Raw genomic sequence first — 139,853 nt, 5'->3', positions numbered from 1 at the left:
TTTATCTGGCACTGTATGGGCAGCTTTACAGACTGCTAGCTTTATAGAAATCACTGAAAACCATTGGCTGGAATATGGCCTTACCATATGATAGAACTTTCTGGATAATAGATCCCATACTCTTACATACAGCTTTTCAAGCAGTGGCTCTTTTGTGCTTTTAAAGAATGCACGATATTCCCCGCAAAAATAATAAAGGCACTTGAAGAAACAGACACCTTCCTGCCACAATGTCTTGAATGATTTTTATTGTTTTTCCAAGTTAAACAAGCAGAAACTTTGACAAAAGATGAAGGCTGAACAGTGAAGCTCATTCAGTTATAAACAGTAGATGGAGCCATCTTGATTGTTCAAGAGATTAAGACACATGGGTTACACCAGTCATACAACCAAACTACTAAACTACCTAACCTTAAAGTAACACTCAGCGAATATTACAAAATTCTAAAATAGTATCCTGCCACAATGATGTACATAACGGGTGGCTTATTGTCTTCTGTGTTTGAGAAGGTTCAAAGAATTGGAGAATAAAAAGTCAAAGCTCTGCTCGGTTAAGAGACTTGAGTCTCAAGCAGGTGGGTGGGAGTAGAACTGGCACTTTTCCAGGAGGCATCTAGAGAGAGTAAAGTATTAATAAAAGAGCTAAATTGGGGTCATGGTGTTCCCCCTGGAGGAGCAACTCATACTTGTATCTGGTGGGCCATGTTCTGACTGTGCTACACTCTAATCCCCAGGCAGAAGTGTAAAAAGGCAATTAGGGTTTGACCTGCTGCCTCATTATCAACAGAGGCATTTGTTCATACAGCACATGGCAACCAGACACCTTAATTAGTTGACACTTCCACGCACACCGCCTACTATACCGTCTGCCAACATCTAATGGGATTTCCAGGGTTGATACTGAGATGCTGCACACAATTCACTTTCCCGAGCAACATTTGCCCTGAGCTTCGATGCACCATGTGCTAAGTGGTTGTGTTTTGTACCGCAAATAAACGTCCCCCCAACATTATTTCCTTTAGTTCTGCAGAGGTCAGGTCCCCAGAGGTCGATGGAGGAACTACACAAGACTTTCTGTATACGTTTAAGTCCAACTCATCTTACAATGAGAGCTGTGGAGTGAACGGATTCCCTCGCTGAAGTGCTTGTACTGGCAGATGCATCGATAGCTTAAAGAAGCTCACCTTGATTTACTTGGCCTCAAATTTAAACTTTATACGGTCATGAGCAAACAGGGTGATTGAAGCTATTCAATGTTGGGTCCTAGTGAGGGAATGGACTCCTTCTAACAAAACAGTCACAACAAAGGATGAAGATATGGGATTGTATACTGGTAATTGTATCCTCTACCTCGCAGGGGCCAAACAGCGCTTCTGTCCTTGTTCACCATGTTTAAAGGAGAACTAAACCCTTAAAATTAATATGGCTAAAAATGCCATATTTTATATATTGAAGTTATTGCACCAGCCTAAAGTTTCAGCTTCTCAATAGCAACCAAACAAAACGAGCACGCACTCCAGGAGCCAGTCTTTTGAAGTAAAAACGTAGTTTATTCCATTTCACTAAAACTTACACGGCCTAACGCATTTCGTATCCGCCGAAATATAATCATAGGCACGTATCGATGGATACGAAACACGCTAAGCCGTGTATGTTTTAGTGAAATGGAATAAACTACGTTTTTACGTCAAAAGACTGGCTCCTGGAGTGTGTGATCGATTTGTTTGGTTGAATCCTCACCTCAAGCTACGGGTTTGGGGTGCGGCACCCCGGCCAGCTGTCATCCTCAGTGAGTGTGTTATAAGCTGATATTAATAATCTACTACAGAATTTGTATCAATTGTTCCTGAAGGCGACAGACCTGGGGTCTTACACCCAGGCCCGGATTTGTGGGAAGGCCACCTAGGCCCGGGCCTAGGGCGGCAGGATTTTAGGGGGGGGGCATGCTACCCAACCACACCCACATTGGTTCAAAAACACTGGGGATGCACAGGAGATACAATCTCCATGAAAATTTGCACGAATAAAGGGGAGGGGACAGGGGCGACAAATGGCAGTGGGCCTAGGGGTGTCCGCTATGTAAATCCGGCCCTGCTTACACCCAGGTCGCTCTTCTTATCGGGTGAGCTGCAGTTCTAGTTCACTTTGCAGCTAATTGCATAGTTCAGAGACATATGGTCCCGAACCAATTTTCATTTGATTCGTTTTTAAATTGTAAGGATTAGAGACGACCATATATATATATTTATCTTCTTAATAGCAGCAATGATCCAGGACTTCAAACTTGTCACAGGGGGTCACCATCTTGGAAAGTGTCTGTGACACTCACATGCTCAGTGGGCTCTGAGCAGCTGTTGAGAAGCTAAGCTTAGGGGTCGTCACTAATTATCCAGCAGAAAATGAGCTTCCCCTGTAATATAAGCTGATGCTACAGGGCTGATTATTAAATTCTGATGCTAATTGCACTGGTTTCTGTGCTGCCATGTAGTAATTATCTGTATTAATTACTAATCAGCCTTATATTGTGACATTTCTATTCTATGTGTACTGTATATTGTGAGTGGGTCCCTAAGCTCATCAAAAACCATAATCCATGAAAACCATAGACGATTACAGCAGTAGGCAGAATGTATGTTCAGCACAAGCCCTATTCATTGCACTCATGTTGAACAAGCAGGTGAACTGCCCCTTTAAGCCTTTAAATCTAAATGGAAAAAATGAAGGCAACGTCCTGTTTTCCGTTGCCGTTGGGGCGCGTCACTGATGTAGAAGGCCGGAATGTTTCCATTGCGCATATTGGTGTTTGAGTGTTGCGCACCTGCACAGGTGTATAGCGATTCCTCTGCCCCAGCTCCATGTGTTTGTCTGTCCCCAAGTGCAGTGTCTGTCATTAAACATCATGTAAAAGGCACAGAAAGTCCACACCATCAAGCAGATTTGTAGGATGTGACGCACTATAAACATTTGAAGCCAAGCTACACATCATGCCTCAATCTCTTGGCTTCCTTCAGCCATACATTCACTAACTGTCCATAATTACAAATAAAACGAGATCCCTAGGCTGTGGCAATGGACAGCAGAACCCCAGATACAGGTAGGGTTGCCACCTTTTCTGGAAAAAAATACCGGCCTTCCTATAGATTTATCTTTTTTTCCTATTAATAACATTGGGATCAACCATCATTTTTACCCGCCAGGCTGGTAAAATACTGGCCAGGTGGCAACTCTAGACAAGCTACTTAACCATCCATCCTAGCAATTGCTTCTCAAGGTGAGAAACCCACAGTCATTCATTAGGTTTCCACCAGTAAGATATACTGGACTGCTGCCCAGAGCATGCCAACCTCCCCAGGGATTCTCTGAGACTTCCTCCTCTGTGCCCACCATTCCCAAGCCTCGGCCACTGAAGCATTCCAGCACTGTGTCCCCCCTCTGATTGCTCAGTCTGGTACAGTCTGGCTTCTGTCTAAGATCCAGCAGGTTTTCTGATCGGCTCTGCGATGGGTCGGTGACGGCCAAAGGCTCTGTGCCAAATCCACCTAATTAGGATTAAACATTTGCAGATTTTCCTTGTTTCCTCTAAATAACAGCCGCAAGGGGGTTGGTCATGCTGGGGGGAAGATGATGCATTGGTACGGCTGCCTATTTCTTTCTGCACCTCCCTATTGTTCCAGTTCAGTGCAATCCATTGAGACTTTCTGTTTTCCTTCTGTTCTGTGCAATGACTGATGGTTTTTGTTATTCCATCTCATTGGCAAAACACACCTCTGCTTTAGTGTCTCAATCCCTTTCTTAATCCTTTAATTCTCTTTCCTTATTACTGTTACAAAATTCCTTTCCCCTGTTTGCTCTATGCGTTCATTCCCGCGGCCGATCAGGGGAACTTTCCAGCAGCCGGAACAGCAACCGATATTTACTGTAGCTACAAATTCTCCAGACATCTATAGGTCAGGTTAGAATTCATGTCAGACAAGAACTGAATCCGACTTGCACCCCAAATGGATCTTCTAAGGGCCCCATTATAATGTGATTGGTGACCTGGGGGCTTAAAGCCATGTAGCCTGTCATGCTTTCTATATCTAGGGTTGCCACCTGGCCAGTATTTTAGCAGCCTGGCCGGTAAAAATGATGGTTGATCCCAATGTTATTAATAGGGAAAAAGATAAATATATAGGAAGGCCGTTGTTTTTTTTTTTTTTTTTCAGAAAAGGTGGCAACCCTATCTATATCCAAATGTCCTGGAAACATTTGTTTACGTTGCAGGTGTCCCAATGCAGAGCCACTACTAGGAATCAAAGGGCCACATACTACTACTTGGGGGCCTCAGTTATTAGCAGAAAACCCTGCCCTGGTAGAATGAGAACCTAATGAAAAACAATGGCCCACTCTCAAATGTGGACACATTTAATATGCCCCATTATTTTAACCCCCCACCCATTACATCCCTCTTAGATTTTTATAATTCCTGGGTCCCCCGAATTACAACACCCCCTGATGGTAACTGTTTCATTGATTAGTGTAATATCCATAGCCTTATTCTGGTAGCAGCCTGCTTCCCTCTAGTCTGGGCCCATTTATAGGCTAGGAAATCCTACTAGCCAAGGACTGGGTTGCATGACTGCAGGGTTCCATATGTTGAAGCCCAATAAGGCAACTGAAAGCATCTCATGTAGATTGATGTCCATTTCCAAAAGATGCAGAAAGATTCTTCTTTCAATATAATTAGCCTGTCCCACCAACTTACTGTAGATAGAACTTCTAATGAAATAAAGGAAACACAGAATTGAAATTCAGAGCAGAGAATGTCTCACTTGTACCCAGGGGAGATCCAGCAATTCAACTCTCTGTTGGATACAATAATAGCTGAACAAACACACTCCCCTAGAGACCAGTGTTCTAATCCCCCCCCTGCCCCCGGGAGGTTACAATCTGCTCCAATTTAGCTTTCTCTTTTGAAAACATCACTCACTGCTCTCCGTTCAGATGTGGTGCCCCACGGAGCCTAATAAGGTCCAAACATTGAAGCGTGATACCCTAGGATGTGGGTACATTATGCAGATACAGCACCATGGCTGTGCCGAACAACAGCAACATATTTAGTTTCTCTTCTTCTACCTATTTAGCGTCTATTCCTGCCCAGAAAGGATAGAGTCAACCTGAGATCCCATATTCTTACCCCCTTCAGCATCACAGGGGCCCCTTGTATAAGGAGAAAGGAGAGATAAGTGCTCTTATGTCTCGTATTAGGAAAAGGGAGATGTACATGCGCTAATGTTTTTGTATTGGAGACATACAATGGGGCAAATTTACTAAGCGGCGAAAATCGCCAGTCTCTTTCTCTAGCGAAGTTACGCCTGCATCTAACACACACACCCAACTCGATTCAATGAAATAGAACCTTCAAAATGTGCATCTCTGTGCAAGCGTGGTTTCCTGCATCTAACCCTGAAAACTGTATTGTATAAGATGTAAAGATGTTAATCCAATGTAGAAAACAGTGTTTAATAAACAACTTGTATGAGGAAAAAAATAAATAAATAAATTAAGCCCTGGAAGGTACACAGTGGCCCCAACAGCTTTCAGCATTTAGCAGAGTTTCCAGATTGCCAGTTTGATCCTTCTCTTTTAGGTGCTTTGAGGTCTGTTTATTTGGAGGAGGGAAATGGTAGGGGACCCTTCCTCTTCCTTCCAAAATTGGCAGTTTGATCCTTCTCTTTTAGGTGCTTTGAGGTCTGTTTATTAGAAGGAGGGGAGAGGTAGGGACCCTGGGGCCCATGTACAGGGTCAAACTGGACCAAACTGGGACACTGGGTAAAAACCCGGTGGGCCCCGGCCCTTATGGGCTCAGCCGCCCAGACCCGCACCTGTTTACAGCCCACACTGCCCCCTGATCTAATCCTCCCCCCCTTTCTCCGCTGCAACTACGTGTATGTGCGGGGGGCCCAGAGGGGGGTTTGCAATTGAGGCGGGGAGCCTTTAGGGGGGTTGTGGAAGAGGCAGGGGCAGATCTGTACTGAGAATCAAAATAATCCATTTTAGGTACACAGAGGCCCAAACAGCCCAATAAATAGTGAGTGTCTATAGCATGTTACAGAAGTCCTGGCATTTGCCAGAACCCACAGATTGCCTGGGCAAAGGGGCCCGGAATGGGATGGGGCTGCTGTGGTAGACGCACCACTGGGCCTCCGAATCTCCAGTCCAACGCTGCCCATGTATTAGGAAGAGGAGAGAAGTAGGGACCCTGGGGCCCATGTATTATAGGAGGGGAGAGGTGGGAGGTTTAAAGAAGGTTGGGTCTCTGTTTCCCCTGTATTAGGAGCAGGTAGAATTGCCACCTAGTCGGTACATTAGCAGCCTGGCTTATAAATATACAGCTTGATGTGAATATTAATAGTGCAGAGAAGAAACCATATAACTAGGCCGGCACTTTTTCCCAGAGAATGTGGCAACCCTAGGAGCAAGTAAGAGGCAGTTGCTCTGATGTCTGTGTATTAGGAGAAGTGGAGAGGTAGGTTGTTAAACCTGTTCATCCAAATCATAATATATTTTCCTTGGCTCTGTGACATAAACCTGAAAATGAAAGAACTGAGAGATGGATGGGATAGCAGCATCACTAAATCGACACCCCTCCTCATCTGTAAAATCTGGGCAAATTTGTCCTAGAAAATTCAGAGTTTTTACCCAAAACCAGCAATAGATGGCGCTCTCCTGCTGATTTACAATAGACTGTAGTTCTGCAGGTGACATTTAGTCTCGGGGAGGTGGCAGGGCTTCTGTACATGAAAGAAAATAATAAACCTTCCCGACTCAGACATTACAGAAGTGCTATTAATATATTTCTAACAAGAGGCACCCACAGCCCTTCACACTCTTCATACTCTTCATACTCTTCCTCCCGTCTCCCTGCACAAGCCTGGGCTTCTCCCCTGCATTAAGGGACCCTGGTGCATTACCAGGGCAAGTAGGGACAATGTGCCACTCCCCTCCCCCCTCCTCCCCAACCAACCTATAATATCCGCACATATACAGGTTAATGATTAGGGTGTAGTTCAGCTGCAGTGCCAGGGAAGTGTGCAGTGCATCCTGGGATACGGGTGTAAGTATGTAGTGCTCCAGGCAATCAATGAATGCAGTCTTCTGAATGAAAGATAAATATATCCTGTGAATGACTATGAACATTATTGTTTCCCTGGAATCTTCATTGTTGTGGCTGAGGATGAAAAAAGACAAGGGAATCCTACTGAACCTGCACCTGTACTCACACCATTGGGTGCAACGCGTTTCAAGCATTGTCCCCCCCAACCCCAATTGCTGTCATTGCCCTTAAAGTAATATGTACACATTCCCATTGATATTTTAGTTGCTAGAAAAGAAGAGAAATCATATTCAGTGGGTAACTATAGAGGAGGCTCCTGCAGTCGTGGGATAGGGGGTCCTGGATCATGGGGTCAGTTACCTTTATAACTCTGCTAGAGAGCTGGAAAATGTGTGCACATGCAAGTGGATTTCTGAGCATGTCGGGCCCCTCCGAATATTATTTGGCAGGGAGGACTGGTGCCCTATAGTTATGTGCCTGACCATATTCTTTGGTTACCCAAGTGGCCTCCAGCCCATTGACACCTGCAGTTCCAATAGAGATCTATGGGATCAGCGCTGCTTCCTTCCAGCCAGTATTTTACTGACCTAACCTGTAAAATGTAATTGTTGGCATATTGTTATAATCTCTAAATTGAGCCCCTGACCTGCCCCCAATCCGATCCAATCTTACCTTTTTTCTTCCCCGATTTGCTCAATAACTCTCCCTGCCCTGGAGCACACAAGTTAAGGCCCCCCATACAAGGGCAGATATAAACTGCTGACAGATTAAGTCGGCAGTGTATGGGACCCTCCAATAGGCTTCCCCAAAAGTCGTCCAGATGTCGATTGGTCGGGCTTAAAACTCCCGTCGGATCAAGGAACGAATCGATTAGTTGATGCAGTCATCGATCCGACTGCCCGTTTTCTCCTCGCTATGATCCGATCTTTCTTGATCGGATCAGCCCGATGTTGCCTGGGCACACTCTTGTTACGATGCTGAATGTTTTAGAAATGGAGTAGCCCTAGCCCTACCATTTAGGGCAAAGACGCATGCTCAGATTCGGGGAGATTTAGATGCCCGTCGTCAAATCAACTCATCTTCGGGTGACTAATCGCCTAGAATGTAAATCGTCGATGGGATGGCACTCGGATCGCTTTGTTTTCCGAAGTTGCCAAAACTTTCCTCGTGAGGCAACTTCGGAAAACGAAGTGCACCAATTGCCATCCCGCCGGCAATTTACATTGTAGCCAGCAGGAGGCAGTTCCGGGAGATTAGTCGCCCCGAAGAAGAGGAGATCTGTCGCTAAGCGTCTGAATCTCCCGAATCTGAGCGTCTCTGCCCTTAAGCTGGTCATAGACGCAAGGATCCAATTGTACAAATCATCGTACGATCGGACTTCCCCATCTCCCGACCTGCCACTAACCATTCCGATCAAATAAATTACAAAACAACAGATCAGCAATGTTCTGCCCCTGACAGCAATCGTACGAAAGTTATGTCCGACCAAAGCTGGTGACAGTCTCCCACTGAAAATCATACGATCAGCAATACACGCAGAGATATTACCCGCAGCCGACAGAAATCTTTTAACCTGTCCGATCGACGACACGACTGATCTCCGCTGGACGAAAAATGTCGGCACTCTCCACACACAGTCCGAAAATCGTATGAATCCACGATTTGTACGATCTGATCTTTGCGTCTATGGCCAGCTTTAAGGTGGCCATACACTGGCCGATAAAAGCTGCCGACAGACCGATTCGGCAGCTTATTGGCCTGTGTATGGGGGCCCCCGACGGGCTTCCCCGATCGAGATCTGGCCGAAAGTCGGCCAGATCTTGATCGGATGGGTCTAAAAGTCCCGTCGGATCGCGGCCGCGTCTGTTCGTTGATGCGGTCCCGCGATCCGACCGCCCGTCTGCGTTCTCTTGCATCAGCCCGATATTGCCCACCTCAAGGTGGGCATAGCGGAGGGAGATCCGCTCGTTTGACGACATTGCCAAATGAGCGGATCTCTCCATGTATGGCCACCTTTAGACCCAGACTCCTTTTTGTAGACATCTAACCTGTTGTCTGGACTGAGTGACCAAAACCTGCCCCCATTGCATCATAGCCCCCCCATTATAGCATATGCCAGGTTTTCTACTTGTTGTTTTCTCCACCCCCCCCCCCCCCCATAACAGCCCTGTAATAATTCTAGTAATACTGACACATTCCTATGGATTTTTACAGTGCGACAGATAAGAAAGCTCAGCTGAGGCAGAGTAAATAGAAGCAATTAACACGTATTGTTTCATTGTATTTCAGCTGGAGCCGGTTGCTCCCAGTTTTATATGAATGGAAACTGCCAGTTGTGGCCACTCACCAATCCTGTAAATGACAGAAAGCTCTGGGCACAGGTTATCATATACCATGTCAGTATCCCTTTAAGATGTTATATCCACAGAGGCATTTGCACCAGACAGTGGGTGCGTCTAAAGACAATAGTGGGTGAAGCTATTGACATGGATTCAAGAATTAGCGTTATCACGTATAAAGGGGATTACACGCTTAATGCAAATGGATTCGTGCACTGACAGGCAAGACTCTGCTAGAGATTTGCTTTTTAAAGGGGAACTCCACCCAAAAAAACGTGTCATTTCAAGCAGCTTCCCAATATACATTCATGTAGGCTTTTGTGTTGCATAACTGCTATTGAAAGCTGTGTTTGCTCATCCCTGTCCGCTTTACTGTTTCAGGAGTCAGAACCAGCAGTGCAGATGTTGCTTAGAGTATATTGTGCAACAAAAAAACCCTGTTTAGGGGTATAGTTGCCCTTTATCATACAGATATGATATCGGCAGACACACACACAGCTGCTCAGCCTGACTTGCCTCTCTTTATCCCCCTCCCTTTGGCTTATCCTGAGATCACCTATGTGGCTGCCGATGAGCGGCGAGAGTGTCTGCGCAATTTATCTCAGCGCTCAAGAGAGGAATAAAGAAAAGACTTTGCTCCCAAGATACAATGCAGCAGGTTTAATCACCATGGCAACAGGGCCCCTCAGAATTCCCTTTTCTACATTGCTGCGTTATTTTCTGCATGGAAACAGGACGGCAACCACATCACAGAGACAAGGGGCCAGACATGTACGTCGTATTTAAATATTACAGTGGGCCCGGTGCTTAATGGCTTCAGATTGCAAGCTTATATGATGAATGGACGGTGTATCATATATTAAATATCATAAATTAAATGTATTAATCAGGCTTAGTGTTCTGTACCTCCTGGGGGTTATTCACCAGCTCTGTCGGACCCCAGAGTATAATTAATATCTGCTCTGGAGTTCAAATGGGACTGCAGGGTAAATATAGCAATTAGGAAATGAAAGTATTTCAGCAGATACAAAAGGTGGAGATGCACAGTAAAAGCTACAAAGGCACGAGAAGAGCAGTGGGGACGGCAATGGGCACCAAGTTTGGGCAGCAGAACAGTCTCATTGTCCAATTGTTGCATTGATGAAGGATGTTTAAGCTTACATCTGCCCGTGTAAGTGGTACGGCAGCTCCTGCTCAACCATACCTACACATTACAATATTCCAAAAGGGAGGTTATATAATTCTTTGTTCGACTAAGAAAGGAGGGGGTCCCTCAACATTATCTTGCACAGCGGCAGAACTATAGATATTACTGGGCCCCACAGCATATCCAGAGGTTGTCCTTTTTTACCAATATATGTTGAAATTGCTGATTAATTAGGGCCTCATGGGCCCCCCTGTACCTCCTGGGCCCCCCTGCGGGGGCACATCCCTGCGCTCACTGAAACCTTGTGTAAGCCATGCACGAGCCTCGTGCTGCTAGTTGGGAATTGAATTGCCGCTGCATGGAGCTAAGTCTTACACCGTCCCCCATCCTTCCTGCCCATGACACCCGTGATGATGCCAAACAGGAGATGAGTATGATTTCTCTGCAGAAATAGAATCTTGAGGGGGCCACACACACCTGCTGGACTTTGTATCTGTCTCTTTCTCTCTTGGACTGCAGAGCCAAGGGACGGATGTCAGTGGCAGAAGCTGAACGTTGCTTAAAGGGCCCCTTGTTTTTGTAGTTTTTGAATTATTTGCCTTCTTCTTCTGATTCTTTCCAGCTTTCAAATGGAAGTCACTGACCCCATCTAAAATCAAATGCTCTGTAAAACTACTAATGTATTGTTACTTTTTATTGTTCATCTTTCTACTTGTCAGTACCGTCGCCGGGAGCGCACATCGGAACGTCTTCTCCCGACGGCGGCGCAGGATCCAAGATGGCGGCACCCATGCAGTCCACGTAGGTGGTGCGCCGGCACAATGACGTCACTGCCGGCGCTGAAGTTTGAATAAAAGGGCGCCTCGGACACTGTAACCCTGCCCAATTATAGGTTCCCTTTGCTGGTGTTCCTGGGTGCTGTTATTTCTGTCTCCTGATCTTGACCCCTGCCTGAAACTCTGATTATGAACCTGAAATCTTGCCTGGACATTGACTTCTCTCCTGTTTACCCCCTTTTGTTACCGCGTACTTGGACTTTCACCCAGATTCCTCCTTGGTCCTTACTTCTCCCGGCTGGGAGCTGATAGACCCCCTGACACTATTCAGGCACTTTCCTATTCATATCCCAGTCTTTTATTCATATCAGTGCATGGTTGCTAGGGTAATTTAGACCCTAACAACCAGCTGGCTTAAATTGCCAACTGGAAAGCTGCTGAATAAAAAGCTAAATAACTAAAATAAAAACACAAATAAAAGATGAAAGCCAACTGCAAAGTGTCTCAGAACATCATTCTAATCCTTTAAATGGGCAGATGGGGGCATAACTATGCAGGGAGGGAAGGGAATAAAGTTTATTAGACGTTTACCAGCAGGGTAGTACCCGCCCAGCTTCAGCTGCTGATTTACTTGCTAGTAGAGGCATAACTACAGTGGAAGCATGCTGGCAATCCTAGCTGTGTGTTAAGACATTTAAAGCTCATACAAGTTCTGGTCAGACAACTGCAGTGCCAATTTATAACTGTTATGTTCCTAGGGTTGCCACCATTTTTGGAAAAAAATACCGGCCTTCCTATATATTTATCTTTTTTTCCTATAAATAACATTGGAATCAGCAATCATTTTTACTGGCCATGCCGGTAAAATATTGGCCAAAGGCAACCCTATATGTGCCTCATTTTTGATTTGCTTCAGAATGGTCAAACACCTAAACCAGACATTGCACTATGATGCTTGATGGGTAGAACAAACCAAGGCTGCTTCTGTTTCATATTCAGTTGTTGATCATCATGCAATAAATATGAGATTTCTAGCTGTGCAGCATTAGTAGCCTTATTATCAGTAGCCTTGCTTTGTGCATTTGGAAGCAGCGAGATAATGCAGAGTTGCTACGTAAACCTCACTCTCCTCGGCCATGGCCAAGCTTCTAGTAGTATTTACTTCAAACCACAAGTGAAAGCAGAAATTATCAAGGGCAAAGTAAGCCACAAAGCAGTCGGAAAGAGGAAGCAAACAAAGTGACTCCCTCGGCAAGCACTCAGAATAATAGAAAGATCTACAGCACATTCATAGAGTGACGGCTGGAGAGCAGGATACTCTATATTCCTCTCTCCATTGCACTCAGGGATCTTTAGGAAATAGTCAGAGAATATAATGTGCTGCATCTGAGATAAGCTGAGAACACAAATAGGGAGGATTCCCCCGGGGCCCAGCAACTGTAGGTAGAAAGAGTGTAGAAGAGCAGGTAGAGAATGGGAAGTTGGTACTGGGAGAGTTGGAAGAGAAGATGCAGTTAGGTGAACTGGAAGAGTATTGCACTGGTATTTGTGGATTTGGAAGAGAAGTGTGGGAGCAGTGCACTGGTATTAAGGGGTCTGGAGGAGAAGTGGGCCAATCAGAGTAGAGTCCTGACTCCTGGGTTATTATTACAGGGGTAATAAGTGCAGAGGTGTTGGAGGGAGTACAGGAAGCTTCAGGAGGATTGTGCTAGGGCTGGGGGATTGTGCTAGGGCTGGAGGATTGTGCTAGGGCTGGAGGATTGTGCTAGGGCTGGGGGATTGTGCTAGGGCTGGGGGATTGTGCTAGGGCTGGGGGATTGTGCTAGGGCTGGAGGATTGTGCTAGGGCTGGGGGATTGTGCTAGGGCTGGGGGATTGTGCTAGGGCTGGGGGATTGTGCTAGGGCTGGAGGATTGTGCTAGGGCTGGGGGATTGTGCTAGGGCTGGGGGATTGTGCTAGGGCTGGGGGATTGTGCTAGGGCTGGAGGATTGTGCTAGGGCTGGGGGATTGTGCTAGGGCTGGAGGATTGTGCTAGGGCTGGGGGATTGTGCTAGGGCTGGAGGATTGTGCTAGGGCTGGAGGATTGTGCTAGGGCTGGAGGATTGTGCTAGGGCTGGGGGATTGTGCTAGGGCTGGGGGATTGTGCTAGGGCTGGGGGATTGTGCTAGGGCTGGAGGATTGTGCTAGGGCTGGGGGATTGTGCTAGGGCTGGGGGATTGTGCTAGGGCTGGGGGATTGTGCTAGGGCTGGAGGATTGTGCTAGGGCTGGGGGATTGTGCTAGGGCTGGGGGATTGTGCTAGGGCTGGAGGATTGTGCTAGGGCTGGAGGATTGTGCTAGGGCTGGAGGATTGTGCTAGGGCTGGGGGATTTGGAGGTGAAGCCTGAGTAATGGGGAAACATTGTGCTGGGGGATGTGGAGGAAACCTGTGGTTTGTTGGGGATGGTGGCAACTGTTGTTGGGGAATTTAAGAGAGAAGTGTGGGATACAGACAAGTGCATAACTATTAGGAGATACATAGGATAAGCACTGGTGAGGGGGGAGCTGTTTAATTGTGCCATTGGTAGAAGTGTGGATAAGGTAGATAGCAATGTCCTGGTGTTGGATAGCAGGCCAGGACTGGCAATCTATGGGTTCTGGCAAATGCCAGAGGGGCTGCTATAAGGTGCCATAGAAAGTCAGTATTTAGTGGCCTAGTGGGGGCTGTTTGGGCCTCTGTGTGGGCTGATTGGGCCTCTATGTACCTGAAATGCCAGGGCCTATTGTGAATCTCAGTCCGGACCTGTTGGAGAGTTTGGAGGAGAAATGTGGGTAGGTATGGGATTGGTTCATTGGTGCAGGAGAATATAGAGGAGAAATGTAGCCAGATGGGGGATCGGTGACCTGGGCGAATGTGAAGGGGAAAAGTTGGGAGGTAGGGGAGTGCCGGTGTTTTGTGATCACGGTAAAAAGTACATTGAGCTGCACTGAGAGAAACTGTCATTAAGTAGGGGGGTCTGTTGCATTTCTCAGTCCCCTGCCTTGTGTGTCCTTATTATGCCCTTCCACTATGAGAGAGATGCAATGTATTCCATTCCAGTAGTGCAAGGAATTGCATTGGGTGTAAATTCCAGGGGAGGAGGGGGAAACATTTTTTGCACCTTTCTGTTCCTTTCCCCAGTCATAAATAACTTCTTAAATGTGGTATAAACAATATAAAAAAGGACATTCTTTCAAATAAAAATGCAGAATTTAACGGATAAGTATAACATGCTCTGAACCCCCAGAATATCAGTCATGTGAAGGGGAAGGGGAACATACATGTGTATATATTTATATATTATATGTGTATGTATGTGTATATTATGTGTGTATATTATGTGTGTATGTATGTGTATATTATGTGTGTATATTATGTGTGTATGTATGTGTATATTATATGTGTATATTATGTGTGTGTATATGTGTATATAATGTGTGTATATATGTGTGCTGCAGATTGCTGTATCCCTTCCCCTGAGTGCTGGCTGCCTTTATGAGCTTAGACTTTGCCGTCACTTGTCTTGTGCCTGACTGGAATACACATTCACAGGATTCAGCTCTGACAGACAGACCCCCGCCTGTTTACCAGAGCCCAGCATTTGCTGAGAGCCCCGTGTTCCAAAGCCAATGACAAGCCGAGGGACTGAAGAGGTTTGGTCATTTCAGCCCCTGATTTAGAAATAAAAAGAAACCAACTGTGTTTATCCAAAGACAGACATACCTGCTGCTGACCCTTACAATTGATTTTAGGTTCATATAATGTTAGGTTCATATAATGCTGAATCAAGTAGTTCTTCCAATAGAAGACAATAAGGCCAGAGTGCCAGCCACAAGCCCTGGAGCAGCCAATCATTCATAGGGGTAATGGGAGGGTGGCAGATAACAAAAGATGGTGCCAGTTCTAGAAAATCTATTTTTTAATTTAATGTTGATGCTAGTGCCAGTGACTAGACCATGTGGTCAGATAAGAAAGGTGGAAAGGACTGGAGGATTCAACATCAGCATAGGAAGGGTTTCTTGCCAGAAATGTAAAGATGCAGATACTGAAGGCTGTGCGATGCCTCTTTTTATACTTTTTTTTTTTTATAATTTGTGTATTCAGCCTTGGATTTCAAGCAATAAAAGGCAAATTCAGATGGTTTGTAACTGTCCAACAAGTAAGGAAGACAATTGTGCTTGGGTTTTGGGGGGACGTTTAGGTGTAGAGCCTGCAGTAAAAAGTCAGAAAAGGTGGTAACAACTCTGGGGAGGTCACAGTCTCCCTGACCCACCCTGGTTCCAATGCCTGTTCCTAGAATAGACTATAGGGCTCGTTTATGTCCACAAGTGCAGTGAGCAAAGTGCAATTTCAACTGTCATCTCCTTTTTCCCCCCTACAATCCTAGATTGTGGGTCACAGGGGGGCGATGCAGTTGGCGCAATTGCTCGGCACCTACCGAAATTGCATCTGATTTAAAAAAATCAACTAAACTGACCATGCATTTCAGCGCCAATCGGACAAAATTGCTCAGAAGTCCATCGGGCATCATTTCTAGGGTTCACAATGTGAATGATCCGATTCTCTAGGTGTGCTGTGTCTATTGAGGGAATCCCAGAGCTGCCGCCTGATTGAGTCGTTTTGTTTCCCTGCGTCAGTAGGCGGAGCAATGTACAATTATACAGAAGTGCAAGGAGCACAAAGGTGGTTTTAAGCAAAACTGATTGCAGGGAAATTGCATTGACCACAAATGGGCTCTAAAATCCTGGCAATAAAGTTCCTATGTTATATTAGAGGGGTAAAGTCACTCTGCAGTTCTATAGAGCCATAAATGGCTTTTGACCCCTGTTTATCTCCCTGGTTAAGCACTAAAGCCACAGCATATCTGTTATACATGTAAACGTGCCCTATTGCCCTGTTTCAAGTTGAAAGTCAGCAGCCATGGCTACACATCAGCTTATTTGTATACACTGCATTTCAGCCTCCTAAATGATTCTGAGTTTTAGAAAAGAAAAGTCAGGGAAGTCAGTTTTGCAGAATGTGTTAAGTTGGCCATAGCTGTAAAGATTTTTAAAAGATATTTTCGTTATCTTTAGACCAAGCTTATCTTGAAACAAACATTTAAAATATATGATTTGTCCATCAACTAAAAAGACCATTTCAAGCCATTTTGTCTAGTTAAAGCCAGGAAAACTGAGGGGAGCTGCCTGCTTGGCCCTACAAACATAGTTAGATTTCACTGTGACCAATGAAATTTTTTTAATCTGGCCGATCAATTTTCTGACAGATGGACGAAAAATCGTTAGATGCACGATCGTTTGATTCCCACTAACCTCACGATAATTTGACAGATTGGTTGAATTGCACTAAAATCATTCAGCAAAGAAAAATCTTTGCGTCTATGGAGGCCTTAAGACTCCTTTGAACACCATTCTGCTCTGTTAGAGCTCAAGTCACTGATCGCTAACACACTCTCTCTTAGGGCAGAGACACATAGAGATTAGGGGAGATTTAGTCGCTCGACATGTGTCTCTGCCCTTAATGCTTAATCACTTCTGGCATACGTAGGCTGATTTCAGCCCCACCACGGGCAGTAGCCTCCCTCTTCTTTTTCATCTGGAACCCCTTCTTTTGGCGAAGAAACTCGATACTTTGCATTTTGCTCTGAAATCAAATGAGTATGATCACATCAGAGTCAACACAAAGTTTCCAGATGCGAATGACGGAGCATACTGCTTGTGGTAGAGGCAGAAATTGGCCTGTGGATTTCAGCAGGCAAATTTTGGCCCATCTGGCTCTAGCCTAATCGCTAAGAAAAAGAGAATCGCTATGAAAAGAGAAAGAGATAAAGAAATTATTCTCAGTTCTGAAAAGATTGCCTTGTCCAGTTTAGACTAAGTAATATTTTTTTTACCAAGGGGGTAATTATAATTTGGTGTTGCTAGCATGGATGGGAGACCCATGAACCATTTGTTGCTGGAGGGCCGCAGATGCCAGGTTACACTCTTGATTAAAATATTTGTTTAAGGGAAGATAAATGGAAGTTAATGATTTCTTATAAAGAGGATTTTTGCTTTAATGTTTGCTCTCAGCTCCCGTCCTGGTTAATGGATTAACAGCGCCAGTTCAAGCACTGTCTTGCAGGAAATTCCACGAGCTGTCAATGAATCAAATCCCATTAGCAGATTACATGAGTTCTCAGGTTTATCAGGAAGCTGAAAAGTGGAAAAGGAAAAAAAAAAAAACGAAATAGAGAGGCTTGGCTCACAGACTGATTGTGTTGTGGTGGAGAATGCTGTCTCTAGAGAGGAGCAAGTAAAAACCTCAGCAGTGCCCCAAAGCTCTGGGATTCCAGCTGGCACGTTTCCCAAATATGGCTTAGAACAAGAATGTAGTGAGTGCCTCGCCTACACCCCAGCGTCCCAGGATTACTGGGAAAGCCTCTACAGCACAAGGCTACTGAAACACTGGCTTTCTGTTGGGAACATTGTAAGGCTCACTTACACAACCAGTGCAGAACCAGTACTTTATTTACACACTCTAGTGTATTGAATTTTGTGTGTAAGTAGCCATGTTTTTCTACCCACAATGCAGCCTTTTTTTTGCCATATTTTTCACAAGTGGGTCGTACGTTAAAATATGTGAATGGCGATGAAAATTCCAGATGGCGTCACTTCCATCATCATAATGATATCTGATTCTTTAGGCACAAATGTGCTGCAGTAATTGACTCTGTTGGAACCCCAGAGCTACCATCCCCTTCAAAGGTAACTATAGCTTCAGGGTTCCCTATCATGTGTACTTAATTCTGAATAGGAAGTGGGGCAGACTGAGCAGCTTTTAACCCAAGTACCTACCTAATGAGCTGACAATCTAAAGGTGGCCTTCCAGACTGTTTGACCCATGTACGGTTAGGGTTGCCATCTGTCCGGTCTTCACCCGGACAGACAAGTTTTTGGAAGGGCTGTCCAGGTGAAGACTGCCTATCCGGATTTCGAAATTAGGAAAATCCTCCAACGTCATCAGTCCTGCCCCTGACATTCGCTAGCCCACCCCTGATGTCACCAGCCTGCCCATGATGTCATCTGCCCTGCCCCAGACATCAGCTGCCCCCTGCCTGGATTCACCCAATTGAAAAGATGGAAACCTTATGTATGTTGCCTGCCGACAGGCCTGAATGACCAATATCTGTATGAAAATCAGGCAGATATTGGTCGGGCAGGTTTGATTTTGCTGTTGAATACCGACTGCCTGCATTGGAAAATTATGATCAGATTGCTGGCAGTTAGGCCAGGTGAGGTGAGGTTAGGTGAGCACGGGTCGGACTGTATCACTGGGGCCTACCAGGTTCCTTACCTTTGGGGCCCCATGCGCATGCGGGAACTCCGGTGCCCCATGCATGAACGACAGATTCCCATGTGCTTGTGGATCACCATCCGTGTGCATGGGCGGCCAGCTGATCAGGGGAACGGGGGTCCATAAGGGTCAGGGCCCACTGGGTTTTATCCTAGTGCCGCGCCAGCCGAGTCTGACCCTGGAGGTGACAGAACTCATCAAACGAGCAGATCTTATAATGTATAAGAGGGACCAAGAGGGCCACGAGCTCTTGTGTTTGGTTTCAGCTCTCCCCCACCCCAGCAGAGGGTTCAAGACCCCTGTGTGTAGGGCCCCTGCTCCCAAACATAACTCCTCTGCCTACACCTTTAAGGTTATGGCGGACCAGGATATTAGTTGCCCTTAAAAAATCTCCTCTTTTGGGGAGAATAACCTCCTGCAAATGCTTTCCCACGAGCAATAACAAAAATCGAAGTTGCAAGTAGGGTTGCCACCTTTTTTGGGAAAAAAATACCGACCTTCCTATATATTTATCTTTTTTCCCTATTAATAACATTGGGATCGACCATCATTCTTACCGGCCAGGCCTGTAAATTACCGGCCAGGTGGCAACCCTACTTGCAAGGAAAATTTCTGGCAATTTTCCACTGGCAATTAATAATATTGCTGGTGGGAAAGCATTTGCAGGAGATTTGTTGACCGTAGAAGAATAGATGTATCGGGGGCGACTAATCTCCTAGTCTGCCATGTAAAAAATGGTTTGTGTTCCCTTTAAATGAGCCCTTGCTGCACCCCGGGAATCAGACGAGACATTTCATGTCTAATACACAAGCACCAGCTCGTCCGGCTGCTGGATTTCTGGAATGAAGCTGTGATCTGATTACATAATGTAAAATGAACGACATGATATCCACTTGTGTTTACATACAACACGCTGCGTCTAATTGCTACAAATGATTTTAGCACTCCCCTCGAGCTCCCTTCATATAAAAAAATTCTTATTCAACGCTGCCTGAACATTCCTTGTTGTGCATAATGGGTCTGGTTGTATTAACATGCGCTACCACTGCCTGCCATGGGGAACTTCCCACATATTAGATCAAGAACTGGCAGACAACAAGACAATGCCCGGGGGGTGGGGGGTATTGGGAGGAAGCCACTTTGTTGCTCCGAGGGTAACGTCATGCTGAGTTTTACAATAGCCCCACAACAAAAGACAAGGCGAGATTTCCTGTTCCGCTGAACGGGAAGTGATATGTGTACAAAGGGATTGTGTCTTTCTGCCAACCGATAAACTCCACATACAGTTTCATGTTCACTTTGAATCATAAGTCTTATTATGATCCCTTATTTATATCGTGCCAATATATTCCATAGGGCTTTACAGAGATAATAGGGCTCATTTACAAGTGCAGTCAACAAATTTGTTTCTAATAATTCAGCATATTTCCTTAATATATTGATAATGGGCAGTAGCGATCCTAGAGGGGACGGGCCCTGGTGTGTGACGCGCAGCGGGCCCCGACCCTTCCGTGCGGCCGCATTTGGCCGCATTTGTCAGTGGCGCACGGACTGAGGGGGTGCGGGCCCTGGCACCCCCTGCTCCCCCAGTAGTTCCGCCACTGATAATGGGTTGAGTGCAGAGGACCTCTTGTATTTGTCTATGAGCATTTTCCCCCCAGTTTTCCAGCATCATTGTGGTCACAAGGGGGAGTTGCACCTGATGAGTCAAAATAAACACATTGCTGTAAATCAGATACAATTGTGCTGAAAGTTTCCCAAGTCCAGTTGACAGCACTTCCGGTGTTCCGAAGTTCTTTTTTGTATGGGGACCATAATGTTGCTGCCCTGATACTTTAGATGTGCTGCACCCACTGAGAAAACCCTGGAACTACAGCCTGGCCTGGAGGTGCTGGTAGCTCCAGGGTTCCTCTGCATCAATAAATGCACCTGAGCTCGATTCAGAATAGGGAGACTGAACTGCACTGAGCACAATTTTATAAAGTGCAAAGAATGCATTTTGATGCAGGTACCTTTAATGAATGGGGTTTTACATGCAACTTACCGCAGGGGAATGAGATTCCCAAATATGCCCACCTTCAGGTGCACAACAGGACCAACTACAACTACATACTAGGGAAGCACCGAATCCACTATTTTGGATTCGACCGAACCCCCGAATCCTTCACGAAGGATTCGGCCGAATACCGAACCGAATCCGAACCCTAATTTGCATATGCAAATTATGGGTGGGAAGGGGAAACCATTTTTTACTTCCTTGTTTTGTGACAAAAAGTCACATGATTTCCCTCTCCGCCCCTAATTTGCATATGCAAATTAGGATTCGGATTCGGTTCGGCTGGACCGAATCCTGCTGAAAAAGGCCGAAGCCTGGCCAAATCCCGAACCGAATCCTGGATTCAGTGCATCCCTACTACATACCTCACAACATTTGCAAAACAGAAAGAGAGATAATTATTTTTGGACCACACCCATTTTATGGTCACACCCCCTGAATACCATATCCTTTGTACAAAATTTGGCAGGTTATGGAAAGTCTGAACACATTTCTGGGGGGTTTAGGGTCAGGTTTTATGAGCTATTACAGTTTTGCTAATGAAGGTGAATTGCTCTGTACGCTGCAATTCACAGTTTCCCCAAGAGACCTGCTTATCTTTAATTGTTACAATTGTTTCTTTGCTTATCTTAAATAGTTACAAATGTATCTAAGTGCACCTGCCATTCTGGACTCTCTGCCAAAAGCCTCAGTTTTAGAAATGTTGTATCTTTTTCTGGCTGTTCAGTGCAGGAGATCAAAGAGAAAGTCGGGACATTTCAGCTGTCAAAATCTGGACTGTCCCGTGAAAAAACTGGACAGATGGGAGGTATGCAAATTAGGCAGTAGGGGAGAGGACTGCATCAATGAGCCAATGTGGTCCTCACCTTGACAGGGTTTGTACACCTGAATGATCAATATCTGGACAATTTTCTCCCACGTAGCAGGCTCATTGAAGGTCCCCCTACATGGGCCTATCCTCCGGAAGGATCGGAACGACAGCTTTTATCGGCCCATATAAAGTCATCTTAAAGGAGAAGCAAACCCAAAAATTAAAAAAACCCTACCCTACATAGACCCCCGTCCATCCTCCCCCCCCCCCCCCAGCCTAAGTGTTAGCCCGGGCAAATGCCCCTAAGTCTTTACTTACCCCTCCGCGCAGATTCTGTCTAGTGGAGTTCACGGGTGCCATCTCCTTCTCTTTGGTAATCTTTGGAATGAGACCGGCGGAACAGCGCTTGCGCAGTTAGAACAATTTTCTGTTTCGCAAAAACTGCGCATGTGCCAAAACTCAAGAAAATTGCAGAAGCGCCGGTCTCATTCCGTAGATTATCAAAGTGGCTGAAGATGGGGCTGGTGAACTCCAATGCCTGAATCTGCACCGAGGGGTAAGTAAAAAGTTAGGGGCGTTTGCCCAGGGTAACACTTAGGCTGGGGGAGGAGGGAAAGGGGTCTATGTAGGGTAGGGGGGTAGGGTTTTTTTAACTTTTGGGTTTGCTTCTCCTTTAAGGTCCATATCACAGTGACACGCATTATCAGGAGCCAATGAACCTTCCTGTAAGTCCTGGAGTGTGAAGGGAAACCAGATCACCCACCAGAAATTCACAAAAGCATGGAGCATAGAGAACATAACAACTCCATGCCCAGGCTGAAATCAAACCTAGGACCCCAGAAATGCAAGGGAGTAATGCTAACACAGGCTATGACAGAGCAGGGTACATCGGAGGTGGATTAAATACATTCTGATTACAGTGGGCTTTTTAAGTGCATGATCAGGACAAATCCATGTGTTGTTTATATGTTGTCCCTGTGTTTGAGAAGCTTTCCTCTGATTTCCTACAACATGCTGGCAAGAACTTGCTTTCCAAAGATAGTGACCTCTGTGCTTGTGTGTTTTTCTGAGATAGAGATCAGATAGGGTAACTAGACTAACAGGGACTGATGTGAATGATTAAACCAGTGGTGCCCAAAAGGTAGAAGGAAATATGTTAATTGAACTTCAACTGGTAACCAGCAGATCTCAAGAGCATTGTCCTTATTTAATAGATTATACTCCCGGTTGCTTCTGTTGTTCAGATCTTTTAGGGCTGGGACACACTGGGCGATTTGGGGAGATTTAGTCGCCTGGCGACTAATCGCCGCGACTTTTCTCCCCGAATGCCTCCCCTCGCTCTGCGCCTGGCTAAAATGAAAAATCGCCTGCGCTAATCACACGCGGCGATTCGTTTTTCGAAGTTGCCCGAAGTTGCCTCACGAGGAAACTTCGGGCGACTTCGGAAAACGAATCGCCGCGTGTGATTAGCGCAGGCGATTTTTCATTTTAGCCAGGCGCAGAGCGAGGGGAGGCATTCGGGAAAGATTGGTCGCGGAAAGTCGCGGCGATTAGTCGCCAGGCGACTAAATCACCCCAAATCGCCCAGTGTGTCCCAGCCCTTAACCTAAGAAATTATTTGAGGCATGAATGTTGACTATTTAACTAAGCAATGTCTAAATGAAAGGAGAAGGTACAGTAAAATCACTGGGGGGGGGGGTTAAGTTCTTACATTCAACCCCTGAGCTCCTCCTTTTAGAAAAACTCACCAGCTAAGAAACTCTTTTCTGGGTCCCCTGCACTTAGGGTTGCCACCTTTTCTGGAAAAAAATACCGGCCTTATATTTATTTTTTTCCCTATTAATAATATTGGGATCAACCATCATTTTTACCGGCCAGGTGGCAACCCTACCTGCACTAAGGGTAAGTTCACACTGGGGAGATCTCCTGAAGTGGAACCCTCTGAACCCCCGGATAAGAGTCACAAGAATACATAGTGACCTGGGGTGGTAATTATAAGGGCTGATGGTTATCGGCTATCAAGATCACGGCCATCTGCTTTTTTCCCAGTGAATTGCTTTCATGTTCAGCAAATTGCTTTCCACTTTTCCCTATTTTCATCCCCTGCATTTGTTCCATAGGCACGCTGCATGGCTGAAACTCTCCTGTGGAGAAGTGAAAAGAGATCTGAATAGCTCTGTCTTTTTATTGGTATGATATAAATATATATACTGTATTAAAGTCCACATTTTTGCAACCCACATTTTTACTCGCTACCCGACCCGCAACTACCTTATCCTGCTGACCACCATTAATCAGGAAGTTGCAAACTGAAAGTGACATCATCAAAAGTTTGCAGGGACTTTTAGAGTAAAACTTGATATAGATAAGACCCAAAAGTGTCAGACCTGCCAACCCACTTACCTTCAGAGTACCTGAATCCGAAAGTCCTACCTGCAGGTTACCTGACCCGCTGTACCATGGGGATAGATCCATTAGGAAATGTGAGATCAAGTAGCTCATGTGTTGCCATGTTGTGAGCACCTAGAAATACACACACAATATTATCTTGAACACTGTATGTATTGCCAGGAGCAGACAATGCAAATGCCATACTTAGGGTAGCCACTCGGCCGGTATTTTACCGGCCTTTGCCGGGTTCTGGCCAATTGCACGCCGTGGCTCCGCCCCCTTTGAAGTCACAACCCACCCCTTTGATGTCACGGCCCACCCCTTTGCTCCCGCCCCCTCCACTGGCCAGTGGAAATTTTATTAAAAGGTGGCAACCCTAACCATACTGCATGCATTAGCCCAGATCTTCCTACATTTCTTTACCTATGACAGTGGTTTCCAAACTGGGATTGCCACCTTTTCTGGAAAAAAATACCTGCCTTCCTATATATTTGTCTTTTTTCCCTATTAATAACATTGGGATCAGCCATCATTTTTACCGGCCAGGCTGGTAAAATACTGGCCAGGTGGCAAACCTACTGGGGGGTGTCTAGTCTGACAGCAAGTTAGGGACATATTTGGGTAGAATACCTACTTGTCACCTAGTTATTCTCACTATTTAGCTCTATTCTTGTGGCTACAAGCCTGCAGGGATGACAGAGGAATTATTACATATCCTGCCACTGACCACACAATTCTGGCAGGCACAAATTGGGTTTAATGTTCCACTTCTTGATTTTGACCCCATCGGATGTGAGTTCATGTGCAATTCCCTCAGACTTGAGCTCGGTTGTGAAGAGAAAGCCGAATAACCTATATTTAGAAAACCATGTACATCAATAAAAGGAAAAATTGGTTGCCCTGTATTCACAGCTTCATTCAAATATATCAGGCTGTAACAATACATGGAAGGAATCAAGGGCTAAAAAAGGATTTCCTGCTTTTAACACACACATAGTATATAGTATTAATAAGCAGACTAAAATCATCCAGGGTCACAACGGTGCACAGGATTTTTAAACGACGGCAGTTGACTCTATGATACAAGTTAATAGTCCTGTTTGTATGCTTGAATTCCTCTTCACATTAAATGGTAAAATTAAATAAGGTCCTTCTTCACTCAGTTGGAAATGGGCCTCTGAAAATTTATATGGGGCAAAAACAGACTCAGGCTAACTTTGCTAACCCTGTCAAGGACACAATAGAATGTCAAAACACACACTTGTACTACCTTGCAGCCAAAAATATCACAATTATATAACTTACTGCTTGTGACCAAGCTGGGGAACTCCCAGGTCAGGTTGAGGGCCACCTGGGAAAAAGATGTAGGACAGCTCACAGATCATCAGTGGAACAGCACACTGTGGGACCCCAGGAGGGTGTCAGTATCCCCCAAGCACAGAATATTACAGCTGTACATGCTTCACAGGGCTTACTATACTAGATCTAGATTCCATAAAATGTACCCACAATCCTCCCCTAATTGCTTACTCTGTAATATACAGCTTGGGACCCTAATTCACACATTGTGGGACTGCTCTGCTTTAGCTGGTTACAGGAACAGTGTGCTAAGTACATTGTCAGTCATTATTGGGGTCGGTAATCTGAAAGATCCCAAACTGTGTATCCTAAATTTGGTACCAGAAATGGTTAAACCAAACACAGTAAAAGCCTTTCTATCCCAAGCCCTGTGCATAGCCAGTAAGCAGATTACACTCTCATGGAATGACCCCACTCCCCCTCGATAAGAACCCCGGAAAGGGAATTGGATAATCAGTGTGAACTTGAGAAAAACTTGTATATACAGATGGGCTGGCTTAACCAAGAGTGACTGAATTTATGGTATAGTAAAATATATGTAAACATGTGGCTTCTCATAAATGTATGCTTGACTCCTTCTCCTTGTGACATGATAAATTGCTTTTGATTCTTGTGACTGCATAACAACAATAAAACCTTGCCTGAATTCAAAAAAATTAAATAAGGTCTCAAAAAGTCCCAGAGTGGATCATTATCTCCCACATGGGGCTGGTTGCTGACTCTGGCATAACAACAGGGGTGTCTACATCTTATCAGCAATTACAGTCAGTTCCCGGGTTACATAGGAGATGGGTCTGTAGCTTTGGGTTACATAGGTGATAGGGTTTGTAGGTTTGCTCTTAAGTTGAATTTGTATGTAAGTTAAAACATTTACATTTACTTATTAAATGCAACTTAAAACAGATGTATGTCTTAACATAGTATTTATTTTTACCTTTCTGTGCTCTGACATGCCAGACGGGATTGGGGCAGGTGGTTTATTAAAGCTAAATGCTAATAAAGGCCAAGTAAACCACAGTATGTTACTGTAATAGCTTCCATATGTAAGTATGAGTTGTATGTAAGTGGGGTGTATGTAACTCAAGGATATTACAGATCAGGTTTGGACTGGGAGTCAAAATAGGCCCTGGCATTTCAAGTACACAGAGGCCAAACCAGCCTCCCACCAGCCCACTCACTCCACAGTGACTGTATATGGCATCTTACAGCAGCCTCTCTGGCATTTGCCAGAACTCACAGATTGCCAGTCCTGGCCTGTTACAGACCCATGTAACCCATGTAAATTCACGCTAAATAGTAGAATCAGGCCCGGATTTGCGGCAAGGCCGCATAGGCCCGGGCCTAGGGCGAAAAAAAAATAGGGGCGGCATTATCATTTACAGCAGCTGCGCCTGCGTTTTTTCGCCGGCGCGCTGGGAAGGTGAGGTGGGCGCTAGGACCGCGCGGCCTAGGGGCGCGCCTCAGTGAAATCCGGCGCTGAGTAGAATGAAATATGGTCTTACAACTACCCAGATAATCACTCCCCTTATGACATGGGGTTAGCTGATGGCACTAAAATTACAGACTTAGTGAGTGTTTTACCACCAAGCCGATGAAACCGCAGCTGGGAAACCAGTGCCATATTTTCTGTACAGGCACCTGGAGGCAGTTTCAGGGGGGTAGCACTTGAAGCGCATATATAGAGATAATGAAATAGAATTTAGTTACATAGTTACATAGTTAAATTGGGTTGAAAAAAGACAAAGTCCATCAAGTTCAACCCCTCCAAATGAAAACCCAGCATCCATACACACACCACTCCCTACTTTTAATTAAATTATATATACCTATACTAACTATAGAGTTTAGTATCACAATAGCCTTTGATATTATGTCTGTCCAAAAAATCATCCAAGCCATTCTTATAGTCATTAACTGAATCAGCATCACAACATCACCCGGCAGTGCATTCCACAACCTCACTGTCCTGACTGTGAAGAACCCTCTACGTTGCTTCAAATGAAAGTTCTTTTCTTCTAGTCTGAAGGGGAGGCCTCTGGTACGGTGATCCACTTTATGGGTAAAAAGGTCCCCTGCCATTTGTCTATAATGTCCTCTAATGTACTTGTAAAGTGTAATCATGTCCCCTCGCAAGCGCCTTTTTTCCAGAGAAAACAACCCCAACCTTGACAGTCTCCCCTCATAATTTAAGTCTTCCGTCCCTCTAACCAATTTAGTTGCACGTCTCGGCACTCTCTCCAGCTCATTTATATCCCTCTTAAGGACTGGAGTCCAAAACTGAACTGCATACTCCAGATGAGGCCTCACCAGGGACCTATAAAGAGGCATAATTATGTTTTCATCCCTTGAGTTAATGCCCTTTTTTATGCAAGACAGAACTTTATTTGCTTTAGTAGCCACAGAATGACACTGCCCAGAATTAGACAACGTGTTATCTACAAAGACCCCTAGATCCTTTTCATTTAAGGAAACTCCCAACACATCGCCATTTAGTGTATAACTTGCATTTATATTATTTTTGCCAAAGTGCATAACCTGCATTTATCAACATTGAACCTCATTTTCCAGTTTGCTGCCCAGTTTTCCAGTTTAGACAAATCACTTTGCAAAGTGGCAAAAGTGATTTTCAACTTCTAGCTAGGGTTGCCACCTTTTCTGGAAAAAAATACCGGCCTTCCTATATATTTCTCTTTTTTCCCTATTAATAACATTGGGATCAACCATCATTTTTACCGTCCAGGCTGGTAAAATACTGGCCAGGTGGCAACCCTACTTCTAGCCTGCTTATGGTCACCCCCCCTCTTCTGGGGGTGTGGGGCCCCTGGGGTAGCAACCCCTGTGGGCCTTGCACACACCAGTCCGACCCTGAAAGTGGGGTTCCACCTTTCCTACTTGATCAGTGTTGAACTGGACATTGGGACACCAGGGAAAACCCCTTTCAGGATTGACAACGCAGGCTCAATGGGATGGGGGTTGCAGCCATGGTTGGCCCTGGACACCCCAGTCTGACACTGTACTTGATGGGCACATCACTTACAGGTGCACTAGGCACTTCCCCTTCTCATTTCCCATTAGAGTATATGTAGGGTTGCCACCTTTTCTGGAAAAAAATACCGACCTTCCTATATATTTATCTTTTTTCCCTATTAATAACATTGGGATCAACCACCATTTTTACTGGCCAGGTGGCAACCCTAAGTACATGCCAAAATGGTACTAGAGGAACTGTCATGGGATGAGGGCCTAGAGCAGGGATCCAAAATAGAAGAAGGAAAAGGCGCTCCAGCAGAATTACTGCAAATAAACTTTAATTCCGAGTGGTGGCAAACAGTGTTTGGAATTAAAGTTTATTTGCAGTAATTCTGCTGGAGCTCCTTTTCCTTCTTTTATTTTGGATCGCATGTAGCAGTTGCAACACAGAGGAACCGTGAAGGAATTGGACACAATTAGTTTGAAATTCGTACTGACCACCATCCCCCTCTTCTATTTAGAGCAGGTGTCCCCAACCTTTTTTACCCGTGAAACACATTCAGATGTAAAAAGAGTAGGGAAGCAACACAATCATAAAAAATGTTGCCGGGTGGCACAAAATAAGTGCTCTGATTGGCCATTTTGTAGCCTCTATGGCAGATTACAGGAGGCTCTGTTTGGCAGTACATCTGGTTTTTATACAACCAAAACTTGTCTTCAGGAATTAAGAAATAAGCATCTGCTTTGAAGCCACTGGGAGCGACATCCAAGGGGTTGGTGAGCAACATGTTACTCACGACAAACTGGTTGGGGATCACTGGCCTAGGAAAATACCAGATACAAGCCAACTAAAAAATATTTTTGACATTTTTTCTTTTTTACTGGACATCTCAAAAAGCCCACTTAGACTGTAAGCTCTACGGGGCAGGTACCTCCTTCCTGCTGTGTCTCTTACCAAGAGGGTTGCCACCTGGCCGGTAAAAATTATGCTTGAGGCCAACCTTATTAATAGTAAAAAACGGCAAGAATATAGGAAGGCCGGCATTTTCTTCGAGAAAAGGTGGCAACCCTACTTACCACAAAGCACTTAGGCTCTGTGTCCTTACATATGCTCTGTGTGCTGTGTATATTTGTTGACTGACTTGTCCTCCTTGTGTGTATTATTTTTATTTATATTGCACTTTTATTTATATAGTACTTTTATTTATGTTGTACTTTAATGCATTGTACAGTGCTGTGGCTCCTTGACAGCCATACATACATACATACATACATACAAATCACCTCACAGCTTGCTGACCCTGATAAGAGCTGTGCCACTGAGCAAAAAATACAAATATTCTTCACACATTGGAACCCAATAAAGAAGTTTCTATTAAGAAGCCTGAACTGAGATCAATTCATACACAGTTCAATATCTACATCTATCTTTAATCGTAGCAGTGTCATACTGGGTCCTCCCACCACCCCACACTATTCAGCCAGAGAACTGAAAGCCGGGGTCTGTCACTGTGGGGGAGTTGTTGCTAAGCGGCGGTTGCTAGGGCGGACATTTTGGAGGGGCGATGAAGCCGCAGAGCGGAAGTGCTGCAGAGCGCGCGGCCTCCTCTTCCGGAATTACAATTTTTTTTTTCGGTGAAGGAAATGGCGCCGCTGGTTGTATTGACGGTGTTTTCAGCGTTGCCTGTGACGGACTGAGGGGCGCTTTCCTCCAGGCCGCAGCTCCAGTCGGGCGCTACCGTATGTTCCTGCAGTGCACTTTATATACATGAGGTAAGTGCCGGTGCCTCAGCTTTGCCCTTGCTGTTTGTCCCTTGCTCCCCCCTTTAGTCTCTGCAGACTTGCAACTAGCCGGCTTCATCACTGCAGTCTCTGCTTTTCGTTCTCTTTAAGCCTCGTCCGACCAGGGGCGCATTCTTTCGTGTGTTGCGTTCCACGCCCCCCCCCTGCAGCGACATAGTTGCACCCAGTGTCCCCCCAACTGCACCAAATGGCCACAAGTAGAGGGGTGCAGCTAGCGAGCTCTCACAGGCACAGCCCGTCTGTGTGCCGCAGGTCGGACATACTTCATCCAAAGTGGATTTTCTTGGCTGTTGCTACATGGTTTTTGCCCCGCAGCTGTTGTTGGTTTGTTCCATCCTCAGTTACAGCTGAACACTTTCCCTTAAAGGGCCACTGCACCCGGTTTTGCTTGATAAAAGAAAATATCCCTCTAAGCAACTATATATATATATATATATATATATATATATATATATATATATATATATATATATATATAATGTATGTATGTATGTATGAACCGTGCTCATTTTGTTTCAAGCTATTTTGTAAACGTAACTGCTGTTGGAAGCGGTATCTGGCTGCACTGCTGGTTCTGACTCTTGAAAGGAGTGCAGGCGTCCGCTGTGGGAGAAGCAACTTCTGCTACACTGTCTCAGGAGTCGCAACCTACAGAAGCACCAAATAACTCCTTTTTGGTGTAAGAGTAACTTTAAAGCCGTTGACCATTTTTTGCGAAGTGTTAAAGGAGAAACAAACCTTAATAAAAAACAAAAAAACAAAACCCTACCCTACATAGACCGCCCCCCCGGCAAATGCCCCTAAAGGTGGCCATAGACGTAGAGATCTGCTCGTTTATCGATGTCGTAAAACAGGCAGATCTCTCCCCAATATGCCCACATTGAAGTGGGCGATAGGCTGATCCGATCGTGGCCCCTAGGGCCATAATGGATCCAACGGGATTTTTTAACCTGCCTGATCAAGATCTGTGCGATTTATCGATCGGGGAAGCCCGTTGCATGGGCCCCACACACGGGCCAATAAACTGCTGACTTGGTCTGTCGGCAGCTTTTATCAGCCTGTATACGGGGGCCTTAACTCTTTACTTACTCCTCCGTGCAGATTCTGTCCAGCGGAGTTCACAGGCACCAACTAGGGTTGCCACCTGACCAGTATTTTACAGGCCTGGCAGGTAAAAATTATGGTTGATCCTAATGTTATTAATAGGAAAAAAAGATAAATGATATAGGAAGGCCGGTATTTTTTTTCCAGAAAGGGTGGCAACCCTAGCGCCAACTTCGGCTGCTTCGGTAATCTTCGGAATGAGACCATCGCTTCGGCAATTTTTGTGAGTTTCGGCATATGCATAGTTAGAAACAGAAAATTGCTCCAACTGCGAATATGCTGCTTCACCGGTCTCATTCTTAAGATTTCTGGACACAACCTGCATGGAGGGCTAAGTAAATAGTTAGGGGCATTTGCCTGGGGGGGGGTCTATGTAGGGTAGGGGGATAGGGTTTTTTTTATTATGGGGTTGTTTCTCCTTTAATGGGAAAGTGGCTTAGAATTCTATTTTCTTTCACTGGTCAAAAAACAAACAGTTTTTGCTTATATTAATGTAGCAGTTATATTTTTATTTCATGGCAGCTATGGAGATACTTTCTCCATAGCAATACAGCTTTATAAACCGGTATGGGATCCATTATCCAGAAACTATTATCCAGAAAGCTTCAAATTACAGGAGCACCATCTCCCATAGACTCCATTTTAATGAAATAATTACAAACCTTAAAAAATATTCTTTTTTTCCCCCCCCTCTGTAGTAATAATAAAACCGTGCCTAGTTCTTTGAATTATGCAAACTCTATTTGAGTTTTAATTTGAATTTTGAAATTTACTCTGGCCCTTTAAGAAATCTAATTCGCCACCTTAAACCTGACAAATTGCTGTATAAGTCAGTGGGGGGAGGTCCAGGGCTCTATTTGGTGATGTTTGCAGCCTTCCTGAGTTTTTTTTTTTTTTGTTTTTTTTAAAAAAAAAAATTTAAATTGTATTTGAGTTTTTCTAATTCAAATCAAATTCAAGTTTTCGGGTCGATTCAATTTATCCGAGCTACGAAAGCTAGATTTTATTAATACATTTTGAGTTTATGGGTGTTTCAACGAATTTGCATGAATTTGAAATTCAACCCTTGATAAATATTAAGATCCAAATTATGGAAAGATCCGTTATCCAGAAAACCCAAGACATACTGTGTAACCTATCCTGTACCTGTATAGCACATATTGCTGTGAATAATTATGCAAAGAAAAGGAAATTGGTGAAAGAAACAAGGATTGCACTTGATATGTTATTTCAGAGCTTTACGAATAACAGTGGGTTTCTGGCTATAGATCCAGTATTACTGTAAGCCAATAACTAGATGAATGGGAGTCGTAGTGTTGTATATTTCTGTCTATTTCAGTCTGACCCACTGTTTACATCTGCATAGTGGCGTACTTAGTCACAACAGTGCGAGGCGGTGCATTGCAATGGAGCTGATACATATTCTCTTGCATAATGCATATTGCTTCAGTCTGCTGTGTTTTTGCAGTTTATATTGTCCTACTCCTGCCGCTCATTGTACACATTTCTTTTGCAGAGACTTGGAAGCTGCAGCTACCAAAGACATTGAAGGAAATCCTAGCAGGTAGGGCTGTGGCATTCTAATTAAAAGCAGGGTTATTTAGGGCTCCTTGAGTTATGCAAGACAACTGGCTAGTGTTTTTGTCTCCCTTGTTCTCAAGTATTCAATGTACAGTATTTTTATGCTTCGAAAAAGTCGTTTTTTTATGACTGGGTAAACGGGAGACTTTATAATATCGATTTTATTATACGGTAGTGCAAAAGTAGTCTCTAGTAGTGTTCCTATACCCTGTGACCATTCTTCCTTGTCGGGTATTTTAGGCTGGGTGCTGAGTGTGCTGTAGTTCCTCTGTATCAGAAATATAAGCAAAAAAGGAGCCCAGACATTTGGATGTCAATATGATAGTGCAGTGAAAGTCTGACTTTCTGTTGTGTGTTTATTTACCGGCAGTAAAAAAAAAAAAAAGTCGAGATGAATACTAAATATAGATCTGTGCCAAACGCATGACTGCTTTGTGCCTTTCACTGGTAATTGCCGTATGATTCACAAAGCTCTTAATGTTGCCTCAGTTGAGATTATGACTGAACTGCAAAACTCCGTAGCAATCTTCCAAAACATTGACAGCAATATGAAAAAAATGTAACGGCTTCTTTTTATGTCGGCTTGGGATCCCTTGTTGTAAGCCAGTTATCAAATGCCTGTCTCTGAGTCCATTTTAGGTTTCAAAATTTTTTTTTTTATGATTTCTTTTATTCTGTACTGATAACACAATATATTGGTGGCAAAACCAGCCCTGTTGAGCTTATTTCATGTTTAATTTTTGGCAGACTAAGGTATTGGGATCCAAATTACAGAAATAAACCCTTATTTGGAAAAACCCTGTGTTCGAAGCCCTCCAGATAATAGATTGCTTACCTGTAAAGCTGTTTCTTTATCTTGCTGTAAGGCAGCTATACACAACCTTTACGAATAACACGGAGGTTGCATTTATATTTATCCTCGTATGTCTGTAAGCATGCGATTTTTATTTGTATTCTTTTCTCTGTTTGAAGACGTTGGCCATAGCATCGGCTAAACATTCACCAGTGTTTGGCAGCATTGCGTATTTTTAATCTTTTAACGTATAATAAACCTTATAAGTATCTTATCTTTGTTTTTCAACCACCTTAATTTTTTTTTTTAAATGACATTTCTGTAAAATTCTCTGGTTGTCTGTTAATGTGTCCGTTATCTTTTATAGCTGAATTAGTTTCAAGCTCATAAAGTTCTTATTTATCAAAGTGACCGCTTGTCTCATTGCTACATAATTATTGATCTGTTTTACTTGTGTCTTGGAAATAACACTGGCAGTGCTATTATTATATCCTACCTTCTTATCAGAGGTTTTATGAAGCATTGATTGCTTTTGGAACTGGTTAATCACGATTTATCTGAAGTTTACAAAAGCATACAGGGGAACTTTGAAATGAGATGTACAAAGGTGTGCATTTGGGTTAGTAATAAGCACTGCCCTCAGTTGGAGCCTATTCCAGCTTGAAAGTATATAAGAATATATACAGCTATGGGACCTGTTATCCAGAATGCTCGGCACCTGGGGTTTTCCAGATAACTGATCATTCCGTAATTTGGATCTGTATATCTTAAGTCTACTAGAAAATAATTTAAACATTCAATAAACCTAATAGTCTTCCTTCCAATAAGGATTAATAATACAGCACAATGCTATTTTGAATTTTACATCTGCCTCTTGTTTCGGATAGTCTTTAAAAGGAGTTCACGATTATAGTTTTATAACTTTTTTTTCCATAAAACTTGCGATGGTCTTCCGGTTTGGTGAAGGTGAGGGCGTTGTACAAATGGGACTGAAGTGTTACAATGAATGTGTTTTCAGTCCCTTTTAATAATTAAATTAAAAATATAATTTTAGCATTAGAATTTTTTTGTGAGTCCTTAAAGGGATCATGTCATCGGAAAACATGTTTTTTTTTCCAAAATGCATCAGTTAATAGTGCTACTCCAGCAGAATTCTGCACTGAAATCCATTTCTCAAAAGAGCAAACAGATTTTTTTTATATTCAATTTTGAAATCTGACATGGGGTGATATCACTCCAACTTGCAGTACAGCAGTAAAGAGTGATTGAAGTTTATCAGAGCACAAGTCACATGACTGAGGGCAGCTGGGAAATTGACAATTTGTCTAGCCCCATGTCCGATTTCAAAAAAATATAATGAATATAAAAAAAATCTGTTTGCTCTTTTGAGAAATGGATTTCAGCGCAGAATTCTGCTGGTGCAGCACTATTAACTGATTCATTTTGAATTTTTTTCCCATGACAGTATCCCTTTAATATCTGCAATGCTGTTTTTGAAAAATGATTTTGGAATCCTTGATTTAGGTTAGGCAGAAACAAGTTCAAATTAAATAGAAAAGGCGGCGTGTAGATCTGCTAAGTAGTAAGTAAGGAGTAAATATACATATAAAGTTGCAAAATAAAATCACAAAAAATTCAGTCCAAAGGTTGCCAAGAATTGGAAATCTCAAAATAGGTGAAAAAGTCCCACAGTATGCACAAAAATGTCTCTATCTTAAATATATTGATAATGGGTTGAGTGCAGAGGACTCTTGTATTTGTCTATTTGATTTTGTGGTCACAGCCTCATTGCACCCCCGCCTAATGGTTTTAAAAATTAGTGGTGAGCACAACTTTCCCTTGTTTGTTGGGGGTGGGGAGGAAAATTGCGTCACTTTTTGTCAGAAAACAAGGAAGTAAAAATTATTTTCCGCTTCCCACCCCTAATTTGCATATGCAAATAAGGGTTCGGATTTGGTTCGGTATTTGACCGAATCTTTCGCAAAGTATTCGGGGGTTCGGCCGAATGCAGAAAGTGGATTCGGTGCATCCCTAATATCTATCTATCTATCTATCTATCTATCTATCTATCTATCTATCTATTCCAAACCAAGCCGGGGATGGTGTGAACCAATCTGTAGAGCTATTGTTAAAGGGGTTGTTCACCTTTTTGCAGTTCAACTGTTTAAGTAAACCAGAAAATTAATGTGTTTTTTCTTTTACTTAACATTTTTTATTTTCTACATTTTTCCAAAATCTAAGTTTAATGTCCCTGTGTCTGATGTTTGTCTGGCAGCTCAGTAATTCAGGCGCAGATTCTGAACTGTTACAATTTTGCAACAATAAGTTGATACATTTCTCAGCAGCATCTCTGGAATATTAGCAACTATTGTATCAATTCTAACAGCTGCCTTTAATGAAACTCGAGAGATTCTGCTCAGGGACAAACATAAGAAATATATCAACTAAATGTATCAATTTAGAACAGTTTACACAGGGTCGGCGACTCCCCCTCCCAGAGCTGCTTTAGAAGGTGAGAAATTAAACTTTACACTTCATTATTAGAAAAACTGTCACACAGAAAATAGAAGGTGATTGGAAAAAGTTTACTTCTGGTGAACAATCTGAAACCAACTGAACTGAAAAAAGTGTTGTCAGGGGAATAACCCCTTTAAGAGTTAAATTTGGCTTAAAGGGGGTTTTTGTTCTGGATTCGAGTCGATTTGCAAATGGTGTTTATAATTGTAAAAATGTCCAAAACCCCTATTGGAATGGACAACAACATATTTCATTCCTTGCCCCATCTTTTTATAATGAGGGTGTGATTTGCCTTTGAGTTAACTCGTTTGTTTTACATTTTGTAAGAAGGATACTATTCCGTATTAATTAGAATACTTTTAATGCATTGTCATTTGTACATTAAGTGGAAAAAGTACAGCACTGAAAACATCGCAGGCATTAAGATCTATTAACATGACAATTATTTATGACTAATGTAAGTGTATTTGAGTTTGTACTTTCCGTGTTCTAATGAGATGTGAGAAAACAGTTGTTAGCTTGTCAGTTCATCTGTTCTCTCAAGTGCCTGTATAATGCCGTATCAAATGCAACAATTAGCGTTTTACACTGGAGCTTGTAGCCCTGTCAGACTGGGCCGGCATCAAACCAAGTGCATCCACGCAGTTCATTTACAGTTTGGGTTGGGGGTTTGTGTGCTCATCTGTTTTATCTTGAAAATACTGACGGCATTCCGTCTAAACCAGTGTTCACTGAAAAGTGTGCAAGAATTTTTCCTGTGCTCGCAAATTAATATTGGCTCTGACCCTCCCACAACCGCCAAGAAAATGTTGCTGACGGACCAGTTTCTAAGTTAGCTTGGAATGTTCAATCTTCTGCTGAGAGATGTGTAGCATTAACTGCAGGACCTTCGATTGAATATCCTGGATCTAGACGCACACCCAAGTCTCGCTAGTGACTAGAATGGGCTTAAAAGTGAACTGTTGTCTGATCAACATGATCCAAACTGGCACAGAGGTTCCCTTCTTTTTTTGCAGGTTTCATTAATTAATATTATGTATAAATGCTTTGTTTGCTCCTTCAAACGTACCTTTTTTTTTGCTGCAGACATGCCAGTAGAGCGATGCAAATTGCTGACTTGAGCTGGTATCTTCCAGTTAGGGCAGGTGATATCTGTCAGCAACTCACAGCATCAGTGTTATTTCCACCCGAGAGTAAAGATGCCCATTGACATGCAGATTATAGCCTATGTCGGACGAACAATCATCCGTACCAATCTTCTGACCGCTAACCATTCAGATTAAATAAAGTAGTAAAGAGAGCAAATAACACGAAGGTCAGGCCATTAATTGACAGCAATTTTACGAAAGTTATGTCTAAAAATTAAAATTGACAATCTCCCATTAATAGGCAATACTGTACATGCAGAGATCTTATTGTTAGCCGATATAAATCTTTTAATCTGTCCGGTCGACTGAACTGATCACCAAGGTACAAAAATGTCGGGACAATCCACACATGGTCAGAAAATTGTACTAACCGTCACTTTGTATGATGGTATCTTTGCGTCGATGGCCATTTTATGGCAGAAGGGGAGATTAGTCACCCATCAACATATCTCTACTTAGATGACTAATCTCCCCAAAATGTCTTCCCGTGGACAAGAATATGAATTGCCGGCTGGATGGCATACGAATCGCTTCGATTTTCCTCATAAGGCAGCTTCAGGTGACGTTGGAAATCTGAAACAATTCGTATGCCATCCTGCTTAAGTATTTGTATTCTTGCCGACTGGAAGGCATTTCGGGGAGATTAGTCGCCCACAGTAGAGAAGATTTGTTGCTGGGCGATTAATCTTCCCGTCTGCCACCACCCTAACTCACAATTTTTAGGCTACTGCCATACACAGGCTGAGAATCTGTCCTATGCTCCGATTAGCGGTCTGATGTACCGGCATCTAGTGCTGCCATGTAGAATTTGGGCCCAATATTTTTGTGTTTCAGCACCAAAATCGACTGTGTACCTGTACCTGTGCCGACAGAGTGGCTCTGGGTGCAGCTTAAGAAAACAATTCGTAATTAGTAAGTGATACATTTATTAAACATTTGGTAGATTTTTTTTTAAAGGGATCCTGTCATCAGAAAACATGTTTAATAGTTAATAGTGCTACTCCAGCAGAATTCTGCACTGAAATCCATTTCTCAAAAGAACAAACAGATTTTTTTATATTCAATTTTTAAATCCGACATGGGGCTAGACATTTTGTCATTCCCAGCTGCCCCTGGTCATGTGACTTGTGCCTGCACTTTAGGAGAGAAATGCTTTCTGGCAGGCTGCTGTTTTCCCTTCTCAATGTAACTGAAGGAGTCTCGGTGGGACATCGGTTTTTACTCTTGAGTGTTGTTCTTAGATCTACCAGGCAGTTGTTATCTTGTGTTAGAGAGCTGTTATCTGGTTACCTTCCCATTGTTCTTTTGTTTGGCTGCTGGGGGGGGGGAAAAGGGAGGGGGGTGATATCACTCCAACTTGCAGTACAGCAGTAAAGAGTGATTGAAGTTTATCAGAGCACAAGTCACATGATTTAGGGCATCTGGGAAATTGCCAATATGTCTAGCCCCATGTCAGATTTCAAAATTTAATATAAAATAATCTGTTTACTCTTTTGAGAAATGGATTTCAGTGCAGAATTCTGCTGGAGCAGCACTATTAACTGATGCGTTTTGGGGAAAAAAAATTTCCCATGACAGTATCCCTTTAATAATTATGAGGTCACTGGTGGGCTGGCAATTTGTCATTGTTTACTTCATCATCCGATTGGCACTCTACTTCTTTAAAAATCGCATTAGCCCGTGGAAGTGTGTTGCAGGCTTGGAGTTTGCCATCTTCCCAGTATTCCTATGTGTCAGGTCAGACTGGGCAAATTAAGTTTTTAGAGTTCAGGTCTGAGCATGTGCAAAGATGGTGGAATCCTTCACCTACATTCAAAAATCGTGTTCTTGGCCTCGCCAGAGTTAAATCTGCTGGAGATCCCAGAAACCTCCCTACAACCCCCGGGGACATCAGTACAACAGGGCTGCCCCCTAGAGATTTTAACCTATTTTAAGCATTTCCACAACCCACTTTTGTTTGTTTAATAATCTGTACTTGAACTCTTAAGCTTGGTATTTTAATTGGTTGGCAGCCCCTTGAAACAAGGTTAAACCTAGAAACAGACTACATTAAGGCTACTTATAAGACCTGCTCTTGCAGGTCTTACTAAGATAATAAACAAAAAAATGGCCTGCGAGTGCGAGCTTCTTTCTGTCATATGTATATATGTATGTATGTATGGATATATAGTTTTATTTATTTAAATGTGAAATAAAGGACATTTATGAATGAATTTCCCTTCATATTTTATACTTTTCCCAAGACAGAATGTCATGAAATGTAACAATCTTTGATTCAAAGCATTACTGTTGGAATTTGAGGCGTAAATCCTGTGCATGAGCCAAGCACTTGCTTTATAAATATGTAAATATGTTGGCTTGATACAGTGAATTGATCACTTTATTAAGGGATGATGCCATCTGCAGTCACTCCTGTCACTCGCTCATTTGCCTTGCTTTGTTTGCGGAGAAACTGCACGGTTAGGGAATTCTCTCTTTATTAGATTTGTCGTGGGAGAGTCGCCTTGTGTTGCCATAGCCTTGCAGAAAGACACTGCTTTTGTTACTGTGGAGGTTGCCATGCATTGTTGCTTTTGTTGCAAATAACCCATGAACTGTTGAGAACGGGCGCCACAAGAGTCCCTGCAACAAAATGCAGTGTCTGCTTCAGTCGCCAGCATTTTTTCCACATGGAAATAACGGTTTTGTTAAAAAAAAAAAAAAATTATCCAGATCCCCCATATGGTTTTTGTTAGTACAGTCGCACAACATCAATTTTGTTGCAGGTGGGGAACTTGCCCCTTTTATTGTCTCCACACGTGCATAAACGTTTCGTGGGGGTTTCACCTTCCCTTCATCCTAATTAAGGCAGGATGACCCCCCCCCCCGAAACCTATTTGGATGTGACTGACGTGTGCCGACCGTCTAGAGCAATGATCCCCAACCAGTAGCTCGTGAGTAACATGTTGCTCTCCAACCTCTTGAATGTTGCTCCAAGTGGGCTTAAAACAGGTGCTTATTTTTGAATTCCAGGCTTGGAGGCAAGTTTTGGTTGTATAAAAACCAGCTGTACTGCCAAACAGAGCCTCAATGTAGATTGACAATCCACATAGGGACAACCAAATAGCCAATCACAACACTTCTATGGCACCACAAGAACACTTTTTATGCTAGTGTTGCTCCCCAACTCCTTTTTCTTCTGAATGTTGCTCACGGGTTCAAAAGTTTGGGGATCCCTGGTCTAGAGGGATCAGACGTTTAGCAACCTTTATTTGTGTATCTGGTTACAAATTTACTAGGTGGGCAATATCCGGCTGATCCGATGGTGGGCCTTAAAACCCAACGATCAGATAACGAGAAGAATACGAGTGGTTAGATCGAGGGCTGCATCAGCAAACCGACAGGATTTTTAAAACCGCCTAATCGACATCTGGCCGACTTTTGGGCAAATATCGACGGGGAAGCCGTCAGAGGGCCCCATGGACTGTACAATAAATTGCAGATTTAATCTGTTGGCAGCTTATATTGGCTAGTGTATGGGGAGCTTTACCCGATGTTTGCACAAGAGCAAGATCTCCATATTCATTGCTGTTTATTCATTGTCTTGAAACAATGTAGGACAAGTCCGCTAATTAACCAACCAGAGAAGGAATATGTAAGGCTGACTTCTGCTATATATTTTTTTTTCAAAAGCCAGAACCAGCAGTGCTAAAATGGGGTGGGAAAATCTCTGCAGAAGTTGACATCCTCTTTAACTGGGTAACTCTATAGATTGCAATGCTACAGCCCCCAGAGATACTGACGAGTGTTATTCTCCACTTTTCACAGATTGAGCTGTTTGCTGCTTTTATATGAAATATAAAAAGTGTCAATCATTTATTATTTAACAGCTACGTTTTCCAGGTGTTTGACTGGGGCATGAATGACATAGCTTTGGTTTGTGGCTCACTTTATAAACCACAAGCTTGTTAAAACAAGCGAGTCTTGTGGCAGCACAGCAGCAGGGCTGGGAAACTGGGTAAAATCAACCTGACTACTAGTATTAACCTGATAATAAAACATTAACATGGAATGCAGAGTCCTTATCTTTTATTACTGCACCGAACAAAGTCCATCTTGCTTCTGTCATGGAGCCGCAAACAACTGTCACATTCATTCACGTTGTCCCTTGGCACCACACAGAAATGAGCCATATTACAACTGTCACATTTCACTCTATAGGCCGTGTATAGTGAAAACCATTGAGCAGCTTCTCCAGTTAATTACGAGCCTCTGCCTTAAATCTTAATCTGTTTACTGAACTGTAAAAGAATTTTAACACTTAAGGATCCTGAGTCTACATGGACTTTCCCAGCTTCAGTTTTAAAGGAGTTGTTCAGTTGGTTTCAGACAGTTCAACAGAAAGACTTTTTTTTTTTCAGTCACTTTCTATTTGTGGCTGTTTTTCTAATATTGAATTGTAAAGTTTAATTTTTCACCTTTTGTCTTTCTGAAGCAGCTCTTTGAGTGTGGGGGGGGGGGTTGGGTCGCCGACTCTGTAACTGTTCTTAATTGATACTTGATACATTTCTTATGTTTGTCCCTGCTGAGCAGAATCCTTGCATTTCATTTAAGGCAGCTATTAGAATTGATACAATAGTTGCTAATATTTCACAGATGCTGCTGAGAAATGTAGCAAATTGTAACTTCAGAATCTGCACCTGAATTTTTATTTTTTACAATTTGTCCTAAGTTTAATGTTCCTGTCTCTAGTTTCAGTCTGGCAGGTCAGTAATTCACGTGCGGATTCTGAACTGTTGCAATTTGCTTCATTAGGTGATACATTTCTCAGCAGCATCTGTGGAATATTCGCAACTATTGTTTCAATTTTAACAGCTGCCTTCAATGAAACAGGATTCTGCTCAACAGGGACAATAAGAGCTGTATCCATTAAATGTATCAATTTAGAACAGTTTCCAGGGTCGGCGACCACCCCCGCCCGGGGCTGCTTTAGAAAGTGAAAAATTACCCTTCAATGTAGATTGAATTCCTTGTTATTCCACTCATTAGTCGGTTCTTAAATTTTCAAGGCTCATAAACAGTTGCTGGAGAAGCCACCACCACTTAGTATCATAGACAAAAAAGGGAATGGAGAGCCTTTCAATGTAGTCTGAATCTTTTTATTGGAGCACTTGAAAGGCTCTCTGGTCCCTTTTTCATTCACTTTACACTTCAATATTAGAAAAAGTCACACATAGAATAGAATGTCATTGGGAAAAGTCTTTATTTTTGGTAAACTGGAAGGTGAACAACCCATTTAAGATCATACGCTTAACGTTTTTCCACTACTGAAAGAGTATATAAAGTGGTTTCTTGTCATAAACTGTTTCTTTATTGTAATGAAACATCCTAGTCATGGAAATGCAATTTTAGCTGCTTTGCTTCATCCCTCACCAGAGAAGAGAACTTTCCTTTGCTGAAAACCTTAATTTCGGTTGGCTTACTGCAGCTTTACTGCCATTCCAGAATTTTGTGGCTTCCAATTACAAGTTCTTTTTCCGTTTCCCAAAATAGATTTTGTTTAGGTGACTATAAAGCCCTGTGTTTTGTGCCAGCCAATCAGCTGCCGCCGAGAAGACAAGAACTTGCCGTAAGTGCCATTTCAGATTCCTAAGAAATTACTTGCAACACTTTTATATATAAACCAAGAATAATCTCCTCTCCCCCCCCATCGAGTGCTTCCCCAGGAGTGCTTCTCCGTTCACTAAATATCGCAGGCTTGGTCAGTGTTGGAGGTTATTCACTATTTTCATTTTGGTTGATTTATCGCCAGAAATAAAGACTTTTTCAATAGCTTTGCTTTTTATTTATTTTTTTTTTAAGTTTTTCCAAAAGTTTGAACTTGAATGTTCCTGTCTCTGGTGTTTCAGTCTGGCGGCTGAGTGATCCAGGTGCAGATTTGCTACATTAGTTGATACATTTCTCAGCAGCATATGTGGAATATTAACAGCTACAGTAGAATCCCCATTTTACGTTTTTCAGGGGACCAGAAAAAAAATGGTGTAAAATTCAGGAAAACGTATTATGCATAATATATAGGTGGGACCACAAAACAACAATGTAAAATGAGGAAAAACTTTAATATCAGGGGATGTAAAATGGGGCTTCTACTGTAGTGTATCAATGGGGGTCATTTATCAACACTGGGCAAATTTGTCCATGGGCTGTAATCCATGGCAACCAATCAGATTGCTGCATTCATTGTTCTACTTGCAGCTGGCTTTAAAAAGCTAATCACTGATTGGTTGCTATAGGTAACAGCCCATGGGCAAATTTGCCCAGTGTTTATAAATGAGCCTGTAATGAAACTCAGGAATTCTGCTCAGCAGAGATAAAAATCAGAAATATATCAACTAATGTATTAATTTACTGAGTCACAGATGCTTCCGAAAGAAGGTGAAAAAGGAAACTTTAAACTTCAATATTATTAAAACGGTCACAAATAAATATTGATGCATACCTTTGAGATAAATGATTTAGGTGAAAATGAATATTTTAACAAATTACTATTTCTTATGTTACCATAACATAATAAATATCTGAATTAAAATAATTAAACAGGAGGGTGATTTAGATAAGCTGTTTGTTGACAGTGTCTTGAGATCTACTGATCCCCAGCCAAAGGTCTACTGGTAGATCCCGAGCTACCTTTTGGGCACCCCTGTTGTAGAATGTTCATAGAATCCAGAGGATACGATCTAGGTGCCTAGGGTCATGTACTCAGCAAATGAAGTGTGGGGGCAGGCAGGCTTTGGGCTCCTTTTAGGCAAGTGCATATTGGATTATTGAAGCCGGGAACCTGCCCTACACTCAAATATCTTATTTATGTGCCGGCACATGGATAAGATAATTGCAGCAACACAGAGAGGATTGGGGTGGAAAAATGCGAGCACACTTGTTAACGCTACTCCATTTTCCTGCAACCAGGTTGAAGCAATGGCTTCAAGTGCAGGCACATCAAGAAGCTTTTTGGAGCATAGGGTAGAGTCCTGCACTGAACCAATTTCTAAGACCCAGACCTGAACCCGCAGCCCACAAGTGCCGTCATCAAAAGTGGGCGGGGTCAGAAACAAGTTTTGTAAATCTTTAAAATATAGACAATATTACATAAGATAAGAAATTTAGATATACCAGCACCTGAAAATCATCCCCTCGTTTCGCAGGGTGCCCGCTTTTTTTGCGGCTACCCGACCCATATCCGGACTCTAGCAGGTGGATTGTAGGGGTGGCTTTTTGGCCATCATTTATCCACAGTCTGAGAATTTGCCACGGATTGTAGGGGTGGCTTTTTGGCCATCATTTATCCACAGTCTGAGAATTTGCCACGTGTGGCATTAGCCGCAGGCTATGGGCACACAAAATTGTAGGCTCCACTGTCTCAGATTGAGTACTTTTGTCCCATCTTAATTGATCTGAATTGTATCTGCCTGTATGCTCTCATGTAGCAAAGAGAAGGAGGAATCTTCTCTTTCATTAAAGTGAACTTGTCACCCAGTCACAAAAAGCTGTATAACAAAAGTCCTTTTCAAATTAAACATGAAATCCAATTTCTATTTTTTATTCAAGCATTCATAACGGTTTTAAGCTCATTTAAAACTCTCCGCTGTCAATCACATATTGTCAGCCCCTCCTCTATGCCTTAGACAATTACTTTCACTTTCCATTTATCACTTACTAGATGTCACTGCTCTCCCCACATTCCCCAGTTCTCTTCACCATTTAATTGTGTAACATGGGGATGGACATCAGGTCCCCCATTCTGGTGCACAAACAAGATTCTGAGATGATACAAGACTTGTCTTAATAACAGTGTCCACAAAATGGCTCCTGCCTGCTTGTTATAATTATGAATTCCCAGACTGAAGGAAACAAGATTCAAATTTATGCAGTGTAATTAAAGTTCATATTGCTTGGCTAATCTAATAAAATAGGATTTTGAATATTTTTTTTGGGGGACAGTTCCTCGTTAAAGGTAGCTATTAGAATTGATACAGTAGTTGCTAATACTCCAGAGATGCTGCTAAAAATGTATCAACTAAATGTTGCAAAATTGTAACAGTTTAGAGTCTGCACCTGAATTACTGAGCTGTCAGACCAGAGACAGGGACATTCTACTTTAAATTTAGAATTTGAAAAAACTGTGAAAATTTAAAAATGGAAAGTCATGGAAAAAAGTTTTTATTTCTGGGGAACATTCTGAACAATCGAACTGAAAAAAAGTGTTTGGAAGGTGAACAACCCCTTTAAATGATATAATCTGTATCATCAGCCCTGCTCTGCTGTAGACTAGAATGCTCTCATCCAGCCTGGTTGTAGTAGTTCAGTCAGCACAATTAGACATTTTACAGTTCTGCATTCTAGGTTTGTAAATATTAAAAATGGTAAATAATATTAATGAATTTAAATTTATACTAATGGCTTTCAGATAAGGTAAAGTAACCCTCGGGCCTCTCTTACCTTCATAGCAACTTGCCATTACTAAGCAGATAAGACAAATTATAGCGCTGAAGCTGTACTGTGTTATTTTCCTTAAAGGAATTGTTTAGTATAAAAATAAAAACTGGGTAAATAGGCTGTGCAAAATAAAAAATGTTTCTTAGATAATTAGTTAGCCAAAAATGTAATGTATAAATGCTGGAGTGACTGGATGTGTAACATAATATCCAGAACACTACTTCCTGCTTTTCAGCTCTCTTGGTTTACACTGACTGGTTACCCTGGTTACCAAGCAGTAACCAATCAGTGACTTGAGGGGGGGGCCACATGGGTCATACCTTTTGCTTTTGAATCTGAGCTGAATGCTGAGGATCAATTACAAACTCACTGATCAGTTATGTCCCACGTGGCCCCCCTTCAAGTCACTGACTAACTCAGAGTTAGAGAGCTGAAAAGCAGGAAGTAGTGTTCTGGCTATTATGTTACACATCCAGTCTCTCCAGCCTTTATACATTGCATTTTTGGCTAACTAACTATATTAGAAACATTTTTTATTTTGCACAGCCTATTTACCCAGTTTTTATTTTTACACTGAACTATTCCTTTAAGAATGTGTGTCGAGGTAGTGTTTACTGGTGCTCCGATGAATTCTGGATAGCTAACAGAAGCCACTGAATTGAGGCTTTTCATTCTGGCCTGTCTGGTGAGCATAATTTATCCCCAAGTGTTACATTTATCTTTGAATAATTTAATAATTGCACAACCATATAAACGTATAAAAAAACATAATTCTGATTATATTCTGATGTATTAAATTAGATTTTGACTGCGTAAAACTGGAGGTTGCCAAACAAACCTGATTTGGCCACCCACCCCCTGGACCCAGTTGGAGCTATTTAATTTGTTCTCGAGGCCAATCATCATATTTAATGTGTGTGTACAGAGACACGTCTATAGGGACTGATGTGGTCTTGCCACAAACCTGCCTGGTATCCGAGTGTGGAGTAGCATCTTAGATTGGCCCATGTATAATTGTAAATATTTCTTGTTTCTATTGGCCATGTATAGCCATCTTAAAGCCCCGTTCCTAAAGCTTACTTTAAATCTTAGTTACGTCGAAGAAGCAGCAGAGCCAAGTGTTTCTGAGGTACATTTCCAAGCTTTAGAGTCCTATGTGCATTTATTAAAACAACTTGTCTCTGCCCCATAGTGATTGTTTATGACACTGTTAAGTGTAGTTTTTATCCTTGAAATGTTGTTAATCCAACTAAAGAAGCCTCACCCACTTGTGGCATAATTACCCTCTGTGATGGAGGCCTGTGGAAACCAAATACTTTTTGAAAAACAGGCCGTTCAGTTCGCAAACACTTTTTTTTTTTTAGCAATTTGTTTGCGGCTGGCAGTTCACATTAGCAGTGATTTCCAGCTCTTCTAATCTTGCTGAACTACAGCCTTTGGTAGTGCCTGAGGCTTTTCAAATGAAGATCCTGTGTGGTCCATCTACTTTATTGCACATGCCGTCATGTCAAATCTACATCTTCTCTGTCTGTTAAACTACAATACTCTGCATCCTCAAGCAGTTGCTGGGGACTCTAATCTTATTAACTGCACTGCTCTTACCTTGGCCTCAAAGGGAGAAACTGCTGGGAGGTTCAAGTACGACATAGAAGCGGGTATGAAATGCATTCACAGCACAGCAATTTACCTCACTAAAGCATTACAGAAATTTTTATACAACGAAACCTCCATTTTTACATGATTTAACGCCGTTTTTCATGTTCCCTGAAAACTGTCAAATGTGGTTTTTATTGCAGTTGTATTTCATATTGGAAGCTAATTATACATAGTCAAATTGTTTTATTTACTTAAAGGAGACACGTTATGTAAAAAATAAGAACGTGCCAGTGCATTAAAGCGGCACTCGGCACACTGCACTGTAGGACAGGAACCAATTAACAGCTAGGCTGAGCTGATAGGGAACTGAAGCCTGTCTTTGCTTGTGTGACTGCAGGGCTGTGATTGGTTGTGCAGTTCTTCAGGCAGGGACCATTAGGACAAGCCCATCCTTCATTTGAAACAGGGACCAGGGGACATCTATGGGGAGCTCCAATAAAGGGGCCAAAGACCATGTTAATTTACAGCCAAAAGTAAAATCAGCACCATATAGTATATGTTATTGCCTACAAAATTAGGCGGGGGTTTCATTTATCCAATACGCCTTTTAACACTATTATTGCCTATCCCTGTTTGTTGTTTTAAAGTGGAGGCACATATATGTTCTCCTTCAGCAGTGCAGTCCAAGTATAGTCTTGTTAGTTGTGCTTTGCCTATGTATTTTTTTAATGGCCCCTAAAATAGTCCTGCAGCAAGTCGGTTACCCGCAAAAAAAGCGGGCCCCCTGCGGAATGAGTGGAGGATTTTCAGGTGCAGGTATACCTGCGCGTCACGGGTCTGCGGGTTGGGTTGCGGGTCTCGTTTACATTTCTTATCTTATGTAATATTGTCTATATTTTACTCCTTTTAAAGTTTTACAAAACTTGTTTCTGTCTCCGCCCACTTCTGATGTCACTTCCGGGTTTGCAGCACCATCACTTCCTGTTTGATGGTGGTCGGTGGGTAGTGAGTCGTATTGCAGTTAAGGCAGTTGCGGGTCGGGTAGTGGATCAAAGTGGGTAAATATGCGGGGTCCGGTCCTTGTCTTAGAAATTGGTTTCATGCAGGACTCTACCCGTAACTAAACATTTCTGTGTCTTTATTACAGTGAGCTTGTGATACTTTGGCTATGTGATCTATATGGATGTGGATAGAACAATAGTAGGATATAAGTGCAGAACCATAGACTACATCTTAAAGGAGAACTAAACCCCTATATAAAAAAAGCCCCCTACCATCTTCCGCCACTTCATATTTGTGTCGGCGTTGAGTCCAGAAAGAATACAAAGCAGCAGACTTTTTTTTTTTAATACTAATGCAGTGTGGGGAGAGGGGAGTGGACAATGCCAGGCGGGAGTTTCTCCTTTAATATAACACAGCCTGTATTTCCTGATAGTGCTGTACTCACAGGGGCACATCCAAGCCTCGAACGCAGGTGGAAACGTATCCTGTTGCATTCCACCTACGTTCAGCACTTGGATGTGCCCGCGTGAGTACAGCACTACCGGGAATTACAGGCTGTGTTTTATTCTGCGCTCCCCTGCAGCTGAACCCAAAAAAACCAACCACTGGGCAAAACTCCCATTAGTACAAACCCTTTGCTGGTATTTGACGGATTCTTTATTGCGTTTGGATATGTGGGAGAAGCTTAAAGCACAAAGCCGCACAGTGGAACAATTGTATTTATTGTAGTGGAACATGCACCTGTGATACGCTACTGAAGGAAGGCAGCAGAAATTATCAAAGGGGTGCAGAAAATCTCATGTGCAATTAGTTACTGAGCCAAACAATTGCAGGCGCACTTAATTACAGGAGACTGGTAAATTGTCTAGTAGTGCACAGGAATGGTCTCCAGTGAGTCTCCATCTGTATAATTAATCTGCTGCTTTCTCTGTTATACGGCGGCGAAGAAATTCAACAGAATGTTCTTAACATCACCTTGTAAACAAATTAATACTTTTGTACCTGCATTTATAGTATAATCAGTGGGGATTTATGTTGTTGGCACACACAAAACAGATGCTAAATCAGTTGATTTGACAGCATTTTTATGTTTAACTCTTCCTATGCCATCACTATCTCGCTTTACAATTCCTGTGTGTTTTGCAACTAGGATTTTTGATTTGTCCTATCACCTGTGGTATTCCATGCATGTACTTTCATTTTGTCACCGAATCTCTTAGTATTGGGCCCCTAACCTTTATCGACTGACCTAGAAATGCATTGAATTACAATTTCAGTGAGCGATCTGTTAGATTAGTTTGGCCAGCCTGTGTATGTGACGTGACGAGATCTGGTTGGATTTTTGATTGAGAATATTTCAGTTTCTACTCTGACCTGTTAAATAGCTGCTTTAATTATGTTTACAAGTTAGTGATTGTTCATTTAATGTTGATATTCCTAGAAACAAGAAATCTACTTGTTAAAACCAGTGATTTTTTTTTTTTTTTAATTTGTCAATTTTAAATGCTCCTGGTTTATATTTCAGGGGTGCAGAGAAAAGGGCAGAAAGGCAGTTGATGGAAGAAAGAAAGACGAGAGAGGACAATAAGAAAAAGAAGGAATCTCTTCCTAAGAAGGTATCTGGTTGACAAATTATTTATTTTGGGCAAGTCCGCACAGAGTAGAGTTTCTGTAAAAAAACATGTATATAGGATAATAAAACATATGTGTGGTTACAAAAATGTGTGGTTGTTGAAAGAAATTTATTCTTACAAGACAAAAGTAAAATGACTTAGCTCTGTGATCCACAACCTGCCGTGCTCCGGTAACAGAATTCCTAGATAACCAATGACTGAAAAGCAGCACCAGATTCAGAACTGTTGCCTATAGCTTTATATTTGTATACATTACATATATTTTTGCGTGAGTTGTTAGTTTGTCAGGGCTGTCCAGTATTTACCTGTCTTGGGATCTTTTTCGTAGGAGTTAGGGTTTGCCTCCTTAAAGGACATGGGAAGCCCCCCTGCCTCCTTGGCAGCCACTGTATTTTTTCTCTTAAAAAAAAAAAAACATACTTTTTTTTAAAAATGAGACTGAATTAAATCCTCCATATTTGTTTTCCATCGTCATCCACTTTCCATTCATCTCCGTTTTGTTTGTGTGTGTGTGTGTGTGTGCATAGCCCTCACTTTATTATGCTCATGATACGTGTGTTGCAGTAAACAAAAGGAACATAGGAAGTTTTATGTGCATGCACAGTTTTTGATTAATGTTTATGTACATGTACTGTAGTCTGTCCAACCCCGGAAGTCCATCTTGCTGAATATGACAACAGCTTAGTCTTAGAAATTAGCTGCATTGCTATTGAGCTGTGAAGGGATTTGTGCATATTTTTAGGACTTTGCATGTGGTTGACATGACCTGTGCCGTCTGTTATTTATTTATTTAGTAAAGAAGCTCCTTTGTCTACAACTTCCACCTCCATTCGCTTGAATGGGAAACATGTCGCAGTGTTGTAACTGTTGTTTAAATGTTGAAGTGTTTAGCCCACAGTCTCTACGTTTATATCTTGGTAAGCACTCCCAGCATCTCTGAATACTGTTGCATCAAATCGTACTAATTATCCATTTTTGTTGACTTGTTTGATAATTCAAATTTTTGTTCCAGTTTGGAATTTCAGCAGTAATCTTGTTGCTAGGGTTCACATTATCTTAGCAACCAGAGAGTGGTTTGGATGAGAGACATATTGTTGTAGGAGAGGACCCGCATATTAAAATAAGTAATAAAATGTCACTATAAAATTTGTGGACTCGTAGAGCAATAGTTTTATCTGCTGGGCTCTGACACCCATTTGAAAGTTGGAAAGGGTCAAGAGAAGAAGGCTCATAGTTCAAAAACTAAAATGAGGTCTGACAGGATTTTTAGCCCTGCTCAATCGACATCTGGCCCACTTTTGACCAGATATCGATCGGGGAAGCCCGTCGGAGGCCCCCATACACGGGCCGATAACCTTCCTACTCAGTCTGTCAACAGCTTTTATCGACCCGTGTTTGGCCACCTTTAGGCTGCTGGGGAGGAAATCACTTCAACTTGCAGCACAGCAGTAAAGATTGACTGAAATTTAGCAGGTCACAAGTCACATGGGGAAAACTGGGAAACAGACAATATGTCTAGTCCCATGTTAGATTTCAAAATTAAATATAAAAATATCTGTTTGCTCTTTTGAGATTTCAGTGCAGAATTCTGCTGGAGAAGCACTATTAACTGATGCATTTTGAAAAAACTTTTACCGTGCCAGTGCCCCTTTAAAGGTGAACCACCCCTTTAAGCTAACTGGTTCCAAGCCTGCCTGTAAGTGTTAACAAGACGGGCATTAAATCCTTTTCCTAACACAACAGGCAGTGTCATGCCAGTAGCAGAAAGAGTCCAGTGTCAGCGCTGCTTCTGCTGTTACATTGGCAGTGAAAGGAAACAAAGTTGTGCTTAATAATCTGTTATGTCACACAAGTTGTGCTGATGTAACACTAACTCCTTTATTCGAGATGTAGCCACTGCTGGCCTATGAATTGTATGCAGTACAGTATCCATATGTACGTGGCATGAATTTGATTTTCTTATTGGTTCACTAATGTTATTACTCTAATATTTTATTTTTTAAAAATAATGCCCTTAATATCTAGCAATTCCAAAACCATACAATGGTTTTATTTATAGATATATAAATGGTTAAATTGCTTTGCAAGACCAAGACTGTGCACATGCTCAGTGTGGTCTGGGCTTCAGTTGGGAGGTTAAGCTTAGGGATTGTCATAAATGATCAAAACAGCACAAGTCAAATAATATCTGCCATAGAAGCTGATACAGCAAGACTGATTAATAATCAGAATGTACAGACTGCACTGGGTCTGTGGATACAAATCTCTACACAGTCGCCGGCTGCTTTATAGGGAAACAAACAAAGCTGCTTGAATTCTGGCAAGTAAGGTGGCGGTCCCCACCTGCCGTTTGAAAGTACTGTTTCCCTGCAGAGCAGTTAGGGACCATCTGAAGTTTCCTATCCACAGCTGTCAGAGCACGTACAATGAAAGGGGAATCTCACTGCATACCGTCCGGTTTATTATAAAAACGGTACACATTTTTTAAGTTTTTCATTAAAGGAGAAGGAAAGCTACAGAGGCATTTTATTGCCAATATATTGGCTGCAATAGTGCAAGCTAGAATGCTATATTTATTCTGTAGAATGTTTTACCATACCTGAGTTAGAAGCTGTTTGTTTAGGATAGCAGCTGCAGTATTAACGTGGTGTGACATCACTTCCTGCCTGAGTCTCTCACTGCTCAATCAAAGCAGGGACGGGAGAGGAGCAAACTGAGCATGCTCACGCCCGGGGCAAGGAGGTTTAAGCTGAAAACAGGAAGTCTGATACAGAAGCCCATGTGTACACAATAGAAGGAAAGAAATGTGGTGTTTCTTTTGACAGAGGACTTGGAGCAGCATTACTTTGAGGGTTTACTGGTGTATGTATATAGACCTTTCTGATAAAGTTTACTTAATTTTAGCCTTTCCTTCTCCTTTAAAGAAAGTAAAAATGGGATTTTTTTGCCCTTACATTCCTTTTAATCTGTAGGCAGCTTGTATTTGCTCATGAGGCTTGAGGAAACTCCACCCGTGATTCCCAAATATAGAACTTTTTACACACAAAAATTACCCCCCCCCCCCAAACATCCTACTTCCACTTTAACATTTATCGAATGTTACGTTTTTATATTTTATTTTTGTTTTAAAGGTGAATCTGAGACCTGGAAAAAAGGTTTCAATTGTGTTTTCTTGTAACAATGTAGTTTGACAGCCAATACTTCTGCTTGAAGCGGCAGTGCATTCCGGACTTCAGGGAGTTAATAGGTTGGCAGAGACTGAAGATATTTTCCAGAGCTGGGCTCGCAGCTGCGGCCATTTTTTATTTTCGCAGTGAAATTTCTAGTGCTGCAGATTACAGCGTGTCAGCTTTAAAGCCCGACTTCCTCTGTTTGCCCTTCAGCATTCCAAAACAGACCACTCTGAAGGGAAACACGTTCCAAGAGTAGAAAAAAAAACCCTACGGCAGTCGTCTACGCAGCTCCCTTTACTGTCGTTTTAACTCTTTTCCTTCATGTGAAGTAGCAGCCAATTGGCATTAATGCTGCTTTTTTTTTATTTTATTTGTAACAGCAGTATATTAATGCTCAGGGCAGCTGCCATTATTTATAAGAAGGGAGGGGAGTATTTGTGCAAATGGAGCCCTCCGTCAGGAGGAGTTGGCAAACAGGGCTTTCGCAGCAGCAGTAAAATGACACCATGCTTCTCCATTTTCTAATGAAATCTGCAGAGTGGGAAAGCAACAGGAGTTGGAAACGTCTTTCTTTGGATCTCGCCGTCACGTTTTAGGACCTTTCCGTTTGGATTGGTGTCAGGTTTGTGCATACCTGTGCTTGTTTATGCCCTGCGGCTTTTGTCTGTGTGCCTGTAATGCCCAAAGGGCTGGAGCCAAAGCTGCTTCCAACACACACACACACACAAATGCTTTACACCGATGTCTCTTTATAAAAGGCATTGGCAAACACAATCCCAGCATGGAATCGGACCAGCTTTACCAGCAGTGCGTCATACTCGTATGTGATCTTATTGCTTGCTGAGTGCATCCATTCTTTACATTGTGCTATATAGTATTGTTTTGATTTTAAACCCCACACGATTGTAGTTTATTGAAAGGGGAACTATCGCGAAAAAGAAAATTGAATATATGCTTCCTCATACTAAAGTAAGAAACTTTCTCAATAAAATCAATTAAAATTGTTTCTGAAATCAAGTTTATATTTACTATCCCTCTCTCTGCATCTGTATCTCTTCATTTTGTCTTCATGCAGCAGTTGGGTTTCAGATGAATGATTCAATTTATAGTATAGGGGGGGGATTCCTTTTTCTAGAAGAAGTATTAGAGCTCATTCACATAACTGATTCTAGTACAAACAAAATAACTGCCTTTTGCACAAATTCTGCATGTAGAGAGACATGATGTCTCATGATTTTAATAAAGGGAGCTCTAATACATCTTCTAGGCAAAAAGAGCCCCCTAAAAGATATATTATAATATTATTATTATTATATAAGATCTATTTTATTATTGTCTGACACCCAACTCCTGAGTAGAAACTGATGCTGAGCGAGGAATAGTGAAGATAAACCATACAGTATTTTTAATCGATTGTATTTAGAAAGTTTCTTGAAACTTATTTCAATTCATTTTCACGATATTTCCCCTTTAAAAAGCTCTTCTGTTCCCTCTTACTGAAGTTGTGAAGTAACGGGAAAATATTTCAGCGAGACAGCAGGGCTAGTGCTTATACTATGTTCTTTGTGCAAGGTAGCCGGTATGAACAATAAAGTCATACTTCCAGGGGAAGTGTCTGTTACTTTTAGAATTGAAGTCTCTGCTCTGCTTCACCAATGAATCAGGCTTTCTAGGTAGAAAAATTGAGGCCCCAGAGGTTGTTCAGCCGGGTAACGCAACTCCCAACACTTCGGGCCATGGAAGTGCGCTGGGATAAGTTTGTTGCATATATGCTTTTCCAGTGACTCATCACAAACTGCAAAAGGAGCTGTGTGACTTGACTTGCAACAGTTGCTGTTGAAGGAAAGAAGCTGCCTCCTGTATAAGCTACATTTGCACATTTATTTATTGAACTCTTATGCCCCCCCCTTTTTATTTATTTTTTTGCTGCAGCTTTCAGTTGCTTGTTGTTTACTTCTTGACAGCAGGAGAAGCCAAATAGAACAGTTTTACCTGACATCATGCCGATGCCTTTGCTCTCAGATTCGTTAATTGATCATTTAACGAAAGCTTGCACTTGGTTTCTTATACCCTGTAGCGAGGGAAAAAATGCAAATACACCTGCTATGATTAAATGACTCTTGGAGACACATTCATCAAAGGTCGAATTAGAATTTTTGAGTTTTTAAAAACTCCCATAAATTCGAAATTCGCAATTCAGCAGGTTTTAGGTGGCGAATAGTCGAATTTTCGTATGATGCATATGGGTCTTTCCGTAATTTGGATACCTTACATGTACTAGAAAATTATGTAAACATGAAGTAAACCCAATAAGAGTGCTTTTGCTTCCAAGGGTAGAGTGCCTATATCTTGGTTTGGATCAAGTACAAGCTACTGTTTTATTACAGAGAAAAAGGAAATCATTTTTAAAAATTTGGATTTTTTGGATAAAATGGAGTCTATGGGAGACTGCCTTTCCTTAATTCGGAGCTTTCTGGATAACGGGTTTTCAGATAACGATACCTTTTTTAAGTGTTCCACTTCTGGAACAAGATTTAGAGCTCTAAATACCAAAAAATGAAAAAGTTATATTTTTCATGATATAGGGATCTATACCAGAAAAATATTTTACCTTTTTTATGAGGTAAATACACAAAATAATACATGGACCCCCCCCCAAAAAAATAATATATTTATGGAAAGTACAAGTGTCATCTCCCCTAGTAGCCATTATAATCCAATAATTCAAATTTTTAAAAATATCTTTTTCCAGTGTAATAATAAAACAGTAGCTTGTACTTGATCCCAACTAAGATATAATTAATCCTTATTGGAAGCAAAATCAGCCTATTGGCTTTATTTAGTGTTTACACCATTTTCTAGTACTAAGATCCAAATTACAGAAAGATCTGCTATCCGGAAGACCCCAGGTCGCAAGCATTCTGTATAACAGATGCCATACCTGTACCTTGTACTTGATCCCAACTAAGATATAATTAATCCTTATTGGAAGCAAAACCAGCCTATTGGGTTTATTTAATGTTTACATGATTTTCTAGTAGACTTAAGGTATGAAGATCCAAATTATGGAAAGATCCATTATCCATAAAACTCCAGGTCCCAAGCACCTCGATCCCCCCATCTGCACAGTTGAAGTCTCTGCTGCACACAGCCCACACTCCCCCTCCCTCTCACAAACTTGTAACAGTTTCTCTTCAGTACCTGAATGCTGCTCAAATTCCCCAGCACAGGAAGCAGTGGCAGATTGACAGCAGACATAGCCAATAGGAGTTAAGTTAGCTGCCAGTCCAAACTAATTGATAATCTAAAGAGAGATCTGGACAAATGGCACTCATATCACCTCTCCTGGTTTGGTAGGATAGCGGCCATTAAAATGACGCTATTGCCTAGGATATTATACCTCTTTAGAACATTGCCGATACACTTCCCCGAATCAGTAGCTTCTTCGCTTCAAAAAGCTGTATCGAACTTCATATGGGAGGGCAAGAATTAAGGCTGCTATCATGACAAAACCGAAATCATTGGGAGGCTTGGGAGTACCCCATCTATACAGATATTACCTTGCAAGTAGGTTGGAGGCGATGGTACACACTCATGCACCAACTGAGGAACCCTGGCAGTCCATCGAAAATCACTATTCGGCCCCACTACAACTTGCCCATTTATTTTGGATCCCTAAAGCAGCTAGGGTCTCCCTTCCACACCTCCTTCCCCCGTCACAGCAAGCTTTAGATCTTTGGGACTCTATAGCGCTCAAGATGAAATTAAGCAACACTGCCACAAAATACAGGACTATTTTTAACAATAAAGACTTCCCCCCAGGTAGCACTCCCATGGAGTTTCGAATATGGATATCTGCGAATCTGACAACCTTATTGGATTTTGTCTCTGAAGGGACTGTTAAATCTTTTCAACAACTTAGGGAAGAATATAGCATTCCCCATGCACAATTCTATCGCTATTTACAGATTCGGCACTACGTGAACACTGCTTGCGAAGCCCAAACGTCTTCCACTCTTACATACTTTGAAAAGCTGTGTCGCAACCACTCATACCCAACACACCTTATCTCACTTCTGTATGTTAGCCTCTCGACTGACAACACAGTTACACGTCAGCCTTACATGCAGAAGTGGGAAGAGGATTTAGACCTTGCCATTTCTGATAAGTCCTGTCGGAAATCTGGGACACGGCCAGGCGAACCTCAATATGTGCAGCCTCTAGTGAGAGAGCTTATAAAATAATTTTTCGGTGGTATTACACCCCTACACGCATTGCTACTCTAAGCGGTAACCCTGATCACTCGCAATGCTTTAGAGGCTGTGGTGGGAGGGGTTCCTTCCTGCACACCTGGTGGACCTGTACAGTAGCTCAGATATTTTGGAAGATGGTGGCAACTTTGCTCTCTGAAGTTCTGCGTTGCGTTATACAGCCCTCCCCACACACTTTTCTCTTGGGAATGAGGATTAGGGCCATACGCTTGAAACAAACACGTATTTTAGCCACTCATATCCTGACAGCAGCAAGATCATTATTGGCAGCAAATTGGAAGAGGCCTACACTTCCGAGCTTACAAATTTTGATATCAAAGGTGAATTGGATTAGGGCGATGGAATCCATACGAAACAGTCTTCAGGATAGAAGTTATGAGGGGGAACTGGAGTGGTACCCGTGGGCTCAGTATCTGGAGACTTTGCAACTTCGAGGTATCGTACAATGATCTGCCTTTCCTACCTTCCCAGATCTAGTCAGACCTGTCGATTTTTCTATATTCCTTTCTTTTTCTTTCTCTATCTACCTTTCTACTAAACTCCTTTCATTTCCATGTGGATTCATTTTCTCGTTCTGGCAATATTCATCTCCATGATATGATGCATATGTGTTGATTGAGCTAATTGAACAGTCATATTCTGTTATGTAGCAGCTACTACTGTCACTTGAATATTCTTCTGCATCATTGTTGTACCTCTCGTCTTTCTTTGGAAATGATGGTTAATAAAAAATTTTAAATTAAAAAAAAAAAAGTTAGCTGCCAGTACAATGTGTGATGTCATATAAGGAAGAGGAAGTGAACACTGTAGTGTTTTTGGGGGTCAGTGACCCCCTCCCAGCACAGGGTCTGTGTGGAACTGAAGGATTAGTACAGGGACACTTCTGAGGTGAATATCTCTTGAACTGTACTTTTTCTGTTAACTATTTCTATGGAAAAGTTTGTTCTATTCATGTGAACTGTTAGATTTGTCAATTTGTTACAAAGGTGAACAACCCCTTTAAGACAAGCCTTGTATCATCTCAGAATCTTGTTTGTGCACCAGAAAGGGGGACCCGATGTCCATCCCCATGTCCTGGCTACACAATTAAATGGTGAAGAAAACTGGGGAATGTGGGGAGAGCAGTAACGTCTAAGAAGTGCTGAATGGAAAGTGAAAGTAATTGTCTGCTCCATCTCTATGCCTAAGGCATAGAGGAGGGGCAGACAATATTTGATTGACAGCTGTCTCTTTAAATGTACAACAACTATGAATGCTTTAATAAAAAAAGGAATTTGTGTTTCATGTTGAATTTGAAGGACTTTTTATATACAGCTTTTTATATCTGGGTGACAGGTCCCCTTTAACTGTCCCATAGCACATTCTTAGGAGATGGTTGCAAGGCCGTGGGCTACTTGGAAAGTTTCCCATACTGGTCACTGAGCAGAAACCTGCAGCGTGGTCAAGAGTCCTTGTGCTAAAAACAAGTGTAATAAACCTAAATCATAAGCTTCCAGGTCTTGGTTATGTTTTAATGCAGCTTTATGTTTGTTTACATGTTGCTCTTGTGAATTTGCTTTTTGTTGTTACCTAAGGATCTAAAATCTATTTTTTTTTTCTCAAATTTTTTTGTGCAGTGCCAGATCAAATAATAAGCCAGCCGTCGTCTATCAACCAGAATATCGGTATTTCCACAGCAACCAGCATTTAAAATAATAATGCCAAGCGGCCCTCGGCAATCAGTCGGCAGCAGCAGCAACCAGTGCCTCATTACCCTCCTTGTCAAATATCACAACAGTTCTGACACCAGGAACAGAAGCATCTTGTGAAGTGTGGTCAGCAGTTACCTGACATTGCAGCCAACCTGGGGTTAGCCACTAAAGTATTAAACCGGTCCGGAAGCAGCACTGAGGTTGACCAGGAGCGAACTGTGACAGAAGACTTGCAGGGAAATTGCATTGAACATCCAGGTAAATGTTGTGCTTGAGGTGGTGATCACAGAGAATCTGTATATTTATTTGGTAAAGTGAGAGTATTTAAAATAAAAATAAGATTATTTTTTTTTAGTATTTAGTAGTTTACGGGTTTTTTGAGTAATTATCGGAGAGTGCCCTGGGAACTGGGGCAAAATCCTGGACCTTCTGTTGCCTTCTGTGGACTGGCAAACCAGATTCCCCCTACGTTAAAGGGATCCTGTCATCGGAAAACATGTTTTTTTCAAAACGCATGAGTTAATAGTGCTGCTCCAGCAGAATTCTGCACTGAAATCCATTTCTCAAAAGAGCAAACAGATTTTTTTTATATTCAATTTTGAAATCTGACATGGGGCTAGACATCTTGTCAATTTCCCAGCTGCCCCAGTCATGTGACTTGTGCCTACACTTTAGGAGAGAAATGCTTTCTGGCAGGCTGCTGTTTTTCCTTCGCAATGTAACTGAATGTGTCTCAGTGGGACATGGGTTTTTACTATTAAGTGCTGTTCTTAGATCTATCAGGCAGCTTTTATCTTGTGTTAGTGAGCTGCTATCTGGTTACCTTCTCTTTTTTTTTTTTTTTTTTTTAATATTGGTCTATATGCACCATAGGTCATTTGCCTGGTCATGTGCTTTCAGAAAGAGCCAGTACTACACTATGGAACTGCATTCTGACAGGCTATTGTTTCTCCTATTCAATGTAACAGAAGGAGTATCAGTAAGACATGGATTTTTAATATAATGTCAGAGACACACGCCTTCCTGCCGGCTAGAATCTAAATCGCCAGCGGGATGGCACTCTGAGTGCTTCGTTTTCTGAAGTCGTTCGAAGTTTCCTCTTGAGATATATACATATATATAATTTTTTTTTTTTTCTGTTTAAAGTTTGCATCTGCTTTTAAGGCACCTGAAAAATAAAAATTCTTGCCAACACATCTTCTTTTATAGGAGAGGCTATCATTCTCTCATTCTGTAGAGAACCACGAATGGCATGATTTCTATCTACTATTGTAATTGAAACTATTAAGATGTGTACAATATATCTATAATTGTGTGCCCTGTAGCCCTAACGTATTTATATAAACTCCCATAGTGCTTCTGAATTAAACACTCCAACATATACTGGTGCATTGTAATAGTGCATATAGTGATAATAGAGGTGTAAAAACTGTTGGTAATGCTAATTCAGTGGGCAGAATCTTGATTCTCTACTTAGGTTTATATACTGTATATGTAATGTAGAGACCATATATACTTTTGTAAAGGTATTTTCCAATGATTCCAGCGGGACAGGGAGTTCTCTCCTGAGGCAAGAAGTATTGCAACATGAAATGTCATGTACATAGAATAAATATAAAAGATACGTGCTACATTATATAAATCAGTTCTAATTTTAAACCGTTAATTTATTATTTAAATGGGAAATATACCTTACAGTGTATATTCCTGTCTTTGTGTGTTTTCTCGTGGCGCTTCGATTTGCCCTTATGTCTGTTTCCTGATAAGCGGTTTCTGTATGTTCTCTTATGAAAGAGCTATGAGCAGTGACTTTAAGGGAGTTATTTATTAAACTCCGAATGTCAAAAACCTGAACATTTTATTTATTTTATTTTTTTTTTTTTACTATAAAATCTGATTTTTTAGTGGGGGGAAAAAACTAGAATTTTTTGGGATTTATTATACCCAGAGGAAAAATTCAGAATCCAAAAATCTTGCATCTCCGACCTGCCGAGTTTGCATATAAGTCAATGGGAGAAGTCCGGACATATCTCTATCTGCGCTGGGTTTCATGCATTAACCTGAAAATATTGTGGGTTTCGGACAAAAAGTCTGAAAAAATCCGCATTTTCAGGTTGAAAAAATTTGTATGATTCATTTTTTTCACTAATGCAAATTATAAATAAATAGGGGGGGCAGTAGATGTGATCTATTGGGATTTTGCCAAAGCGTTTGATACTGTGCCCCACAAACGACTGCTTTCTAAATTAAGGTCTGTTGGGCTTAATGAAGTCGTTTGCACATGGATAGGAAACTGGCTACAGGATCGGGTACAGAGGGTGGTTGTTAATGGGACATTCTCTACTTGGAGTAAGGTTCTTAGTGGGGTCCCCCAGGGCTCAGTATTGGGTCCACTTTTATTTAACTTGTTCATTAATGACTTAGGGGAGGGTGTTGTAAGTAATGTATTAGTGTTTGCAGATGACACAAAACTATCCAGCCCAATTAATTCCATCCAGGATGTGGCATCCTTGCAACAGGATCTTGACAAACTGGCAATCTGGGCAGCTAAGTGGCAAATGAGATTCAATGTTGATAAATGTAAAGTCATGCACCTGGGATGTAAAAATATCCACTTATACCCTTAATGGGACTGCACTAGGCAAATCCATTATGGAAAAGGACCTTGGAGTCCTTGTAGATGATAAACTTGGCTGTAGCAAGCAATGCCAGTCAGCAGCATCAAGGGCAAATAAGGTCTTGAGCTGTATTAAAAGGGGCATAGAGTCAAGGGAGGAGGGGGTCATTCTTCCACTGTATAGAGCACTTGTAAGGCCCCATCTAGAATATGCCGTACAGTTTTGGTCTCCATCACTCAAACAGGACATTATTGTATTAGAGAGAGTACATAGAAGGGCAACTAAACTGGTAAAAGGTATTGAAAATCTTAGCTATGAGGAAAGACTGGCCAAATTGGGGATGTTCACACTGGAGAAGAGGCATTTAAGGGGAGATATAACTATGTATAAATATATAAGGGGATCGATCGTATAATAATCTCTCTAATGCTTTATTTACTAGTATGTCTTTCCAGCTGACATAAGGTCACCCATTCCGATTAGAAGAAAAGAGGTTCCACCTAAATATTCGGAAGGGGTTTTTTACAGTGAGAGCTGTGAAGATGTGGAATTCTCTCCCTGAATCAGTCGGACAGGCTGATACATTAGATAGATGGGGTTGGATGGTGTTTAGCAAGTGAGGGAATACCTTATTTACTATGTTACTATAAGGGGACAGAAAACCTGTGCATATTTGATCGCAGTATTTTAAAGGAAATAATGACATAAATTCAGACCTTGATAAATGGGCCTCTTAGTGTAGTGTTCATGATAATGTTGGTTGAGTGGAGATAATGTAGCCAGCATATAAGTAAAGTAAATAGCTGCAGTATGAATACTTCATTTTAATTTTTTTTCTACTTTTCTGTAGGCATGCCCCCCATTCGGGATCTGGTCAGCCATTCCCCTAACCAGCTAGGTGAATTATTTTATATATTGTTTATTTTGGCCTTTTCGGTCTGCACTGCTAGTTCTGCTGGGTGAAATGCCTTCAATGGTTTTTCTGCACGGTGTTATGTACGAGAATGTGGTACCTCAACCCCCTTATGCATCTATCTTCCCTGTGTCTTCAGCTGCTGGTATTCCTGTTGTTTTAGGCTTTGCATCAGTAAATCTGCTCTCTTGTGTTACCTTTATGTTATTCTCTTTGGTTGTTGCATGCCATTTTTTTGCCTTTTTTTAAATGAAGTTCAATAGAAGAAATTTAAAGTACAGGAACTGCAACTTCTGGTTAATTCCTAGTCTGTGAGAGCAGAATGAGAAACATAATACAGGTATGGGACCAGTTATCCAGAATGCTCAGGACATCGGGTTCTCCGGATAACTGATCTTTCTGTTATTTAGATCTTTATACATTAAGTCTTCTAGAAAATCAGTTACACATGAAGTAAATTACGTTGGATTGTTTTGCATCGAATAAGGTTTAATTTTATATAAAGAAAATTTAAAGTGTATGTGTGTGTGTGTGTATATATATATATATATATATATATATATATATATATATATATATATATATATATATTTGTTTGCATCAAGTACTAGATACTGTTTTTATTATTACAGAGAAAAAAGTAAATAATTTTTTTAAAAAAATTGGATTGTTTGGGTAAAAAAGAGTCTATGGGAGGCGGCCTTGCCGTAATTCAGAGCTTTCTGGATAACGGAATCCCATACCTTAAAGTAGATTTAAAATGTGTTTTAATGGGTAGAATAAGTAATATTCCCTCACTGTGACATTGCTTTATAGTATCCTTTGATGGGTTGTTTCCTTTCCACATAACTGCAATAACAATCGATGGGAGCGAGGACATTTTTATGTATAGCGAGGCTAGAACAATGAGCAAAAAGTTCAGTAGAATTTAAACCATGGCATGTTAAAGTGGTCATCATCTAGTTAACAATTTGCAGTTTAGATAACAGACCTTCAGAATAGTTCTGCCCTCCCTAAAACTTGACCCACCAGTAACCTAGTTCAAAGATTTGACCAATCTTTTGTACAGATATAATGTAAGTTGCCCTTAAGGGTGGTGGCAAACGAGGAGATTAGTCGGCCAGCGACAAATCTTCTCTACCGCGGGCGACTAATCTCCCAAAATGCCTTCCCACCAGCAAGGATACAAATCGCCGGTGGGATGGCATGCGAATTGTTCCAGATTTCCGAAGTTGCCTCATGAGGCAATGTTCCGTAGGGCTCTGCTGTTCACTGGAAAATAAGGTGGCTGTATCCTATTCAACAAGCTCCCTTGAACAAAGTTGATAGTCCATGCTCAAGTTTCATTCTCTGGTGGCTGGGCACACTTTCCCGATTGACAACTGCCCTGAATTTCAGACCGATATCGATCAGGGAAGCTGTCTGAGGTCCCCCATACACTACCCAATAAGCTGCTGACTTTATCTGTCGACAGCTTATATGGGGGAAGGTTCAGTCTACATATTTTTGCAGGCTGAGAGAAGTGGATCTGCACCCTGTCCCTGCTCCATTGATTTGAATCCGATTGATTTGAAAACACACACACGAGCTGAAGCTGAGGTCAGACCGGAGATGCCTCCTTTTGCATATTTGGGCTAACCTTGGCTTCAAAGAAAATGAGAAGGAACGGCATAACCACTGGGGAGAAGCCAAATGTACAGAGATCAGTTTCTGTACAGTCTTCTCTTCACTGGAAACTGCATTGTCCAGGTGGTATTTCTGTAGGAGCACCATGTTGCAGTATTCTGCTGATTCGTTCTTCTCTGTGAGCAATAGTGAAAGGCTGAACTTAGAAGCAAAAAGTCACTTTCTCTCTGTGGGTTCAATAGTTTGGTTGGTTTAGTACAAATGTGCATGCTTGTGCACTATAGCTTCCAAATACTTTTACAGTTATAGCAACTATATCTTAGAGGTCACCTGTCTGTCCAGTGCAATTTTTTTTCTGGCCAATTTTAGGGATTTGTGACCCTACCAGCCTGGTACCCCACTCTACTTGTTCAGCGAACACGCGCATTTGTTGTTTTCCTCGCAACAGCTGTTTTTTGCATCAAGTCAAAGGCATACAAGGAGACTTGTTGTCCGTGATAAATCTGCGCTACTGTAGGCAACAAATCTGGTTTAGGTGAGGATGTCAAACAAGCAAATGTTACCCCCCCCCCGATATGCCCAGATAATGTGGCCAATATCAGGAATAATACAATCCAAATGATCGGATTATAATGGGGAGAATTGGAGCCAGCGGATCGAGGACAGCGTTAACTAGCATTCCTCGACCATGGGAAAAATAAAACCTGCCAATTTTTGGCCCGATATCTGTCGAGTTGGCCCCATACATGGCCAGATAAGCTGCCGAATTGGTTTTAAGGATCCCAACGGGTATCTTAAATCTGCCTTAAATTTTGGATTGACTTAGGTAAAAAACATTATTCCCGGAAACTTCAGTGTCTCCTACAATGGAGTAGCATCTTCTCCCCTTTCATTTTCTGTTGGGGTTCCTCAAGGCTCTGTCCTGGGCCCCTTATTATTCTCTCTATAGTTCCTTCCTCGGCAAACTAATCAACTCGTATGGTTTCCACTACCACCTCCATGCTGATGACACTCCGATCTATCTCTCATCTCCTGATCTCAACCCAGAACTCCTAACTCTGGTCTCCTCCTGCCTGTCTGCTATATCTACTTGGATGTCGCAACGCTACCTCAAATTAAACCTCTCTAAAACGGAAATCGTTCTCTTCCCTCCAACTAACACTCAACATCCCGGAAGTATCCATCATAGCTAACAATTCTGCTATCACCCCCATCTCCCCAGGCCTGGTGCCTTGGGGTTATCCTAGATTCTTCATAGCCAGTCACTTATTAAATCATGTCACTTCCTCCTAAGGAACATATCCAAAATACGATCATTTATCACCCAAGATGCTGCCAAAATTCTTAATCACTCTCTCGTCATATCACGTCTAGATTACTGTAACTCTTAATTGGCTTTCCCCTCTTGAGACTGTCACTTCTCCAGTCCATAATGAACACTGCCGTGAGGCTCATAAACCTCAGCAACCGCTCCTCCTCTGCCATGCATTTCTGCCAATCAATAAAATTCAAACTAATGACCCTGACATTCAAAGCACTTCATAACTCTGCCCCACCCTACATCTCTGATCTTATCTCTATATACTCACCCAACCGCTTACTACTCTCCTTTACTGACCTGCTCCTTAAGTCTAATCTCATTACCTCCTCACATGCTCGCATTCAAGACTTTGCAAGGGCTGCACCCCTCCTCTGGAACTCTCTCCTGTGGTCTGTCCCACTTTCTCCCAACCTTTCTGCTTTCAAAAGATCTCTTAAAACGCACTTCTTTAGAGAAGCCTACCCTCACTCTGCATAACTACCAAAATGCAATAACACATACAGTACCTCATCTCTCACTCACTTAATTCTGATCCTGCCCACTCCCACACCTTGTCTTATTCCCTTCCCTTTGGATTGTAAGCTCCTTTGCACAGGGCCTTCCTCACCTTTTGTACTGTTATTGGTTGTGATGTATGTAACTCCATATGTTCTATGTAGAGTATCTAATTAATGTGATTTAGTTGTATAAACACATTTACTTTACAGCATTGCGAAATATGCTGGCGCTATATAAATAAATTTTAATAATAATAATAATAATAAAATAACTGGTTGAATCGCAAGGAAAGTGCCTTCCTGCTCCTTTACACAGTATCTAATCAGCATTTCCAAGCACTGATTATATGTATAAATGAAAGCAATTTAGCGTAAATATAAAGCATGTGCACAGGCCATAAATTCCCTCTGGCAGATACTAGGTGCAAACGTTTTCCACGTCTAGTAATATTTTAATGTTCTTTGTGAAAAAGCAATAGCTTTAGGCAACCAGCCTGTCTGGAAGTAGCCTTAAGGCTCACATTAGACCTTTCATCCAGAAAAGTGCAGGCCTCAAACATTCCAGATAATAGATCTCATACCTGAATTTATTTATTTAGGCTTTGAAAGTATATTTTTCTCTTGTCAGAACCGAAGTTCAAGTCTTTCGTTTAGAATGTTGCTAGCACTCCAGCCCTGAGCCTCGCCTCAAAGGGTGCTGTTTACAATAGTGACTTATTTTTACTCCCATGATTTGGTGCGGCTGGAATTTGTGTTCTGTTAAATCCCACAAATAGCCGACGGGAGTGCATTTAGAAGACCTGTTGCTAGGAGCCCTTCAAGGCTTTTTAAATAAGCGTGCTTGCTTGACGAGTATTGAGCTTGTATTTGTTTGCCGTCTCTGATTTACTGAGCATGCATAGGAAGGAAATGCGATTTTGAAACTCTTGTCAAAACAAGATTAAGGGCTGCTTTTTCCATTAGCTAAGAACTGTATGAGGTCAATGTACCGTTTTGGTTCCACGTTTTTATATAGTGAATAATATACCACCTCTTGTAAAACATAAGGATATTATTGGTTAACCTGGAGTTCCATGACTATATAAAAGCATGAGGCCCAAATGACTTCTAATCTCCTCATATTTTCCAACAGGGGGTACTTTATTTATTATTATACACACATTTCAGTGAGTTGTGACAGATGAACTCACTAAGCTCCGATAATAAATTTATATCCTTATAAATGGTAAATTCTGATGTCATCAGTTATAAACGGTGAGTTCTGATGTCATTTCTGTCACATGACTCACTGAAACTTGTGTATTATAGTGAATAAAGTACCCCCTCTTGTAAAATGTGTGGATATTTGAAGTGACTTTGGAGTTCCATGACCTGTATAAAAGCATGATCATGGTCATGAAACTCCTCGGTAACTTATATCCTTATACTTTAGGGTATAGGGTATAGTAGGGGTACTTTATTCACTATATCATTTACAGGATACTAATGGCTCTTGTGTATTATATAGTGAATAAATTACCCCCTCTTGTAAATTATAAGGATATTATAAGTTACAGAGGAGTTGCATGACCACTTTTTATACCGGTCATGGAACTCCGAGGTAACTTAATATCCTCATATTTTGCAACAGGGGGTACTTTATTATAATACACAAGTTTCAGTGAGTCATGTGACAGAAATGACCTCACTACCCACCGTTTATAACTGATGACATCAGTACTCAACGTTTATAAGGATATAATTTACAAGATATTAATGGATTTTGTGTATTATATAATAATAAATGCTTTGATTAAAGCAGTGGATTTATTCAACATTCACTAAATCAAAAATGTCTTCCCTCCATATTTGAATCCTGTAAATGTAATATAGGTTTGCAAAAAATGTTGTTTGCATACTGTTTATGGCTGGTACGGCAAAATAGTTTGCGTTTATTATGTCTTTAATCCTGGACAGAAGACTTTGTGTAGCAAGACCAGTTAATGGCTTAAATATGTTAATTAAACTTTTGTTTACATACATCCTGTATATAAGTTATGCTTAATGTAAGAGCTTTAAAAAAACGTTTTATTTTAGTATCTTTGTCCCAAAAATGTAAAGATCCTCAGTGGCGGACATTTTTATTCATTTAGAAAAAGTAAACATTGCCTGCTTAGATTACTGAACTACTGAATATATTTTAAATATCAAAGCCCTGAGAATTTGTATAACTAGCATTTTGATTTTTTTCTTCTTCCCCCGCAGAGCTCAATCACAGTAGCCTAGGCTCTCACTATGAAAATTCCCACTGGGGACCGGTCTCTTCCAATGGTGATTCTAGCACTACCTGGGAAAAAGTAATTGTAGACGGCACAGAAAAAGAAGTGTGGCCATCGATCACAGGAACTAGCTCAGAGTTGACTTCAGAATGTATGGATATTAACTCTTCCCCAAGCTGTGGGGCAGAGAAGAGCCACCTAGTGCCGTTTGGGGATACCACAGAAGAAATGGATACTATGAGAAATGGCATTGGACATAGTTCTCAGAGCAAACTTTTGGTTGGCAACAACAGCAATAATGCAGGCAATGGAAGTATTAATGGGCCGTGGGCAGTGACCCATGGAACTGTAATAAGCACATGTCAAGATGGCCCCGATAGCAAAACAGATAGTAGGCACAACAAGATTAATGCTTGGGGCACCATGAATACTTCAGCGAACGGAGTTCTAAATCCAAGCACTTTGAATATGAATGGCAACCATGGTGCCTGGCCCATTTTGGATAGCAATGGACATGCCCTTAAAGGGTCAAATAATTCTGGCACAAATGTTCCAAGCAGTACTTTAGGTCAGGTGTCTAACAATCGGAGTATTAACCCTAAAATGGGCAGCTCAGCCCCTGGCTCCTGGGGGAATCTTCAGGAGAATGGAGATTCTGAACTCAATGGTACACGGAAGGCTTTTAGTGGGCGACCTCAAAACCTTAACACTGAAATGACTGGACCAAATAACACTACTAACTTTATGACCTCTAGTTTACCAAACTCTGCTGGCTTAATGCAGGCAAATGAACTCCCTAATTCTACAGGGCATGGGGCTTGGAGTGTGAGCAATATGAATCATTCTCCACTTCACACCCCTTCAGTTACAAATGGCACTTCCATTCCTCACCTAAGTAATGGTGAGGAAAAACACAGCGGATCATACGGTACTACATGGGGTACCTCCGGCTCCTCTTATTCTGGCGATAAGATTTCAGTCCCTAAAGGGCAAGCTAATGGTGACACTGTGAATGCGACTATAATGCAGCCAGGCCTCAATGGACCCAAAGGCCCAAACTATAAAATAAATGGGAATAACGGAGGATTGTGGGAGTCAGGTACTGTAAACTCCCAGAATATGCATTGGGGAAGCGGAAATGCAGGATCTTCTGCTGGTAGTCAACGAGGATGGGGAAACGCAGCACAAAACACTGGCACTAATCTTTCAAATGGCAATTGGAACAAACTGCCTAACAATCAGCATTCCAATGAGGGGGAAAACACGGAAAATGGTAGGAAAACATCAAATACCTGGACGTCTGCTGAGGAAGAGAATGCAGGACAAATTTCAGCAGGATCCAAAGGCATTGAGGCAAATAATGTATGGGCCAAAACTACAGGTACGGGGGAAAGTGAAGGTAGTGTAGACAGCACTGGAAGTCAAAGTGAACATGGGAGCGGACACAGGCTTCTGGAAAGAAGGACAACAGACCAGCAAACATTACTCCAAAGTATTGTAAATAGAGACGACCTAGATTCACGGGTCTTGTGCAACACTGGCTGGGGACAGACTCCAGTTAAACAGAACACTGCCTGGGCAACTGAAGCTGCTTCGTCTCTGAACAAACGAAAAACTGACAATGGAACAGAAGCTTGGGGATGCTCTGTATCAAAGACTTCTAACTCAGGGGGATGGGTGGATAAGCCCAACCCTAACAGCAATGATACCTCATCAGTATCTGGGTGGGGAGATCCAAAGTCTGCTACAGGGTGGGGTGATGCCAAAGGCGCAGTAAGCCAAGGGGAATGGAAAGATCAATCTGCTGCTACTACTGGAATGGTCAAGAGCAATCAATCATGGGGAAATAGTAAAGAGGACAAATCCAATTGGAATGATGCACAAAAGGTCAAACAGGGGTGGGGGTCCCGCAGTGGTGAGAGCTGGGGAGATAATTCAAAGAGTAATCACTGGGGAGCAACAAAGTCAAGTTCTAGCAGCGACAGTGAGAGATCTGGTTGGGGTGAACCTAGTCGATCAAACTCCTGGGGAAGTGGAAATCAAAATAATGCATCCAGCTGGGCTGAACCCTCCAAGTCGAGCTCAACTCAAGGGTGGGGAGAGCCAACAAAACCCAACCAGGGAAATGGTGACATTTCCAAATGTGACCCAAATCACATGGAGAGTGAACATCTGCAAGCAGGTTCTTCCGAATGGAAAAAGAAGCAGGAAAGTGGGTCATGGGGGGCACAGACATCCACCACAAAGTCTTCTGGGTGGTCAGGTGGATCACGGTCAACTCCAGCAAAGGAAGACGAGTCAACTGGCTGGCAAGAGCCATCTCCAGAGTCCGTACGGCGTAAAATGGAAATTGATGATGGAACTGCAGCCTGGGGTGATCCCAACCAATACAAATACAAGAATGTGAACATGTGGGATAAAAATACATCCAACAGCAGCATGAGTGTTGAAGAACCCCCAGGCCAGCTTTATGCACTGCCCCCTACTTCAAGTGCTGTGCCAAATAAGGAAAGCAGCAGCAGCAGCAACAGCTCTGGTAAGACTTTTTTTATTTTAATTTTTTAAATTCATTTATTTGTGTTAAGCAAGTGTGTATAACTATTCTAAAGGGGTTACAGAAAATTCTTTAAAGCAGGCACTCAGAAAGGCAAACTTCCACCAGGCAAAGGTTTTCAAAGTGAAAGGTAGTTTATTGTATCCACAGCCTTACGCATTTCGTGTTAACAAACACTTAATCATAGGCTATGATTAAGTGTTTAACACGAAACGCATAAGGCTGTGGATGCAATAAACTACCTTTCACTTTGAAAACCTTTGCCTGGTGGAAGTTTGCCTTTCTGAGTGCCTGCTTTAAAGAATTTTCTGTAACCCCTTTAGAATAGTTATACACACTTGCTTAACACAAGTAATAGAAACTTGCTTAACACATAGAAAATAGAAAGTAATTGGAAAAGGTCTTTATTTCTGTTGAACTATCTGAAACCAACTGAACTGAAAATAGTGTTGTAAAGTGAACAACCCGTTTAACATATAGGGTTAACATATAGGGTTACCCCTTTGTGCATCAAAGCACCATATGTTTAAGAACATTGTATATGATACTTAGTGCATTGAAGGAAAACTATTGTTAGGTGCCAGTCTCAGGGGGAACATTAGCCATTGTTTCTGAAAAGACAAATGTGTGGATCCATTAGGAGTATATTTTTGTGAATATAAAATATACATAGCTGCTGAGTTAGACTTGCTCCTTATTTTGGCCACCTCTTATTGGTTGAACTGAACCTGTTCACTTTTGGCCAGAAAGGAGAAATGCTACTGGACTTTCTTCTGTCTCTACAGTTTTTAATGCATGGTTCTATGGTTGATTCGACCTTTTCCCATATAGCCATTGGGTGGTCTATACAGAGGCAGGAGTAAAGATTGGACACTTGTTTTTTCCCTTAAATTATTTGTCTCTTATTTAATGTACCAGGCTGGGGCGAATCATGGTCAGAGGCTACAGCTCCTGTTGTGGATAATGGTACTTCAGCATGGGGTAAACCTGTGGAGCCTGCCAGCAGTTGGGGTCATCACAGCTCTGAAGGTGTGACATCGGGTTGGAACCACACTCCCATTGGCCAACAAGCTCCTGGAAAACCTGGTATGGTGAACCGAGATTGTTTCATTAACCTTTTAACTTAAAGGAATACTGTTATAGGTAATAGTGCTGCTCCAGCAGACTTCTGCCCTAATATCCTTTTTTCAAATGAGCAAACAGATTTTTTTTATAATTAATTTTGAAATCTGACATGGAGCTCGACATATTGGCTGTTTCCCAGCTGCCCCCCGTCACGTGACTGATAAACTTCAGTAACTCTTTACTGCTGTACTGCAATTTACATTCCGTTACATTGTAGGAGAAACAGCCTGCCAGAAAGCAGTTCCATAGTGCAGCACTGGCCCTTTCTGAAAGCACATGACCAGGCAATATGAGCTGAGATGGCTGCTTGCTTACACACCAAGATGACAACAACAACAAAAAAATACACTTGCTGGTTCAGGAATTACATTTTATGTTGTAGAGTGAATTATTTGCAGTGTAATATAGAAATAAAAACGACATATTAAATGACAGAATCCCTTTAAAGTAGATTTATCCAGACATTTAGAGTGAATCTTATTGGATTTGTCTAGTGGAAGTATTTTCCTTTTTCTTCCCCCTAGCTTCCTAGCTTTTATGAAGTTATAAATGACTCTGCTTGTGTAGCCTTTTTTTTTTTTTTTTGTTAATCCTGTTACCAGTTAGAAAGGGGCACATTCTAGGGAATGACATTGCTTCATTGGGCTCAGCCAAACAGGGCTTCAAATGTCACTTTCTATGACAAAAGATGAGATAAATATAAGCCTGAAAAGTTTGATTCTGATTGAAAATAAGGGCAGTGTAGTCATACTTAACTTATGGTTAAATATATTAAAAAAAAAAAAAACAGTTGTGTTTTTGATTTTTATATTGAATGCCAACATACGCCCGCAATAAGCCTGCCCTCCGGATCACTGTAGTGGAATGCCCATAACTGTTAAACTCCTGCAAAATTACCTTTGTAGGTTTTTCTTTTTTTTTTTTTTTTAAAGAATGATGTTTTTTTTGTTTCCTACAAAGGCCCCAAATCTATGCAAGATAGTCGCTGGTGTGGAGATGATACATCCGGGTCCGGGAGCAGACATAGTAGTTGGGTGGAGGAAGAGGAGGATGTGGAAATAGGAATGTGGACCAGTGGTTCATCACAGGAGACCAACCAATCGGGTAACTGGCCACCTTATATGAAGAAAATGCCTGCAAAGGTAAGGATTTTGGATTAAAAGCTCTTCTAGGCTGTTGTTTTATTGATCTCTGACAGATTTTGTTTGTTATTCCTCAGGGACCCATAAAGAATGGAAATAAACAAGAGGAGAACTGGATGAATCCATTTGTAAAACAATTCAACAATATGGGATTTTCAGTGAGTGTGAAAAAACCAAATATGTGTTTTTACTCCAGATTGTGTTTGAAACGGGTGTTGGGTGGGGGCTCTGAGCAAATATGGGTCTCAAAGGGGTCTCTCAAATTTATGAAAACCACTGTCTTGGTGTATTAATTAATATTCTTTTTGCACATTTATGAACTGAGTCACATTATTATAAAGCATTTGACAACAGGAAAGCCATAAAGGCAGGGTAAATATAGGCGCAAAGTGTGTTTAATGGGTATTTTAAAAAAAAAAAAAACTTTTGTATGCAAGTTTTTTTGTTGTTGTTGTTTTCAGTGGCCTAATTATCAATTTATTTTACAGAGAGAGTCACCAGAGGACTCCTTGCAGAGCAATAAGATGGAGCTGTCTGGAGGTATGTAATGTTACAAAAAGCCACCAATGGCCTTTCGACCGCAATTATATCTCAAAATACAATAAGGAGCATATTTATTATGCTGTGTAACAGCAGGATAATACACCAGGCTTCGCTGTGTAAAAAAAAAAAAAAACAGCGTACCGTTTTTAAATTTTTTCTTAATGACTTCTGCCGTAACCACTTGACACCCCCAGTGATTTATCATTTTTCCTTCTAGATAGAAAAATTGCCATTTTAAAAAATAAGGGCCGCCCCATACATGTTAGGTCACATGAGCCAATTAAAAGGCAGAGTTCTGTCTTTTGCTTCCACACTTCTTCCTGTTACAGTTAGAGTTGTAGTATTTCTGGTCAGGTGATCTCTGAGGCAGCACACAGACCATCACAAAATGTTGGTTCAAGGCAAGAGATGCAAAAGGGCAATATTTTCTTAAATATATATACCAGTTTGGTAAGATTCTTTAATATGCCACTTAATTTGATATAAACTATCTGTTGTTTAAGTATTCATTTTGGGGGTATAGTTTTCTTGTAATAATGTTCAGTAAAACATGCCAATATCGAGAATTTTTGTAATTTTTATGGATATTTGTTCTGTACAGGGATTATGCCAGACAAAAGGATGGAAATGGACAAATCCGGCCTTGGCATAGGGGAATATAGTCGTGTGATTGGGAAAGTTCCAGGTCCTCGGCATCTTCCGAAAGAGTCTTCCATGGATTACAATGCTTACTTTGATAAGGTAAGTTTAAAAACGAAATCCAAGGGATAAAGAATCATCGTCTTACTTTTGTAATTCTAGAGTGGCCGAAACCTGGCAAAGATCAGGTATATTTGATTGTATGCAGAAACCCATGACCCCCCCTTTAAATATCTTCCTATATACATGTTTGACAGACGAGCACACTCTAACGACGTGTGAAAATGTGTTCTGCCTATTCTTTTAATTTAAAATCCATATTTTGCTAATTGTTTGCCATTTTATAATGCCCCATTGGAACAAAAAGTCAACCTCATTCTCCCCCTGTAAACAAGGTAATTTGTCTTTCACTTATTAAGAAAGTGTGACTTTTATTAACTAAAATAGAAAAACTAAAATATTAAAAACGCTGGCACTCAAGGCAAGTGAAATGCAGGGTTCCCCCTTGCTGTTTATTTCTTGTGCGAACGTGCAACGTTTCGGGGCAAAGCCCTTTATCAAGCATGATTATGATGCTTGATAAAGGGGTTTGCCCGAAACGTTGCACGTTTGCACAAGAAATAAACAGCAAGGGGGAACCCTGCATTTCACTTGCCTTTAGTGCCAGCGTTTTTCTATTTCAGTTATACATTGGGGGTTGCCGTACTCTCTACGCTGTGCACCAGGCATTCTTTATAAAGATACCAGAGTGTGCTCTACTTCACCTTGTTCCAGCTTTTATTAACTAAACATGGCATATTTTTATATTTAAAATAGTCACAATCTACTCCCTGCTCATAAGAGCTCAATCAGAAATCACCTGTCCAATGCAAACTCAGTTTCCTTTTTTGTTGTGACTGTTTTGTTAGCAGAAAGAATCCCATTATGCAGAGGGAATATCTGTGTGCTGGTAATCTATCTACCTCGCAAGGGCCAATTGTGGAGTCGTTTCACTTACCCCATTTGCCCTCTTTAGCTCAAGAAATAACAAAGAACAGATTTTTTTTTTCTGATTGAAAAAGAATAGCTAAAAATATGATCAGCGAAAGCCCAAGATATTCTAAGCTCTTTTGCAAGTTACATTATTTTTTTTGAAGATTCCAATAATTAAAAACACAAATAGTATCAACAGTGCCACCTGCAGGTCAGTTTTCCAACTGTGCTCCTTTGGAGGTAATGTATCCGATGAAAGAACTGTTCCGGTGTTTCTCTGCTCTGGGAAAAAGGGAAAGTTGTGCTCACCACTAAATTGTAAACCATCAGTTGGAGGTGCAATGAGGCCACAACCACAGAATACATAAGGCAGAAGCAAGAGGTCCTCTCCACTCGCTTGTAATCAATATGCTAAAGACATTAAGACATTATATGCATTAACACAAATTCATACAAGAATTCTACTGCTTCTTTGAACATTAGACTTAGGTTTACCTGTAACTTGTTTTTAAAGGGGTTGTTGACCAACTTTTAGTATGATGTAGTAAGTGATATTTTGAGACAATTTGCAGTTGCTTTTTATATTTTATTATTTGTGGTTTTTGAGTTATCTTTTTATTCAGCATCTTTCCAGCTCAAATACGGCCCAAATTACCATAGCAACCATGCATTGATTTGAATAATAGCCTGGGATATGAATAAGACAGGGCCTGAATAGAAAGGAGTAATAAAAAGTAGCAATAACAATGTATTTGTAGCCTTACAGAGCATTTATTTTTACATGGGCTCAGTGACCCCCATTTGAAAGCTGGAAAGAGTCAGAAGAAAAAGGCAAATCATTAAACAACTATAAAAAAAAGTATAGTGAAGGCCAATTAAAAAGTTGCTTAGAATTGGCAATTCTATAACATACTTACAGGTGAACCAACCCTTTAAGGTGGCTCTTTTTATTGGCCACCACTGGGATCACCTGACTGTAGCTGGGAATGATGGGAACTACAACATGGAGCTGGTCTCTGCTCTGATATAAACTAAAGCAGAAAGGGAAAGCTCTGCTCACCACTACATTTTAAACCTTTAGTCCAATGAGGCCATGACCACCAAATTCATACAAAGACAAAAGCTCATGAGTCTGAGGTTTCATGCAGTCTTTCCTAAAATAGCAACATCAGAACAGTCCTCTTTATCTGTTTCTTTCATTCTACCGGATCACAGTTGGGAAAACCGACTAGCTGGTACAAAAAAAGCCAAAAGTGCTTAGAATAGCATTTATTTTAAAAGATTACATTTTCTTTAGATTGAGCATATTGGTGCATACTCCTTTCAGATGTCTAGGTTCACATCCCTGCCATAGAAGAAGAGTCCAGTGTTTTTGTTTCAATATTTGCTATTAAGAGGGATACTAAAGGTTATTAGATTTGATTGCTGCAGACATAGTCGTTACTGCTTTGGTGGTGGGATTTCTTTAGCTCTTCTTTGCACATTCTGCTGACTATGTTCTGCTTCTTTCTCTCTTGCAATCACCCTGAACGCTTTTGTGCTTCTACCCTGGGATCCTGCCTTCATCTCGTTCACCCTTCCTGCTCTATCGTTCTGGGCACTTGTGCTTTCTTTATACGACCTGCATCAGGATGGCATTGTAGCAGAAGAGCCGCAAAACATGCAGTTTATTTCCAATCAGAACGCAAAGCTTCCCCCTTTGAACAGTGCACTAGCTACTCAGTCTCTCAGCTCTTTCCCAGGGCTGGGAATGCCAAACGTCAATTCTGTCAGACAGGTGAGTCTGTTGGTGATTGGTCAGTCAAAGTCATAGCAGCTGTATAAGTGTTGTGTGTTCCATAACCTAATCCAAAATGACAACATGACTGCCACACCATTCACTAGTGATAATATTATAAGCCATGTCTGACCACTTTACGTTGTGCGAGTCAGATGTTTTTCAGGAGCTCTTTGCAAACTGAAATATGATTGGCTCTCAGAGTTGTGGTCATAGGAGAAAGCCAGCTGCATCTTCTAGATTGTACTCTAGGTATAAAAACATCACCAATGAAAATTTAGTATAAGCTTCAGCATATCGAAATCTTCTAAGGATGCTCCAAATCCAGGATTCGGCCCTGTTCGGCAGCATTCAGCTTATGCAAAGCTGATGCAAATTAGGGGTGGGGAGGGACATCGCTTGACTTTGCCACAAAACCAGTAAAAGTAAAAAATGTTTACCCCCTTCCCACCCTAATTTGCATATGCAAATTAGGAGTCTGATTTGGTTCTGTGTTCGGCCAAATTTTTCGCCAAGGTTTTCATGCAGCAGTTGGGTGTCAGATGAATGATCCAATATATGTTATGGGGGGGGCTCCTTTTGCCTAGAAGATGTATTTGAGCTCACTCTATTAAACTCACCAGACACTGTCTCTCTACATGCAGAATTTGTGCAAAAGGCAGTTATTTTGTTTGTACTGCAGTCAATTATTTGAGTGACCTCTAATTCATCTGCTAGGAAAGAATATAAGATATATTGAATCATTCATCCAACTGCTGCACTAAGAGAGAATGAAGAGAAGCAGATGCTGAGAGAGAGATAGTGAAGATAAACTTGATTATTTTAGAAACAATGCAGACTTTTTAGTTGATTGTATTTAAAAAGTTTATTATTTCATTATGATTAAGCTTTCATTTTTGCGATAGTTCCCCTTTAAGGACTTGTCAGGTGACAGAGGACTTGTGTGAGCACTAAGTACGTTTAAATTGAGGAATATGGGGAAAATGGTGGTCTTCTAATATAACTTTGTATGTGGCTTGTTCTGGTGTGAAAAAAAACCCTCTTTAATTCATATATGGGTCTTCTTTTCCCTAAATGTTCTTTGTTGTGTGCAAGTGTTCAGGTACACTGTCTGTTTGCGCTAAGTTTGTATCTATTTTACCTTCCTATAGAATGGCAATCCCAGTATATATGGTGTTGGCAATGCAGCACAAGCCAGGGGCCCGCAGCAGCCTCCAGCACAGTCTCTTAACTCATCTCAGCCTAACATTCGTGCGCAAGTGCCTCCTCCCATTATATCCCCTCAGGTTTGTTGCTGCTTTTACATATGCTTGAATTTTAATGCTTGTTAAAAATGGCAAACCAATGCTTTGGCAGTGAATGGAAGCAATATCAATGTCCGCTATGTAAAGGAACAGTTACACCAAAACTGAAAGTGTATCAAAGTAATTAACATATAATGCACTGTTGCTCTGCACTAGTATAACTGGTGTGTTTGCTTTAGAAAGACTACTAAAGTTTATATAAACAAGGGCAGCCATTCAAGCTGGAAAAAGGAGAAACGGCACAGTTTACATAGCAGATAACAGATAAAACACCATTGTATTGTGGTGCTAACAAAGCAGGGATGCCGGCACTGTGAAAATAGGGTAACACATGATGTGTAGCAAACAAACTCAAGAAAGTTGAACATTGCCTTTAATGCCCCTTTTATTAAGCTTTGAAAAACAGTGACACCTAGGGGCAGCTTTATCACAATGTGAGATTAAAATAAAAAGGAAATAAAAACTCACCCACGTTCTGTTCATTCCTGTGGAATTTTTAGAACTGTATTTATCAGATGGTGAGCTGTAACGTTTACCCATTGATAAATACAATTCTAAAAATCCCATAGGAATGAGTTTTCTTTTACAGAGCTCTAAACTGAAAGCAATTTGATAAATATGCTCCACTAGTGTCACTAGGTGTATTAATAGTATTCTAAAGTGGTTTTGCATAGTGTCCTCCTTGTTAGCACTGGATTGTCAGCTGAAATTAGACTTCTAACATGACCCTTAAAGGGGTTGTTCACCTTTGAGTTAACTTTTAGTATGATGTAGAGAGTGATATTCTGAAACAATGTGCAATTGGTTTTCATTTATTATTTGTGTTTTTTTTAGTTATTTTACTTTTTATTCTGCACCTCCCCAGCCTGCAATTTCAGCAGTCTGGTTGCAAGGGTTCAAATTACCCTGGTAAACATGCATTGGTATTAAGAATATGAATAGGAGAGGCCTGAATAGAAAGATGAGTAATAAAAAGTAACAATAACTTACAGCGCATTCGTTTGTCAGTGACCCCCCCCCCCCATTTTAAAGCTGAAAAGTTGCTTAGAATTGGCCATTCTATAACGTACTAAAAGTTGACTTAAAGGTGAACCACCCCTTTAAGCTGAGTCAGGTTTTTTCTCTGCTGCTTCTGTATCTCTAAGGCTGTGGGAGTAGAAGCACCCAAATCACACACTTCATTCTGCTTTATCAATTAGCATGTGTTTCTAGGGTCCAAGGTCTCGGCAAATTAATGTAGCGTTCACTCTTGTTTCATTGAGCAGAGTTAATGAGGAGCTCCACTTGAATGACATAATCTATCTGCAGAGAACCTTCACTGCATTGCAGTTTACTTGCTCTCAGTCTGGTATATAACGAGTTGGTTCCTCGCTGCTCTTCTTTGTAATTTGCCTTTTGTCAGCTTCCTGGGCCTCGTCCTCTCCATAGCTCCACATTCTACAGGTTTATCCTGAATTACATCCTATAACATTTTAATTGATGTTTAGTAGTGTATAAGGATCCTTTATATGGAGCGTTTGAACCTGAAAGCTCTTGTGAACTTCTGTGATACATTAAAACGGAATAAAATCAATCTCACTCTTTTTTTCTGTTTCCTGAAATTCCAACGGAGTTGTTGAAGTCCTAGTATTGTGCTGTGTGCAAAATGACCCTGCTGAATAGTGGTGTTTTTACATACAAGCCTGCTGTTTATTTTGGCGACTTCTGAAATATGAGGAGTTTCTTATTTCATCCCACCAACGATTCGTATTCTTGCCGGCGGGAAGGCATTTTCCGAGAAATTAGTCGCCCGATTGCTGCTCGACTAATCTCCCCGTTTACTGTATATAGAGTGACCAAAGTTTCTGGATCTTCCCCTTTAATATCCGACCCAACAAACCTTGTTTCTCCCTGAGTAAATAATACAGGAATCCAAAGTTTACAGAGGTCAGCGCTAGATGAAACTCAGGGGAAAAAAGTAGAATGAAGAAGGGAAAAATGTGCATTTTATAGTGTAGTATTTACTTGTAACGTTGTAGTTCCACAACCTCATATATTCCCAGGAATACCTTTGGTGCAATTACCCTTTAGTAATCACCGCGTGGGGGTGTTAGATGGGTACTTATCAAAGTTGTAGAAATGGAGCTGCAAGACGATACCTCTTTCTAGGAGAAGTTAAAAGCGCAAAATTGTGTAAAAAAAACATTTTATTCTATGACAATAAAAACCAATTGGTTGCACTCATGCTGGTTTCCATAGCTTATTTCCACTTTGACATGATTTTTTTTTCTTTCTTTTTTCTTGCTCAGGTTCCTCCTTCTTTACTGAAGTATCCCCCAGCCAATGGTGGTCTGAACCCCCTTTTCGGCCCCCAGCACGTAGCCATGTTGAACCAGCTTTCCCAATTAAACCAGCTTTCCCAGCTGCAAGTAAGTTGGACTTATAGTCTCCCGTCCTCTTGTGCAAAGACCGTGTGTAGTTTCAGTAGCTCTATGACCTGCATTCTCCATATTTATGTGATCTCCACGTTTTCCCCTCCCACAGAGGTTATTGAATCAGCAGCAGAAGATGCAGAATCAGAGGGGGGTGCCTTCAGGAGGTCGACAACAACATGAGCAGGTACAGGAATGCAAAACAGCACAGATACAGGAATGCAAAACAGCACAGAGTGTTATGTGCATAATGCAACAATGCTTTTGTGAGTACTTTTTCATAGTTTTGTCCGTTTCTAATTATTTTGTATTTGTTTTTTCAAGGCCCGGTCTCTCGGTATGCAGCAACAGGCACGTCAGCTTGATCCCAACCTGCTGATGAAGCAAGCCATTCCTCAATCACAGCAGCAAATGCTTCACCAGCCTCCCATGAAATCATTTCTAGAGAATGTGCTGCCCCACTCTGCCCAAGAATTGCCAAAAGTACCTTCACCAATCAGTGCTTTTGGTGGCTTCCCTTCAGGTAAGTGGTCTTATTTTACTTTGTTTTGTTTGTTGGAGCAGCTCTTTAAGTAAGGGGTTCAATCAACAACCTGTCTCCTTTTCAGGCTTGAACTCAAGCTCGAATGTAAATATGGATCTCGGTATTATAAAGGAGCCACAGTCACGACTGAGAAAGTGGACAACAGTTGACAGCATGTCTTCTAATACTTCTCTGGATCAAAATTCCAGTAACCATGGTAATATACCTACAAAAGGTGTTAAAGGGGTTGTTCACCTTTGAGTTAACTTTTAGTATGATGTAAAGAGTGATTATTTAAGGTTTTTGAGTTATTCAGCAGCTCTCCAGTTTGCATTTTAAGCATGGTAGTTAGGGTCCAAATTACTCTAGCAACCAGTCATTGATTTGAAAAAGAGACTGTTATATAAATAGGAAAGGACCTTACTAGAAAAATGGGAAATAAAAAGTAGCAATAACAATACATTTGTAGCCTTACAGAACTCTTGCTTTTTAGATGGGGTCAGGGATGCCCATTTGAAAGTTGGCAAATAATTCTAAAACAATAAAATATAAATTATGAAAAACAATTGAAAGGTTGTTTAGAATTGGCCATTCTATAACATACAAAAAGTTAATTTAAAGATGAACCACCCTTTTAATATGTGACCCTTCTTTATTGTATTTACCCTAACGAAAATATTTTCTTTTAAAGAGGCCCTCAACCCAAACAGAAACCACAGAGGAGCAACTCGCTCTATCTTTCCTTTTTTTACTTTACTAAATGTATTAGCAGTTCTAAACAGTAAGTTGTCAACCTCTGTCTCTAATTGTACAAACAACATAGTGGCATCTAGATATTGTTTGCAAAATATGATAGACTTGCCTAGAGCAGATATTTGTCTGCCTTGTCTTTGCAGTTATATCCTTGTATATTATATTATAAAATATAGTAAATTTCTTTCCCTAGGTGCTATTTCAAGTGGTTTCAGGCTTGAAGATTCTCCTTTTGGTTCTTATGACTTCATGAACAGCAGTAACTCTCCATCCAGCCCTCCAGGATCTGTTGGGGATGGCTGGCCTAGTGCCAAATCGCCAAATGGCTCCAGCAGTGTCAACTGGCCCCCTGGTAAATAATGGCCCTTATATTCACTTTATTTTTTTGTAGTCTACAACTCTTCGCTGAAAAACGACTTGACACAATTAGCCTTTTTCCCAGTTACTTTCTATTTTCTATGTGTAACCATTTTAAAGTGTAATTTTTCTGAAAGAGGGGGGGGGTTGCTGATTGAAGTCTTTATTTCTGGGGAACAATCTGAAAACTGAACTGAGAAGTGTTTAGATGGTGAACAACCCCTTTAAGTCAACTAGAAAATCATGTAAACATTAAATAAACCCAATAGGCTGGTTTTGCTTCCAATAAGGATTAATTATATCTTAGTTAGGATCAAGTACAAGCTATTGTTTTATTATTACAGGGATAAAGGAAATCCTTTTTCAAAATTTTAATTATTTGATTATAATGGGAGTCTATTGGAGACGGCCTTTCCGTAATACGGAGCTTTCTGGATAATTGGTTTCCGGATAACGGATCCCATACCTGTACTACATTTTGTTTAAAACAAGTAAACATAAAAACAAGTAATGGAGATAAATGTTGCTGGGAGTTAACAAATCCATGGGTTCTTAAGCAGAAGCATAAATGGAAGCAGCCAGGGAGACTGCAATCTATTTTTATAGTTTACCGATTCTTTAAAGGAACAATAACACCAAAACAATACAAGCCTTTTCAAGTCATCTAATGTACTGTTGCCCTGTGTTGATAAAAGTTGTTTGCTTCACAAAGTCTACCATAGTTTATATAAATGGGCTGCAGTGTATCCATTGGGCAGCCATTAAAGGAACAGTTAGTGTAAAAATAAAAACTGGGTAAATAGGCTGTGCAAAAAAAAAAAACGTTTTTAATATACGGTAGTTAGCCAAAAATGTAATGTATAAAGGCTGGAGTGACTGGATGTCTAACACTACTTCCTGCTTTTCAGCTCTCTAACTCTGAGTTAGTCAGCGACTTTAAGGGGGGCCACATGGGACATAACTGTTCAGTGAGTTTGCAATTGATCCTCCGCATTCAGCTCAGATTCAAAAGCAACAGTTATGACCCATGTGCCCCCCTCAAGTCTCTGATTGGTTACTGCCTGATAACCAGTGCAAACCCCTGGCTATTATGTCACTCCAGTCTTTACACATTCCATTATTGGCTAACTATATTAGAAACACTTTTTATTTTGCACAGCCTTTCTACTTAACCCAGTTTTTATTTTTATACTGAACAATTCCTTCTGATTCATCGGTGCAAAATCAGAATCATCTGGTCATTTGGCCCCACGGTTAACATTTGAATCATAATATGGGGGCCTTCAACATGTCCGTGTTGTCCTTGCCCGATAGAGAGTTTAAAACCTGCCTGAAAGGTATCTGTATAGGGCTTGGATAGAGCATCATACACAGATCAATAAGCTACTATGTTTTAAATGACCTGTGTATGATCCCCATTCATTTTGAGACGTCTCTAAAAATGACCTGCCCGTCCAGACGTACCTTTTTGGGAAGTGCATGAAACAATCTGTTATAACAGGGCTGGTTTAAAGTTCTACCATCTGCTCTTTTCAGAATTCCGCCCGGGTGAGCCATGGAAAGGATATCCAAACATTGACCCAGAAACTGACCCTTATGTCACTCCTGGCAGTGTCATCAACAATTTGTCAATTAATACTGTGCGGGGTGTTGACCACCTCAGGGACAGAAACAGTGGTAGGTATCTCCTAATCCTGCAAATGTATATGGGGTTGTTTTTTTTTTTTTTGTTTTTTTTATTTGTCCAAAGCCTCTTCTGGTCTCAGGGTCATAGTCTAAATTGAATACACAATTGTGCTTTTTAGGGTCATCCTCATCTTTGAACACCACGCTGCCTTCAAATAGTGCCTGGTCCTCCATTCGTGCCTCCAACTACAGTGTCTCCCACAGCAGTACAGCACAAAGCACTTCAGGTAAGCGGCCTTCTTTTCTATGCAGCTCAAAACTCTTGCAGGATTTGCAATCTTTGAGCATAAAAACAATTCCAGAAGCAACTGCTGCTAGAGGTTGTCTTGGGACTGCAATCCCATAATTGTTTGCATACTGATAATGAGGCTAGAGATCCCACAAGCCAACAGTCCTAGTGACTATACCACCAGCCAGGCGCTTCAGGATCAATTCACGTGTCCACATAATGTTTGGTACTGATCTTTCTTTAGATTCTGCTTGTAGTCTGTTTTATTTAGAAAATGTTACTGGCTTAATATTTGGATAAAGCACTGGTATATTACTTAGAACAAACATACCTAAAGGAATACTGTCATGGGAAAAAAAATCTCCGTTAATAGTGCTGCTCCAGCAGACTTCTGCACTGAAATCCCGTTCTCAAAAGAGCAAACAGATTTTTTTTATATTTAATTTTGAAATCTGACATGGGGCTAGACATATTGTCAGTTTCCCAGCTGCCCCAGTCATGTGACTTGTGCTCTGATAAACTTCAGTCACTTTACTGCTGTACTGCTATTTGAGTGTTATCACCCCCTCCCTTTTCCCCCCAGCAGCCTAAAAATAGAACAATGGGAAGAAACCAGATAGCAGCTCCGTAACACAAGATAACAGCTGCCTGGTAGATCTAAGAACAGCACTCAATAGTAAAATCCAGGTCCCACTGAGACGGATTCAGTTACATTGAGTAGGAGAAACAACAGCCTGCCAGAAAGCAGTTCCATTCTAAAGTTCTGGCTCTTTCTGAAAGCACATGACCAGGCAAAATGACCTGAGATAGTGCCTAGACATCAATATTACATGAACAAAAAATACACTTGCTGGTTCAGGAATGAAAATGTATATTGTAGAGTGAATTATTTGCAGTGTCATTTAGAAATAAAAACATCATAAAAATCTTGACAGAATCCCTTTTAATGGATACTGTCATGGAAAACATTTTTTTTTTTGCAAAACACATCCGTTAATAGTGCTGCTCCAACAGAATTCTGCACTGAAATCCATTTCTCAAAAGAGCAAACAGATTTTTTTTTTTTAATTCAATTTTGAAATCTGACATAGGGCTAGACATTTTGTTCGTTTCCCAGCTGCCCCAGTCATGTGACTTGTGCCTGCACTTTAGGATGGAATTACTTTTGGGCAGGCTGTTATTTCTCCTACTTAATGTAACTGAATCAGTCTCAGTGGGACTTGGCTTTTACTATTTCGTGCTTTTCTTAGATCTTCCAGGGAGCTGTTATCTTGTGTTAGGGAGCGGTTATCTAGTTTCCTTCCCATTGTTCTTTTGTTACGCTGCTGGGGAGGGGGTGATATCACTCCAACTTGCAGTACAGCAGTAAAGAGTGGCTGAAGTTTATCAGAGCACAAGTCACATGACTGGGGGCAGCTGGGAAATTGACAGTATGTCTAGCCCCGTGTCAGATTTCAGAATTTAATATAACAAAATCTGTTTGCTCTTTTGAGAAATAGATTTCAGTGCAGAATTCTGCTGGATCAGCACTATTAACTGATGCGTTTTGAAAAAAACATGTTTTCCCATGATAGTATCCCTTTAAACATACACAACATATTTTGGGACTAGCACCGAGGGGAGTTGCATTTTCACTCTTTTTTGGTTGTTTATGGTTTAAGGTCCTTCCTCCGGTTTGCCGCAAGGCTTTTGTTTCCTAGATTTAACAAGTTTAGTAACACCGTATATAATTTGCTTATTTCTTTTTACAGTAAGAAACAGTGATCCCAAACCTACTTGGTCTCCTGGTTCCGTCGCTAACACTTCTCTGGCTCATGAACTGTGGAAAGTCCCTTTGCCATCTAAAAACATCAGTGCTCCGTCCAGGCCTCCCCCAGGGCTGACCGGTCAGAAGCCTCCTTTATCCACCTGGGATACCAACTCCCTGCGTCTTGGTGGGTGGGGCAATTCTGACTCAAGATACACTCCAGGTAAGTGTCCCTTGCTTCTATTTCTGCTTATCTGCTCAGCTAGACTTTACAGAAAAACCGAAAGGTAAAGTTTCCCTTAAGTTTTAGAAAATATATTAGCTGATTTCAGTCTTCCATGTATTCCTACCAGTTTCTCCTATGAGGAAAGGCTTTCTTTCCCACCTGTTTTGGCTTTGTCTCTATAATTCCATCATGAGCTTTTCTGACGGGCTAGTCCTCCAGTGACGGACAAATTGCTATCTCCTTGTAAGAGATTACCATCACATGACCCGTGTGATAATAAAAAAAATACATATTTTAAAACACTGCAGAGTGTAATTGGTTAATTTGGAACATCAAATCTGCCATTGATCCGACTTGACTCAAACTACATAGGTCACCATCCCCCCCGACAGAATTCTGGTAGGTGTAGTTTACCAACATCTGGAGGGTCGGACACAGCAGCAGCAAAGCTGCCCATTGGGCATGTGTGACATAAGCCGTGGCACCCACGTACCCAAAGCTCCGCACATACTTTGACACGGGGGGGGGGGGAGCCGTGGCGCATCCAACCCCAGCAGCACTCACACACAGACCCAGAATGACACACAGCAGAGAGGCAGCCCAGCTGATCGTATCTGAGGTTTGGCCACAGAGAAGGAACACGCTGGTTCCTCTCATAGCTAAGCAGAAGTCGCAGTTCACTCAGTGGGACCATGCTTGACTCCCCATGTTGAGCTGTCTCTCCTTTAAGGCAGACTGCCCACCCTCCCTTGCTCACTGTCAACGCCGATCGCCGTCTACCAGAAACATTACAGCGATCGACATCCTGGGCACCCCTGATATAAGGAATACATCCATCTACATCCATTACCAGTGCCAGAACCTTTCCTATTTCTGCCTGTTGGATGTAACTCTACTTTTATTCTTGCTAGGTTCGACCTGGAGTGAAAACAGCTCAGGGAGAATAACAAATTGGCTAGTTCTGAAAAACCTCACACCTCAGGTGAGTAACATTCTGCATTGTACATGTTTGATGTTCTCCTGGCATGCAGTGTTCTAACTCCCGTTTTCTTGCAGATTGATGGCTCTACTCTGCGTACTCTGTGCATGCAGCATGGGCCTTTGATAACATTCCACCTGAACCTGCCCCATGGTACTGCTCTTGTCCGTTACAGTTCCAAGGAAGAGGTAGTGAAGGCACAAAAGTCTCTGCACATGTAAGTTTTTTTTTTTTTTTTTTAATATTGGGATCTCCTAGTACTGTGAATAATTCACTCGCACCTTTTCATGGCCTAAGGTGCAACTACATACTTCCTAACTCCATAGTTCAAGCATGGGCAGCTTACTGTCTTCAGGCTAAACTGCAACTTCCCTCTGGGAAATGTTCTACCATTACCCATCATTCAACCCGTTGAATCCTTAGTAGGTGCTGTGTAATGGTGTCTTAAAGGAGAAAGAAAGGTTAAAACTAAGTAAGCCTTATCAGAAAGGTCCACCTCAATATACCAGTAAACCCTCAAAGTAATTCTGCTCTGAGTCCTCTGTTAAAAGAAACACAGCATTTCTTTCCTTCTATTGTGTACTCATGGGCTTCTTTATCAGACTTCCTGTTTTCAGCTTAAACCTCCTTGCCCCGGGCGTGAGCATGCTCAGTTTGCTCCTCTTCCCCCCCCCCCCCCCCTCTGTAATCTGAGCCCAGAGCTATGAGTGAGCAGGGAGAGACTCAGGCAGGAACTGATGTCACACCAAACTAATACTGCAGCTGCTATCCTAAACAAACAGAGAGCTTCTAGAGCTTTTTACAGAATAAATATAGTGTTATAGCTTGCACTATTGCAGCTAATCTATTGGGAATAAACTGCCGTAGCTTTCCTTCTCCTTTAAGCTGCCAGTGAGCGGAGGATTTGCCTGCGTGTATATTATCTCGTCTAGTTGATCTAAACTTTTAAGGCCCATGTATGGGGGGGTGGGGGGTACTATTGCTGTTCTGTCATTGTCCCACTTGATTTTACACCTTAACATCCAAAGTGAAATTGCAATCTGCTCCAAATTAATTGGTGGGGGGAAATATTAAAGGAGAACTATTGTGAAAATAAAAATGTAATGAACACGTCATCATACTTAAATAACAAACTTTCTAAATACAATCAATTAAATATTTTGCATTGTTTCTTCAATAATCAAGATCTAACAAAATAACTGCCTTTTGCACAAATTCTGCATGTAGAGAGACATGATGTCTGGTGATTTCAATAGAGTGAGCTCTAATACATCTTCTAGGCAAAAGGAGCCCCCCTATAAGATATATTGGATCTAACTGTCAATGAATATCTGACACCCAACTCCTGCATGAAAAGAGAAATGTAGAGAACACAGGGATGTTGCCTATTAGACACACCTATAGGTTTTAACCTGGGTGTGTTGGCCCCCAACTATGACTGCATATTTTGGCATTTACTACTATTTGTAAAACTGATTGACCAAGGTATTAACTACACAAAATTTCATACAATTTGTTGGTTCGGGGATCGAATGAGTTTAGTGGATGTGATCAGTGGATGCACCTTTTCAGCCAGTGCATGGTGTATCGGCAGATTCTGTTCTAATGCTACGAGTTCTCTGCATGAATGTTGAGAATAGGAAGGGGGTCACACTGTGTGAGATCCATCATTTGGTCCACATATGAAGCGTTACATCGATAATCCATTTATGGATCCGTAAGGCGTTAGCTCATATGGGTGATGCCCATATAGTTAGTTCTAGTTAGCTGCTAGCTACACCTGTTGTGTGACTTCATCAGAATGAGAATTGGGCCTTTGCTACTGCATTGCTGCTGTGATAAGGTTCACATTAGTTGCCTGCAGCAGACAAAATAAAGCCAAGTCTGTTTTTTTTGTCTGCCCTGTGTTGCTATTAAGTGCAGGTTTTTTGTTTTTTTAATTTGGTTTTTCAATAGGGAGAGGAGGGAAGGGGTTGGGAATGTACAAACAAAACAAGCAAATAAACATACAATTTAGTCTGCATTAAATTCTGTGTGCATAATATTCACAACAAAACTGTTAGTGATACATGTCTATCTTATCTCATGCCAGGAGGGTTAGCTGGGTGTATGAAGGCAGGAGGTAAGGGGCTCATGTTCTGGGTGCACATCTAGCCATGGGGGCATCCTCTGGCTTCATATGTCGGTTTATGTTTATTAGCCCTTTATTTACCAAATACAGCCAGTGTTGCATTGTGGGGGGTTGGGGGACATCCAGTGCATTACTACGGATTTCTTGGCTTAATACAGAGCGGTTTTAATGAGAATTCTAGATCTAGTTAACGGAAGCAGGCCCTCCACTATTCCCAGCAGGCGTGTCAGTCCCAGGGAATGACCGCTGTTCTTGTAAGTGCTCAACCACTTTGGACTAAAAGCTGAAGACCAGGTTGGACTCCCAAACCATATAATAAAAGTTGGCATCAGGCTGTTGGCATTTGGGGCATCTGGCTTTGAGGGTTCTACCGAGCTTCTTTAGCTTAATCGGTGTCATATAGAGCTGGTGTGTGAATTTGAATTGAATAAGTCGGTCTTTAATCGGTATCAGGAAGCCGTACAGGCCCTCAATGGCCTCCTGAGCCTAATGAGTGGATCTCTTACCTGCCATTTTTGTTGAGCTTTAGCGAATGGGTCTGGAGAGCAGAGTAGTAATGACCTATAGAGCCTGGACACCAGTTTACCTTTTCTATTAAGTGCAGGTTTAACAATCAGTCGAATTAATACTTTTTTTTTTTTTGCCCCCCAACAGGTGTGTTTTAGGGAACACTACTATACTTGCTGAGTTTGCCAGTGAAGAGGAGATAAGTCGTTTCTTTGCACAAGGCCAGTCTCTGACTCCTTCCCCCGGCTGGCAGTCCCTTGGCTCTGGGCACAGCCGACTAGGATCCCTAGACAGTCCTCACAGCATCTCGAACCGTGGAGATATCAATCACTGGAACAGTCCGGGAGCTTCTGGCTCTAGCTCTGGAGACCTTCATGGCACTTCTCTCTGGGGCACCCCGAATTATTCAACAAGCTTATGGGGTAACCCGAGTAATGAGGGCAGGGGCTTGAGCAGTCCATCACCTGTCCCCGCTTTCCTTTCTGTTGACCAGTTAAACGGAGAGCCCATGTAGCCTTTCTTCTATGACCTCAACTGTCAATTTGCTAAAGCAGCCAGTTGGCTGGACTGTTCACCCTTATCAAATCTGCAGGCTCTGCAGACAGCTCTTCTGCACACTTTCCTTGCAGCCCAAAACATATCAGTTTGAAATACTTGAAATCATGCAGGCCAATATTATAATGTGAAAAAGGAGAAAAATTCTCTCTATATATCTATATATCTATATCTATATATCTATATCTATATATCTATATATAGATATATATATTTACACTTCCACATTAGCGCTATTCATATGATAACTGCGTACAGTGAGCTGTGTGTATCCACTTGTAGGTTTTCAATTCCATTTCTTCCCCCACACACACACTTTATATTTTCCTGACAAAGTTTGAACTTATTTTTTTCTTTCTTTTTTTTTGTTGCACTGGACGGTGCTCCGTACCTTTTTTTATTTTGCGATGATTAGAAGCAACAGCTCAAGTGTAAACTGTTTACTCTTAACGTGTGTACTTAAAAAGCAGAAAGCAGATAACTGATAATGCTCATTATTTCTAAGATGCCTTGATGTACCTACCTTATTGTGGTATTACAAAGTTCTAGCTGCTTCACAGCGTCGGTCGGTGGCGGCGTATTGCGGAGCAACGCCTCACTGACGGCTCCTGCGCTGAAAGCGGTAACGATAACTGACGGTTAAAATTGTTTTTAAGATAAGAAAAAGTATTGCACCAGGTTTTCGTGACTAAACCTAATATAATTTAGCTCTACAGTTTTAATAAAAAAATTAAAATTAAAAAAAAAATCTAAAAAATGTATAAAATGTTAAAAAAAAAAAAAAAAAAAGTAGCCACAGCTGTGACGTACACCCTACATGTGCCAGTAGGGGGCAGCACTTTCAAAAAAGGCTTTGCATTTTCTTTTTTTTTTTTTTTTAAGAGATCCCCAGTCTTAGGGTTCTCTTGTTTACAGATTTTTCTTTATATATATTTTGTTTTTATTTTATTTTAGGTTTTTTTTTTTCATTTTGATGGGGAGGAAAAGGAGTTCTTAATTTTGTTTTCAAATAAATGTTTACTCTTCCATCGATTTAAGGAGAAAAAGTACTTGTGGTAAGAATGCGTTTTCTCTGGCAGTCAGTGTTTGCGCTTTTCCTTTCTCCCGTCCCCCCCTTTTCCCGTGCGAGTGTGTGAGATTCCGGACTCTTTCAATAATCAAATAAAAGGGGAAAAATGGCTCTCAGGAACAAGATGAAAATAACACTTTCCTTCTCCCCACTGTAAATACATATAAATACAGTATATGAGAATTAAAAAAAAAAATGCAACGTTTTAGCACTAACCGTGCTAATTTCTCAAAGACTTTCCTCTCTGCCAAAAACTTCCCCATTAAAGCTTTCTAAAGCCAAGATTAACCGTAAAAAAATACAAAAAAAAAACTGCTATGATGCTGTGTCTTAGTGAGTAGCCTGGAGATTTGCCGATAACCAATATAGGCTCGGGTTTTCGTGTTCCTTTAAGTGGTCCTGTGTCTGCTTTGTGACAGTGTTTTATCCATGTTCTCGTTCGTTCGTACCTTTTTTTTGTTTTTTAAAAAAAAGCTGATTATTTAGTAACTATGCACATTTATGCACATTGTTAACCGAGTACTGGGCTGATGATGATGATGATGATGATGATGGATTTTGTTTGTTCTTCTGGTGTGTTGTATAAAAAAAAAAGTGTATTTTTTAAATGTCTAGAAGTCCACAATTGCAAAAGACTTTACTCTCAAAAGGAACAAGTTACATATTTTTTTTTTTTTTTGCCATAAATGGTGTTATGCTAGTTTGGCCGATTTTTTTTAATTCAGACGCTGGACAAGGGTAAATGTATGTAAATCAATCCCACTTTCCCCCGACCCCTGTATAAAGCTTTTCACCACAGATTAAGGTCAGGAATAACCAGCACCGTAACACTCGCCAGTTCCACTACTGATTCTACCGTCACCCCTGCACCCTCTCCCCCCCCACCCATCGGCAAAATACTGCAAAGCAGTGCCATGATAATCTCCCGGTCAAGCTAGGCATATCACGTTTGACTTTAAAAAAAAAAAAGAATCCCTGCCCCTTTAAATGTGGTGAAAAATCTCTTCCTTGACCCCTTCACTGCCAGGGGTGTAGTAAAACAAATATAAGAAATATGTTGTCGAGTCCCCACAATTTGATCTCTAGGATATTCAAAGCCAGTGGTATTTTTATGTGCTTGTTTTTATATGTAAATAGAAAGGATACTCTACAAGGTGCATTCGATTTTACTGTACAATTCCACGATGGTTCTTAAAACTGGGTGCAATTTGGCTTCCCGGGGACCGATACTGCTGTCCCCTCCCCCTCTACTACACAACGTTTGCCATTTTCTCATTGCCTTGATTCAGATTGCTTTGTGTCAGCCGATACAAATCAACTTTTGTGGCTTTTTAACTGTTTACGATAGAGAATGATTGTACAATTTACGTTTTTTTTTTTTTTTTAAATTGTTTTGATGAAGTTCGTCCCCGTCGAGCGTCGGCGGCTCTTCCGAGGCCCGTCCTACACGCCCCCGAGGGTCGAGAGAGTAGTGAACCATGGTTTCTTTCTGCTGCTTAGCAATTCTTTCTTTTTGATTTCCCTTTTTTTTTTTTTTTTTGATGTGGAAGGTGTTTTTTAGGGATGCACCGAATCCAGGATTCGCTTTGGGATTCAGCCTTTTTCAGCAGGATTTGGCCCAAATCAGAGTCCTAATTTGCATATGCAAATTAGGGGTGAGGAGGGAAAAAACGTGATTTCAGGATTCAGCCAGGATTAGGCCTTTTTTAGTGGGATTTGGCCGAATCCTTCTGCCCGGCAGCACCAATTCAGAGTCCTAATTTGCATATGCTAATTAGGGACGAGGAGGGAAATTATGTGACTTGGGTTTTTCCCTTTTTCAGCGGGATTTGGCCGAATCCTTCTTCCCAGCAGCACCTAATCAGTCCTAATTTGCATATGCAAATAAGGGCGACGAGGGAAATTACGTGACTTTTTGTAAAAAATTTTTCCCCTTTCCACCCCTAATTTGCATATGCAAATTAGTTTTCAGGTTCCGTATTCGGCCGAATCTTTCGCGAAGGATTCGGGGGTTCGGCCGAATCCAAAATAGTGGATTTGCTGCATCCCTGGTGTTTTTTTAATGCAGTCTGAAAAGAGAAAAAAAAAAATACACACAGTAGAAATGTTGAATATGCTCGGACTGTATTTAGTGTTGTAACTTGTGATGAATAATCAGAGGAGAAGTGTAATATTGTATAATGTACGAGGCCAGCGCGCCTTGAAACGAAATAGCCTTAGTTTATCTGGGATCACCTTAGAGGACTTTGCCAGAACATGTATCTAACTGTACTATCATGCACTAAGCTCAGAACTTGAATATTATACAGGACACAGCCGCTTGGAAATTTTTGCTTTTGATATTTAACACTTGAGTATATGCTTCGTACCGCCTTTATACCTCAGTTCGAGAACAACCCAGCAGTGACTAAATAGCATAACTTTCTTTCTTTTTTTTTTTAAAAGCACATTTGTCCTGCTCCGCGTGGTGCTTAACGGCCCGCCGGTGTTCCTATTGGGTAGCTGACCTACCAATAAGTGCGCTGTGATCCTCGTACGATAGTCATTTCAAGACAAGCCTTCTGTATTTCAGTAAAACTTATTTTACCTGTAACTTATTACGAACAGTACTGTAGTGAATAATTGCCCTGTTGCTGTTGGAATGTTTTTTGTTTTTTTTTTTGCGCGGTATTATGATGTACAAGCCCTCCACCGCCAAGTCTGTTCGACTACGACCCCAGGCGTCCTCCGAGAGCCAGCAGACGCCGGCGGGATTCGTAATCGAACAGCCTCGAAGGCACGGAGGGCCCGTCACCCTTTGCTCGACAAGGTGTTGCGAGACTTGCGTTCGGACAGCAAAAGGACTAATGCGTCTGAAAGGCTTACAATAAATTGCAACTCGCGTCTCTCTTCTGTAGGGCTTGATTTAAATATATAAAAAAACAATAAAGAAAATTAAAATAAAAAAATTAAAAAAAAAAACCAAAGCTAGCTTCGTGACACTTCACCGGAGGAGATAGTTTTCTCATTGATTAGCTGCCCTCCAGACACTTGAAATAGGGAGTGTTTATTTACAGCAGTTTTATTGTATTGTTCAAATGCTTGAATGCTTCCTGTCTTTCTTTTTTTTTTTTTTGTTTGTTTTATGAAGCTTATGTAATTAATAAAGTATGGTTGCTCTTACACCGTTTCCCGCTGCTTCTGTTATTGGTCCAGCAGTGAAATTGATGCTTCTTTATAATGGAGCTGTGCCGACCCCCATGGATGCTTCCTGGTACCACTTTTATTCACTTTAACTTTGCTTTCTAAACATGTAACCATATCCAATCAGAAGAGAGCTGATGTCCTCCTTAAAGTCCAGATATTCGTCATACTTTGTAGACCCTTCATGACATATGGAAGAAAAAAACCTCTCCAACTCTCACCAACTCAATTGTCTTTTCAACAAAGGTGCAGTGAGTTCCCATAGAGCAGGGAATCCCCAACCTTTTTTTTTTTTTTTTTACCCGTGAGCAACATTCAGATGTACAAAGAGTTGGGGAGCAACACAAGCACAAAAAAAGTCTCTGATGTGACATGGCTGTGATTGGCTATTTGGTAGACCCTATCTGGACAGGCAACCTACAGATGACTCAGTTTGGCAATACACGTTTTTTATATATACAACCAAAACTTGCCTCCAAGCCTGGAATTCAAAAATAAGCACCTGCTTTGAGGCCACCGAGAGCAACATCCAAAGGGTTGCTCACGAGCTACTGGTTGGGGATCACTACCATAGAGAATGAAAGGCAGAGGGTGGCGTCGTATAGTCTTAGTCCCAACTTGGCTTTGGTAGCCCGTACCCTCACCCTCTCGCTGGCCACAGTTCATCTCCCAATGGTAGAAAGCACCTATGCAGTCCAGCTTCTCTCCGTGTTCACCAGTTCCATTCCTTCAAAGTACGAGTGAGGTCTGCGTGCGTGAAACTGAAAGACACAACAAGTTGCTCATCAGTCTATCTGAGCAAAGATAACCCCCTGAAATCTGAGAGCCAGCCTCATATAAAGTATTCCAAAATGACTGAAAATCAGACTAGTCCCTGCCCATCTACTGTATGTGCCAATGCAGAGAACTCCAGCTACTCTGGCCTTGTGTGCTTTGTAGTGTTTGGGGTATGCACTGTGCCCCCCCATATCAACACAACTTGCCTTGTCTGTTTTTAGAACTGGAATCTTTGGCCCCCCTTATTAATTTAGTTTCCATTCTATGGCACTGTTGATTTTCTTTCCTTTGCTTAAATGTCACTCCCCATACTACGGTTAAAGTGAGACATGAATATGTATGTTAAATGGCACATACTGGAGACTGCAGTGAGAGCTGGTGCAGGATGGGAAAAGGAGTCCAGTGAATGGGTTCCATTGGCCAGCTGGACACGGACACATCACTTGCTTTCCCGGAGTCGATCATTAGATCATTTATACTGCTCCCGCTGGTCTCCAACCTAAGGGCAAATAGAAATCATGAAACTGCAAGTTTCTCCTCTTTTCCTCAGACACAGTTATGCAGAACTGTAATCGTATGGTCTCTGCCCCAGTAGAGCTGACAATCTAAGGACCCAGTAATGTCCTAATCATTAGGAGCCAATAAGCTGCTGCACTTGCCTGTTTTTGGAGTACTCCATGCAAACCCATGCAGATACAGCGAGAAAGTACCTTGGTCAGAATTGATCAGTGGGCTCCAGTGCTGAGCCACTACAATTTATTTTACCAATCATTTTTAGAGCAACCCAAAAGGGACCTCTGTCTAAAAATGATTTAAAATTGCTAACAGTTTGCAGTTTGTCTCCCTCCTCCCCAAAAGTACTAATGCGTTGATTGGACCTTCACTAGGGTGACTGCTCTAGACCTTATTCATATGTTTGTCTACATCAGTTTCAGCCATAGATCCAACTAGAAGGGATGGGAAACCCTGCACTTCTATTGGGGAAATAACAACTCTGCATTTTCAGTGTGTGTTTGGGAAAGCAGGTCTATTCAGTAGTTTGCAGCAGAATCCCTTAGTCTGAAGTAGACAATGGGAGTTTCAGGCACAATTATATATGAACAATGGGGCTCACAGTTCTGCACAATAATTGCTCTCCAGTTAATCTCGGCCCCTATGAAAACCATTATTACTCATGACCGCAATCTGCACTGTTTACTGTTAGCCAAAAATCTAAACTGCCAAATCATGGAACCCAGCACTACTAAGATAGTAGGACCCAAATTATTCATTCTTGGACCCTGTCCAGTAAGTAGAGTGATCTCCATTTAAAGAAATTGACATCTAAATAGAGCAAAACCCTGGTCTATCCTTTCCATGCCCTGTTATGGCCTTGAGCTACCACTCTTTGCTCCATGTATCTGGCAGAACTTCCACCTGTGGTGGCTCTGCATGGAGTCCACGATAACAAATGTTCTATTGTTTAAAGTTGGCCATTCCTGGGCTAACATGGTCTTCTACCCAAGCCAGTAACAAAATGTAGAGGGGTTTTGCGGAGAGCATCATATTCAGAGTGAGGGACTAGGAGGTGCCTGGTTGCTAGGCTTGGTCCTCCAAATTACAAATTCTATTCCTGTATACATATAAATATCTCCCAAACCCCCTGGTACAACCAGCTTGCTGCAGCTATCCTGAAGCAGTCACATGCCTTCATTTTTATATATTGCACTGCAAATAGGACATATGGGTTCCTGGTGAGGAGGAGGAGGTTGAAGATCTGGGCAGATTGGGGTTGTCAAGGTATGCTGATGTCCTGTTTCTTAGGTCAGTGACAATCACTGTGCCATTGATTTAAGGTGCCCATACATGGCCAGATCTGCTTGTTTGACCCACGTTCTAGGCCAAAACTGGATCATTGTACGGGCAGCAATTAGAGACCCATCAGGAGAGGACTTAATCAACTGTCAGGATTTTCAACACTGCCTTGTTGGGCAGAAATCAGGTAGGCCCAAACAGACTTGTTCTGAAAGGGCAAAATCTGCATCTTAAATCTGTCCGACTATGGCCACCTTTAGGGCAGAAACACGTGGAGATTGGGGGAGACTCCGTTATCCGATGACAAATCGCCTCTTCTTCGGGCGACTAATCTCCCCAAACTGCCTTCCCGCTGGCTAGAATCTAAATCGCCAATGACACATGGAGCACTCGCCTCACAAGGAAACTTTAGAGGATTTAGATTCTAGCAGGCGAGAATGCATTGCGGGAAGATTAGTCGCCCGAAGAAGAGGCGATTTGTTACTGAGCTACTAATCTCCCCGAGTGTCTCTGCCCGAAGTGTGTAAGTGAGCATAGAAGCTCTGGTTCCACATTAGCTACGCCCCCATATGTTTTCTGCATATCCAGCTGATGGATCCCCAGTTGCCGGAAGCTGATACCTATTTAAAGGATAATACAATGGCTCCAGCCAATTATGGAGGCTCTGGAACTGCAACCCAAAGTTTTTCCTGGTTTCATGATGTTTGAATAATGGCACAACAGGATGGAAACATCACAACAGGAAACCAGTCTCTAATTGAGGGGCTCACGTGTGAGGGATCCCTTAACTGCTGCCAGATTGCACATTCTAGAATCCCATGGCACTGTTAAAGGGGAACTAAAGCTCAAAACAAAACTGGGCTTGAAATGCAACACCTTATGTTTTGGGCTTCCAGGGCCACCTCAGCCCTTTAGCATCAATACAACTCAGTGAGAGGTGCCATATCTATAATGCTCAGTCTATTGTTGCTTATACTCTGGCTTTTGCCAGGGAAGGGACTATACCAGCTCCTATGGGCTCTAAAATTCATTAGGTCTCCTGCGTCTATTTGCCAGTATGGCTACTCCTTCTACTGATTGTTATTTACAAATGCTGCTCAGGGAGGAGGCAGCAGCAACAGAAGAGCAGGTTCAGGGCAGGATGGATGTTGATATGGAAAAGGTCAGCGTTCATGTGAAGCTACACGTGTCTGCGCTGTGTGAGCCCCCCAACCTGTCGGAATCTCTATGCAGTGACATGAATCTTCTCTGCTTCCTGCTGTCCCCAATATCATTCTCTCTCTCTCTCTCTCTGCAGCTGCTGCAGTCACTATGCGGAGGGGAGTATATCCATGACAACAGCTCAGCCAATTAGATTGCACCCGGGTACCACTGCTAGAAAGGTAATAAGGTTTACAGGGAGCTTTCTGATTGGTTAAACCCCCCCCCCCCCCGTGCTAGGAAAGGGGGGCGCTGTATATCTTATATATCTTACCAGGTTTTCTGAGGTGTTTGGACTAGATGCTCTGTTTCTTATCCTTAAATTCACAGATGTAGCTGGACTACAACACCCCACATTCATTTACATATAATCAAGGGAAACAGCATGCTGGGGGTGGTAGTCCAGCAACATCTTGGAACCTGAGGTTAAGAAATGGGGATGTAGAGGAAGATGCAGTTATGGAATACTTTGGAGCAAGTAACACACGGGGGCCAGATGACCATCAGTTAACTACTACCAAGTTAGTAGGAGAGGCCTCCCCCAGGAGGCCCTAATTATTAATCTATGACCACCCCTCTTCCCAAAAAGCAGAATGGGACCCTTATGAAACTAGATGTCCCTTGAGCTAATAGTGACTTCTTGAATCCACCCACCCACACCCAATTATTCCGAAACCTTTCCTATGGTTCACCCAAGCCCCTCACCCTGCAACTGCAAACTCCACTTTCCAATCTCTTGGAGCCCCTGACTGGAGGAACCCCTATACCCCCTCTGATGGTGGCCCTGCATGGGAGCCTTGCACAAAAGTAACCTGCACCAGTGGGTGTTTTCAAGAAGAGGACCACCAACGTGGGTGCTTCTAATGTTTTCAAATGTCATCCTGTAATACAGGGGTTCAAGCTGATATAAACACAGTGGGACGTGAATGTGGCCCTCTCCTACCAGGTCTGCCTGGGGCTCCTGTGTGATCTGATCCAATCACTGGCCTACATGGACACAGCAGCAATTCAGGCAAAGGTCTATTCATCTGAAGTCCAAATGAGCAGAACTGTCCTTTCTTATAGAAAGTTCTCCTGCTCTTCCCTCACTCCCTATTCCACCATCTCCTTGTTATCATGACACCCCCTTCCCATGTGTCTCACCCCAAGCTTTAATCACTGTCTCTCGCTGCCTACTCATCCACCCCCTCATGCCTCTCTCATGCGCCTCTGGGAATGCTGGGAGTGGGCTGCTCCAGGTTCCTTGCCCAGGGAATTCTCAGCTCCTATTTTTCTCTGCGTGTGATACCTAGAGGAGTTCATGAGAAATGAATGAATGGTTTGCTTAATGTATCTGTAAAAAGAGAACCAAAAAAAACGCACTGCAGTATTTTATCTTTTAACTCCTCTAGTACCAGACAAGGAGAAGGCAAGGAACAAGGCTGCCCACAGCTCTCCATAACTGCTACTCCCATCATCCCCTGCCAAACTCAGGTACTGGAAACTTTTTTTTTTACAAGGCAAAATCATAAAATCATAGATGCAACTTTGCCCCAGTGACCCAATTTGTTTTCATCTTTTCATTCTGCAGTAGGAGTGTCAGAGCTTCAGGCTGGCTCCATAACTCTTATCTCAGTGCTGTCCAACTTCTCTGATATTGAAGACTGGAATTTTTCTGGCCTAAATGGTGGAGGGCAGATAATGGAAGCCAGTGTAAGCCACTCCCTGTTTTTAAACTACACCCACCTAAACCACACCACAAGACTATGTCCACATTAATGGTGGTAACACACCAAAAACCAAATGGTTGATGATATTAATCATCACTCATATGAGAAAAAAGTTGTCATATTAAGACATACCCTTAAGTCCATATGTCTCACCTCACCTAAGGCTAGGGCCAGACGATGGATAGGAATGTGGATTCTCTACAAGCAGAGAATAAGCTGCCCTGCTGCTCCCCTTGTTTTGAAGGTGCAGTGCGGATTTCAGCGCAAAATTCAAAATGTTGCATTTTGGTGATGAAATCTGCCACGTCTGCCTGCTTCCACGCAGAAACAATGCTTTCACGTGCAGGCACAGCACGAGCGGTGGAGCAGCAAGGGAGCGGATTATTGGCCTGCGTTAAAGGAACCCCATAATAACTATTTCCAAATGCAAACAAACCCCCAATACAGACCCATGCCAAGTTTACCCCCCTCAGGGAGAGTATGGCATACACAAAAACAGAGTGGGGCAGGCAGTTAGTGGCTCACACAGGCAGAGTAAAGAGCCATTAGCTCGAAACATGTTGTGAATAAAAAAACCTTGCAGCACAGTTTCTGCGGTTTTATGTTCCTGTTTGTCCACAACCTAAAAGATTTGGCATTTGCATTGCTTCTAATTTGGGACAGAAGCTGTGGCGCAGGAGCCCTATCGTGACACTGGTACAAACTTTTTATTTTTTCAGAGTAAGGCAGGCAGAGTATGGCACATACAGGCAGCGTAGGGCACAAAGAGGCAGTATAGGGCAGACAGAGTATGGTACATACAGTCAGAATAGGGCAGGAAGAGTATGGCACACACAGGCAGGGTAGGGAGGAAGAGTATGGCACACACATGCAACATAGGACAGGAAGAGTAGAGAGGTGTGAACAGATGAATAGTGTAGACATTCTGATACTGAGGTGTGAACAATCTAAGGTCTTAGGCTAGGGCCCATACATGCGGATCTCAGCCTCCGTTTCTCTGCAGGCCAAGAATCTGCTCCCCTGCTGCTCCTCCACTTGTGCTCTGCCTGTACCCGGAAGCATTGTTCCAGTGCGTTTCGCTATGAAATCTGTCCTGCACAGGGGAGCAGCAGGGCAGTAGATTCTCCGCTTGCAGAGACTCTGCAGTCCTATCCATCACCTGGCCCTAGTCTCAGAGATGTGTAACAATACAGGGGGATTACAGGTATGAACAATGCAGTTATTTGGCAGTACTGATGCCTTTTAACACTTACAAAAGGTAAGCAATCACAGCAACCAGATTTTGATGTGAGGTGCCACACAATGGGGACCACGGGCCGCCAATTGGACAGCACTGCTCTAGCTTTTGGACTGGGAGCACCAGAGAGAACTTTGTATGGAAGGTCAGTCTAAGTATTAGGTGTGCTGGTAGTATTGCTTGATGTATCCATTACTCTAGCTTCCATACCTACAGGCTGACCTCAGGCCCAAGGCAAACCCTCGTCTCCAGCTCCATGTTTCTCTAGGCACTTCAGTTCTTGCTCCACCTACTTTATACCAGCTCCAAACCTAGCTCATTTCCTAACATCTAAATGGATATTTGCTAATTGTATTCCCATATCAAGCATTGTCATTTCAGCCCTGCACCTCCTGGAATAAGACGAGTTGAGCTCCATTATTAAAAGGAAAAAAAAGCCTCCTTGTGCAAAATGTGTTTTTGATTTGCTGTGGAATTTAGCACCGTGGGCAATCTCTGTGTGTGCTGCCTGAGATCCTGATAAAGAACAGGAGTAGTCATTTCCTTGGTGTAATTAGCAGGTATTTACGTTATAGAAGGCTTATATATCATAGACACCCGCTAAACTATTGTATATCTATCTTAATATGTTTACATGTTTACATGGTGTAACACCTGCTTGGAGCATGATGTTGGTACATTCCCTAGAAAAGGGAACCATTTGTGTGTGTGGGGGCAACAGATGTACTGCAGTCACAGTATATATATATATATATATATATATATATATATATATATATATATATATATATATATATATATATATGTACGTTATAATCTATAATATTCCACAACTCGTTACATGGATTATCCATTAGTCCCTGCGCCAGTGGATTTTATAATCTAAAGTCCCTATCACATTCACACACACTAGAGTCAGTTTCTGTGTATTCGGAGTGTTGAAGGAAACTGCAGTACCCACAGGTAAGATGATTGGTTGCTATGGGTTTCTAGACCAGGAGCAAACTTGGCACATTTTATTGCACCCCAAGTATTATTTAATGGCTTATGACTGAGTTACCTGGGAGGATCACCCACTGGCGGCTGCATTGGGCTGGTCTGTACACATTTCTGTGCCCCCTCCTGGCACCCGCACACACAGCTGCCCAGCGCCTGTAGGGGGAACACTTCTTCAGAACTGCTGAAAGCTGGGTTATCCAGAGAGTTCAAGGAGGCTGAGGCCGTCAGCCATGTCTGAGACGGACACCAAAAATGAGTGGGGACATCATCAAACCTGCTGAAGCGCCTGTAACTGTAACGAAACAAAATGTCATCCCTGGGGAAAATACAATATGGCAGTCTGGTGCCGATAAACTGTATAAAGTGCCAACTGGGATTTGTACCTGCTCTGCGTCTGAGCCAATTTCTGCTGCAGGATCTGCGTCTGGAATCTCCGGACAAGAATATAAACAACAGCTGCGGCGCAAATGATGATGCAGAGCACAATGGCGCAAGCAATGGCCGTCAGGCGCTGGTGAGTCATCCGGTAATCACATGTCTGCCCCATGTACCAGAAGTCTCTTCCAACTGGGCACCTGAATAGTAAAGAGCACATAAAATGACCAATTAGAGATAAGTCCTGCCCACAACATGTGTCACATTACTCTGGAAGTAACGTCACATAAGGGATATTATATATATATAGAATTGGCACTGTATTTATTTTGCTGTGTGTCAGGGGTATAATACATGGAATCGGCACTGTATTTACTCTTCTGTATGTTCTAGGGTACTCTATTTATCCTGCCATGTGTTCTGGGGTATTCTACATGGAATTGGCACTGTATTTATCCTGCTGTGAGTTCTGGGGTATTATACATGGAATTGGCACTGTATTTATCCTGTCGTGTGTTCTGGGGTATTATACATGGAATTGGCACTGTATTTATCTGTCGTGTGTTCTGGGGTATTATACATGGAATTGGCACTGTATTTATCTGTCGTGTGTTCTGGGGTATTATACATGGAATTGGCACTGTATTTATCTGCCGTGTGTTCTGGGGTATTATACATGGAATTGGTACTGTATTTATCTGTCGTGTGTTCTGGGGTATTATACATGGAATTGGCACTGTATTTATCTGCCGTGTGTTCTGGGGTATTATACATGGAATTGGTACTGTATTTATCCTGCTGTTTGTTCTGGGGTATTATACATGGAATTGGTACTGTATTTATCCTGCTGTTTGTTCTGGGGTATTATACATGGAATTGGTACTGTATTTATCCTGCTGTGTGTTCTGGGGTATTATACATGGAATTGGTACTGTATTTATCTGCCGTGTGTTCTGGGGTATTATACATGGAATTGGTACTGTATTTATCCTGCTGTTTGTTCTGGGGTATTATACATGGAATTGGTACTGTATTTATCCTGCTGTGTGTTCTGGGGTATTATACATGGAATTGGTACTGTATTTATCCTGCCTGTCATGTATTCTGGGGTATTATACATGGAATTGGCACTGTATTTATCCTGCCGTGTGTTCTGGGGTATTATACATGGAATTGGTACTGTATTTATCCTGCCTGTCATGTATTCTGGGGTATTATACATGGAATTCGCACTGTATTTATCCTGCTGTTTGTTCTGGGGTATTATACATGTAATTGGTACTGTATTTATCCTGCCGTGTGTTCTGGGGTATTATACATGGAATTGGTACTGTATTTATCCTGCCTGTCATGTATTCTGGGGTATTATACATGGAATTGGCACTGTATTTATCCTGCCGTGTGTTCTGGGGTATTATACATGTAATTGGTACTGTATTTATCCTGCCGTGTGTTCTGGGGTATTATACATGGAATTGGTACTGTATTTATCCTGCCTGTCATGTATTCTGGGGTATTATACATGGAATTGGCACTGTATTTATCCTGCCGTGTGTTCTGGGGTATTATACATGGAATTGGTACTGTATTTATCCTGCCGTGTGTTCTGGGTTATTATACATTGAATTGGTACTGTATTTTTCCTGCTGTGTGTTCTGGGGTATTATACATGGAATTGGCACTGTATTTATCCTGCTGTGTGTTCTGGGGTATTATACATGGAATTGGTACTGTATTTATCCTGCTGTTTGTTCTGGGGTATTATACATGGAATTGGTACTGTATTTATCCTGCTGTGTGTTCTGGGGTATTATACATGGAATTGGTACTGTATTTATCCTGCCTGTCATGTATTCTGGGGTATTATAAATGGAATTGGCACTGTATTTATCCTGCTGTTTGTTCTGGGGTATTATACATGGAATTGGTACTGTATTTATCCTGCCGTGTGTTCTGGGTTATTATACATTGAATTGGTACTGTATTTTTCCTGCTGTGTGTTCTGGGGTATTATACATGGAATTGGCACTGTATTTATCCTGCTGTGTGTTCTGGGGTATTATACATGGAATTGGTACTGTATTTATCCTGCTGTGTGTTCTGGGGTATTATACATGGAATTGGTACTGTATTTATCTGCCGTGTGTTCTGGGGTATTATACATGGAATTGGTACTGTATTTATCCTGCTGTTTGTTCTGGGGTATTATACATGGAATTGGTACTGTATTTATCCTGCTGTGTGTTCTGGGGTATTATACATGGAATTGGTACTGTATTTATCCTGCCTGTCATGTATTCTGGGGTATTATACATGGAATTGGCACTGTATTTATCCTGCCGTGTGTTCTGGGGTATTATACATGGAATTGGTACTGTATTTATCCTGCCTGTCATGTATTCTGGGGTATTATACATGGAATTCGCACTGTATTTATCCTGCTGTTTGTTCTGGGGTATTATACATGTAATTGGTACTGTATTTATCCTGCCGTGTGTTCTGGGGTATTATACATGGAATTGGTACTGTATTTATCCTGCCTGTCATGTATTCTGGGGTATTATACATGGAATTGGCACTGTATTTATCCTGCCGTGTGTTCTGGGGTATTATACATGTAATTGGTACTGTATTTATCCTGCCGTGTGTTCTGGGGTATTATACATGGAATTGGTACTGTATTTATCCTGCCTGTCATGTATTCTGGGGTATTATACATGGAATTGGCACTGTATTTATCCTGCCGTGTGTTCTGGGGTATTATACATGGAATTGGTACTGTATTTATCCTGCCGTGTGTTCTGGGTTATTATACATTGAATTGGTACTGTATTTTTCCTGCTGTGTGTTCTGGGTATTATACATGGAATTGGCACTGTATTTATCCTGCTGTGTGTTCTGGGGTATTATACATGGAATTGGTACTGTATTTATCCTGCTGTTTGTTCTGGGGTATTATACATGGAATTGGTACTGTATTTATCCTGCTGTGTGTTCTGGGGTATTATACATGGAATTGGTACTGTATTTATCCTGCCTGTCATGTATTCTGGGGTATTATAAATGGAATTGGCACTGTATTTATCCTGCTGTTTGTTCTGGGGTATTATACATGGAATTGGTACTGTATTTATCCTGCCGTGTGTTCTGGGTTATTATACATTGAATTGGTACTGTATTTTTCCTGCTGTGTGTTCTGGGGTATTATACATGGAATTGGCACTGTATTTATCCTGCTGTGTGTTCTGGGGTATTATACATGGAATTGGTACTGTATTTATCCTGCTGTGTGTTCTGGGGTATTATACATGGAATTGGTACTGTATTTATCCTGCCTGTCATGTATTCTGGGGTATTATACATGGAATTGGCACTGTATTTATCCTGCTGTGTGTTCTGGGGTATTATACATGGAATTGGCACTGTATTTATCCTGCTGTGTGTTCTGGGGTATTATACATGGAATTGGCACTGTATTTATCCTGCTGTGTGTTCTGGGGTATTATACATGGAATTGGCACTGTATTTATCCTGCTGTGTGTTCTGGGGTATTATACATGGAATTGGCACTGTATTTATCCTGCCGTGTGTTCTGGGTTATTATACATGGAATTGGTACTGTATTTATCCTGCTGTGTGTTCTGGGGTATTATACATGGAATTGGCACTGTATTTATCCTGCCGTGTGTTCTGGGGTATTATACATGGAATTGGTACTGTATTTATCCTGCCGTGTGTTCTGGGTTATTATACATGGAATTGGTACTGTATTTATCCTGCTGTTTGTTCTGGGGTATTATACATGGAATTGGCACTGTATTTATCCTGCTGTTTGTTCTGGGGTATTATACATGGAATTGGCACTGAATTTATCCTGCTGTTTGTTCTGGGGTATTATACATGGAATTGGTACTGTATTTATCCTGCCTGTCATGTATTCTGGGGTATTATACATGGAATTGGTACTGTATTTATCCTGCTGTGTGTTCTGGGGTATTATAAATGGAATTGGCACTGTATTTATCCTGCCATGTGTTCTGGGGTATTATACATGGAATTGGTACTGTATTTATCCTGCAGTGTGTTCTGGGTTATTATACATGGAATTGGTACTGTATTTATCCTGCTGTTTGTTCTGGGGTATTATACATGGAATTGGCACTGAATTTATCCTGCTGTTTGTTCTGGGGTATTATACATGGAATTGGTACTGTATTTATCCTGCCTGTCATGTATTCTGGGGTATTATACATGGAATTGGCACTGTATTTATCCTGCCGTGTGTTCTGGGGTATTATACATGGAATTGGCACTATATTTATCCTGCCGTGTGTTCTGGGGTATTATACATGGAATTGGCACTATATTTATCCTGCCGTGTGTTCTGGGGTATTATACATGGAACTGTTACTGTACTTGTGCTGCTGTGTATTTTGGGGTATTCAACGTGTAATTGACCCTGTATTTATCCTGTCATGAGTTCTTGCTTATTATACGTGTCCAACTCACTGGCACTCTGGTTCTTGCTCCTTACGGTGGACGCAGATGCCTCGGTTGTGGCAGAAGCCGCTGTGGCAGGGAGAATGGCAGCGAGCACCGAGGGAGCGGACAGACAAGCACTGGAAGCCCAGCGGGCAGGAGAGCCAGTCTGTGCAGGGGTCTGCATGATATTCTGAGGGGGAAACACAACATGTCAGGAAGGTCACTGCCCACAAATAAAGTGAGTACAGATCAGTTTCTATTAATAACTAACATTTCTCCTGACTGGTGCTTGTTATAAACAGAGCTGTCCTGGGCCCCCATTACTTAAAATTCGACCTGCAGTGTCCAATTGCTGCTACTGAACTTCATATCTGCTTATCAGTGGATGCTGGGAGTTGTAGTTCAACAGTTGAAGGCTGCATGCGGGGAAGCTCAAATATGAAGTGACACCATCTTGCCTTATGATACACTCCATCCTACAGTAAACAGACCCCCCTTGTCTTATTATACACACTATTGCACCATTGCAGACCCTTCCCCTGCCTTGAGTTTCTATACAGCAAAACTGGATCCAGAAAGGACTGTCTGCTGCCTAATGACAGAACATCGGTTCATTTGCTCTTCACAGACTTTAGTTTCCCACAGAAGGCTGATCAATAGCAGGAATGTACTGAGGGGATCTGGAGGGCAGCAGCCAGGAGGGCAGGTCAGTAGGTCAGACCCCGACTGAGATGTTACCATATTAATTATAGAAAAAGAAACAAGCCCCCACCCACAGACAGACAGACCAGCAGAGGGGCCTGGACTCCTTCCCCATCAGTCAATAAAACATGGCTGGAAACAGAAAAACAAGAGCTGGTAAGTTATACAGCTGACAGTTAGGTAACTAGATCAGTGGAGTAACTAGAAGTTGCTGGGCTCCACAGAAATTAAATATTAGGGCCCTCAAAATATGAAGAGATTGTTTTGTTTTACCAATATATGTTGAAATCGCTCATTATTTGGGCCTCATGGGACCCCTATACCTCCTGGGCCCCCCTGCAGCTGCAGTGTCTGCTTCCTCAGTAGTTACTCCCCTGACTCTGTATTAATAAGCTTGACACCGGGTCTACTCACCTGCCATGGAGACACTACGGACTCTGGAGGTAAAGCTGTCCTCTGACCGATGCGACGCCCGAAACAGCCAGGTAGGGTCACTAAGGGCGAGCTCCAGGGTGTCTGACATTGCACTGCCGGCTTCCACTCTCAGCTGCACTCCATAGTCCAGCACCTTGTCCAGCCTACATGGAGAAGAGCAAAGTTTCTTGTCATCCATTGGTCTAGGTCTGGCAGGGGCAAAAATTTGCACCCCTGGGTCCCTCATACTAATGTATATTTCTGCTAGCTAACAGCTCCTGCCCAACAATCCCCTTGGCTGGCAAGAAGGCAAATCATCACAGGACATTATCAGGCAGGGTCAGACAAACCCGGTGGGCCCCAGGCTCCTGTGGGCCCAGATCCACACCCTGCCTTCTTTTTCCTTTTTTCACACAATGAATACAGTGGGCTTGCATGTGCGCTTACTCTTACACGCATGCGCGCTTGTACACATATACGCGCATGCAAGCTCACTAGTACGCACATGCGCTCTCTCGCATATGTGCTGCCTGAGCAGCGCATCAGGTGGACGATGGAGAGGGGCCCTGCGACAGGAGCCCCGGGCCCCCCAGTCCGACCCTGTTACCAAGCCCCTTTCACACATCATGATGCCCCATACTACTAAGTCACGAGAAACCAACCCACAGAGGACCCCAAATATTAACCCACCAGACTGAATGCTTACTGGGGGAGAATGTAGAACAGAAGTGTCAGGTCTACTTTTAGTCAAGATTTCCCATTATCATCTACATCCATAAAAGCTTTACCATTCTGCTCCATTACATATATATTGATTTGTACCTTTGATATAAATGATTTATGAGAAAATTAATATTTAACAAATTAATATTTCTTATGTAACCATAACATAATAAATATCTGAATTAAAATAATGAAATAGGAGGGTTTAGACAAGCTGTAAGTTGACAATGTCTTGAGATCTACTGATCCCCAGCCAAAGGTCTACTGGTGGATCCCAATCTACCTTTTGGTCACCCCTGATGTAATGCAACAACACCGGTTAAATGTTTCATACCATGAACTTACGTGATATTTTGTACTTCAATTCTGTCAAATCCAGGCACTGCTTTATACACCGATGCCATCTGCAAGAGAAAAACATGAAGACAAGGGCATCAATTAGTGGCTTAACCTCACTTTCCTGGGGCCCCCGGCAGAGATATTTTTGGGGCCCCATGTGATGTCACAATGGCTGCCTGTGCCCATGAGCAAATGGATCTTACACATTTACATATAGGCTAATGGAACCAGTGAAAAGCCCTGATAACACTGCTGTATATAGCAAACAATACAGCAGCCCTAGGAAACGAGACTGAGTTTTATAGGGGTTTAGCTGCCCTTAAATAAAAGAACATCACTGCAGCTCAGGAATGGTGGGCAAGCTTGAGTTCTCTCCACTTTCACACCTCGTTCATACCAACCTCTTGGAGCAGAAGCGCCTGGCATGTGTCCGGCTGATCGCACAAAGCAGAGAGCGCCATGTTCAGCTGCATTCTGTAGGTGACATTAATTGCTTCCACTGAAAGACAAGAGCATTGTGTTCTCAGGATACGGCCCAAATTGTGAGACTTCCTCCGTTCATTGCTTCCAAATGGGCGAGAAGAATGAACCCCCTCTAATGGCTGCCGTGTTAATGTCACAATCAATCTCCCTGCTGGTTCCGCTCAGGCTTGCAGCCCAGAGCCTTTGTGGTATGTAACTGCCCCCGGAACAGAACGTATTACACTCACATTAAAGTAAATCTATTGCTGAGAGTTAGAAAATAATGGCTTGATAATAATATAATCATCTAACCTCATGATTAATCTGCTCTTTGGTTGTCAGTGGGGTCACTGACCCTGGTAATTACATGACATTTTATAATTTCCATTAAAGGGGAAATAGTAGCTCTCTTGCATTCTTGCAGTCTAAATAAACATCTGACTGATCAGTGTTTCACAGCTCCAGGTAATGGAGTGGGATTAAGGCAGGATTTCTGGTAGGGACAGTTTCTAAGCAGGGATAATAATCTTGCATGCAAATACACATGGTTTAAGGGGTTTCCATTAGTGATTTGCTATAATTCGGCTCATGCACACAGGGAAGGCACATAAACCCTGTGTATTAGGTATGATCCCCAGCAGCTTTATATTTGCTTATTACAGCAAAACAACTGATGGACTGGAAGCCTGGGAGGTCGGTGGCATTCATCAATACATTAACCCCCAAACCCTAATGACCCACATTTTAATGATCTCCAATAGCATTCTGTTATATCCAATGGGAATGATGTTGCTCAAGGCACACGGGCACAAGCATCACCAGTAAATGAGAATAAAACGATTTCACTGACTATGATGCCGATTCAAGAGCTGGAGATGCACTTGTTTGGTGACCTGAATGGACCAAATTGGTCTGATCCTAATTATACTGTTGGACTATGGAGACCCGTAGGACAACAACGGGATTTTCTAAACCTGCACAATAGATTTCTGACTGATCCGTGGACAGATCGGGTAGGTCTGGGAAGGCCATGGTGGCAGCTATCTTTGCTTGTCTATGACCACTTTAGTGTTTGCTTTATTTTCATATTGCTTGATTAAGAATGTTTACAACATCCCCTATAACAGAAGGCTTTCAAGGAATGTGTGAAAATGCCAGTGATTGTGACACAATCCTTACCAAAAATAAACACCAGTTTTACTTTATCCATATCCAGTTAAGATGGCTCCAATACTAAACATAAATGAACTGTGATTGTGTATGGCTTTGCCTCTAGGACATTACCAAGGATTACCTAAAAGTATCCCTTCACTCTCTTTATGTCTGTATAATCTCATCCTTCAGTATGCCTGATAAACACATCTAATCCGTCTCAAGAACCTGCCTATGTTTTACCTAATTCAGCCAATAAACATATTCACTGTTGACTTTGCCCAATGAAATTAAATGGATGACTGTGGTCATTGATCTGCTACCAAGATGGAGAAAACCAAAAGAACCCAAAGACCCTGAGTGGACAAAGATTATGATATGGTTACAGTTGGCTGTAACGTTTGCATGAAACTTTGAATCACGGACTCAAAAATAGTAGTCATCACAATCCCCATTAAATACAAGAAAGATAACCTCCTAAAATAACTCTACAATAGATTTGCTGACACGGTCATTAAAGAAATTACACGAGTCTTATTCTAGGTCCTATTTGAAAAAGTTTCAGATTCTGCATCAGATAAGTTTTCACCAAAGCTCACCCTAACTTCCCATTAAGCTGGACTTTCATGTGTGCATAGGACAATAATAGGCATTCTCCTCAAATCTCACCATGGCCTTCAGCATGAGTAACCCCCTGCCATTGCTCCAAGCCCCCCAGGTGTGGCAGTCACACAGTTTGGGAACCACTGGTCTAGGTCTATTGAGATATATATCACCAGAAATGTATGAAAAGAAAGAATGCAGAGAAGAAATGGAGGACACACAAAAATATACCTGAATAGGTAATAAGTGACAAATGACAAGACTGAGAAAGTGTAGTATCTTTGAGAGTGGTGCTTTTGTGATACAGACATCTTGATGTGGCTTTAATTCCATGACAGACCTTTAAAGATTGGCAGCTGCTCATCGACAATGAATATCCTGTCCGTTCCAGGCTGTACAGGCCCCTTATCACTGAGCGAGTGAGGAGTTAGCGTGGTGGTCTTCATCTGAAACCTCTGAGATCTGTCCTTGTCCTCCATAGTTATGTTTTCTTCTGTAGTAGTAAGTCCAATAAACCCATTGGCAGTGGCAGGAAGCACGTTGGCTGTTGATTTGGAAGTGTCCTCATGAGTCCATGTTGGATTTATTCCAGAGTCCTCTGTAAAAGCAGGTGAGTGACTAGTGTGCCTGGTTGTTTCAGAAACATTGTCTCCATGTGAATCTGCCACTGATGTGACTGGTGACATATATTGTGTTTCATTTGCTTTAGAGCTTGTAGATCTTGGTTCTAACGTCGGCTCTGTCTGCCATTTTGGTCCACGTTGAGTTGTTGTTACTTGGGTTTTATGAGTTGGTGTGCTTGTCAGTTCATTGGTATTTGTTTGCTCGTCTAAAACTGAGGATTCTCCTTGAGTTTGGGTAATAAGTCCTGGTTGTGTTTCTGTAATTAGCTGTATCTTACTATGTGTTGTTGTGTGGGTTTGGCCCAATGATGTTGTTTGTGTGGTTAATTCTGGTTGGCTGCCTGAGTTTTTGAGTGTAGATAACTGAGGGTAAATCTGTGTGAATGTATATGGTTCTGTGCCTCGGCTTGGTGCAGTCTCTACATTTGGTTCTGTCCTCCCAGGTGATGGTGTGGCTGATCTTGGTTGAATTTCTGTTGCTAGATCTGCTTCTAGGGGTGTTTGTAAAGCTATAGTTGTTACTGGATGATTCTTTGTGGATGACTCAGTCTGGTTATATGTGTATAGTGTTGACAGGCTTTGTGTTGAGAGCTCAGGTTGATCATGAGGGCTTATTAAGTCTTGATGACCTTGAGTGGATAACTCTAACTGACTCTTTGTAGACTTATCCCAATACCATGGTGAGGATGATTCTGGCTGTTTTTGGGTGAACAACTCTGGAATGTTGTCTGTGGAATGTTCAGGCTGCATCATTGTACTTCTCTCTGTCTGTCTAATTGTGGGTAACTCTGATTGTGTCTCTGTGGTCACTTCTAGCTGCTTCCTTGTAGATAGCTCTACAGTGTACACGAAAGGATGGCTGTTAGCGGAAAGTGTTGTTTGACTGTTCGTTGAGAATTCAGTGCTGCTGCTTTCAGATTCCACTGGTTGGCTGTTTGTAGTTATATCTGGATTGCTCTTTGTGGATGTTTCAAGCTCTTTTTGTGTGGATAATGTTGATTGGTTGTTGGTATACCCCTCTGTCTGGCTCACTGTAGACAACTCAGACTGGGTCTCTGAGGATGGCATAAAGTGTTTGTGTGTGGAACGTTCTTGCTGATTGTGTGTGGTTATCACCAACCAGCTCTCTGTGGATAACTCTGACTTGCTCTTATTGGGTAGTCTTGACTTACTTTCTTTGGGCTGTTCTATGTGGCTGTGTGTCGATAGTGCTGTCTGGTTCTCTGTAGTTAATTCTAGCTGTCCCTTGGTTGATAGCTCTTGTTGGCTCCATTTGGATAGCTCAGGTGGGCTAAATGTGGATAGCTCAGGCTGCTGCCTATTTGTAGATGGCTCAGTCTGCCTTTTTGAGGATAGCTCAGGCTGTCTATTTGAGGATGGCTCAAGGTGACTTTTTGTGGTAAGCTCAGACTGCCTATTTGAGGATAGCTCAAGGTGACTTTTTGTGGTTAGCTCAGGCTGTCTAATTGAGGATGGCTCAAGGTGACTCTTTGTGGTTAGCACAGGTTGCCTATTTAAGGATAGTTCTGGCTCACTATTTGCAGATAGCTCACTATTGGCAGATAAGGTAGGTGTAAACCAGTCAGATCCTACTGGCTTGGTGTGTGAAACTAGCTTGGGAATCCTATCAGTTGCTTGACCTGCTATGCTATAATTGGCCAGCTCAGATAAGGTCTGAGTGGAGAACTGTGGAAGTCTCTCTGTGACTATTGGATGGCTCCCTGTGATTTTAGCAGATGTCAAGTCTTCGTGTATAGATGAGGTGCCCTGTGTATGTGCTGTTGTATTGGAGTCTATAAGCCCAATTCCTGATTGTGTCATATTTACTTTCCCTGGTTCAGTTTGGGTTGGTGTGCCAAACCAATGTGTACCTAATAAAGCTGCTGATGTTTTCACAGGTGGAGTTTGTGTGGTTGTCTCATGCAACCCTGGTGGAAACATAGAGCTTAACATTATATCAGTTTTTGTGGTTGGGCTATGCTGGTGTGCTCTCTTGTGTGCTCCTTTGGATGTGACTGATTGGCCTTTCTTGATATTAGGGACTGTTTGGGCCTTTGAACCTTGACCTAAGTGCAAGTGTTTGTTTGCGTCATGTTGATGTGTTGCTGGTTGGACAGATGTCAATATAGGCTGTGTCATCTTGTAAATCTTCTCGTGGTTGGTGACTGAGTGATGACCTTGGCTGTGAGTGTGTATTTTTCTTGGGTTTACTGTTGTGAATTCAGACCCTGCTTTGGTTTGCATTTCTGTTTGGACTGAAGTGTTTCCTGGTCTCCTCAACTTAGTGGTAGATCCAAGACCAGGTTGAGTATTAGACTGGACCTCCTCAAGTGCTTGATGACTTGAGCCTTTTTCTAGCTGAAGGGCTTGTGTTAAAGTTTCGATATCTACCTCCGGTCTGGCTGAAGTCAATTTAACTGGTAGCTTTTGTGTTGCAGAGTCAGGCTGAATTAGTATTGCTGTTGAACTGAAATTGCTTCTCCTGCTTTGGTTTGGAAGATTCTTTAACAAATCTATATCATGTGCCTTTAAAATCACTTTGGAATCTGCATGCGCTGGTCTAGTTTCACCTGTCACATGGGCATCTAGCACTTCGAAAAGTAGAGGCCTTGAAATATCATTGTTCCTGTCCCCTTGAGAAGTCAAAGTCATTTTCTCTGTGCTATTTATAATCCCCTGGTCCCCTAAGACAGCTTTTGTGGTCTCTGCAGCGTCTGTTGTAGAAATTTGAAGACGTTCTAAAGCAATATGAGAATTCGGCCCTGTCTCTTTTTCCAGTAATATAGCTGGAAAGGTGACATTTGAAGAGACGTAAGTGATATCAGGGAGTGCACCGTGGAATGAGCTTGTATTCCCATTTGCTAAAGTGCGTAGGGACAAATCAGAAGGAAGATCAATGATAGATTTTATTTTCAGTAGCCTACTGTGCTGGGGTTTCGTTGGAGAACCCACAGATACATTCTTTCTGTTCTCAGTTGGAGACTCACTAAATCCATGTTTTAATAATCTCTTCATAGATGTCCTACCAGGAGTGGCCTGCTGGTCCTTGTATCTGGTGGATAGCTCTGGAGAACTGGTGGTAACTGTTGAGTGTATGTTGCCCACACCTTGCTTTGTCACATTAATTTCATGCAACAATACCCAACCAAGACCCTCTGTCCCAGTCAGACCTTTCTCTGTAGGCATCTTTATATCCCTAGTATGAGGGATAGGTGCTTTTTTGCTTTTCAGCTTCTTTAGAGCTAATTCTCCTGCATTTCCATTTCTAAACACAGCAGGCCTCTTTGATGAATGTGTATGCCCTGTGTGTGGCATGGAGCTTGTTTGCAATGAACTGCCATTCTGCTTGCCGGTGGAGACAGCCCACCTTTCTCCATGTACAGAATGGACTTTGGCAGGAGCTGTTAAAGGGGACTTTTCTAGAAGATGAGACAGTTTGGCATCCATGGAAGGCAGGATCTGTGACACAGGCTCCTTGCTCTTTTGTTGACGGAATGTTGGTGAAGGCCTCTGGATCTTGGGCTGGGTAGTCACAGGGACTCTGTCCGCAGCCATCGGAGAAGACTCTTTTGAAGATTTCAGGTCATCTGTTTTATTGGCTATAGGTTCTACAAGGATAAACAGAAAGAAGAAATCAGACAAATATAAGTTTATATAAGTTTATAAAGATTACTTGCCTTGTTATAAAAAAAAAAACTGGTTCAACTGAACTGTTTTTGTGCATATATAAAAACCTCAACATACTTTACATCAGGGGCCCCAATCTTTTTTTGATGAGCAACATCCTGCTCCTGACCCACGTTTGGGGACCACTGCTCTGCATAATTCTTCTCCATTACTAGGCCCTGCAGGAGATTCCTAAAGGGCACAACATAACATGAAAGTGCAACAAAAGCCTAAGGAATAGTATTTACTGTTCATCTTCTTGTTGTTAGCATCTCTGTGCTTCCCCAGACTCCTGGTTACCCCTGTGCATCATTATTCTGGAAGGTAAGTGGAGCATACTTGCATGGGCACTATCTTATATCTTATATGGCCCAGGGCTGCTGGATGTAAAAATAAGTACATGGCAGAAGCATGCCCTAAGCGAAATTAAAATAACCTGATACCCTTTAAAGGCTTTTAAGGACCCATAAAAGACTTTTACACTGTCTTTTGCTGACAGCAACAAGTAAAGCACCTTTGCACTTGTCTCTATTTAATATTCTTTTCTATCTGACTTGAACTTAGACTTTCAAAAAATATAAGTGAAGTTAGCAACCATAAGGCAACATTATTATCATGATGAATATGAATTCTAGTTCTGTTCTGGCTTTGTGCTCTTCCAGGCTCTCATTCAAACAAATGCCTGGTTGCTAGGTTAAACCTTATCCATCAGTTTAAGGCCAACGTCCCACAATATTAAAAATAGATTTTTGGTATATTTCCTGCAACTGTTAAAAATTGTCATTAGTTCCTCTCTGTATTAGCGGGAATGTCGGCTAAATAATGAATGCTTTATCATATACCCACTGCTATGAGATGAGACGCTGCTAGCTGAGATCCTTTTCAGCTCAAGGATAATTGAATTAATACATGCAGAATTTGTAGCAGCGAGACACCGGCTTCACCAGACCAAAGCTCAAAGCGAAAAGCGCTGAGAGGCACCATCGGTCCTGCTGGGGTGTGACATTTCACAACCTACTTCCAGCAGTAAGACTTTGCCTACCTCAAAAATCCAGAGTTCTTTAAAGGGGAAGTAATGTTTCTTTAATTCATTTATGCTGTACAGTTTGCCCGGAGAATTAATACAAATGCCCCATGCATTTCTGAGCAATCCTTTGTTCAAAAGGTCCACATGTTGAGCCTCATCTTTGTTTGGCTTTCGTTTCGTCGGCTTTCCATTGAACAGGTTGTGACCCGTTGAGCTCCTAACCTTTCCATTGGGCAGGCAGTAAATACAGGGATCTGTTGTGGCCTGCGCTCACCAGTGCTCCCTACCGAATTACTTGCAAATTAGGGGATGGAAGGGGGGATGCCTACATGCCTTCCCCCCATGAATACAGCACTGGCCAATGGAGGCAGCATTGTATTCACAGGGCACACACAGACAACTGTGACAAGTCATTTACCTGCAGGGAAGTGTGTAAAACAGAATTGCACCCATTTGTTTGCACTTTGCACCCTGCTCCACAGACTAAATATTCCCTTTAGTGTTTTTAAGGTGTTAGGGGCTAGAAAAAAATGAGTGTTCCATTTAAATCCTTGATTGACAGCTTTATGAACACAGAACAGGGAGCAGACAGGTTTCTCACTGGAGGAGTAATAAATCAGATTCAGATTAGCTGGCAGCAAAGACATCAATGCATTATGCATTAGAACTTATCAATGGTGGCACCAGTTCCTATGACAGTTTTCTGTTGACCCCTAGACTTAGCGTATTAGCCCAGAGCACACTGAGCATGTGCAGTGCCAGTGACACACAAAAGATGGCCTAATAAGATCCAAGAATGGAAGGTGCTGGAGGCAATTTTGAAGGACTGGATCATTACTGTTATAGGGCTGCTGAACCTTTGGGCTGGTACAATAAATTATATAAACTACAGTGTTTTTAGCAATACTATTTTTTGGCTTTAGTTCTCCTTTAATAAGATGTTTTAATCAGCAATATTTTACATCCCCTTTATTCTATGTATATTCCATCTGTGCCCTTTTTGCAGGGCGCAAGATGAATCTGCCAACAGTGTTGTTGTGCACTCAGCAGTTATTCCCCCGTAGTGTCAAAGCTAAACTCAATCCCTATTCCATGCCTCTAGTAATCGCTGTCACAGCTCCACTCTGTGTTCTCCCCAGTGAATCATAGTTCCGCTCCCTGGGACGCCAGCCAACACAGTTCCACTGTTTGCAAACACCCCCGCCAACATGAGCTCTTCCTGGGGTTATTATCAACAGTCTCTGGCTCCAGTTTGCGGACCATATACTGGTAAATATTACTATCAGGGCTCAAGTGTTTGTCCAGATCCCTAGGACTTATCTCCACCTCAGAATAACAATTAGTAAAGGGCCAATTAAAGGGGAAGTAGACCATTTGCAATGGTCCCTATTCAGCAAAGTGAGAATGCATGAAGCTAAACAGGAGAAGATCTGAATAGAAAAATAATCAGATCATTAAAAAAAAAAAAAGAAGCCTAAGAGCCAGTCAGTTTTACTTTTGTTGCTGGGGTCAGTGACCCTTAAAAGGAAATGACATTTTTAGTGGCAAAATGATGACCAATTGAAAGGTTGCTTCGAATAGATCCAGATCGAAACTAAGATTCAAAATAGACCCAGGCACTTTAGTTATCCAGAGGCCCAAACAGCCCCCCACTGGCCAAATAAATAGTCACTGTCTATGAGATCTTACAGCAGCACCTCTAGCATTTGCCAGAATTTATAGATTGCCAGTCTGGGGCTGATAACAAAAAGCTTATTTGAATGTTAACTTCCCCTTTAATAAATTCTATTATGTAAATGTGGTTGTTGAAAAGGGAGGAGAGCACAATGAATGCAGGGAATTGTAGTGTAAAGGTGGCCATACACGTAGAGATCCGCTTGTTTCTCTCCCCCATATGCCCACCTTGAGCTGATCATAATAAAGGGTAAATAGGCGATCGGATCATGGGACCGCATCAACAAACAGATTTTGTCCGCGATGCGGTGGGATTTTTAGTCCTGTCTGATCGACAACTGGTCGACTTTCGGCCGTATATAGATCGGGGGAGCCCGTCGGATGGCCCCATACACGGGTCAATAAACTCCTGACCTGCTCTGTCGGAATCTTATATCAGCCCAGACATAATCCCAATCCCCCAAAACCCCACCCGTATTCCAGTAAACCCAGGGGGTGAGAGTGGTCATGGAGATTGATTGTGGGTTTCTGCTGGGTACTCACCCCAAAAACATACAGGCAGGTTAATTGGCTTCTGATAGAAGTGACCACAGTGTGAGTGAATGTGATAGGGACCTGAGATTGTAAACCCTGCTGAGGCAGGAATAATGTATAAAGCACTATAGAATATGTTGGTGCTATATAAATAATAATAACTGCAAACTGGAATAAAGGGACGGCCAGGACTGATTGGATGCAACACTGCAGCCAAGGGAATGGAAAGGCTCATTGAATGGAGAAGAAGTTAGAGTCTGTCTGAGAGATTCATGAAACACCAGTGAGGTTCCGGATGACAAACAACCCAAAGAATTTGCTGTCGGGCAGGAACTTGTTTCCCCCGACCTGAGGGCAGGCAGCGAGGAAGCCAGAAATCAACCCCAAGGTCAACTTTTGTAGGACACAAGAGGGTTTGTTGGCTCTGCTTAAACTGCCATTTCTCATCCTTCCTGCCCCTGACTCGGCTTTATGAGACACACTTTATAGTCAGACCCCTACTGCTCCTGGAATGCAAAGAATGTGCTCTGAAAAGCAACGTACACCTAGGCCCAAACCAGAGAGCAGCCTTCTCACTATTCTTGTCATAAAAATCAACCGTATTTTACTGTTTGATTAAACAGGGCAAATTGAAAATGCTTTGTTTTAACTTTCCCTTTGGAATCACAGAGAGAATTCTATACATTTAGGGCAGAGACACACGCTGCTATTTTGGGAGATTAGTCGCCCAGTGACAAATTGCTTCTTTTTCGGGCGACTAATCTCCCCGAACTGCCTTCCCGCTGGCTAGAATGTAAATCGCTGGCCGAAAGTCGGCCAGATCTCGATCGGATGGGACAGAAAATCCCGTCGGATCGCGGCCCCATCTATTCGTCGATGCGGTCCCGCGATCCGACCGCCCGTTTGGGCATCGTTAGGATCCGATCGTTGGGCCCTAGGGCCCACGATCGGATCAGCCGATATTGCCCACCTCAAGGTGGGCATATCAGAGGGAGATCCGCTCGTTTGGCAACATCGCCAAACGAGCGGATCTCTCCATGTATGGCCACCTTTAGACGGTCAGTACGGGGTAATTAGGCCTGTTTGGAAAGGGGGAGGGGCATGTTCTCAGCGCCGATCCGCGCCTTTATGCCGCCTGAGGCGGCCTTCCGTTGCCGCCCCGACCCCTCCTCACGGCGCTCACATTTTCTGCGCAGGAGGGGGTCGGGGCGCTGCACGACGCTAGTGCAGAGAGCGCGTTTGCGCTCTCTGCACTAGAAGAGCCGAATTTCCGGGTTGAAAACCGGAAATTCGGCTCTTAGTTACCAGGAGCGGCATTTTTGCCGCCCCTGGTAACCAGGGGGGCGCTGCCGCCTGAGGCGAGTGTCTCAACTCGCCTCATTGGTGGAGCGCCCCTGCATGTTCTCCTTTAAGATGTAAATATCCTTTATTTCTGTTAACATACAAGAATACAGTGACTTTAGGGTTTAGCCTACTGGACTACATGTATGGGACCTGTTATCCAGAAAGCTCAGAATTACAGGAATTTCATCTCCTATAGACTATAATCAACTTATTCCGATTTTTAAAATGTATTTCCTTGTTCTCATAATAATAAAACAGTGGGCTTGTACTTGATCCAAACTAAGATATAATGAATCCTTATTGGAGGCAAAACAATCCTATTGGGTTTAATTAATGTTTACATTTCTTTTTAGGTGACATAAGGCATACCTGCCAACATTTTGGAAATAAAAAAAGGGACAGAAAAGTTTGCCCTCATAGTGCAGTGATATTTTTATCATGCCCATTTTTGTGGCCACACCCCCTAATTACCATGTTAATTGTACAAAATTTGGCAGGTTATGAAAGTTTGAACATATTTCTGTGTTTTTTTCCAGTAGCGATCCTAGAGGGTGGCGGGCCCTGGTGCGTGACGCACAGCCGGGCCCCGCCCCTCCATACGGCCGCATTTGGCCGCATTTGTATGTGGCGTACGGACTGCCGGGGGGCCCTGAGGGGGTGTGGGCCCTGGCCCGCTCTCACCCCCTGCTCCCCCGGTAGTTCCGGCACTGTTTTTTTCCAGTTATTACAGTTTTGCTAATGAAGGTGACTTGCCATTTAAGCTGTGACTCTTATTTTTCCCAAGGGACCTGTTATCTTATATTGTTACAATTACTATTTGCTTATCTCGAAATTATTACAAAAATATCTTATCTGCAGCTGTGGCTGTTCTGGGCTCTCTGCCAAAAGCCAATTAAGTTAGAAACTTTGTTTCTTTTTCTGGCTGTTCAGGGCATAAAAAAACGTGACTTTCCAGTACAAACGAGGGACTGCCGGTTGAGCTGTCAAAAGAGGGACTGTCCCTCTGAAAACAGGACAGTTGGGAGGTATGTTAAGGTACAGAGATCCACATTATGGAAAGATCACTTATCCGGAAAACCCCAGGTCCCGAGCATTCTGGATAACAGGTCCCACACCTGTATAAGTGCCAGTTCAACCATTGTCTAGCTAAGAATGCTGGGATATGCAGTGACAAAGGATTGGTAAGAAAGAGAAATAAAAATGGGGTTTGCTGAGAAGATTGGTCAGTGAAATGAATAATAAATGAATAGTAATTTTAGCTGCAGAGACTAAATATAATATGCCATTTTCCAGATTGGGGCTGGTTAATAAGAAAGAACAGATTGTGCCCAATACTGCTGCATATTCTACGATACCCCATGGTAAGTGAGAGGAAGGCGCATCCTGCACTGCTGCTTCCTGACTCCGGACACAATTCCTGCTGTTTCCGCAGATCCCAGGCTGGAGGCCGCTGACCTTATCTGCAGGAAAGAGCCTCCATGATAAGACAGAAAGGCCAGTGGGGAAGGGACATTAGTCAGTGAAAGGGAATCAGCTCAACAGGAACCACTTGGTGATCATGAGGGGCTTTTTTTTTGCTTTGTAGATAAGGCAATTAGCATCACACCCTCATATCCCAGAGAGGTCACTAAACGGTGCAATTTATTCCTAAATAAAGTCACTTCTTCTACGTACATCAGCCACATCCCAGCATGCACTGCACTTAGACACAGCTACAACTCCCTGTATCCCCAAATCATGCAGAAACACCCAAGGCCCATCACTAGGGCAACAGGCTGAGAGTAACAACTCACCAACACTTTTCATGTGCTGCAATCTTTAAAGGGGAACTTCACCCCAAAACATGTTTTGCCTAATCAAATAAACTTTCCATTACGGCAGTATGGGACCTGTTATCCAGAATGCTCAGGGGTATCCAGAAAAAAAGGGTCTTAAGAGGTAATTTGGAACGCAATATCTTAAAGGAACAGTAACATCAAAAAATTAAATAGTTTTTAAGTAATAAAAATACAGTATAACAGTGTTGCCCTGCACTGGAAAAATTGCTGTATTTGCTTCAGAAACACTACTATTGTTTATATAAATAAGCTGCTGTGTAGCAATGGGGGCAGCCATTCAAAGGAGAAAAGGTTCAGGTTACACAGCAGATAAGCTCTGTAGAACATAATGGTGTTATCTGTTATCCACTATTTAACCTGTGCCATATAGTCTTTTTTCAATTTCTGCCATTGCTTCACAGCAGCTTGTTTATATGAACTATAGTAGTGTTTCTGAAGCAAACACATCAGTTTTACCAGTTCTGGGAAACATTATAGGATATTTTCATTACTTTCATCACTTTAATTTTTTGGTGTTACTGTTCCTTTAAATCTACAAAAAAACATAATTTAAACATGAAATAAAGCCAATAGGCTGGTTTTGCTTCCAATAAGAATTAGTTATATCTTAGTTGGGATCAAGTACAAGATACTGTTTTATTATTACAGAGAAAAATGAAAAGGTTTTTGTAAAAATTTGAAAAAAGGTGGAATCTATGGGAGACAGTCTTCTTGTAATGTGGATATTTCTGCATTTTGGGTTTCCGGATAATAGATCCCAGTCCTGTACTGTAATTACACATTTGCATTGGTTCTGAAATTATTTGTAAATGGTGGAGGTCTTGGTCGAGTTTTCTTTTGATGTATAACTACATGGTTATCTGATACGGAGAAGAGATCACATATGTAACATTGATTACACTGGCAGGGTCGGACTGGTCTATCCAAGTATTGGGGCATCTCCTAGTGGGCCCCAGCCAAGGACACTTGCCATCTCCCTTTTCTTTTTTCCACCATATTCCTTTACGATACCTATGACACTCACTGCCTATGAGAGTGGGTCCTTGATGTTGGACTGGGTCTGGGGCCCAGCATTAGACTGAGGGTCTGGGGCCCAGCATTAGACTGGGGGTCTGGTGCCCAGCGTTAAACTGAGGGTCTGGGGCCTAGCGTTAGACTGGGGGTCTGGGGCCCAGTGTTAGACTGGGGGTCTGCGGCCCACTGGGCTGACACTTCAGAGGCTCGCACACCCCCCCCAGAACCCCTGTCACAACCCCCTCTTGGCCTCCCTAGGCCCCCCAGCCCAAATGCAGCCCCTTTCCACTACCCGCTAATACCTTATTATTTTAATGGCAGCTATCAAGTCCAGAGGGAGAGGCCAGAGCCAAACCAATAGTTTGAGTGGGGGAGCTGGTCTGGGTCGACGGGGGCCCACCAGGTTTTTTCCCGGTCTCCCGTCGTCCCAGTCTTGATTCTGCTGGTGCCCCAGTCCAACACTGCATTGGGCCAAGACACAGAGTTATGGTTCTGCCAAGCTATTTATTGTTACAGTTTTGTATTTGGGGCCCAGGACACATCGGGTCCCAGATGGGCAATGACTGATAAACAGTTTCTCATATATAATGTTTTCTCATTTATCAACACTGGGCAAATTTGCCCATGGGCAGTAACCCATGGCAACCAATCAGATTGCTGCATTCATTGTTCTACTTGCAGCTAGTTTCAAAAAGCTAATCACTGATTGGTTGCTATAGGTAAATTTGCCCAGTGTTGATAAATGAGCCCCAGTGACTCTTATACTTATATACTTATATATTAACCATCTCTATAGGCTGTTGACCCTCTTGAAAGGACCTGCTCTGCTTATTGTTGTAAGGTGAGACTCTGCACAGAGTTATGGAGAATGGGAGGTATTGGGACAGTCCCGGATAACAGGATTGGTGAGTTGCCTCTCTGTGTAACTAATCACCCAGTGGCTGACAAGTCTGTTCATTCCACAGCTGGTTCTAGTGGTACTTGGCAATTGAATATTAGTGATAAAATCCATGAATAATAATGCAATAGTGCATGAGCTGCAGCTGATACACACCATTCCAACTGAAGTATTTGTTGTTTCCCTAGACCTGCCACTAGGTGTCCCTGTCCCTCATACACCCTATGTATATGTCGTCCCTAAACTGTATAAACATAGGAACAACTACCAATAGGTCAGTAACTATCACTGAGGGGGCCAGTGCAGGATGTGCAGCTGGGAAACCCGTCCCCCTCTAGACGCAATATTCGCACTGGATTCACACGAGTGTGAGGTTCTGTGGGTCCTGTTGCAATCGCACCCCCTGTACCCCATTAGTTCTGCCACTGCAATAGGTATGGGGAAACAATCATCTACCAATGCCATCGCCCCAACTTCATTTCTTAAAGAGACACAGACAGTGAAATACATGCAGCTCCTATGAAAGAACGAGCATGAGCCAAGAGAAAACACTGATTCCAAATCCATAGACCATATTCCATATTCATAGACAGCAGAACTCCCATTTTACGTTTTTCAGGGGACCAGAAAAAAAAATAATTTCAGGCAAATGTATTAGGCATAATATATAACAGATATTTGGGGTAAAATGAAGGAAAACTCAATAGGGTGTTTCGCCTTTAAGTTAACTTTTAGTATGTCGTAGAATGGCCAATTCTAGGCAACTTTTCAATTGGTCTTCATTTTTTAATTTGTATAGTTTTTTTTTAATTATTTCACCTTCAAATGGGGGTCACTGACCCCATCTAAAAAAAACAAAAGCTCTTTAAGGCTACAAATCTATTGTGATTGCTACTTTGTATTATTGCTCATCTTATTGCTCATCTTTCTATTCAGTGCCTCTGCTATTCATGTCCCAGTCTCTTTTGCAAATTAGTGCATAGTTGCTAGGTTAAATTGGACCCTAGCAACCACATTGCTGACATTGCAAACTGGAGAGCTGCTGAATAAAAAGCGAAATAACTCAAAAACCACAAATAATAAAAGATGAAAAACAATTGCAAATTGTCTCAGAATATCACTCTCTATGTTCTACTAAAAGTTAATTTGAAGGTGAACAACCCCTTTAAAATAAGTAATATAAAATTGAGGTTTCACTGTAATCATGCAGCTTTAGTCCTAAGGCCAGTAGCCTTATCAGTAACTTAGTCAACATAAGAGGTTGCCGAGCCTCTTAAATGAATGGAGACTGCCCTTCACCCTTCTTTGCTGCAGTGGCCTTTATTAATTCCTTAAATTCTGCAGTTACTCCTTATCAAGTCTGCATCAGCTCTAGTAACCCATAGCAACCAATAAGCATATATCATTTGCTGGCTCCCTGTTTCAAGCTAATATCTAAATAGTTGCTACGGGTTACTAGACCCAGAAGTGCTTATCATTACATGGCTTCCTTGGATTTTCTAGCAGACATGCTAAAGATGCTTTCTAAGAGTGGGGGTAGTGATGATTGGGCTGCACGGACACTCTGTGCACCCCAATCATTAACTGCCCCATCCTTCTAATATGTAAAAGCACCTCTATTTGGGTTTACATCCCCTTTATAGTGGCCCTGCTCAGTCACCAGGATAAAGATGCTCCACATATTTAAATGAAGCACAAATAAATCACAGGAGGCAGATCCCAGAGGAAGAGAGAAAGTTAATCCAGATGTTGGCGCTATATTATTTGTAGGGTGGGCATTTATCTTGAACCCCCGTGGGTAGGGTAACGCAGCTGCACATAAACACAAGGCAGTAAGTGTGAGCCATAGTAACACCCTCACTCTTGGATACAACCCAAACGCCTGGCTCTCATATACTTCTATCAGCCACAGTGTTACTAGCAGCATCCCTATTCCTGCAACAAACAAACAGCTGTGACTTCCCACCCACGCTTGCTATAAAAACCAGCAAAAGAAAAAAAAATAGGTCAATTTGGGTTTTTAATGACTGTAGGAAATCGGAATGTGTTATTATTTGTTCAGCGAATCCAAAGGCGCATGGCAAGATACTCAGCAGGAGCCATGGAACACGCACAGGCTGCGAATGGATCTATATAGCAGAGAGTAGTAGTTGTGCATGGCAGGGGAGAGAATTAACTCTTTCAGAGGAATGCACCTTTCATACCTGCCACACAAAGTATCATGGTTGAGCAGGGGTTAATAGGTTTGCCCTTTTAAAAGATCAGAAAACCTCTGACAAGGGGGGATCTAGGTATCTTCTTTTTTATAAAAGGCTCTAATTTACAGAACACATCAATTATCAAACCATCAGAAACTCATTTGTCCCTTAAAGGCCCCGGTACAGGTGCAACATTTGGGGCTCACCGTTACATATTCAGTTACGTTAAATATTAGTCTGTTGCCCCCCCTAGAAATGATGGTGCATTTGTACCCTAGATGGTTGCCCTGAAGGCAAGTCTCAAAGTCAGATCAGACCTTGATCCATAAAACATCTAATAGAAAAACACATGAGAGATCAGGAGGGGGGAACAGGGCACCCCTCAAATGCAAAAGTCGGATCAGACCACTTCTAACAGAGCAGGGGGCAACCAGGTCTCCCTTTTGAGAAAAGCTTCAGTTATACAGAAGACATCAGTAATTGGGGAGGGGGTATCCATAACCAGGGCTCCCCTTCCAACGCAATGATCTGATCAAAACAACTTAACAGGGGTGGGACTCAGGAACTAGTTCTTAATCCGAGAAAGCAAAAAATCAAATGTGCAGAACAAACAGATGTCATGAAAGGGGGTTATTAGGGCTCCTCTCAAATCTAAGTCATACTGACAGTTACAAACGACAGTTACAAGGTCTCCCCTTTTCCAAAAGCCTCTGTGACTGGCAGGGTCTTGTGGGCTCAGAACAGGACTGGGGAAAGCACCGATCTCTTCTTTATAATTCATGGCTCATAATCTGGGGATGGCTAACCAGGTTTTTCTATTTAATTCCAGAATTGATCTAGTATCCAATGCTCTACTGCATATGTGTTGTTGTGTGTGTCTATATATATATATACTTTACGTTCAGTATTCGCACTCCTACCTGATCAGAGATGATTGTGGGTACAGGGTCAAATCATGTCACATAATTCAGCAGAAGGAACCGCACTCCATATTTAGTGAATTAATTGTGTTTATTTATATTACTGGATATGCATTAGGAATAAACACAATTGATTCAATAAATATGGAGTTGTTTTGTGGTCCCACCTATATATTATGCATAATACATTTCCCTGATTCTACATTTTCCTGGATTTTACATCATTTTTTCTGGTCCCCTGAGGGTTCTACTGTGTGTATATATATATATATATATATATATATATATATATATATATATATAATAGATAGAGATAGAGAGAGAGAGAGAACGATAGATAGATAGATAGATAGATAGATAGATAGATAGACAGATAGATGATAGACAGATAGATAGATGGATGGATGGATGGATGGATGGATAGATAGATAGATAGATAGATAGATAGATAGATAGATAGATAGATTGACAGATAGATGATAGACAGATAGATAGATAGATATAGATAGATAGATAGATTGATAGATGTTCATATAATTTCTCTGGCTATAAATATACACACGCATCAGTAATAGTAGTGTTACACAGACAGTGCTCACTAGACTCACTAGATAGAGAAGGGGTAGCACAGATGTTGCTGGTATGAGGACTGTATAAAATCTATATAAAATTGCCCATATGAATGGATAGAGGGGGAGGGGGCAGATGTTCCATATTCCAGAGGCAGGGAATGAATGATTGCAGGAGCTGCTCCATCCATAGATACATGAGCATTAGCAGCCAGTGAGGCCACAATCTATACAAAAAATATAAATAGATATCACAATCATATGTACATGTGCAGTCAGGGCTGATAAGGGCACACACATGTGGGGTCGCCTAGATTCGCCCATTAACCAGTGTCCAGACCCCCGATTCCGTGACCTTGCCCGCGTATCCTCGTCCCCGACCCCCTCTCCCGTTACTCACCGACCCCAGGAAGCAGCAGGAACAGCAGAAGGAATCGGATCATCCTGGGGCCATCGGTGCCACCGAGTGTGGAGATGAGAAGTGAAGGCAATGCCAGGCTGTCACGGGTGAGTCCGCACTGAGAATGGCCGCTAGTTACATCCAGTAGCAGCAGCAGCAGCAGCAGGAATACTGGGCACATCCTAAGCAACCGCTCTGCTCCCCGACATTTGTGCTTTGGGGGGACCCCCGGCGTCGGGGAGGTTTCTGGCTGCACATGTTCCGCTGCTCCCCAGCGCTGCAATCGCACTCAGTCGCACACAGTCGCACTCTGTCACTTGTGGCTGCTCTTGCCTCCCACTCCCCGCCCCCCACACTAACTCACGGTACATCTATCAGTGTCTGACCCCCTGCTGCAAGCAAAGCCAGCCCCCCAGCAGCACAGCACAGCACACCCCACAATCACAACCTCACATTCTTTTTTTTCCACATTTAAAATATAACATTACATCTGATTATATTGTGTTAGTGAATCAATATCTCCCTGTCACTCACAGTAGCACTGCAGGAATAAACCAGTAGCACAGACAGGATAAGGGCAACTTTCTGACCCCAATGGGCCCTTTATCAATCCCCAGTAGTTGCCCATATCCTGTATGTACATGGGCTAATTAAACATAAATCCACTTGCCTCACTTCAATCACTGGTGCTACTGGTTTATTTCTGCATTGGGAACTGGACAGTGGAGTAACCTGACTGGGCCCCTTAGCAAATTCAATTTAGGGCCCCAAAATATTGATACGTTGACCTTTTCTACAAAAATAATTAAAAAATGGATCATTCTTTAGGACATAACTGGGTCCCCTACACCCCTACAACCACAGGGTCTGCTGACACCCCTGATACTGGACTTGGTGAGGAAAGGTCATCCAGATGAAGCACCTGACACCCATAATGGGTGCAGGTCTGGACTGAGAATCAAAACAGGATCTGTCATTTCAAGAACACAGAGGCCCAAAAAGCCCCCCACCAGCCCAATAAATAGTGACTGTCTATGGCATCTTACAGCAGCCCCTCTGGCATTTGCCAGAACCCACAACCTGCAAAAGTTGCTGAGGTCGGCCCCAAAACGACCGATCCATGGGCAAACCCGCAGGTGGCGGCCCGGCCAGCAGGATTTTTGGAGAGGTCACCAAGGTCCGGGTGGCAGGATTTTAGGGGATGCGCAGGAGATACAATTGTTTTTTAAATTTCCCATGTGCCAATCCCCATTGCTCTGGTCCAGATGATGAAAATTTGAGTGAATAAAAGGGAGGGGACCAGGGCGATAAACAATAGATGGCCTAGGGGCGCTCGCTATGTAGATAGATAGAGAGAGAGAGAGAGAGAGAGAGAGAGAGAGAGAGAGAGAGAGAGAGATATAGATAGATGATAGATGATAGATGATGGATGGATGGATGGATGGATGGATGGATGGATGGATGGATGGATGGATGGATGGATGGATGGATGGATGGATGGATGGATGGATGGATAGATAGATAGATAGATAGATATACATGTAGATGTTGATATAATTTCTCTGGCTATAAATATACACACACACACACATGCATCAGTAGTAGTAGTGTAACACAGACAGTGCTCACTAGACTCACTAGATAGAGAAGGGGTAGCACAGATGTTGTTGGTATGAGGACTATATAAAATCTATATAAAATTGCCCATATGAATGGATAGAGGGGGAGGGGGGCAGATGTTCCATATTCCAGAGGCAGGGAATGAATGATTGCAGGAGCTGCTCCATCCATAGATACATGAGCATTAGCAGTGAGGCCACAATCTATACAATAAATATAAATAGATATCACAATCATATATACATGTGCAGTCAGGGCTGATAAGGGCACACACATGTGGGGTCGCCTAGATTCGCCCATTAACCAGTGTCCAGACCCCTGATTCCGTGAACTTGCCCGAGTATCCTCGTCCCCGACCCCCTCTCCCATACTCAAAATGCCAGGGACTGTTTCATATCCCAGGCCAAGTCTACATTCAGCATTTGAGATGGTTTTCCCTCACACACAATGTGGCATCAGAATGTATTGCCCTTCCCGCCCCCCAAGTGGTGTCAGTGGAACCCACATAAAAATGGCGGCACAGGTGTATTTAACATGATTCTTGCCTGAGTGTTATTTCAGGCGACTAATGGCAATAAAATGATCAGTGTAGGCCTTTTCACACAAATCCCATGGTCAAAGATGAAAGGCAGGCAAATTCAGGTATTTTGTCTCAATTATTTTAAGCAGGAAAAAAACAACACAGCCAAACTAGATTGCAAGCTCCCACGGTGCAAGAGAACGTTGTAGATCACATCTGTTAAATTGTAAAGGAGTTGTTCAAGTTTAACTTCACTTTTAGGGGGTTATTTATCAAAGTCAGAATTTATCTCAATATTTCCTGCTACAAACTCCGATCAAATCCGCTCAGGTTTTTTACTCTTATTTATTATTACATTTTCCCGAAAATTTGCTTTGCGGAAAAAACAAAAATCAGATTTTCACAAAATTTTCGGATGTTTTCATCTGATTTTCATGTTTTTTTTTGTAATTTTCACCTGAAAACTTTGGAGTATTGCCCGAAAAAATCATTGGGACTTTTCCCACTGACTTATATGCAACCTCGACAGGTCTGAGATGCAGGATTTTCAGATTCTGACTTTTCCATCCTCGGGGGTTTAATAAATTCCGAAAAATTCGGGATTTTTTAAAAGTCAGATTTTATATAAAAAAAAATCACGAATTTTTCATGATTTTTTCATTCAGAGTTAAGTAAATAACCCCCTAAGTGTAAATGATTGATGCAGAGAGTGATATTCTGAGACAATTTGCAATCGTTTTTCATTTTGTATTATTTGTGGTTTTTGAGTTATTTAGCTTTTTATTCAGCAGCTCTCCAGTTTGCAGTTTCAGCAATCTGGTTGCTAGGGTCCAAATTACCCTAGCAACCATGAATTGATTTGCACAAGAGACTGAAATATGAATAGGAGAGGGTCTATATAGAAAGTAACAATAACAATACATTTATAGCCTTACATTACTTAGCATTTGTTTTTTAGATGGGGTTTGAAAACTGGAAAGAGTCTGAAGAAAAAGGCAAATAATTATAGAACTATAAAAAAAGAAAAAATGAAGGCCAGTTGAAAAGTTGCTTAGACTTAGCCATTCTATAACATACTAAACGTTAACTTGAAAGCAAACCACCTCTTTAACACAACAGCCCATAGAGACTCCAGTGGTAAAAAGTAAAAGAAATGATATTGTGAAACACTATTGCCTACGTCAGGTTAAATATGGTCTACGTTAGGTTAATCAAGTCCATATTTCAGGAATTCTTTTGATGACAGATGCCATCCATGGGGGTCCGTTTGCCCATAAAAAGAGCATCAGCTGCTGCAGAACATCACAGCTCCTTGCCTATAGGAAGAGATTTTTTTTTTTTTTTGCCACAAAACGTGCATTGGCAGCTGAGAGGGTTTCCATGTCCCAGAAGGAATCCATGATGAGTCAATAAATTCCAGTGCAGAGTCCCTGGCCAGATATCCAGTGACAGCTTGATGGCATTCTGTCTGGGACGCTTATGTCATGTGCCAGACAGACAGGAAAAAGAATTTATCAGTAGTGGCAGAACTACCAGGATGGGGGTCTGACCCCAGTGGGCCCACTGGGAGGTCCAGTACTGTGACCGAAAGCTGCTGTCATGCCTCCCAACAGTTGAAGAACGGAAAGAGGGACACACCAAAATTCCACGACCCAATAGGCAAAAAAATATTTTCACATGGTTGAAATGGCCGCATCGGGAATAAAGAAGATTGAGGTGCACCTGCATTTTATTTATTGCAGCCCCCAGCATTTTATGTTGTAATCTGGCCCCTAAATATTCCATTAGTAAGTAATCCAAGGCTTGTGATGATTTACCTGATACCTGGGTCAGTGCTCCTGTTAAAAGAAAACTGCACCAGTCCGGGGCCAATACTCTTCCTCCCTTCTTCTTTCTTGAGAATCTAGCGGTTGACGCATGTGTAGTAAAGCGAAAAAGTTGGCGACTTTGTTAAAGTCTGCTTTTTAAGGAGAAGGAAAATCATCTTGTACTTGAGGTGCCAAATGTTAGGCACCCCAAGTGATTGTATTGACTTACCTGAAACCCAAGGCCGGTGTTCCTATCAGCAGAAAACTGCACCGGCCGGGTTATACCAGTGAGCACCACGGAGTGATCTTCTTCCGTCTTCCTCCTTCTTCGCATGCGCAGTACAGCGAAAAGCCGAACTTTAACTAAAAAGTCGGCTATTTCGTTCTATTGCGCATGCGTCTGCCCTGGGAAATTTGAAGAAAGATGAAGCCGGAAGAAGATCGCTCCGTGGTGCTCACTGGTATAACCCCGGGCCAGTGCAGTTTTCTGCTGATAGGAGCACCAGCCCGGGGTTTCAGGTAAGTCACCATTTGGCACCCCCAAGTGGAAGAAGACTTTCCTTCTCCTTTAACTCTACTGCGCATGTGTGCCCGCACAAAGAAACAAGAAAGGAAGAGGATTGCTCGGTCGCGAATTCCCATGGGACTGTGCAGTTTTCTGCTAACAGGAGAACCCTCCATTGATTTGGCACCCCCATAGATTGGTGCTTTTGTTCTCCTTTGAGCATCTCATAACATACTACAGCCCTTAAAGGGGTTGTACACCTTTAAATGAACCTTTAGTATAGTGTGAGATTGATATTCTGAGAAAATTTGCAATTGATTTTCATTTTTTATTATTTGTGGTTTTTGAGTTATTTCGCTTTTTATTCAGCGGCTCTCCTGTTTGCTATTTCAGCAATCTGGTTGCTAAGGTGGAAATCACCCTAGCAACCATGCACTGATTTGAACAAGAGACTGGAATATGAATAGGAGAGGCCTGAGTAGAAAGATGAGCAATAAAAAGTAACAATAATAGTACATTTGTAGCCAAACAGATCTTTTTGATTTTTAGATGGATGGGGTCAGTGACCCCCATTTAAAAGCTGGAAAGATTTAGAAGAAGAAGGCAAATCATTAAAAAAACGACTAAATATAAATAATGAAGACCAATCTAAAAGTTGCTTAGAAGTGGACATTCTATAACATACTAAAAGTTAACTTAAAGGTGAACCAGCCCTTTAAGCACCTCATGACACACTGTGACCCCTAAACCTTTCAATGGCAGCCACAAGCCCTACACATTAGCAGTGCCCCCCCTCATATTCAGGTGGCTGCAAGTGCGCTAAATAAAATGTGGTGAGCGGGACAAGCTCTTGAAGGGCGGGACATTGAAAAAAGTAAACGGAGACTGTGGAATAATAATTTGGGATTGTCCTGAGAAAAGCTGGGGCGTATGTGCTGTGGCCCTGGGAGAAGCTTTGTCATTAGACTCAATGGGAAATGTACTCAGGTGTGGTTTAAATTGAGGGGGTTCCAGAGTCAATTTTACACTGGGGCCTGTAAGGCTTTACTTATGTTACTGTCTGGCAGGGTTCATATAGGTGGAACAACAGGCAATTCCCTCACACTATTCAACACCGAGGATCAAGAAACATGGCTGAGCTTCCTATATCTCTTCTTGCCCAAGCTTCAAATCCACCTGCCCTCTGTAACAGTATGAACCATATTTACAGTCCTTGTTCATATTTATTAATTAAAAAACCCCACTCTGGGAATATATAATGGCCGCTGTCAGTCACATTCGTTGAGCAAGCAGCTGTTGCCATGGCAACACCACCTCGCCAGTGAACGGAGGGAGTCGTCAGATGGAAATTACAAACCTTCCTGGGAAGCTGAGAAAAACCTCTGTAAATGCAGCACATGAAAGTGGAACAGAAGCCAGGAGAGAATACGGTTCTGAATCCAATTTCATATGATAGCTGACAGAACAATTCCTAGTCCGTAGTCATATATCATTAGCAGGACCAGAGATGTCTTCTGGGTGGGAGTAAATAGGGGATGATTGCCGAGGGACCCACAGTAGCCGTAAGTAGGAAAGAGTAGGAACAGCAGGACAAGATGGCGGCAGTAACATTTGGGGCATATCTATAAAGTTATGTAGTTATTACAAAGAGCTAATTGGCATATTTATAAAAGTGTGTGCCTCATTTATATCCAGGGCCGGACTTCACGAAGTATTGCACACCCTCCCCGCATTCGCTCTCAAGCACCGGAGCATTGGGGAGCACGCTGCCCCTAAAATTCTGCCACCCTAGGCCCGGGCCTTGTAGCCTCGCCACAAATCTGGGATTGTTTATATCAGTGATGCTCAGTCTCCTGCTTTTTAGTTAGTTGCTGAAGTGCAGTTACCATACCCACCGATACCCAATTGCTTGAAGTTGCCCTTTAACAACAGTGGAGACCACTTCAAAACAAAGAGAACCTTAAGTAAAACAATGACCCGCGTGGTACCGCTCCGCATTTCTTCATGTTTGGTGACAATTTCCTTTCATCTAAATGGCAGGCAGTGCAGAGGGGTGTCCGGCATTCGGGTCTGATTTGCGGCAATGACACAATGGCCTTTTATGACAAGATTTTAAAGGGGTGATTTACCTTTAAGTTAACTTTCAGTATTTTATAGAATGGTTTATTCTAAGCAACCTTTTCAATTGGCCTTTATTTTAACTTTGTTACAGTTTTTGAATTACAGTATTTGCCTTTTTCTTCTGATTTTTTCCAGCTTCCAAATGGGGGGGGGTCAACTAAAAAAAAACATCTAAAAAACAATCACTCTGTAATGCTACAAATGTATTGTTATTGCTACATTTTAGTACTCGTCTTTCTATTCAGGCCTCTCCTATGCATATTCCAGTTTCGTGTTCAAATCAATGCATGGTTGTCAGGGTAACTTGAACCCTAGAAAACAGATTGCTGAAATTGCAAACTGGAGAGCTGCTGAATAAAATAAAATAACTCAAACACCACAAAAAAAAAAAAAAAAAAAAACAATTGCAAATTGTCTCAGAATTCTACTCTCTAAATCATAATAAAGGAATAGTAACACCAAAAAATGAAAGTGTTTTTAAAGGAATGGCAATATAATGCAGTGTTGCCCTGCACTGGTGAAACAGGTGTGTTTGCTTCAGAAACTCTACTATTGTTTATATAAATAAGTTGCTGTGTAGCAATGGGGGCAGCCATTTTAAAGGAGAAAAGGCTCAGGCTACACAGCAGATAACAGATATGCTCTGTAGTATACAATGGGATTCTTCAGAACTCATCTGTTATCTACTTTGTGTCCTGTGCTTGAATGTCTGCCCCCATGGCTACACAGCAACCTGTTTATATAAACGATAGTAGTGTTTTTTGTAGTAGTGTTTTATAAGCAAACACACCAGTTTTACCAGTGCAGAGCAACACTACATATATATATATATATATATATATATATATATATATATATATATATATACAGGTATAGGATCCCTTATCCGGAAACCCGATATCCAGAAAGCTCCGAATTACGGAATGGCTGTCTCCCATAGACTCCTTTTTATCCAAATAATCCAAATTTTTAAAAATGATTTCCTTTTTCTCTGTAATAATAAAACAGTATCTTGTACTTGATCCCAACTAAGATATATTTAATCCTTATTGGAAACAAAACCAGCCTATTGGGTGTATTTAATGTTTAAATTCATTTCTAGTAGACTTAAGACATGAAGACCCAAATTACGGAAAGATCCGTTATCTAGAAAACCCCAGGTCCCGAGCATTCTGGATAACAGGTCCCATACCTGTATATATATATATATATCATGTTTTTTTTACTCAGCGAGAGGATTAAATAAGTGGCAGGGTGTCCAGACACTATTAAAGAGAAAATGTAACTATTCAAATCATTTAACTCTGTGTGTCAGAGCTGCTAATTAATATAAATTGCGAAAGTGTTCAGATGAGGACGCTGAGCAGTTTTACATTATATATGATTTACTCCATTCCTCCATGGGAGGTCCATGGCACTGCCACAGTACTGAGACTGGAAGCCACTGTCATACCTCGAAGCATTTGAAGAATGGAAAGAGCGACTCAATTACATTTTGGCCCCACCAACTGTGTAATCACATCCCAAAATAACAATAGGAAAAGAGAAACATCGGTTTTCATCTAATTGGTTTGAGGACACTTGTACACCTCATCTTTAAGCAGTGCAACAGACTCAACAGAAATGCAGTGGATTTTGTGTGCTCCACCGCACAGAGACATGAGTTAACTGATCCGCGAGTTCTTTATGCATCTGTACCCATGGAAGTGCACTTAATCTCTGGATGTGGTTAAAATTGGATGCGGGGGCACACTGAATATAGTTGAAATTTAAGTGCAAGTGCACTCCCTTGGGTGTAGCCCTTTGGGGGAGGTTTACTTAATTGATTACTTCTACATTGCCTCTAAATGACATGCAAGGAAATCACAGGCACAAAGCCCTATGTGCTAGGGCATAAAGGAAATGACTAGAGCGCCAACATATTGCGCAGCTCTGTAAGATAAATGTGTTTATACAAAGAAATCACATGAATTACATATATAGAACATACAGAGTTACATACATCACAACCAATACCGCTACAAAAAGTGAGGAAGGTCCTGAGCAAAAGAGCTTACAATCTAAAGGGAAAGGGTGAGACACAAGGTGTGCTAGTGGTCAAGCTCAGAAATAAGTAGGCGAGAGATTGAACTACATTCGTGGATAGGTCCACTTTTAAGGTTCCTATCATAGGACAATTGTGTGCTCCACTGGAGGTGTGGGCTTACCAAACCTGCACTTCAGTTGGGGACAACAATAATATTTTTTTTTTTTTTTGCCAAAAAAATGCTCATAGTGAGCACTATACTGCCCGCCCTGGGAGGAAACTCCTGATGCGGGCAGCCATGTTTGGTAACACGTGCATGATGGGTGAGTCTCCAAGCTTGATCATTATGCACATGCTTTTGCTTTGACTTTGCACATATGGACCTAAATAAACTGGATGTGACCCCTACAGTAGCCACAAAACCATGAGCTAGGGCAACAAAAATTGGGGCTTCCCCTGCCGGCTCTGCTTCTAAGGGCCCATTGCAATGTCTTCCACTGGGGACTGGGTTAGGGTTGCCACCTGGTCGGTATTTTACCAGCCTGGCTGGTAAAAATGTTGCTTGATGTCAATGTTATTTATAAAAACCATTAAAATATAGAAAGGCCGGTATTTTTTTCCAGAAAAGGTGGCAACCCAAGACTGGGTGTGTGGGAGATTCAAACTGCATCACCACTGGGAACTAGATGGGAGATTTGGACAGTGGTTTGACTCTCCCACCCAACATACATTGCAATTGGCACCTAAGACGTAGAGCTGGCAGGGGAAGCAGGTTATGGGTTGGTTAAAAGATTGTGAGCAGCGGGGTAGGAGTTTAGGGTGCAAGTGTGGGGTAGTTGGGTGCATACGGTGGGGGGGCCTAGGGGTATAACACTTATGAGCATTTTTTGGGGCACAATAGTACTGTTTCCCCCAAATGGAGTGTGGGCTACCTCTGGTAGGGAAACAATATTCCTATAATAGTTGTCATTTATGTTTTCTGCAGCTCAAGCTGACTCTGCAAAATAAAGAGAAAGAAATATGGATTAACTTTGGTTAGTCAGTCACTGCCTCTCTGGGTCACTCTCATGGGTGAAACCAATTGCAGATAGAATGTCATTGGTTAGGGCCCTTACACATGAGCATTTGTACCTGTGTTCCATCACATGACCTAATTCTTCTCTATGGGGTCAATAAACTCCTGCCTTTCTGTGTAAGTAACACAAAAAAAAGCCCTTGAACAGGGAATTATAGCAAAGTATTAACAGGTAAATAATTACTACTGATTGTGTAGTAACAAGGGAATGTGTTGCACGTTGCAGGCTTCCCACACAACAATGAACACAAGCTCACAGTATGGAGAATTGCTCCTGGCACACTCTCATTAGCCACTTCAGAGGTAAAATAAGGTTTGCTAATTATTCCTCTTTAATTGAGACATTTCAGATTCTCGTACCTTCTGTATGTGGAGTGAGTGTTTCACCTCTGGGCAAATACACAAGTCAGACTTCAGAGATAAGGTAGGACATGTCTGGGGGAGGGTGTCGATTTGTGAGGCAGCCGGAATGTTTTATTCATCTTCCCCCTTCCTTGGATAATAAACCTGTTTAACATTAGCCACCAGTTTAAATATCATTGTGCCTTTAGCTCATTTAGGAAGGACGATGACCCCAATATGATCCGATTGTGCGTCGATTGAACTGTAAGCTTTCTGTTCCGCAACTCTCCATCTTGGCATTTATACAATGATCGTGTTGCTATGGTGAGTAACCAGGTAACAGTTTGAGTGACAGTTAAATGACATAATTGAACTTTACAATCAGTTATCACCAGGGTTGTCATCTGGCCGGTAAAAATGATGGTTGATCCCAATGTTATTAATAGGGAAAAAAGATAAATATATAGGAAGGCCGGTATTTTATAGGAAGGCAACCCTATTTATCACATGGGCAGCGGAATGAGGGTAACCTGCGTGTGGGAGAAATAACATGATGGATACCCTCTTATATTGGGAATCTTATCAAACTGGCAAATACATATCACTCAGTATTGGCCTTTAACATCTTTTGCATTGAGCCTCCATTTTGTGATGTTGTGGGTGTCTCTCACTGGTCACCTGACAGAAAATAGTGCAGGCCTTGTGACTGGAAGAAGTGCGGTCATAAAAGACATGCCTCTTCCCATTCTTTGGCTGAGGAAAACCAGCATGTATATTAGCCCTTGGTTTGGGCATAAAGAGGGGCCTACGATTGGATCATAATAGGGAAGATCCTTTGGGTGACCATAACAAGGCATTGATTTGGTCCTTATCCAGTGGTTTAACTAGCCTGCCCCATAGATACTGTTGCAGTAAAGTCAGATGTACCAGAGGTTATGCTGAACTTATTAGGGTGTTCAGAGAAGCAGAGATTCTTCACAGTATACAATTAATCAAACCACAGGCCAAACTGACAAGATATCCAGTGTCGGACTGGCCCACCGGGACACCAGGAAAACTCTCAGTGGGCCTCTTGCTTCTAACCATTTAGCCTATTTCATGGTCATTCCCGATTTCTTTATGGGTAAAAATGCTTAATAATGGGAGAATATAGTAAGTAGATATTAAAGACTAGGAGAATAAAGAGGCTGAATGAGGAGAGGAGGAATAATAGTTTGGAAAGTGGGCCCAGTCTAAGGCTTTCTGGTGGGCCCCTGGCATCCAAGTCCAATACTGCAGATATCATATACATAGAGGATGGCTACTCCCTATTGGTCCATTCATATGGGCCGACATTATATGGGAGGACACTCAGAACAAGTGTCAAGGTTATGTTCACTTTCTCATCTGGTTCTTTTAAACCATGCCCAGAGTCCTCCGCCCCAGGAGACCCTAA

The 139,853-nt window shown here is 42.0% G+C and overlaps 2 protein-coding genes across 10 annotated transcripts; one reads left to right on the top strand and one right to left on the bottom strand.

Moving 5' to 3' along the window:
- The first annotated feature begins 29,618 nt into the window (after positions 1-29,618).
- On the top strand, positions 29,619-92,527 carry tnrc6a.L (trinucleotide repeat containing 6A L homeolog). Of its 9 annotated transcripts, XM_018236548.2 has the most exons (25): positions 29,619-30,071; positions 32,722-32,769; positions 42,777-42,852; positions 49,840-49,930; positions 59,009-59,341; positions 62,552-62,599; positions 68,303-70,852; positions 71,789-71,956; positions 72,956-73,137; positions 73,215-73,295; positions 73,626-73,677; positions 74,282-74,421; positions 76,922-77,068; positions 78,220-78,354; positions 80,661-80,780; positions 80,896-80,970; positions 81,108-81,306; positions 81,392-81,523; positions 82,253-82,411; positions 83,953-84,093; positions 84,222-84,329; positions 86,083-86,301; positions 87,216-87,286; positions 87,361-87,500; positions 90,069-92,527. In XM_018236548.2, exons 6-25 carry the CDS (start codon positions 62,554-62,556, stop codon positions 90,433-90,435), a joined length of 5,232 nt encoding a protein of 1,743 aa, XP_018092037.1. In that variant the 5' UTR covers positions 29,619-30,071; positions 32,722-32,769; positions 42,777-42,852; positions 49,840-49,930; positions 59,009-59,341; positions 62,552-62,553; the 3' UTR covers positions 90,436-92,527. The 9 variants fall into 9 exon arrangements, with proteins under 9 accessions (XP_018092037.1, XP_018092036.1, XP_018092039.1 ...); XM_018236547.2 differs by lacking the exon at positions 42,777-42,852; XM_018236550.2 differs by lacking the exons at positions 42,777-42,852; positions 49,840-49,930.
- A 1,125-nt stretch (positions 92,528-93,652) lies between these two features.
- On the bottom strand, positions 93,653-128,731 carry LOC108701642. Its single transcript, XM_018236546.2, has 10 exons — positions 128,402-128,731; positions 112,037-115,927; positions 109,881-109,978; positions 109,486-109,544; positions 108,418-108,581; positions 107,329-107,491; positions 102,828-103,019; positions 102,506-102,736; positions 95,863-96,004; positions 93,653-95,489 (listed from the first exon to the last, which is right to left on the bottom strand). Exons 1-10 carry the CDS (start codon positions 128,580-128,582, stop codon positions 95,415-95,417), a joined length of 5,196 nt encoding a protein of 1,731 aa, XP_018092035.1. The 5' UTR covers positions 128,583-128,731; the 3' UTR covers positions 93,653-95,414.
- Between the last annotated feature and the right edge of the window lie 11,122 nt (positions 128,732-139,853).

The sequence above is a fragment of the Xenopus laevis genome, chromosome 9_10L (genome assembly GCF_017654675.1).
Source record: "Xenopus laevis strain J_2021 chromosome 9_10L, Xenopus_laevis_v10.1, whole genome shotgun sequence".
Lineage (NCBI taxonomy): Eukaryota > Metazoa > Chordata > Amphibia > Anura > Pipidae > Xenopus > Xenopus laevis.
Note: the sequence above shows the minus strand (reverse complement) of the source record. Positions and strands in the feature narration are given on the sequence as shown.

Excerpts from the sequence above, each read along its gene's own strand:
- LOC108701642 (XM_018236546.2), bottom strand. The coding sequence starts at position 128,582 with ATGTGCCCAGTATTCCTGCTGCTGCTGCTGCTGCTACTGGATGTAACT. Across the intron at positions 107,492-108,417 it reads CCGTAGTGTCTCCATGGCAG|AATATCATGCAGACCCCTGC; the intron begins GTGAGTAGACCC and ends TTTCCCCCTCAG. Across the intron at positions 103,020-107,328 it reads GAGCAAGAACCAGAGTGCCA|GTGCCCAGTTGGAAGAGACT; the intron begins GTGAGTTGGACA and ends TTTACTATTCAG.
- tnrc6a.L (XM_018236550.2), top strand. The coding sequence starts at position 62,554 with ATGCCCCCCATTCGGGATCTGGTCAGCCATTCCCCTAACCAGCTAG. Across the intron at positions 62,600-68,302 it reads CCATTCCCCTAACCAGCTAG|AGCTCAATCACAGTAGCCTA; the intron begins GTGAATTATTTT and ends CTTCCCCCGCAG. Across the intron at positions 74,422-76,921 it reads ACAATGCTTACTTTGATAAG|GATGGCATTGTAGCAGAAGA; the intron begins GTAAGTTTAAAA and ends GACCTGCATCAG.